The 141,011-nt window shown below is 42.5% G+C and overlaps 12 protein-coding genes, 1 long non-coding RNA gene and 1 pseudogene across 26 annotated transcripts in view; 4 read left to right on the top strand and 10 right to left on the bottom strand.

Annotated features, from left to right (window-relative positions):
- The window catches only part of smg9 (SMG9 nonsense mediated mRNA decay factor), a 202,387-nt gene extending 170,510 nt beyond the window's left edge, over positions 1-31,877 (top strand). For all 3 annotated transcript variants that reach the window (XM_087142011.1, XM_022248382.2, XM_087142012.1), the window contains 9 exons: positions 557-887; positions 2,452-2,546; positions 3,690-3,802; positions 4,776-4,983; positions 7,651-7,840; positions 9,735-9,842; positions 25,958-26,083; positions 27,184-27,325; positions 28,187-31,877. In XM_087142011.1, coding sequence (XP_086998137.1) covers positions 557-887; positions 2,452-2,546; positions 3,690-3,802; positions 4,776-4,983; positions 7,651-7,840; positions 9,735-9,842; positions 25,958-26,083; positions 27,184-27,325; positions 28,187-28,265 — 1,392 coding nt within the window. In that variant the 3' untranslated portion in view covers positions 28,266-31,877. The remainder of the gene's footprint in view (positions 1-556; positions 888-2,451; positions 2,547-3,689; positions 3,803-4,775; positions 4,984-7,650; positions 7,841-9,734; positions 9,843-25,957; positions 26,084-27,183; positions 27,326-28,186) is intronic.
- LOC110986484 (uncharacterized) lies at positions 12,926-16,516 on the bottom strand. Its single transcript, XM_022248379.2, has one exon. It carries the CDS (start codon positions 16,401-16,403, stop codon positions 14,142-14,144), a length of 2,262 nt encoding a protein of 753 aa, XP_022104071.2. The 5' UTR covers positions 16,404-16,516; the 3' UTR covers positions 12,926-14,141.
- On the bottom strand, positions 17,968-25,175 carry LOC110986485 (uncharacterized). 3 transcript variants are annotated; one of them, XR_015426640.1, is made up of 3 exons: positions 24,954-25,175; positions 19,424-23,488; positions 17,968-19,387 (listed from the first exon to the last, which is right to left on the bottom strand). XR_015426640.1 is itself a non-coding variant. In XM_022248380.2 (2 exons), exon 2 carries the CDS (start codon positions 23,472-23,474, stop codon positions 21,519-21,521), a length of 1,956 nt encoding a protein of 651 aa, XP_022104072.2. In that variant the 5' UTR covers positions 23,475-23,488; positions 24,954-25,175; the 3' UTR covers positions 17,968-21,518. The 3 variants fall into 3 exon arrangements, 2 of the variants coding, with proteins under 2 accessions (XP_022104072.2, XP_086998136.1); XM_022248380.2 differs by having other exon boundaries at positions 17,968-23,488; XM_087142010.1 differs by lacking the exon at positions 24,954-25,175 and adding an exon at positions 24,743-24,816 and having other exon boundaries at positions 17,968-23,488.
- On the bottom strand, positions 30,788-35,327 carry LOC110986487 (protein Flattop-like). The gene is made up of 4 exons (XM_022248383.2): positions 35,182-35,327; positions 34,582-34,644; positions 33,410-33,667; positions 30,788-32,484 (listed from the first exon to the last, which is right to left on the bottom strand). The coding sequence occupies exons 1-4, from the start codon at positions 35,206-35,208 to the stop codon at positions 32,290-32,292; spliced, it is 543 nt and encodes a 180-aa protein (XP_022104075.1). The 5' UTR covers positions 35,209-35,327; the 3' UTR covers positions 30,788-32,289.
- A 1,438-nt stretch (positions 35,328-36,765) lies between these two features.
- Positions 36,766-46,879, top strand: eif3f (eukaryotic translation initiation factor 3 subunit F). Its single transcript, XM_022248425.2, has 8 exons — positions 36,766-36,919; positions 39,731-39,801; positions 40,300-40,379; positions 41,216-41,353; positions 42,053-42,144; positions 44,103-44,239; positions 44,991-45,104; positions 45,767-46,879. The coding sequence occupies exons 1-8, from the start codon at positions 36,805-36,807 to the stop codon at positions 45,857-45,859; spliced, it is 840 nt and encodes a 279-aa protein (XP_022104117.1). The 5' UTR covers positions 36,766-36,804; the 3' UTR covers positions 45,860-46,879.
- A 2,998-nt stretch (positions 46,880-49,877) lies between these two features.
- LOC110986516 (monocarboxylate transporter 12-like) lies at positions 49,878-60,103 on the bottom strand. Of its 3 annotated transcripts, none has more exons than XM_022248432.2 (6): positions 58,711-60,103; positions 56,537-58,447; positions 54,811-55,197; positions 53,811-53,954; positions 52,575-53,420; positions 49,878-50,670 (listed from the first exon to the last, which is right to left on the bottom strand). In XM_022248432.2, the coding sequence occupies exons 3-6, from the start codon at positions 55,007-55,009 to the stop codon at positions 50,552-50,554; spliced, it is 1,308 nt and encodes a 435-aa protein (XP_022104124.2). In that variant the 5' UTR covers positions 55,010-55,197; positions 56,537-58,447; positions 58,711-60,103; the 3' UTR covers positions 49,878-50,551. The 3 variants fall into 3 exon arrangements, with proteins under 3 accessions (XP_022104124.2, XP_086998548.1, XP_086998549.1); XM_087142422.1 differs by having other exon boundaries at positions 54,811-55,191; XM_087142423.1 differs by having other exon boundaries at positions 54,811-55,068.
- A 317-nt stretch (positions 60,104-60,420) lies between these two features.
- LOC147797605 (uncharacterized) lies at positions 60,421-64,063 on the top strand. Its single transcript, XR_015426891.1, has 2 exons — positions 60,421-60,883; positions 62,419-64,063. It is a non-coding gene; the product is annotated as an uncharacterized LOC147797605 (long non-coding RNA).
- haus5 (HAUS augmin like complex subunit 5) lies at positions 60,997-78,638 on the bottom strand. The gene is made up of 17 exons (XM_022248413.2): positions 78,553-78,638; positions 76,187-76,328; positions 75,166-75,261; positions 73,903-74,090; positions 73,239-73,398; positions 72,718-72,805; positions 72,017-72,102; positions 71,356-71,520; positions 70,052-70,133; positions 69,364-69,521; positions 68,399-68,561; positions 67,823-67,903; positions 67,446-67,591; positions 66,824-66,941; positions 65,698-65,842; positions 64,385-64,517; positions 60,997-62,622 (listed from the first exon to the last, which is right to left on the bottom strand). Exons 2-17 carry the CDS (start codon positions 76,309-76,311, stop codon positions 62,505-62,507), a joined length of 2,052 nt encoding a protein of 683 aa, XP_022104105.2. The 5' UTR covers positions 76,312-76,328; positions 78,553-78,638; the 3' UTR covers positions 60,997-62,504.
- A 281-nt stretch (positions 78,639-78,919) lies between these two features.
- Positions 78,920-93,122, top strand: xrcc1 (X-ray repair cross complementing 1). The gene is made up of 15 exons (XM_087142117.1): positions 78,920-79,166; positions 81,613-81,705; positions 82,544-82,651; positions 83,285-83,443; positions 84,012-84,101; positions 84,589-84,706; positions 85,469-85,569; positions 85,777-85,996; positions 86,672-86,843; positions 87,372-87,485; positions 87,968-88,220; positions 89,107-89,255; positions 89,373-89,603; positions 90,016-90,091; positions 91,315-93,122. Exons 1-15 carry the CDS (start codon positions 79,113-79,115, stop codon positions 91,423-91,425), a joined length of 2,049 nt encoding a protein of 682 aa, XP_086998243.1. The 5' UTR covers positions 78,920-79,112; the 3' UTR covers positions 91,426-93,122.
- Positions 92,724-120,379, bottom strand: LOC110986488 (uncharacterized). The gene is made up of 18 exons (XM_087142116.1): positions 120,248-120,379; positions 113,661-113,798; positions 112,758-112,853; positions 110,755-110,968; positions 110,051-110,156; positions 106,910-107,081; positions 105,855-105,966; positions 104,888-104,996; positions 103,297-103,441; positions 102,266-102,481; positions 100,875-101,048; positions 99,718-99,892; positions 98,668-98,825; positions 97,767-97,844; positions 97,377-97,477; positions 96,551-96,698; positions 96,129-96,190; positions 92,724-95,374 (listed from the first exon to the last, which is right to left on the bottom strand). The coding sequence occupies exons 1-18, from the start codon at positions 120,296-120,298 to the stop codon at positions 95,209-95,211; spliced, it is 2,421 nt and encodes an 806-aa protein (XP_086998242.1). The 5' UTR covers positions 120,299-120,379; the 3' UTR covers positions 92,724-95,208.
- mvk (mevalonate kinase) lies at positions 113,677-120,382 on the bottom strand. 3 transcript variants are annotated; one of them, XR_015426664.1, is made up of 3 exons: positions 119,174-119,570; positions 115,078-118,635; positions 113,677-113,798 (listed from the first exon to the last, which is right to left on the bottom strand). XR_015426664.1 is itself a non-coding variant. In XM_022248385.2 (2 exons), exon 2 carries the CDS (start codon positions 118,602-118,604, stop codon positions 117,249-117,251), a length of 1,356 nt encoding a protein of 451 aa, XP_022104077.2. In that variant the 5' UTR covers positions 118,605-118,635; positions 120,248-120,382; the 3' UTR covers positions 114,595-117,248. The 3 variants fall into 3 exon arrangements, 2 of the variants coding, with proteins under 2 accessions (XP_022104077.2, XP_086998244.1); XM_022248385.2 differs by lacking the exons at positions 113,677-113,798; positions 119,174-119,570 and adding an exon at positions 120,248-120,382 and having other exon boundaries at positions 114,595-118,635; XM_087142118.1 differs by lacking the exon at positions 113,677-113,798 and having other exon boundaries at positions 114,595-118,635.
- A 1,561-nt stretch (positions 120,383-121,943) lies between these two features.
- LOC110986490 (GPI-N-acetylgalactosamine transferase PGAP4-like) lies at positions 121,944-128,130 on the bottom strand. Of its 3 annotated transcripts, none has more exons than XM_087142119.1 (2): positions 127,990-128,130; positions 121,944-124,570 (listed from the first exon to the last, which is right to left on the bottom strand). In XM_087142119.1, exon 2 carries the CDS (start codon positions 124,183-124,185, stop codon positions 122,962-122,964), a length of 1,224 nt encoding a protein of 407 aa, XP_086998245.1. In that variant the 5' UTR covers positions 124,186-124,570; positions 127,990-128,130; the 3' UTR covers positions 121,944-122,961. The 3 variants fall into 3 exon arrangements, with proteins under 3 accessions (XP_086998245.1, XP_022104080.2, XP_022104079.2); XM_022248388.2 differs by having other exon boundaries at positions 127,865-128,005; XM_022248387.2 differs by lacking the exon at positions 127,990-128,130 and adding an exon at positions 127,812-127,983.
- LOC147797604 (uncharacterized) lies at positions 124,577-127,800 on the bottom strand (annotated as a pseudogene).
- Positions 128,131-129,969: 1,839 nt separating the features above from the next.
- LOC110986501 (neo-calmodulin-like) lies at positions 129,970-139,684 on the bottom strand. 4 transcript variants are annotated; one of them, XM_022248411.2, is made up of 2 exons: positions 139,434-139,551; positions 129,970-133,560 (listed from the first exon to the last, which is right to left on the bottom strand). In XM_022248411.2, the coding sequence occupies exon 2, from the start codon at positions 133,536-133,538 to the stop codon at positions 133,065-133,067; it is 474 nt and encodes a 157-aa protein (XP_022104103.2). In that variant the 5' UTR covers positions 133,539-133,560; positions 139,434-139,551; the 3' UTR covers positions 129,970-133,064. The 4 variants fall into 4 exon arrangements, 3 of the variants coding, with proteins under 3 accessions (XP_022104103.2, XP_086998616.1, XP_086998615.1); XM_087142490.1 differs by lacking the exon at positions 139,434-139,551 and adding an exon at positions 138,014-138,147; XM_087142489.1 differs by lacking the exon at positions 139,434-139,551 and adding an exon at positions 138,115-138,136.
- Positions 139,685-141,011: the final 1,327 nt, after the last annotated feature.

The raw sequence follows: 141,011 nt of genomic DNA, 5'->3' as shown, positions 1-141,011 counted from the left end.
TTGCCATCGTTAAACTTGATGCCATGCCAGCATTTTAGCAAGGCTGAGAATGCACACATACTGTTGAGTGAAGAGGCATATGTGTGACCAATGCACATCAACTATCTAAGAGCACATGTGGTGCCACCTCATTAATGCTTTCTAGTCACTGCTTTAGTCCATAAATCCTCCCTGAGAAATATTCGCCAATCTGGGGATTTGTTTTTGGTTACCTTTTTCAAATTGGTTTGCAGGGCTTGAACAAAGGTTTTGATACATTTAAATGGGAAGAACCACCCCAACATGGGCTGGGTAGCTCAACGGGTAGAGCATGGGTGCAATATTCCAGAGGTGGCAGGTCCAAATCTGGCTGCAGTCGTCGTCGATTTCTTTGTTCATCTTTACAATTAATACCCGGTATGTGAACATCAAGCCACTTTCTGTAGAGTTTGTTTGGTAGTTTTTGCAGGGGTACAATTTCTCAGGATTTCTGTCCACTGACTCTGGGTGTGTATGTCTGAGCCAAAATGTCCTTTTAGTGCCAGTTAGGACAGTGTGTTTGTCGTTGTATTTGTAGAGTAAACCTGAACTGTATGGCTCCTCGCCTGATCGTGGGGGTGCCACTCCCTCAACCCAAGCAGGCGAAGTCTCCAAGTCCACCCCACAGTTCAAAATCATCACCCGCCAGAGCGAGACCACCCCTGCCCGCCCTGTTCCTGCCACAGCGCCCATGGGCACGGTCTCTTTGGCAAGTGCAGCCCTCTACCAGTCCCCCGTCACCTACGGAAGTTCCCCTTTGACCGGATTGGCTGACGTTGGGCAGGCTGCCCACAGTCAGCCACAGGTGGTGGGTCAGGGTGCCAGACCACTGTCGCAGCAAAGCACAGCCCCTGCAATTACCATTGAAGGTAATTATGATTACAATAGACGTTGCTATTTTAATCCTAACCCTCTAGGGTACTTTGGTTAGAAACCCTGCCAGACACGTCAATCTGCATCATTTGTCAAAGTGGCTTGCCTGTTTAGTGTAACAAGATCCAACAGGTCAACTCTCCCCAAGGCCAAACAGCCTGACACTGCGTTTACACTTGATCTAGTGAGCAGGATCAGATCCGGATCAAAAACGTGTGTAAACACAATGCAGGATCAGATCTTGACCCCGGGATCTGATCCTCCTTTCGGGAAGGATCAGATCCGGTTCATATCCTGCGCGCAGGATCAATTTGCAAGTGTAAACTCAATGCTGGATCAGGTCTGCAAGTCTTGAAGTGAGCGAAAAACAAGTCTGTGTCATTGTGAAGACCAACATGTCATGTATACTTACATGGCATTGTACACGCACCATACATACACTGTTGGTCCGACCGCTACGTACATAACCAGCATTACACTGGTTCCCAATTAAGCCTGTGTGCTTTCGTCCTGTGAGTTGGTAGTAAACTGGTACTTGCCCATTCCCATGCTTTATCCACGTCGCCTTTAGTTACTTCCATTACTGCTACATATCGCTGATCCAAAACCTTCCATTTCCCCATTTTTCATTGTTTCATCTGAAACTACGTAAGATAAGACGGGACGTATGTACAGGGCGTAAGTACACGTAGACTGGCTGACATTTTGCTCCACTGCACATAATCAGCGAACTGTTCCCATAACCTTTGCCCCAAGGTTGCAGTGCTTCATCGATGCCACGCGGGATCAGGATCCGTTGTAAACGCGGCACGGATCTGATCCTCTCGCGTGATTGCTCTCGCCGGATCTGATCCTCCTTTGCAGGATCAAGTGTAAACGCGGCGTTTGTGGTTTCCAGTTGACATAAGATCCAACAGTGGCATTGTTCAATGGCATTAGCTCCCATTGTCTCAACATAACCAGTTTGTTGGGCTGCTTTTGACTAACCAGCGCATCAAACTGCACCAGACTATTCCACCTGTTGCACAATGCTGTATCTGACAGGATTAGGCCAGTTTTATTTCCTTTCATAGTAGTATAAAATAAAATATAGTAGTCACTTGATATTCTAACTGAAATTTGTCTTATTTTGTACCAAACAAATTGAGTTGTCACTTTAGGCCTGTGCCAATTATTTCAATAATGAGATATTTGATATATTCTTGCGATTTTAAATATTCCAAGATTGAGTCAATGAAACAAAACAGGAAAAAGTCAGTTATTTTGTCACATGAAAAAGTTGCATTCTAAAAGCATATTTGACAGTGCTATGAGTCAACTTAAAACAACTACATGTAAATGTACATTGCATGCCCAAGTTGAATATGGCCAAAAGTTACTTTTCCTCGAAGTTGTTTTTTTCAGCATTTTGTAAATATACGTTCATTAAATTTGAATTTGCTTTTGTGTGAATTTGGTACTACCAATTCATATTTTCTCCCGAACAGAAGGTCAAAAATTTGATTGTACCGTTACTGAAATTGACGCATTTCTATGTGAATGTGGTCTTTTTCCTAACAGTTCCTGTTCACAATAGATTGACAGCGCCCATGGAAATGAAGCAGAGCGTGCGACTCGTAGATGACAACTTCCAGTGGTGTGACAATGGAATGGAGGTAGGCTCAGGTGAAACTTCACACTAACAGTTCCTGGCCACAGTGGGTGCTGTCACCCAGGTTGACACTAATCAGCTCTGAGCTGTTGGATTACTCTGATGTTAAAGCTTAATACAGCAGTATCAGTTTAAGAGTCCTGCCACATGCGTGCTTTAGTCTTGTCGGCCCATCCTGCAGCTGGAGCAGAAACACAGACTTTTGTTTTGTTTGTAAACAACGACCACCTTTTGGTTTACACAGAGTGACTTATAACCAGCTGGTTCATACATGAACCTAGCATAAGAATTATGCAAAAAAATATGAGGTCAGATCAAAAGTTCACTTTGCGTATTTGTGCAAGCTGAACGCATTTCAACCCTAGCGCATTTCACTGCCAGCATTTCAAATCGTCCAGTTTGCTTCGCTTGTGCATTCACCAAACTAGCCTTTAACTGGTTACAGTTTTGTCTCAAGATGCACACTTGCTTTATCGCTGATTTGTTTTCTCTTAATTCATGTATTCGTAATTAATATTCATTAGTTGCATATTTTGTAGTATACTGCTTGAGAAGTTTTGGCGCCCTCTAGAAGGGTTCCAGCTTTCAGTTGCCATAGACCTTATTCACTTGGTAGTCAATCTTATTCCCTGAATCAGTTTCATAAATTGTAAACTGTTGATTGCAATGGCACCAGGCTGTTTATGATTACCTTGCATTCCAAGCCCCTCTTTCAGTATTTTTCTGAATGTGGCTTAAAGCACCAAGGTATATTTGTGTATGTTTAATCACATATTTGCGATATTCAACAGAGATGAGTACTACTTTCTCATGAATCTCATTTTATCACTCTCATTTCTACTCAAACATTCAAACTCAAGTAGCTATCCTCGCTTTCAACTTTGATATGGTCGACCCATGAGTAAAGTTGTTGCAAAATGGTGAATATATCCAGATTTTGGCTGGAACCCTGAGCAGAACAAAAATAGGTTTAATACTTAACAGAAAATCTAACTAGCCATAAAATCAGTATTCAACTGAAGGTTTCTGTATTATTTAACATTTTTCTGATAGAACTCTATTTCAGTGATATTATAATTGAATCGTAAAACAAAAATCGATATTGTTGATAGTAATAAATAATAATTGAATCTATGTTTTTATTCAGTTGTTGCTAGACCAGACCGACTTTCTTGTAGTGGGTGTCCTGGGCCTGCAGGGCAGTGGGAAATCAACACTGATGTCCATGCTGGCCGGTAACAAACCAAGTGACCAGCAGAGGTGAGTGTGGAGCCCAAAACAACAGTGGGAACTGAAAAAGTAAGGAGTCCTCCTCAGCATGGAAATAAATCAAGTTTTGAAATATACATGTACTGTATATTTATCTTACAAACTAAATGTAGGTGTTGATATCTGGCCAGTCTGAATAGTATATTTGTATTGTGCCAATAATAGATTGGTACAAGTGGTCGTTAACAGTGTTTATGCACAATCAACCTGTTGGCCACACTCAATGTGTTGTTCACAGCAGAACCTTACCTACCACACCAACATGTAATATATCTTGATAGGTACACACCACCAGCAGCCCCATCTCAAGACAAAAGTCCATGCATGATTACATAACTCTGTGGTACATATTAACCCCTAACCCTCCAAGGGTATAATGTTCTTGGCTAGAAACCCTGCTAGAGGCTTCAGACTGCATCGTTTGTCAAAGTGGCATGCCTGCCCAGTGTAACAAGATCCAACAGGTCAACTCTCCCCTAGGCCCAAGAGACTGGGAGTCTGTGGCAAAGTGCCCACAGGGTTTTTCACCTGATGGACTGCGCTGCACCTGGCAGGGTTAGGATCAAACTGTCCTATCAACTGATTGCGGCAACCTGTCTTTTGCATTAATCACTCAGTCACAAAAAGTCCTGCGCTGTGATGCACAAATAGTTAAAAGCACAAACTCTGCCCTGTGGGATGGCTGTGCAAGCAATCAGATGATGGCAGCGTAATTGACCAATAGCTGTGGGAATAGCAGATTGCATGTTAGCATGCAGTGAAACCAACCAGTTGTACGGAACTGACTGGCGACGTACATAGGCCTATAATTCTTTACTTAAACTATAAAACGCACGCATTAAATTTCCAAATTTTGCATGATTTTTGACTTCTTAGTTGGGGTGTTGATCATTGAAGCCCCTTGTTCAATCCCAGTCAGTATCTAACGCTGGATTCAAAAGCAATTCCCTCTCTGCCAGCACAGCTCGTTCATTTTCAAGCCACAAGCCAAAGAGATCCGAAACCAGTCTATGCACCAGACCATGGGTGTTGACTTCTTTGTGACCAATGAACGGGTCATGCTGCTGGACACGCAGCCGGTCCTCAGCTCCTCAGTCATGGACCACTTGCTGAGTCACGAGAAGAGTCTGCCGCCAGACATGACGTCAGCCGAAATCTGCAACGAGATTCAGGTAGTTTTTTAATGCCTCAGAAAACGTCTTGTCATTTTAACCTTTAGCAAGTCTGACGATGAACCCTAGCCTGACCCTGAGCCAACTCTTTCTTTGCAGTGCAGTAGAGTCTCGTGAACCAAATGACCCCAGTTGAATAACTTTGGATTGCCACGCACGTTTTATAGTTGGTTCCATGTTGAGGTGTTTAGTAGGTCACTGTAATCCACACAACTACGTCATATTTTCATATTAGGGTTGCCCACTAAACTTCATTCTGAAAAGACTTGATAACCCGTGATGGAACTTTGTCCAAGGGCCTGGTTCATTAAGATCAACCAGACTTTATTGAGTGTGACCTTGAGTGACATCATTTGAGAGACAGTGATCAAACTGTGGTTAACTGTACCTGTAGTTACATGTGGGGATATGTGGCCTAGTGGTCGGGGTTTATAACTCCTGATCAATGGGGTCAGGTTGTCAGAGTCCAGTAGTGGGGCATACATGTATATGTTGACTCTGTCATGAGGCAAGTTGCCACACCTCCAGTTGCCAGTGTTGTAGGTCTCCAGACCTGGTGTCAGTCTCAAGACCGTCTCGAGACCTTTTTTTGCGGTCTCGGTCTCACCCTGTCAAAGTCTTGGTCTTGGGAGGGCCGGTCTCAGTCTTGAAAACGCCGGTCTCGGTCTTGGTCTTGGATGCCATAGTCTCGGGTCTCCCCCTTGAGACCAGTTGAGACTATAAGAAAATAGGCATCTAGCTACTAAGGATGCACGCGGTTGAAAAAGTGCAAAATTACCACCACTCGAGTCAAATCTTCAACCACTGATATAAATACAACACAGTAATGTTCAGATTTTTTGCAATAAACAATGAAATCGATGCTGGAATGTAGACTAGTCAGTGCAGCATGATGCAACCATGTCCCAAGTTGTTACTTTATTTCCAATCCAGAGTAGCCATGCTGCTTGACACCATGGAGATGAGGTTGTGAGTAGCGGAATTCGCACACTGGACTGGTTCCTGTTTCCTACGTAGTCTCCTGAACATAGGACAGGGACGGGAACCAATCTGTGTGCGTGCACACGCTATGAATTGTGTGCACATGTGAAAGTGCTTTCATTCGGTCTTGTATGTGGTACGTGTTGTTTTAATAATTTCGTTACGGTACATCTTTTTGGGATATTTGTTTTTCAGTAATTTGCTTACAGAAAACAGTCTAAGGATATTTGTTTTAATGTTCACATCATATCATTTGGGACACTTGGGTTGAAAATGACCAGACCATGGTAAAAGTAGAGCACTATCACTGATAAAAGAACTGAGTCATTCTTTAACAAATATTTGACCTATTTGTGTGGGTGTTTATGCTAATCTTTTCATTTTATTTCTTTTGTACTGCAATATGTTTGTCCCTATATGGTAAAAACTGAACATTTATGGTTGGTCTCGGTCTTGGTCTCGGATGTCGTGGCCTCGGTCTCAACCTGCGAAAGTCTCAGTCTCGAAGTCTTGATCTTGGTGTCTCGGTCTTGGTCTCCGACATCAAGGTCTTGGATACAACACTGCCAGTTGCTTTTCTCAACCGAGGAGTATAAATGGGTACCTCTGGGTGCAGAGATGTTTGGTATATTTGATTATTAGTTCGTACTTGAAATGGAAGCGTTAAGCTGTATACTCTTTTGGGAGCTGAGATGGTTTGAGGCTATGTCCCAAAGAGCAGGGACAGGTATATGTCCTGTCGTAAGCACCAGTACTGTGGATGTGTTCCTTACGAATATCCAGTACGATTATTAGAGTTGAATTGTGAAATGGCCCCATGCTGTGTGGCCTAAATCGTACTGTATGAACGGTTCACTTGCTTTGGCCATCTGTGAAGGATAAGTTGTGAATCCTCGGACTTCTGCTGAGATGGAGTTGAGTATGCTGGACTGATTTATTCCTTAAGGGTATATGATACGAGTTTGCAAAATTGAACACAATTGAATAGTTTGAATATGATTTTTTTTTTTTTGAATGATGATTTTGGCAATTATTCCTCGTTCTTTAGAGTGTACAGTTTAGCTCTTGTTATTAAACGGTGCAGGGGCCTGTCAAAGCACCTTGATATAAGGGCCGGCGACCATTTAGACCCGGTTTGAAAAGGACCCCCGGTAAGCTCGCCCTGTTGCAAAAACCCCTTTCATACCGGCCTGGCTACCGGCCTGGGATGCTGGACTGGTTGTTGATCTCGAACTTCTCCATCGTGGGGTCTGTTTTTGTTTGCAAATACTGGTACATGTAATCTATCCCAGAAGGAACCTGCTTGTGGTTTTAATCCTTCAGCTCTATACAATGTTTACACTAATCCGCTTAGACCCCTATTCATCTGTGGAAGCATGGTGGGGGAAGCCTTTCATCAGGGACTTTAAAATGTCGATGTACAGACAGGCCTGATACCGGCCTGGAGTAGCCTGAATACCGGGCAGGCATTATACTGGGTAGGCTACCGGGGGGCCCTTTTCAAACCGGGTCTAAATGGTCGCTGGCCCTAACCAGGACCTTGTTATAAAAGGGCTGGAAAAGATGATTCATAAGATGGGACTTTCAGAATTGGCTCTTTATTCTAGTGTTTGGTTACTCAGCGATGCTCATGCTGCTGAGGGGCAGTAGTGTCTGTTCACAGATTCCGCTCGCTTTGCTCCCCAGTCTCTCCAACTGGCAGCTTTCCTCTTCACCGTCTGCCATGTGGTTCTCGTGGTCCAAGACTGGTTCCTGGACATGAATCTGATTGAGTTCATCAAGAGGGCGGAGATGTTGAAGCCGCCCACCCCAGCCCCAACTCCGGCGATGGAAGGGACCAGCAGCGAGGACACGGAAGACTTCTTTCCAAACATTGGTGAGTGTGTAACCAGCTGGGCTGGATGGAGTGTTCTGTAGGCCCTAGTCATGTTTTCCATTGGCCTTTGGCACAAGTGTGCCATCGGCCTGTGGCACCATTGTTCCAATGGTCTGTAGTGCGAGTGTCCCATATGCTCTAGGCAACAGTGTTCCATAGTCCCCAGGCACTAGTGTTCTATAGGCCCTAGTCACCAGTGTTCCATAGACCCCAGGCAACTGGCTCTATAGTCCCCAGGCACTAGTGTTCTATAGGCCCTAGTCACCAGTGTTCCATAGACCCCAGGCAACTGGTTCTATAGTCCCCAGGCACTAGTGTTCTGTAGGCCGTAGTTACTGGTGTTCCATAGACCCCAGGCAATAGTGTTCCATAGTCCCGAGGCACTAGTGTTCTATAGGCCCTCAGCCCTATACACCCTTGGCATCGTGAGAAGATTTTTCCTCAACTTTTGAGTTGTTTACATCATTTCTAAATATGTTTCTGTTGTTTAAAGCAGATTTGTAAAGTTTGGTAAAACTGCACAGAAAATCTGGGGGCCTATAGGAATGTTCGGTGTACCCTAATATTCAGTAAAGCGGTGTTCATTATAGCGATAATCATTATAGCGGTGTTCATTATAGCGGTGTACATGATAGCGGTGTTCATGATAGCGGTGTTCATGATAGCGGTGTTCATTATAGCGGTGTTCATTATAGCGGTGTTCATTATAGCGGTGTTCATGATAGCGGTGTACATTATAGCGGTGTTCATTATAGTGGTGTTCATTATAGCGGTGTTCATTATAGCGGTGTTCATTATAGCGGTGTTCATGATAGCGGTGTTCATGATAGCAGTGTTCATTATAGCGGTGTTCATTATAGCAGTGTTCATCATAGCGGTGTACATGATAGCGGTGTTCATGATAGCGGTGTTCATGATAGCGGTGTTCATTATAGCGGTGTTCATGATAGCGGTGTTCATTATAGCGGTGTTCATGATAGCAGTGTTCATCATAGCGGTGTACATGATAGCGGTGTTCATGATAGCGGTGTTCATGATAGCGGTGTTCATTATAGCGGTGTTCATTATAGCGGTGTTCATTATAGCGGTGTTCATGATAGCAGTGTTCATTATAGCGGTGTTCATTATAGCGGTGTTCATGATAGCGGTGTTCATGATAGCGGTGTTCATTATAGCGGTGTTCATTATAGCGGTGTTCATGATAGCGGTGTTCATTATAGCTGTGTTCATTATAGCGGTGTTCATTATAGCGGTGTTCATGATAGCAGTGTTCATTATAGCGGTGTTCATTATAGCGGTGTTCATGATAGCGGTGTTCATGATAGCGGTGTTCATTATAGCGGTGTTCATTATAGCGGTGTTCATGATAGCAGTGTTCATGATAGCGGTGTTCATGATAGCAGTGTTCATTATAGCTGTGTTCCACTGTATGGCACTGTGAGTAAGCTATTGTACAAGAGCACTCTTTTATGAGCGAGTAAGCGTCTGAAAAGTTTTGGACTGAATGTTTTGGACAGTATACTCTGTTTGTTGTCCGGTGATAGACGAAATCAGAAGTTCTCGGTCTCTTGGCAACAGATAGGTAGAGCAACGTTAAGTCCATTAGAATCTCACTGCCACACCTACCATGCAAACTTTCAAATGGGTCATTCTATCAATTAGGGGTCCAATTTTGTTTTCATGTCCCTGTCACACCTGACGTGATTTTGTATTAAGTCCAGAACACGGTTTCTAATTTCCAAGAGCAATGAATTAATGCAAACAAATAGAAATTGTTTGAAATCAATTTTAGTGGTAATCCCAGGTCGGGTGTAACCCAAATCTTATGTGTAGTTTCACTAGTTGTCATCCTTGTCTCTGGAACAATTCCTTTTGGCCTGTACACCTGTTACAGTATTTGTGTTGAACAAAGCCAGGCAGGAGGATTTCCAGCTAACAGTGGTCCAGTCCATGCATCAGACAATTGACAGACTCTTCAAAGACTCCAAGCTGACATTTCAAGGTATGGGGACTAAAGAAGATGGTGTAATCTGCCTTGTGCAGAAGCACCCCCTCATTGGTTGAAAAGAGCCATGTTAGTGGGGAGTGTTCATTTTGTTGGTTGTAATGCATGCATTTCATAGTCTTTGTGAACCAGGAAAGTGCAGTTCCCACCAAAGGAGCCCTCTCTTGGTCCCGCTCTGGGGGAATTGCTAGTTACATGGGCTGGTTGTGTGAGTGAATAACCAGATGATGATTTCCCATTTACATCTCCCATCCCCTACAGCGTGCAAAATCAAAATTCACTCGTCAGTGAAATTCAGCCCCCAATTGCTTTCAATTTGTGGCTAAACTATTGATCTTTCTCAGTGAAAACAACGGCAAAACAGATACAAACAGCGGTAACATGCTGTACCGGATGAAGTTGAGAGAGTCATGATAGCCAAATAAGTCATAAACAGATTGTGTAAATTGGCTTATCTACCGTAAGCACCCCAATCTCCCAAAACTAAGCACAATTTCACAAAGTTTCTGAGCAGACTTATGCGCACAGCAAACATAAGCCAAGAACCAGTCAAAGAAGTATATGGTTTATGAAAGTTATGTTGGTACCCATGTATGCCAAGGAGGTACATTGTAGTTTCTGGGCTTAACAAATGGGCTGCGTCCGAATTACTTGGCTTTGACTTAAAATTAAACATTACTCTATTGGTAGTAGCTGCTGCAGACTTCAGCCAAGTAATTCGCAGGTGGCCAAAGTTTCATGGTCAGCAGCTCTGTGATACTGGGCACGGGCTTTCATTTACGTGTACTATTTTGATGGATTCAGGATCGTTAATAGCCATTTTGTGACAGGTGCAGATTTACGCACAGGTCCAGTTCACATTTACATGTATTCCATCCCTTGCATGTGTATTCACACAAGGAACTTTAACTGTCAGATATGAAAGGACAGTAAACGGTTAATTGAATATCTTTTTGCATACCCCCCGCGGAAGCTGATGTAATATAAACTGCCATGCCTGACCCCAGTTACAGACAGTGGATGTGTACTGGGACACCTGCTAATCCCCCTTCTGCACACCCACACACCCAAGTGTGTATTTACCTGCAACTGGGGACCCCCTATTGTTCCTCTTTTGTTTGTACTTTAACTTAGAAGACCACCCATATGTTTTGTACACAGTTGTCAATCGGGGACCCTCTGTCAATCGAGGACCTTATTGTCCTCTATTGTTCAAGGTCCCCAACTGAATGCAGAAACAAACTCACATACACACAAGAGTGTATTTGCCTGCAACTGGGGACCCCCTATTGTTCCTCTTTTGTTTGTACTTTAACTTTTTTACAAGACCACCCATATGTTTTGTACACAGTTGTCAATCAGGGACCCTCTGTCAATCGGGGACCTTATTGTCCTCTATTGTTCAAGGTCCCCAACTGAATGCAGAAACAAACTCACATACACACAAGTGTGTATTTCCTTTGTTCTCTTGTACAAAACTCCCACACAACACGGAAAAAATTTCATATCACTGCCATTTCAACCAAATTCAGTTTCCTGGGTCGAAATTTCGACCGTATGTCCCTTATATCAAACACTTCAATTTGTGATAGATGAATGGCACTTGAAAATTCCTCCTTTTTGAGTAAATTTGAAATATCTATTTTGTGAAATTTTTGTAGGGTACCACTTAAGTACCCCACAACGATCAAAACTGGCCTTGTGGGGTACCTTCCATTGTTCCGGTACCCCACAAGACACCATGTACAAGTGCTCACATGTACACAACCAAGTCTGAGAAGTCAGTGGAGGCAGGCCATGTGTAATTACAACTAATTGTTTATCTAAAGACCCTGACTACTTTACATGTATAGGCTGAATTGAAGTCAGTTTAAGATTAACCCCTGCAGTTCCTGTTGTGCCCATAAGGCGCCTCCGAAATCGGTCCATTTTTGTCATGTTTTATATAGAACCCACACGGACAGTGACCTCTATCATCACATTGAAGTGTACGTGTTCATATAGCTTGGGTATTCCCCCTAGCAGATGCAATTACGAAAGACTACTGTTGCTCAAGAAAATAATAACATAATGGCCTTTCAAAGAAGCTGGAAGTATGTAGCTCATTTTAGAATTTTGTGCATCGTACATGTGTGTTATACTACGTGTAAAGAGTTACTGAAGTGACTACGTCATGCGCATAATTGTGTGTGGAAAAGGCATGAGAGCGAGAATCTGCGTGCGAACCAACACGCGCGTGTGCTCCACTTGTTCGCACTGCACTTCCTGGTTCACAGTAACGTCACACTTCAGTACTCTCTAGGCCTTCTCGTAATTGTATAATGTACATGTAGGTGCACATACATAGCACATGAGTGCTGCATGCATACGTTCATTTGGCATTGATCATGGCGACTTTTCTGATAATGACGCTGCAAAATGTCTTGCAGGAAATTGATAAAAATGTATGCACTCGTGTAGATCAAAATGATTGCAACAGTGCAGATTTTAGATCTAACACATGTAGATCTTCTTGGAAGAGATCGATGTTTCACATGTATTTACTGCAGTGTTTTGGGGGAAATATTACTTCAATACTAAAATGAGGTAACGGCAAAGTAAATTCCAGTGACCTTGTTATTAGCCAGCTGTGTTTGGTTTCTGCGTGATTTGACTCACACAATTATTTTGAGACTGTTCCTTGATGATATTGCTGAAGTGTCAACCTGAATAAATGCTGTTATATCGGGAAAAGGGTTTGCTTCCAAGGTCGTTGATTTTTTTTTTTATTTTTTTTTTTAATTTAAAAAATCGGATTTTTTTGTTTGAGAAATTTAAATCAAATAATTTGATTAAGTTCACAAACCCCCATCTCTAACCCTTGGTGAAACGCATGCAGTATAACGCCTACATGCACATGTACTAGTACATGTACCCTCAGAGAAGACACTTCCTTCAGGGACAAATACGTGCACATATACCGAGGATAAAGTGCATACCAGGTTTTAAACCGAACTCTAAGTTTTGACAAAAGTAGAGTTCACAAGAATTTGTTAATAGGGTACTTACACAAGCATCAAATGACTAATGAGTGACAAACATGCCATGAACAACAGGTGCATGCATTTATTTTGCATTCTACAAGTGTACCTGTACAAAATGTTGGTATTTTACCTTGCTCTATTTGCAAAAAGCAGACTCATTTTGTTTGTGACCCAGCTCCACAGAGCAATTGCGTAGGCTTGATTAAAAGTCACTTTATTAAGGCATGAACTTAGTGGTTTTAGTTGTAACACTATAAACCATGGAGGAAGGACACAGAACGAGTTTGAACTGCCCAGCCTATGGCTGTAACAGCCAATGGACTCGGCCTGTTGTTGCAAATATCTTTGTTGCAGCAACCAGAGTACTGAAAATATGCCATTTGGAAATATCAAGGATGTTGAGTCAGTTTTTGTGGCCTAGTGGCTTGTTTTGTATCAGAAATTGGCCACTACGTGTATGTATGTGTATCTTGCCTTTTTTGTCTGGGCGTGGTCAGTTGTAAGCAGTCAGACTAAAATGTGATTCAACCCATTCCTGATTCATTCCGACTTGAGTGAAAACTGATTTTAGTTACCCTTAAATGGTCCCTCTTTTTATAACATGGCCTCTGTGAGTTAAGCAGAAGATATGAGCCAAACTTCCTTTCTACCCTTTAAAGCTCCAGTACGCTTAACACAGAAGGTTCCTGTGCAGTTTGAGCAACACTTACAGTAATGGTTGAAATTGGTCCTTTGACTTATTAAGAATTAAAGATCCGTGGATCTATGGCAGAGTGAATGACAGCATCAGAGTTAAGGTACTGACTGGTTACTCTAATTCAAACAGATTACATTTTCTTGTTTCTTCTCAATTTCCCATACTTACTGGTACAGGACTTTTTTGTGTCGTTTTCACACAAAAGAATCAAATATTGCGAGTCATGAAATATCTTGACACTGTGTGTATTCCAAGAGAAGTGAGTAGGTTTTTACTCAGTTAGATTTTTATTTTCATCTCGTTCATTAATTCCTTTTTCTTCTGTCATATCTGAGCATTACTCATCAGCAGTGTTACATGTTAATCTTAGTTTGGAATCCTCCAAAATCTCCCCAAATGCCCAACTGTTCAGAAACGTGGGGTATTCCATTGATATTTCAACTTTCAAGGAGCACCATGCAAAGGATAAGAAAGAACAGTTGGGCCCTACCTTCCTCAATCTTATGAAATCATCAAACAGCCTCTGGTGGATTTTGAAGGATCTGGAAATCACTAGTGTTAAAGACAAACTTGTTTCTACACGTAAGTTACATGATTGATCTCGGTGTAGCATTTGACTTTCTGGAAGATCTTGATAGAGTTCTTGTCAGCTACAGCAAGCTCGCTGGCAGGTGTTAGTGCCAAGCCCAGTGGATTGCATAGCTGCTGGATAATGCAGCCAACCTTCCTGCCCTCATTGTCGTAGTGGTGGATTTCCCCCGTGCCACGACCCAGCCCCAGATGTATGGCGACGTAAATGCTCCATCGACCCTCACAGCATACCCCAGTGGGTTTGACAAGCTTGCCTCTGTGAGTTGTCGTGACAGAGAATACCTTGTTGCCATAAAGGTCCATGGACTCCAGCCTGGACTCTCGGTAGTTCGTGAAGACAAGTTCTTTGCTGTCATTAATTGCTAGGTTGTCTTCAATGAGATTGGCTGGCAGGGTTCGAATCAATGATCCATCAAGGCTGTGGAGGGATATCATTTTGCTTTCCTCATCACCAATTGCAACTATATTTTCAGAGATAGCCAGACAGGACAGGGCGTAGCAGTACATGCATTTTGAAGGTGCTTCGGGTTGAACGTCTGAAGTTGCTTGAGACTGAACATTTTCCAATCTCATGTCTACATCTTCACCTACATAGCATCCAACTTCTGTCTTCAAGTCTGATCCCACTTCTGCCACCAATTCAGGTCTTGTTTCAGAAGCCCCTTCCATTTCTTTATTAGCACTTGCAACTCTGTTCGGACTCCGTGCCTCTGTGCATTCCCTTGATAATTCAGCTGTTCTCTCTCCTGTGTGTCTGGTATCATCTGTAGACTTATAAAGTCCCGCCTCATATTCCGAGTGCATTTTGTGCATCGATGGTGTAAAACTGTAGAGATATGCTTGCTCACTGTTGAACACCTTCACAACACGACCATCCACAAGAAAAAGCCTATTGTCTGGATGACTCACTGAGATACGACTGGGAACATTCAAGCTCTGTTCAGACTTGTCTGCCTTCCCACCAAAATGGTACTTAAAGTGACCATTTGAGTCGTGCACACTCACTTTGTTTTGATCAGCATCCACTGTGACAATGTCTCCATTAGCAAATATGTTTATTTCTTGTACCATGAGGAACGAGTTTACTTTGTCTGCTTCAGCTCCAAACTCTGCTCTGAGCTTCCATTTACTCAGCACAAATTGACCGAAAGCATGAGGCACCTCTTTGGCGTGGAAGTCAAATGATTCAAAGACCAGTTCATCAAGTTTTGGTGGAGAGTGTTCACCTGCAACATTCTTCAAAGTACTCAAGATGCCTTGTTTCTGTGACAGTATCTTCAAAGAGTTACCAGCCTCCAGTAGTTCGTGAATTCTATGCACAGTTTTGTCTGCTCGTTGTAGCTGACCACAGTAGCCAACAAGTGACTTCTCAAGCTGGGCTGATCTTTCCTGATCAATTTTTGCCACCTTTTTCTTCAACATTATCTCCCTCTGACGCACTCTGTCCACTTCGCGGTTCGCCATGTCCATTATCTCTGATACTGCCTGACTTGCAGTTGCTTTCAGCCTGCATAGGGCTATTTCTGTCAGCTCCAAGGCATCTTGAATTTCTCTTTTGCAGTGTTCCACTTCGTGGAGCAAAACCTGAACTTCTTGTTTGCAAGTCTCCTCAGCTAATGAGATGTCAACAAAATCGTGCTCAGGACAGCAGTGGTCCAGTACTGTGCAGGTTGTACAAATCAGCAGATCACATGTGTTACAGTAGAAGTGGACCAAATCTCCATGATTTTCGCATCGGGTTTCATCATGTTCATTAGATCTGGGTGTTTCTTGTGTTATTCTGGTCCCAGTCAGTACGTCAGATGTAGCTACAACTTTGTAACCTTGTGTGTTCTCTAACTGTTCATGAGTCTCCTTGCATTTCACACACATGAAATGATCACAGTCGGTACATTTGGAGACCACTTCCTCTTTTGAGTTGCATTGCTCACGCTTGTCCTTCGCCTTCAGAACCCGAAGGAGCTCTTCCTGTTTGTTAAACTCTTCTACCAGTGCCGTTAGGGGGAAATTGTTTCCGAGAGCACTAACACCATCCTTTGACAATCTGGTCTCCTTCCGGCAGATTGGACAAACAAGAGCTGGCGAGTTGGGGTCCCCTGCCTGGCAGAGGTCCTCCAGGCAGTGGGTGCAGAAGCTGTGAAGGCATTCAAGAATTTTGGGTTCCTTAAAACGGTTGGAACAGATTGGGCAGTCCAAATGGCCTTGGCTTATCCGTTCCAGAACAGATTCAATAGTTACCCCTGCCATCACAGCAGACCATTCACAGATGAATCCATATTATCCAGACAGTCAGTGCAGTTGCTGCTTCTGTGGTGCATGTATGTGTATGTAGTCCGGGTACATTGTACTGGTACTTGGGCATGTCACTGACTACTGCAAATATTGTTTGCCACACTAAACATGCATGTTGCTGGGAGCCATGTATATTGCTCATCACAATACAAAGCCCTGCATAAGAATGGTGACCTTATTAACTTGACCCGATATTTGGCATTCCTGTGTTAGTGTGCCAGCACAATGAAACTGTTCATGCACGTCACAGAAATTTTCAGCACAGGAGTGAATATAATGAATGATCAGGGAGTTCACAGTTCACTTCTCAGTTCCAGCTGAAACTTCTCAAGCTCAAACACTTATGTTCTGGGAATTGAGGTGTCTTTCCTTTTCAACAAACATTAGATTATTTTTATTATTAATATTATTATTTACTCAGTCATAGCACATATAGCAGGCAATGTGGAAAACGTAAGAATCAACAAAAGGATGATTAGACAGGGAAAGAGTAAAGGATACAGGGCGGTAGGGCGGGCAATGGGTAGGAAAGGGGTGTAGGGGGATTGGGTGGGGAAAGGGGGGTTATGGGATGAGGGGAAGGGGATACCGTAGTCGTACACAAACCAAGCACAGTCCAAGGATGGCTTGGACAAAGAAAAGTGACGGACACTGTGACGTGAGTCTGTTCATCCAGCCCTAGATTGGATGAAACATAATTAACCATACATCAATGATGTTGCATGTAAGTTGGCTTCTTATGGGATGCTAATTTTGTGCTAGTTCTGGGGGGGGGTGGTCTTATACCATTATATTCATGTACCAGGCACAAGTGCATATATAGTATTCTCGGTGTGGTTCCAGAGTTGGGAAAAAATTACAAGCTTAATGCTAGGGTGGGATTCGAATCCATCACTTTCTGCTTACTAAGGCACTAACATAGATGTCAAGATTACATGTAATTGCTTGACCACCAGGTTAATTTTATACAGATTTCTTGCCATCACATGGACATGTAAGCTTGTACATGTACATGTATGTTGTGTATGTACATGTATGTGGATCAACCAATGCATGTACACTGTATGTATGTGGATCAACCAATGCATGTACACTGTATGTATGTGGATCAACCAATGCATGTACACTGTATGTATGTGGATCAACCAATGCATGTACACTGTATGTATGTGGATCAACCAATGCATGTACGCTGTATGTATGTGGATCAACCAATGCATGTACACTGTATGTATGTGGATCAACCAATGCATGTACACTGTATGTATGTGGATCAACCAATGCATGTACGCTGTATGTATGTGGATCAACCAATGCATATACTGTATGTGGATCAACCAGAGCAGCAGATGCAAATCCAGGGGCTTGGGATGGGGGGGGGACGGTGGTACAGGGGGCGTGGCTTCAGGACTAGTGAAGGGTGCTGGGGCTGCTGGCCTGCCTCATGGAAGACAGCACGCAAGTTCTGGTGGATGGTTTCATTTGGCATGAGATCAGGAAGTGGATGAGGAAATCTTAATTTTCCTTCGCTGAATGTTTATTTCTGTAGTCTGTAGGGTGGGGGAGAGATCTGTAAAGATACGGCAGGCATAAACTAATTACAGAGTTGGTGCTTAAAGCAAGTACAAAGAGATTATTATAGAAGAAATAACGGCAACAAACCAGACATCCATTCCACAGACTTACATGTACACGTATGGAGTATAGGTTTTGTATGTGATTGTTGGTTGATTGGATGGTTCTCACGCCAATCCCTTTTACACACATACACCTGTAAGTGGGTGATGTACATGTATTCTGTCAGCTTATTAGCATTTGCCCTGGATCGAATTCCGCCATGGGCTAGGAATTTTAATGCACAATTGCTTTCAGAGTTTTTGCACCTGAAAAACATAAATGTTACCAGTGCGCATTGCCATAGAGTTGCAAGTTACATGTACATGTACCATGTCTGTGCGTGCTGTGCCTCCATCAACGTATTCTTTCCTTTTATCCCCTGATTTGCTGACAGTACCACAAGTTTCTTAACTAAGGAAAGATTTTCCCTTCTTAATAAATTTATTTACTTTTTCATTTTTTTATGTTTTCTTTTTTTTTTTTTTGAGGATCGGCATGCAGTCCTCTATCAGTACATCTTATCAGTACATCTTAAACACCAGTACGTTGTATTCATGTCACAGCCATAACCATACATAAAATGCAAAATGGCATACGTGTACATGTACTTACATTACGTGATTTACCATATGTACAGTAATCAGACACAATTTGGGGGTTGCAATTGGGTGTGTCATCTTTGTGGTTAGTTTTATTTTATTTATAATTTCCTCTTACATGTATATGTGGTGTTTATTTCTTTAGTATACTCACTGATGTGTGTTTTCAGGGTAGTTGATTTTTTTATTTAAACAGTTTTTAAAGATCAGATTTTTAAAATTTAAATCAGATTTTTTTAAACTTAAATCAGATTTTTTTTTAGTTTTATAAGTTATAAGTTTTACAAGTTGGCTCAATTGTCATGATTGTCTATTCAAAAGCAAGCGAAGTAGCTGCATGTGTAATAGTTTTCTTTTATTTATTTGTTTGTTACAAAATTAAACAAATTTGACTTAAATTAAGAAATTTAAATCATATACATGTAATTTGATTTAATTTACAAAGCACCATATCTTAGCCTGGTGAAATGCATGCAGAATAACATCTACCAGTACATGTACCCTCAGAGAAGACTCTTCCTTCAGAGACAAATACGTGCACGTACATGTATACCAAGGATAAACTGCATACCAGGTTTTAAACCGAACTCTTAGTTTTGACAAAAGTAGAGTTCACAAGAATTTGTTAATGGGTACTTAAATACATGCATCAAGTGACTAATGAGTGAGAAACATACCATGAATAGCAAGTACATGCATTTATTTTGCATTCTACATGTGCACCTGTACATGTTCACATGTACATGTACATAAGTACACCTGTACATGTACACCTGTACACGTACATGTTTATCTCTACAAAATACTGGCATTTTACATGTACCTTTCTCTATTTGCAGAAAGCAGTCTCATTTTGTTTGTGATCCAGCTCCACAGAGCAATGACTTAGGCTTGATTAAAAATAACTTTATTAAGGGCATGAATTTAGTGGTTTTAGCTGCAACACTATAATGACTAACGTTTCTAATCCCAATACATGTATACTTATACTGTTATAGAGATGTGAAAGGTTGATGTACACTGATACTTTACCATGTTAAACCATGGACATGATGGAGGAAGGACACAGGAGTTTGAACTGCCCGGGCTATAACATCTGGCCAATTACCACTTTCTGGCATGCCCGGTACGTCCATAGCCAGAACACAGCCAATGCTTGCTCTGCACCACCTGTTTCACAACCATAAGCCCCCTTTCTACCCCATGATCATCGCTGCAATCTTTCGCTGGTAATCCGCATCCTTAAAATGTTGTGCACTGCAGTATAGGAAGTTGAATAATCATGCCATCGATAGTGCTTGGAATGATCTGACAACAACATCAAATTGAATGCTTGTGCAGTTGCTCGTACAACTGTATTAGGCTGTGTGCCCGAAGTGTTCATGTGCAGTCATTGCCCTTATCGAAAGCAAGTTGTTTATAATAAGATGTTGTGTTTTATTTGAATCATTTTTATCACGGCATTTATACGGAAAGGTATTTCATGAGATCTCTTGAGCACTCCTTGTGATGAAATAGTGCATTTTGTTTGTCATGAACTTAATTGTCCAATGGTGGTCAACGTGTTGTTGGTCAGTCTTAGCCTAATTCGTACAAAGACTTTGAAAACTGATGTTTTGGAGAGACAAAATAAAATTACAAACATTGCATGGATAATGGAACAGCATATCAAAGTAAAAAGGTTGTTCATGATGGCAAAAGTAGATATGCGTGTAATGTTAGAGATCTTGTGCTCTTGATTTCCTGATCACAGTGATAAGTTGTAGCTAATTGCAAACAAAACACACAAAATATTGCTAGGATATTACTGGCCCCACTTGTCCGGCTAAGCTGCAGGCAGTTATCAGGCATTTTTAGAATGTTTACTATTGTTCGTCTGACTGGGCGGCAATGCTCATCGAGTAATTTAAAGTGCCAGAGTTTTAACTCCTTCTGTCATGTCTGTGTCCTTCCTCTATAGTTACTCTCTGAATTGAGCAATTCAACTGAAGTGAAATTAAATCATGATTATAAATCCTTTGCATCAAATACACTTACTGAATCAAAAAAGCTGATTTAAATCAAAACAAGTGGACGGAATGGAACATAAAAATATTGCCACCCCAGATTGTGTATAACACATACATTCATACATTTACGTCTTTAACCCTAACCCTCCTCAATCCTTCACCTGTTGGAGGGCTGAGGAGTGTTAGGGTTAATACTAGGAACTGGGAGGCTGACAGATGGGGGATTTGCTGTTTAAAATGTGCAAAACCAGCAAACATTTGCAATCAGTACAAAAGTATTCAAAAAGTGAAACATTTTTGCCTTTTTACCCCAAAAATTAAATATGTTGATTTAAATCAGTGATTTTTTTCAAAAAAATCATTTAATTTAAATCGCGATTTAAATCGGTGATTTAAATCAGACAACCCTGCGGGTTTTAATATATTTCTCAGTTTATCAGTTCAGACCTTTGCCAATGAAGAACTTGATTAGTCACTGTTACAATAGGAACTTTTTTTCCAAAATGGTGTACACATACATGTACATGTATGTAATAACTAAAACTTAGCACGTGCTTGTAGAAACAAGTTGACAAAGTGGGTACCAATGCATAATCATTAATAACATGTTTCATTAACCCCCAAAGCCACTCAACTACCGGTTTATGTACTTTCCTTCTCAATTGCTTACATGTAGCAGAGAAATGGAAGGTGGTGTTCTAATTTGAGACGTTTGTCGTTGAGGTGCTTGTGTAAATGTTCTAGTCCAAAGAATAAAGAAATTTGCTATTTAGTCTATAGACTAAATGTATGCCCCCTTCTCTTCAGAATTGCCCCAAAATGGTATCATTACAGTCATATCACTCTCATTCTTTATGGTAAATCTTCACGGAAAGCATATCAGCTACTGCAAGTTCACCAGCCAGGGTGCGTGCCAGCCCCAGGGGGTTCCATAGACCGGTGGCGATGCATCCCATGTAAACCCCACTAGCACTGTAGTGGTGAATTTGTCCAGTACCGTGCTCATCACTGGCATGTAGGATGATGAAAATATCACCGTGGTGATCGCAGCACATCCCTGCAGGCTTCATCTGCTTCCCTTCCACGACGGTGTCAAGACTGAACACCTCCCGTCCGTCAAAGTCCAAGGAGACCAACTTGGCCTGTTGGTAGTTGCTGTAGATGAGTTGCCCCTTGTTGCTGATGGCCAGCCGTCTGTCAAGTAGCTCTGCCTCCACCTCGCTGGTCAAGGAGCCATCTATTTCATGGAGGGAGATGATCTGTCTTCCTTTATCGCCGACTGCAATGTGGTTCTTTTCATCAACTGCAATGCAGGAGAGATCACTCCATGCTTTGTTTGCCAGGAAGTTGAAAGGGGAGGGTGTGAAGCTGAACAAGTACTTGATGTTGTTTGTGTTGGTTGCGTCAAAGACTTTAACGTTAGGCTTGTCGATCACGACAAGCTTGTTGTCTGGGGTCACTGCAAGATCATAAGGGTTGTGGAGCTGCCCATCACACTTATCTCGAGACCCATCAAATTCAGATTTGTGTTGACCCTGGGGAGTGAAAAAATGCAGTTTGTAGTCTTCAAAATCTGCAACAACTATGTTGCTGTTAGTGAAGGTTGCGACGCTGGCAGCCATCTTGAACCCTCCTTTCGTCTTGCCAGTATCAACCTTACCGTCAAAGTGTGCCTTCAGTGACCATTTCTCTTTGAGAAGAATTCTGCCCAGTGAAACCTTCTTAATTTGCGTAGGCTTGAATTCAATGAAAGGTGACAAACTATCCTTTGGGCATGGAATCTTAAGCTCGGTTATGTCGTTCAAGTTGCAGAGAAGGTTTTCTTTCAACTCCAGCAGCTCAAAGCAGCTGGACTGATCCAGAACGGTCTTGGCCATTTCCAACGTGCCTTGGGTCCACTTGAGGTTCTCGCAGTAGGACTCCTGGGCATTTTTCAACAGCTTTGCCTTCTCTTTTCCTATGGCAGCCACCTCTTCTTTCAAGCTGGCCTCCTTCAGCCTTATCCTGGCAACCTCCTCATCTGCTCTCTGCGTAATGTCAGCTGATGTGTCGGCAAGCATCAATTCCAACCTCTCGGAAGCAGTGTCCACAAAATCCTTGGCCACAAGGAATTTCTGTCTGCTGTCTTTTGCCTTGGATTGCAACAGTTTGGCTTCCTCCCGTAATGAAGCCTCGGCAGCATCGATGTCTTCGTACGCGTGCAAGGGTTTGCTGTGGTCGAGAGCTGTGCAGACCGCACAGATGAGGACCTTGCACGTGCTGCAGAAGAAGCACACATCTTGGGTTGTGTGTTTCTTGCACTTGGGTATCTCATCCCTCATCTTGCTCTTGAAGACTGCCTTTCCGGACCGGAGGTCCTCCAGTGTTGCAATGTCATGTTTCTTCGTCTTCACCGCCCGCTGGTGCGCCCGTTGGCACTCCCCGCAGAGGTACTCCTTGCAGTCGGTACATCGGGATACAGCCTCATCCTCCTCACAGACTTCGCACACGATCCTTGACTTCTGCCTCCTCACCAGGCTCTCCTGGTGCGTGAATTCCTCCACCAGTGCAGCCATGGAGAAATTGTCGGACAAACCGGATACTCCATTGCTGGGCACGGCAGTTTCCTTTCGACAGAGAGGACATGGAATTGTTGAGCTCTGAGGGTGCTGGGTACGTTTGTAGTTTTCGAGACATTCACAGCAGAAGGTGTGGAGACAGTTGAGGAATTTCGGACGATTGAAGCGTTGGAAGCAAATTGTGCACTCCAGGTGATCCTGGCTGATCTTGTGAAGGACGTCCTCTGTTGTCACCTCGGCCATTTTGTTTTTCTGTCCTAATGCATAAAGCAAACCAAGGAGTTCCTTCACAAATAAGTTTTGGTTTCAAAATGCTCTTCATGCTTTATACTGCATTGCAAACGTTAAAATTGCATAGTATTTCACCGTTCAATACAAGGAAAGCGAATACACACAACAGTCCTTTCTTTTATGAAATAACTTCAGTGGGCAACAAAATCTGTGCATTACATACACACATGTATGAACAAGCAAGCACTACACTGTCGCCGTTTTCACGAAGAAACGCTTTGGCCCAAAATTCTGACTTTCAAATTTCTGTTTCTGGGCAAAATCATCTAGGTTATGCAATGCCTAATCGTTTTTTACCAAATCTCCTGAAATCAGCCAAATTACGATGATCTGCTCGGGGCAAATGTGAACCACATGTATTCCACATTTTGCATTTTCATGAAGAGGTGCATGTGTCTTCCATACATGCAGAGACAGTGTTAGCTATGAAGGGCAAGGCCGTGGGCATATTCATTTAGCCCAGAGGCCGTGCCACACTACTTCAGCATGTTTCATTTAAGCTTCTACTACCAACCATCAGGGACTTGGTTTTAAGATGGAATTATTCATTCACAGTCATTGTTCTAAGAATCCAGGTAAGACATGTGACTAGGACTTTCCTTTCTGAAGTTTTGTGACTTTAACTACATCCTGTTTCTAACTGTATATAAGTCCTGCATCATTGCACAGCTCCTCAGATCCCGTATTCAGTACCCCGTATTCAGTATCCAGTATCCAGTAGGCAGTATTAGTCTGCTTTTCAATTCTCCAATTCAGTCAACAGTTAGCTTACACTTCTATCGTAACCTTCTTGGTCGTTCTTGCGAATCAAGTTGGTAACAACACTAAATCAATACTGACTCTCATGACGACCCTATGCATTATCGTCAAAATTTACAGCATGCTCTAGCCATGCATCACTGTAGCCAGCTTTGAAAATCGTCTTTTTTTTAAACTGTGCCAAAGACTTCCTTAATAAAAGATCATTATACTTGCTCGAGAAGACCGATTTATAAATCCCTGACTGGGTTAGAGCGTGCATACAGTACATGTACGTATTTGCACATGCACGATGTTTGTTAATGCAGATGTCACATCGTGTTCATGCGTGCACCGCATCTAGTCATTGCCTTACAAATCTATCACCCTTTGCACTATCATTCGATCCTGTGTGAAATCTCCAACTTTATTCTCGTTTTCCACAACCATGATTTAAAATTTAAGGAAGAAAATGTAATCACCTGAAAGTGAAATTATCAACAGCAAGACTGAGTGCTTGCACGAAGATCAAATTAGTTCCATGTGCCCATACAACATTACAATTCAGCCTTTAAGACTAATGAACAATTGACTTTGAATAGAACAAGTCAGGGAATCAGGCAAGAAAATTTGCTACTTGTTACTGCAAAAAATGTCATGTGCATGTACACTGAACAAGACAGTAAAACTTACCCTTTAAAAAGCTTTAATCCTTCTGCCGAAATTAAAGTACCAATTTTGGGGGAAAAGACAACCAGCAGCATCGGCAATGTGCGGCCTTGGGGAAGCCCGTGCCCATGCAATGAATTATCTGTACATACAGCATTTCTCATCCGGGAATTTCCCCATTCATAGACTTGTCATAGTCCAGACAGCAGAGATTTGTTTGTGGAGGGGGCGTATGAAATTGTCTTGTTTCCCCATTTTACATACACGCGTATCTTTGGAGTGGAAAAGCCAGTGTTGCTTTAAAGTGTTGTAGATAGCACTGAGAAGTACATGTACTATATAAAAAATACAGGTCCCACTGTATTTGTGGCTTGTACATGTAAGTTGTACCAGTTGTTCAAAATCTCAATTTGGGAGAGGGGGTTTGGAGAAGAACACAAACTTCCCCGGGGGGGGATGTGTCCACCATGCCCCCTGCCCTGTAGTGACATGTGCACCACTGTATCCAGTTAATTTGGAAGTAACTCCAGCATTTCACATCCATCCAGATCAGTTAGAAGGTTGTGAGGATTTTACACAGTCCAGGAAGGTGAAGCTCAGCCACAAAGGGTTTTTTGCCAGCTATTTGCAGAAAAAAATACCTATGTGGTTAGCAGATCTCATGGGGTATGGGGGACCTTACCTCTTCCCATCCCCCATTGTTACACTTATGAACACTGAGTTCTAGTCAAATGGCATCAAAAATAACGCATGATTATAAAAGTCTTACATAAATGTAAACTTGAAAATTATTCTTGACTTGCCTTTCAATGCTGGGACAAAAATAACAGTTTCCCAGAGGGGGCATGCCACAGACTCCCCTAGCAGGGCTTACCCTCTCTCTGCCTGGAATATAACCCTTTTCTGGATCCCCAAGTGTAGCAAGGCCTGCCCCTGCAGAGCAGGGCTCACAATAGTGCTTTTTTACAGTGAAACTACATGTGCATGTACTTTGAGTTACATCTCCTTGTGTTATATTTTCTATCCAGGAACAGCATCCTTATCCCACACCAAGCTGCTGCCGGGTTTGAATTCCAAAAACCTTCCGCTTGATATCAACTTGTGTGTTCTCCCACATCTGGGTGCCACACCCCCGGACAACTTGTCCACTGATGGTAAGCAAGATGTAGCTATCGTCCTCTTGAGGTATAAAATGTGACCATTGAATGTGACCATAAATCTGAGCTACCTTTCACGGAAGAAGGAAGTTTGTGTTTTTAATTCGTACAATTGCTGGTTCTTCCTCTGCTGCATCATATCGAATTCTCTGGAGTGAAAAGTTAGCTCTCTGTTTCTTTACAATTCGAAGCTGACCATTGGCTGAACGTAGCATTTCTAAGATACAGGGTTAATTCCATTATTTTTTAATGAGGTGACTGCTTCTAGGTTAATTGATGCTAGGTTAATGACCCTGGTTAGCTTAGTTGTCAAATGGTAGAAGCTGTCTCTATTATTAAGCAGGACCTAGTGGGTGTGAGTCCCTCTCCAGCAAGCTTGTGAATTTTTCTTCTTTTAGTGCAAATGCTCAGATAATATTGAAACCCTGCTTAATGTTCTAAATCTGATTGCCCGAGTTATGTCCGTTAAAAGGCAAAACCCCAGTATGCATCATAAACCCTTGGAAACTGCACCAATCTCACTGTTGTACATGCACACTGCCAAAAATGGTTTTCTTATATTATGAGAAAGCCATTCTTGAAAATAGAAAATTAATCTTGTTTAAAGGAAATGTTTAAGAAAATATGTTTTGGGGAAGACAACATTTCTTGAAATATTGAGTAGTTAAGACTACAAGAATTTTTTTCTTCTTTTAAGAAATTATCTTCATAAATATAAGAAAGCATTTGAAGAAAACATTTAAGAAAATGAAGTTTTGGTAACAAAGTATTTCTCGAAATATTGAGCATTTAATACTACAAGTATATGATTTCTCTTCAAAGAAAGTTACTTTTGCATGTGCTGACCTTAACCAAGTTACCTTTTTGAAGTTAGCCTTTAAGTTGACCTTCTTTAGCCTAAGTGAACTATCTTTAAGTTAACCTTGTTTGTGACTCCATAGCTAGTCTGCATTTGAGTCTTTGTTTTCTACAGTGGCTTAAGGTGACTCACATTTGTCATGGAATATCAAGAAACTTATATGTACATGTACCGCTGCATTGATGTTTACCTCAAGCAAATGTTGAATAATATTCTATGATTTTGTTTTCTGTGTCAGATCAGTCCATCTTGCTGAGTCTGTTACCGGTCTCGTATCAAGGCCATCCAAGCATTGACCTCCTAGTCAAGTCTTTCCGGAACCAGATTTATGGAGCTGCCCGAAACTCCCTCACTCACACATCACTGACTGAAAAGAACTGGTGAGATTGTTAGAAACCCCATCTCGGAGACGCACTTGTTGACTTTTTACTGTTGCTGAAAACTCCATCTTAGAGAAAACTTGTCTTCTTTTTACTGTTGTTGAAAGCCCCATCTCAGAGAAAACTTGTTGCTTTTCCACTCTTGTTGAAAGCCACATCTCAGAGAAAACATGTTCTGCGGCTTTAATTGACCTGTAAACAAATCGTAACCTTCGTGAGGGGACAAATTTCTGTATATCTTTATTGTTGCTTTACGTTCTGTTTACTTTTGTCATTCCTTGCTGATGTTGAAAGTCTTACCTCGGTGTAAACTTCTTCTTCAGCTTATACTTGAAACTGTTTTGAGTTGACAAAAGCTCTGTTATTCACATGTTAGCACTTTACCACAAATTCTGTTGAGCTTCTCGTGTATCTAGCAACAGTTTTGGGCAATTAGAAAAGTTTTATGATGGAGCTAAAGTGTGTACAGAAGCTTTCATGGCAACAACCTTTTCATCATTTATTTTATCTTTAATTGTTTGACAAAGTTTATTATGTGTATTTATTATATTGCAATTAGAGATTGACACCGGGTTGATAACCATCGATTAGTGTGTGTATTACTGGAGTTTTCTGACAGCTTTTTGGAGGTAAAAATTGGTGTCTGAAAAGCTGCATTATGTCTGAATGAAGTAGGAACTATGTAATTCCAGATAGATCAAGAAATCGTCCACGCAGACAGCCAGTTTGCTCAATCAATCAAAAAGTCGTCTTCTGACCAAGAGACACTGGCAGATTTCCTTTCCCTGACGACACTGTACATCAGCGTGTGCTTTCCTTGGTTTTCAATTGAAAGAATATTGCTGTTTCACTTTCTTGCAGGTTTCACTATGCAGCTAGAATGTGGGAAACGATCAGGAAGTCGACCCTCATGTCAGAATTCAACAGACTTCTAACTTGATCGTTCCGCTTCCCGGATAAAGAGAAGCTGATCATACTTCTCCAAGGAAAGGTGCCGCTGTCAGGGAAGGACAGTGGAAGGTTTTCTTCTCACCACTAGCTGTTTGTTTGCCAGTATTGAGAGGACAGTGGTGAATTCCTTTTTCAGTGAAGGAAAAGGCATTTTTGCATTTCCCTTGTGGGAAAAATGTGTCTGGCGACTTTATTCCTATAAAATAAATAGGAAACAGTTGCTTTGTTATCAACCGTAACCAGGAAGTGCTAAGTTTGCCCCAAGCACGGAATTTTTCAGCCAAAAATACTGACTTTTTCAACAAGACACCACGACAATACAAAGTTGGGCTTTACAAACGTTGATCCTTGGGGGTCATTTGTCAAAGGTTTGTGTGACTTTCTTATTGCATAGTTTTTTAAAACTCAGACAGTGCCACATAAGAATGTTGCCACATATAGCGGTGGCACACAGATGCTTGAGCTATAGGATTCCACATGCTGGACATTTATGGACTGGTTCCGGCCTCTGTAAGTTTCCAAACACAATGGTTATCACATAATGTATGCTTTGGGAGGATTGTACATACATGTATAATGTCATTTGGTACAGTACCTAAAGCTGCCCAGAAAATCCCTGTTCGTTTATACATCATCAAGTGAAAAATGGTTAAATATGAGAATAAATGCTGCTCCCTCATAGTCAGGACAGTTTGTATGGACTGCATGCTTACCTACCATTTGAGTGCTATATATCTTCTGATACTGCTTGGTTTAATTATCTTCTGAATCCAAAAACACCTGTCCCTAGTGCTTGTCAGAGACACACGCCTATGCTGTCAAGAGGGGAAGTCGAATCATACGTCACTTTTTCCTGTGTGTTTTTTTCCCAAGCCTATCTGCTTAAAAACAAAACAAAGCACACCCCCCCTTAAAAAATTGCTACTCTGTTCTGACCTAACAATTGAAGTCTACAGTCTTTACCATGCTTGTGATATTTCAGCCCAGTCGACTTCAGCATCAGGAGCCGTTTCTGTGGTAGCATCACGCTCGGGTACACACGCGTTAAATGCTTCGTTAACCAATAAGGGTATCGTGATTTACCAAATGCACTTGCACCTCGAGTTTAAGACGGCGCGCATCAGCCTGGTGCCACTGCACATCTCCTCAGATTTGTTTGATGCATAGTTGGTCTTATGAATACAAGGCCAGTAAAAAAAATCAAAGAATGGCGGGGATCCGGTGTGAGTCAAATTCCTAAATAAACCGCCTTGGTGTCATATAAGCCTCCAGTTGTCACAGATTTACAATAGCCCTTCTCAAGTACCAGGCACAGATCCAGGGGGTGTGGTTCCCCCTCCCCCAGTCTGCGACAAAACAAGGTAAAAAGGGGCAAAGTAATCAAACATAACGAGAGTGCACCAGTACCATTGTAAACAATGTGGGTCATGTATAATGTTTTATCATCATTTCCGTTTGTCCGCCAAAAATGAGACATTTTAAATCTCCGGCCTGATCCCCCACCCCTGGTAAAATTCCTGAATCCACCCCTGAATGCATAAGTGATTGTGCACAGTCATTCCAAAGCATTATGGGATTGGAAAGGTTTGATATGTGATCCGTTTCCATTCCTACAACTCTTTGGGGACATTGTACAAAATCACCAAAGCAGTAAATATTTCACTTGCGATAAAGCCTGTTGGCTTGATTGTACAAGGAATCCAGCTAGAAGCCGAGAAGAAAGGGCTGATGGAGCACAGCTCCCGTTAATGGTAAGCTCCCACCCACCATACCAGTCAAGATCACACCGCAGTATCTAGCCATGGACACTCCTGATCGACGTCTAATCAGTGACTGTTCAAAGCCGGTGGATTGTTTTTGATAGCAAAGGTGACAGGCTGTTCACCATCAGACCAACAATCAGTGGTCAGCCAGAGCTGTGTATTGGGATTGGTCAGGCAATTGGGTTGCAGTGTCTAGGCCCAATGGTGATCCACCACAAGGTGGCTTCCTTGAGTGCATCATGCTGGGCCTGCACTACCCCCCCTCCCCCAGGGAATCGCATTGACAGGATATGGGCACCTCGCTGTGGCTGATGACTACTGCTCCGTGGAGATGTATCACATCGCATGAAGTTCCCTCACACCATCCTTTTTCAGGACGGTTAATGTTGTGTCTGTTATAAGTGTTGTGGGGAGGGCATTATAATTTATTTGGCACATTTTTTACTGAAGTTCTTACATGCTGCATTTAAGAATGTCACTTCTCTATGGGTTGATGAGAAAAGTTAAGAAGACCATTTTGATAAATGCCTTGATAAGCACAGGTGGTTGTGAAAGTAATATTCCGCCAATTGTACCGATTAATACCAAGTCTTGAGGGCCATGATGTGTTACCTTGCCTAAAAAATCTATGTTGAGGAAGTGGGAGTCTTAAAGATAAAGTGTCAAGATTCCCCCCTCTTTGGGTCTTACGTGTACTCGTCTCAACAAATTCACGGCATAAAACCTGAGATGACAGATATCCAATGGATACTTGTAAAGAATATGACATTAGTAGTACACACTTTATTTACATGAAATGCTCCATTTAACTGACAGAGAATTTTCTGAATTCAGGTTTTGCACTACAATGTATCCACTTATTCCTGTATTTCACTCAGTTTTCTCCTGTCCCATTCAATTTGAAAGAACGTAGTAGGAGCAGGAGGTCATGGGTTCGAGTCCCACCCAAGTATGCTTGTGGGTTTTTTCCCACAAGCCCTCTGGGTTCAAGTCCCACCCAGGTCCGCTTGTAGGTTGTTTCCCACAAGCCCTCTGGGTTCGAGTTCCACCCAAGTACGCTTGTGGATTTTTTCCCACAAGCCCTCGGGGGCAAACACTGAGCAAACAGTGTGAAATACACGTCGGGCAGGGCAAAATCCAAAATTGAAGAACGTAGTAAGATGAACCGATCTTTACATCTAGAACATTCCATTCATAGTTTTCAAAGCCAACGTAACTAAGATAGATATGAACACTGTACACCACTGAACTCGGCGTCTTTTAGAACGTGCTACAAAAGGAATTACAAAAATAATACATATTAAATATGAAGTTCGTTACATGTGCACAGTGTAGAGACGTAGGTAACCAGGCCATATTTTTGAAAAGCTCATTTTTGTGGAGAAAATAATGCCATTTGTTTGGTCTTGTTCTGTAGTTCTTGTATTCTTGATCAAATCTAATAGTCTAATGCAGGGGAAAGGAACCTCTGGTTATAAAGCAGTTGACTGATCAGAATGTTAAGACTGATATGTAGTTATTGATTTTAAATTAAACAATAAAAGATATCTGAAATCAAGAAACCAGGTTTCCAAAAAAGGTTGCAATCAAGTGTTAACCAAAATCAATCAAATGCTAATCATACACAAGTCAGGCAGTCTTCTGTCAAGTCACGCACAGTACTTCTCAAACAAACTCTGACAAGTACACTTCTGTTCATCCTTTGGCATTGTTATGTATGATTGATTTGTTGATTGACCGGGCTACAACTCTTGCTTTAGCCAAATTCTGAAGCAGAAAAGGGAACATAACAATGGCATAAGGCGATCAGGTCACCGTGGCGATCAGGTCACCGTGGCGATCAGGTCACCGTGGCAAAAAGGTGGTCAATCAGTTGTAGATGAAAAAACACACTTGAAGTCTCAAAACAGATTCAAATGTATGACTGTATGAAATGGAATGTGTGCAATGTAAAATTTGAAACAGTCCTTGGGCATTTCAAATGGGGCAAGATGATTTTCTGGTTGTGCATAAAAATTGGAAGATTTCAGGAGAGGCACTGTTTGAACTTTGCCGTCAACTAACGAGCTCATCCCTGCTCAGATTCATTCACTTTCTGATGCTCTAATAGGAGCAAAGCCTTTACACCAGAAATGCAACAGAACTGGTCTGAAAAAAAAATCCTATTCTATTTCTATGATAATGTACATGTATTTTTTTTCTTGCGATATAATTCAAGTTACGAGTATGCTATAGAGGGTTTTTCTGGATTTAATTTGTTTCTGGCTGCGGCGATTTTGAAACGGGCTCTGGAGACCGGGAGGCTTGCTGTTGGGAGGGGGATGCATTGTCCACATTTTCCGGCGGGGATGGTCTGTGGGGCCTCTCCTGTGGCGATTTTGAGGGCGGGGTTTTGGGCGGAGTGGGAGAGGCTTTTGTGGGGCTCGCCTTCCGGGGACTGGGTGCCTAGAGATAAGAAGCAAAGAAAGAAATTATTTGGATGATTAGGAGGCGTTGAGGCATGCAATGGTATTGCTTTCCCTCCACCCACTGCATCACATCAGCGATATAGCATTTTGGGAGATGTGGTGTCACATCTAACCCACCCCTAACTTCCCCCTCTCTAAAAAATAAAGTTGTCAGCAAACACAGCATTTCGTTTAACAGCCCAGTCCTTGTGACTATGGTAGTTTTGTTATGAGACTTCCAAAAAGTCGTGTGATGGACTGGATGCCAACACAAAAGGCTTCCAGGTTATTAAGTTTTACTTCTTTACCAGTGTTGTAATCAATACTCCTTAAGACCATCACAAGACCCCTTAAGACTATCACAAGACCCCTTAAGACCATCACAAGACCCCTTAAGACTATCACAAGACCACTTAAGACCATCACAAGACCCCTTAAGACCATCACAAGACCACTTAAGATCATCACAAGACCCCTTAAGACTATCACAAGACCCCTTCAGGCCATCACAAGACCACTTAAGATCATCACAAGACCCCCTAAGACTATCACAAGACCCCTTAAGACCATCACAAGACCCCTTAAGACTATCACAAGACCCCTTAAGACTATCACAAGACCCCTTAAGACCATCACAAGACCCCATAAGACCAACACCAAACCTTCAGTTGGAATTCAAGTCACAACAAAAGCATTCCCTTTCACTCTGGTACTTGACTGGTGTTGTGTCTGGTCTGATGTCGGGTCTCATGCCTGGGCTTGTGTTTTATCTTGTGTACAGGACTGTGCCTGACTTGTGTCTGTCCTCGTGTCTGGTCTCACGTCTGACCTCGGGAATGGTCTTGTGTTAGCTCTGAGGTCTTGTGATGCACTAGTCTTGATTCTGGTCTTATTTGGGGTCGACAAGACTGTTGTTTTCCCACCTTTTGGGTTTCCTTGACTGGGGAGCCGGCTGCCTGCCTCATGAACTCCTCATGCTCCAGCCTTCCCTTGACAATGGTCTTGGCAGCCGGGTCGGAGCGGGCCATGAAGGTAGTCACATTGCCGGGAATCTTGAGTGGCATGTCCCACGTCCCAACGAACTTGCCCCAGGGGTTTTCTTGGGACCTGGGCACCCCACCCAGCAGGTGACCACGGTCATTGGCAATGATCTGCGTGAAGCCCTCATAGCATGACGGTCTCTGAATGGATAGAGGCAAAGGTCAAATAACATCGCAAAGATTTACAAGTATTCACGAATAGTAGTGCTATTTTAGCACAACCTTTATCAAGCACAATAATCAATAGATTCACTTGGAGTGTAACTTACCTTTAAACCGTCTCATTTCATGATTACATCAAGGCTACTAATTGCTCAAGTTGGTATACATACATGCTAGCTGTACGCATACATAATAAACCAGTAATAAAAATGGATGTTTTTGACTTGCCAATATTAGAAATTGTTCATATGATTCTTTTGGCACTCTGAAGCCTTCATTTTTATCAGGTAATTTGCAGAGTTGCTGACTTGAGTAATGTGACTTGGACTCGAGTTGCTATTTTTGTGACTTGTGACTTGACTTGTAAATACCAGCTCTGACTTGTGACTTAATTGACTTGGACTTGCAAAAAATGACTTGTTACCAACCCAAGTCAGACGCTACTCAACCTGCCCCACATATTTTTAAAACTCGTAACTTTGTAAGTTGTCACCTGATTCTTTTTGCATTTAAATTACTGCTGGACAAAATAATGTGCAGCTTGACTTGTACTTGGACAAAGAAACTTGTGACTTGACTTGTGTTTAGACCAAATGACTTGTGACTTGACTTGTGACTACACCTAATGACTTGTGACTTGACTTGTGACTACACCTAATGACTTGTGACTTGACTTGTGACTACACCTAATGACTTGTGACTTGGCTTGGACTTGCAAAAAATGACTTGCTGCTACCTCTGGTAATTTGGCAACACCACGGATGTTCATATACTGGTATCTGAGGCAGGACTCTTTCCACGCTATAAACACCTGTATATGAGACTATGGAATATAATAAATAGTTAACACACGTGTATGAAATGCGAGTCATGTATTACAATTTCACTCTTACCTCTTTATATGTGTGTGGGAGTTGCCAGTTTTGCAGTCTCTTGCTATCAAATGCTTGCTCGTACTGTAGCAAAACATAAATGTAGAATTGCGCATCATCACACACAAAAGGAAGCACATCACAGGGGAAATCTGAATTTTCATCAAGTTCGAATTCAATATTCGTTTCAAATTTACAGTTTGCCCTTCTTGCATGACTGTACATTTGCAGGTTATTTTCAGACATTGAATGTAGCTTGTGGGAAATCCCCAATTAAAATACACCCGATTTAAAGGTTACTTGACCAGTTTTCATAATAGTAATCACTGTTTCTACAAACGTTGAAATGTCGAATTTGTTTAGGCAAATGTTGCCAAAGGCAATTGATCTGCACAGGCTTTATCGTACACTCTGCCTAGAACACCCGGCATGTTCGTTATCTGTTATGCGAAACTCGCAAGTCTCGGGCCTAGCGGAGCCGGCCGTGATTATGAAAACTCAGTCTGAACATGTGAAATTGAAACGCATAATCTTCCCAGTCACATGTAACGCTGAACTAGACGCTGTTTACTCCATATGTTGATCCTCAAAGATGACCATAAAGCTTTTAAGGTTTCCTACCTGATTTGCACTGAAATGTGCAGCCATTTTGTCTCTGAAAATTAACGCGGCGGTCTTGGTCCTAGGTGTTCACTAAGCGTACCCCAACAAATGACCCACTAATTTCAGAATAACACTTCCGTAAACAAACGTGCCGGAAGAATGCTGTCATGGTCACCGAATAGATAAACCAATGGAGAGGAAGAACCGATTGTGGAAACCCAATCTCTATTTAAGAGCCATTTCGATTGGTTGAATCAATAAATGAAGTATGATTATTCAGTAAGTACGCTAGACCAATCAACAAGTCCGTCTTATAGTAGCATGTGATATACGGGGTTTGATTGGTGCAGTCGATTCCCCAAAATTAATATTCATTACAGTCTTTTATCGCCCATTTGCTACTTTGACCATTTGCAATTTCGCCCACATGCTATTGCGCCTAATTGTCACTTCGCCCACGTACTACTTTGTCCACGCGCCACTTCGACAACGCAATATTTTGCGTGGTAAAGCAGGCCTGGGATTAACCGACAAATCTCTGCATCTTTTTGCCAGGTTTATTGCATGTAATATTTTGGAGACAATACTCAAAATATTGAGAGTCAGACAAACAACAGGGTTCTGTACAACGCACACAGTTTTTCAACATCCTAGTGTGCACTGAGACCTTGTGAAAAAGGCCGGGAAAATAACCCAGAAACGAATTCTGTAAACAACTTAGCTATTGCTGAAATATTTCTGAAGTTCCTGATCATTTCATGCCATTTTTGAATGTCAAAATTCGGAATGCACTTTATATTATCGCGGTAGTCGTTCCGTTTCAGACAGGCGTTCTATAGTCCAGGGGGAATGAACGTGGATTTTTCTGCATTCATTCAGACTCTGCTTGTCCTGACTGGTACTCAGTTACCGAAAGCTCGGCAATCCGCATATATTTCAGAGCACTGATTTGATATCATACTCTAGGTGTCGCGCTGAACCAAAACCAGATTTTGAATTAAGTATGGCAAAAGTTCCACCCCGAGTGAACTTGAACAGTTAACAACGCTGGCGACTCGGAAAGATCGACACTAGTGAAGGCCTTTGGAGCGACGCAAAAGCTACAGACCGTCGCTCCGCTTTCATGAGCCGAACCCAATGCAAATGTATGTACATGTATTAAGTTCGTGTGTCTGCCACCAAAATTTAATTGGGTCGACCTGAGCCGCTCTTATATTTTGTTCGGCGCGACCCTCCCTTGAACTTGAACGCCAGTGTCTGAAACGGGTCTCCCAGACATTCTTGTTTTTCTGCGCCGCGTCCGCATAATGAGGTGGGGCTTAATTAATGGATCAGCCTATGATATAGCAGATGATGCCTGATGGTCTCACAACTGCCACCCCCCCCCCCACACGCACACACGCGCACACTTAGAAACTCGTTCCACTGGCGTTGCTGAAGATCCACTATATCTGAGTATCTTTATTTTATTTTTCTCTGGCAAGAGTCCACTGGGTTGAGCAAGGTGGCGCTTGGGCGAAGTGGCAAATGGGCAAATTGTTAAATAGGCGAAGTGACAAATGGGTGAAGTGGTAAATGGCGAAGTGAACGACAATGTTTTAGAGGGCGCACTACTTCAGCACTTCAACAAAAAAAGTCAACATGGCGGCAGTTTTACCCCGAGAATGCCATGTGCATCCGGTAGTTTTATTCAGTATTGTAGATTCGTTCGAAAGAAGGACTGACGAGAATGCTAGAGTAATCGGGACTCTGCTAGGTATGGCTTAACGTAACTCCAGTTAATAATTCAATTCGTGGTAACAATGGAGTATATTGTGGTCTCATATGGCATCTCGCAAAGGGGAGACTCATCTGATGATCTCATATCTCCCCCTTCATGCATGCAGCCCCGTACCTTCATTGGGCCGTGCAGACGTGTTTTTAACTCCTGCTCTGTTTTTAAAAGATGTTTTATTCTTTTTAGCCGTAGAATGTCGTTTTGGTTTTATTTTCATAATTTGAAGTTGTTTAACCTCACTGTTATCAAACCTAGCATGCCTAGGCTATGCCTGGACTTTAAATAATCAAGGAACATGACGAATTGCCATTATCCCTGATAATGATTAAGTGCAGACTGGAGAGTGTTTTGATTTGCATTTTTCATGTTTTTGTCACAATCAGATGAGGACGACAGGGGGGATCATAAATTTTTGAAGTATTTATTTCTGTTTACTTTTTGATGTGATCTTGGAGAGGATGTCAAAAGAAACATTTTATACAAGTTTAGATTCCATCGGTGCCTTCAAAGCAAAGAAATATTAAAGTTGGGATATTTTGAGATGTTTCGCGACAGTTTTTGTACATTTTTAATGTAGAGCAAACTGATTTTTTTTTTCACACAAAAATGAGTGTAGATTTTGACTGAAAAGCTTTAACTCCATATATTCATAAAATCTTTGTTCTTATTCGTGCCTTATTTCAATGAATTAAATGTTGGCTTTATGTGAAATTTAAAAAAAAACTGAAATTGGAAATTAAATAGAGGAGCTAGAGCATGCGGAAAAAGACAAATTTTACTTACAATTTCCTAGTTAAGAAAATGAATTCCCAAATCAACAGCACCCTCACTTTTATGCATGTCCCTAACGATGACACTCGACAGGGTGGTAGTCAGCACCATCTTAAGTTGTCAATTCCAGCAGCATCATTACTATTATTCAATAGATTACTTTTGTTGCTGCGATTTTCTCAATGTTTGTGTCCTGTTCTTCCGCTGATGTCCTTTTACCAGTTTTGGGAAGAGTTCCATATGCGGACACCAGTAATTATTCCCTATACAGTGATCTATTAGCCATCAGGAAGCAAAACATGTCAAGAAAAGTTCAATGTAGGAAGGAAATAAACGAAGTTGTTTACTTAGAAAACACATAGAATTTTTTTGACCAGCCTCATTCATGTACAGTACAGTAGCTAGGGTGTGCGGCATGCTATTTAGCGTCAACACATACAAGTGACGTCAACAAAGCGTCAACAACTCAAAAATACCCCCTACAGATTCAAAAGGGGTTTTATTATGTTTTAGAGACTACTCTAACACTTGCCAGTGTATAAGAAAAACACCAAATTTACTTCCATATTCTCGCAGCAAAATGACAATTTTTCACAATGTAGGGGTTGGCCATCTTTCTTTCCTCTGCCGTCCACGCAAAAACAAGATGGCGGCCGGTCGGACTGCACAAACAGACCCGACTTTGTCACTCAAATTTCAACACTCAAATATCATTTCAGATAGATATAATACATTGAATTTGATATGTAGGAACCTAATTAACATTTTTCACAAAAACATCTTTGCATAAATATGCTTGAATAATTTGTTGACGCTAAATAGCGTGACCCAGGGTATGTGCACAGGGTGTCAAATGGTGTCCATATATGGAACTCTTTCCACAGTTTCATATGTTTTATGATTTGTGTGAACTGGGCATAGCTCATCTCAGGTCTTTGGAGTTTTTTAAATGAGAGATTCACAGCTATCTTGGACCTTTGTGATTGTTAATTATCTTCATTCTCCCGAATGCATCAGGCTTATCAATACATGTAGGAACAAAGTCTCTTTCAAAGATTCCAGTAGTGGTGGTAAGGTTTAATCGGAAACGCTCTTGTCAGTCGAGCTCAAAGTCACCATGTTCTTCATGTACATGTAGTGATTTAAACTGTATATTATTGTTAATGTACCTGGAGGTGACGTCACGATGCGCCGACCCAGCGGATCGTTCACAACAAGCATGCAGTGTCTGCACACGCATGCCGATGACTATTTCCTGAGCAGCGCACCGTCCAGTGTGGTCAAATACAAAATGGATGAGGATCTTTCTGAAACAAGAGCATTTTGAAAGGAATAGGGATCAATTAGTGAAAAAAGTTTAAGTCCAAATCGACTACCCTGTTGGTAATTGCGACGTGGCACGGCTACAGGTTGGAGTGAGAATGTTTATGCAGGACAATGACGTCTGGTATTTTGACCTTGTAGCCTGCTAACGAGGTGGACTATGCGGATGGCAACGTATTCTGCAATAATGCCGTATTTTTAGTCCTAGCGCCTACTCCTAATTTCTTGCGACAATTAAAACCGTGCCCACTCTCCCATAACAATTAATGTTAATCTGCCAACTTGTCATGGTGTTTACACATTTAGCTTTCCTTGTCATATCATTAGGCTCATTGTTACAATCAGAGGTGTGAACATGCAGCTTTTTAGCTGTTTTCGGCTTGTTTTGTTCAGGTGTTAACCCTGAATTTCAGCTTTTTTTGTTCACCCACTGTGTACAAACGTACACGTGTGTACATTTATGGGGACTTCTGACATTTCAGTTTTTTCGAGCTGTTTGTAGCTTTAAATTACAGTGGCCACTCACACCCATGTACAATGTACATACATGTGCGGTACGAACATGTAGGTTACTCCAAAAAGTTAAAATTGGATTTTTGTGGTCATAGTGTGGTCCTAAACTCTACAATCTTTGAATGACCTGTGAGATTAAAGCCATTGTTTTTTTTTTGTTTTTTTTTCCTTCTGCTACTGCAGGCACTAACATTCAGGGACTCGTCGAGATCACAAACTGCTTCTGTGTTCCTCACAATGAATCTGAAGATGAGGTAGGGTATCAAGTTACACCATGCTAGTCCTCTCTGTGATGTCCTGAAGCCATGTCAGAGTCAAGTGGCCAGGCAGTTTCATCCGTTGCAGTAACAAACCATCTGGCTTCAATTGATACTTACATGTATTTTATCTCCCTCCGGATCTGTAACAATTAGACACAACTTTTCATTTTTAAGAAGTTCCACACCGTTTTCATGTTCAAGAGGTCTGGGTCTACAGACTTCTGTTGTTTTGTTATTTTTTGCTTGTGTCATTTTTTTTGTATTGTTTTTTTATTAAAGTTGAAGTAGTGAAGAAATTAAGCCATAAAGGCTGCGGTGATCTCTAGCTTCAGTGATCAAGGGCAAGATTACATGTAAATAGTCTGCCTTAGCCAAGTGAGCCCAGGGTGACCTCGGGGCCTGTCTTTAATAGGTCAAAAGTCGTGGTCTATGATGAACTTGGACAGCAGCGTCAAGGAGGTTAAGAAATCTCTCTCTATGATTTGATTTCAGGTTGCTGTGGACATGGAGTTTGCCAAGAATATGTACGACCTACACAAAAAGGTGAATACCAACGAGAGCATCATAGGCTGGTGAGTGGTGGAGATTTATCTGCTTGGCAGCGTGGGCGGTTAACACAGAGAGGCCGTGTTTTGCATTTCACTCTAGCAACCGGTCAAAAAATTCTATCTGACAACTGTGCGCCAGGAACTTTGTCTCAGTGTTTGTTTGGGTGGACCATTTGAAGTTTCAGTTTTAAACAGTCGAGGTAGTGGTTTTTTTTGTATCAAAGGTGGCAGATTTCTGTTCTATTCTCCAAAACTCAAAAAATCCCGATACATGTAATAGGGTTTCATCTAGTATAAAATATCTGCCCATCCCCATGTAATTTTAAAAACTACTTGCCAACTCCCAGCAAAATATTTTGAAACCATCGGCCCATGATGCTATCTCAGCCCATATTTTGCACAAGCAAAATCTGCCTGACCTGAATAGGTTTTGCCTGTTGTGAGGATAGATGGACAAGTGGTTAGATGGAGCACTGCTCCTAAGAGTCAGAGTAGAAGCTACTGTTTGGGAAACCAAGCTTTTTAGTTCACCTTTCTGTTGTGTGTCGAGATGTTCGTGCTGAGAGGAACCAGGGAGTAAACAGTGAGTGTTTTAGTCAGTAGGCCTTGTTCTAGAGTAGCTTCAAAGCTCATGGTACATGTTGTCTAGCAAGGACGGTCCGTTGGAGCGCAGCACCTGTTATTCGTGGAGAGTTTTGCAAATGTGATGCCATGTGCAGCCGACCAAGTTTAATGGAATATCTCTCGTCTACATGTGGGCATGAGTGATGGGCAATTAGTTGAAATACAATACTACCCTGCCAGCCTCTCTCTTGAACATAAAAAGGTGTGATAATCTTGTTCTTTTTTTCCCGGCAAAGGTATGCCACCGGTCCCGACATCACTGACCACTCACTTTTGATCCATGAGTACTACTCGCGGGAATGCAGCAATCCTGTCCACCTGACGATAGACACCACACTGACCGACTTCAAGATGGCCATCAAAGTCTGGATACGGTAAGAGTTTTGTAGTCGAGGCAGGTGCAGCAGTGCAGTTAGATGCTTTGAGACCTGTGGCCTAGCCAAGAGAGGGGCAGAGCTGGTGCACCTCCCCCATAAAAAAACTCGTCAGTCCCACTGGATATTTGAAAAGCAAAGACCATGGTAGAACCATCAAGAAAAAGATAAATTTGCCCCTCCCCTGATATTCAGTCCCCGCCCCCGATGAGACTCCTTGCTGTGTTGCGGTCTTACACCCAGTTCTTAAAGAGCAGCCATTCACTTAGTACAACAAATAATTGCTTAACAAAATTGGTCACAGGTCAAAAGGCTAAACAGTGCTCTTGTCTTGAGACCGGTTCTCAGCCAATGTTTGCCCACCACTGAAATTTGCTCAGTAAGATCTTCTGGGGATGTAGACTCTCTCCGTAAATGGTCCAGAATTGAAATAAGGAGGGTTCAAAAAACAGCAATCATCTTTTTTGCTGAATACATTCTGCCCTTTCTTTGGCAAACAGACCTGTAAGCATTTTCATCAGAATCTGCATGAATCCTTTGAAATCCATCACACAGCAGGTCAGACTGTAACCGTGGAAAACACTTCAAACCTGGCCTCTGCATTCTTCAATCCTGAAAAATCATCCCGGTGGAATCTGGTGGACGTTGGAGTGGGTTTTGGACGTGCCTAACATTGCATTATCTGTATTCTTGTTACAGGCAGTCGATGGGCGTTCCAGACAAGTCCAAGGGGACCGTCTTCACACCCATCAAGATGGCCCTGGTGTGCCACGAACCTGAGAGAGTTGGCTGTAAGTCGGATGGCAGTAGGCCGATTCGTAGAGGTCCCCATATGCTTTGTTCAGTCACAGTGAAATGCGTAAACCTACAACCTTTGGCTTATATGAAGTCGAGTAAAAAATAAGCTCATTCAGTATTTCAGTCACGCATGCGCCAGCTGGCCTTGGTGGCCCTTTTTTTGGATAAACAAACCATTCCGCTCCATAGCAATGCACGTGTTTGCCCCTAGAAGTTTTCTCGATTTGCCGTTCTGGTTTTGATTTCTTTGAGAGTAAAAGACGTTCTACGGCATGCCTGGGCAGTTTTGAGATATATATGAAAGGTGCATCAGGAATCCCTGAAATATTTCTGGTGAAAAATTCATGTTAACTGCAGAAAGTTGAAAATAGATTAAACCTCACTCATTCATACGCCAGGTCTATGATATACCGTACAGCTAGCTACGCCACGTGGGTTTGTTTATCCAATTTCTATCCCACAATTCCTTGCACGCCCAAAACTCTGAACTGACTTTTTGATTCCTTGTCCCTCTTGTTCTCGCACCCCACATGGGACCATCAACAAGCACACACCTGCTCACTTCTGTGTGGTTAAGGAAACTTGGGGAAAATGCTCCTTTTTCTCCAATTAGGATAACTCCTTCAAGCTGGATTTTTTATGGTAATTTCCTGGACGGTTCGTCTTCATTATGCCACGGATAACCTTGACCCCAAAACGCCTCTGAAACTGTTTTTCAGAGAGGGGAAAACGTTGTGTGGACGTGTGTGAGTCCACACAATGCCATCGCACCCTACATTATGTGGACTTCTTTTGTGCAGAGGTCCACGCTATGTATGCCACGCCTGCACAGAACAAAGGAATGTCCGTGTTTTGTGTGTTGGTGTGAACATTCCTTTGTTTTCGTGTAGCTGAGAAAATTTATATATACTCTTATCTCTTGAACTGTGAGCACAAACTGAACTGCGTTGCTGATGGTGATTTCCTGGACTGTTCCTCTTCATTTTTCAACTGGTAACCCTGAGCCCCAAATTGCCTCTAAACAGGTTTTTCGTGAAAGGGGTAACCCTGTGTGGACCCGGTTAAGTCCACACAGCCGGCATTGTGTGGACCTCTTGCTCACTGGTCCACACTAGATACATGTATGTTAGGTTCAATCATACATGTATATTATGGGTAATTCCAGAAATTAGGGGTCCAAAAGTGTGGCATTTCGCTTCCCTTTTACATCTGACCTTTGTTATTTGACATGGAAATATCACCGGAATTGATTTCAAACTATTGCTACACATATTTATATGGCAGGTAATTTGTATCAGTTCATCACTCTTGGATATTTAGAAAATGTGTGCTGAACTTAAAAAATCATAGATCAGATGTGACAGGACACGACAAAAATGGACGCCTAATTTCTGGCATTACCCATAAGTAGCATGCCTGACCAGCTGCCGTTGGTATGTACAACCAAGTGGCTTCAGTGTCCGTCTCTCTTGGATATCTCAAGGGAGTGCTAGATCACAGCGGTCATTCACATGTGAGCCTAGCAGGCAGTGGATCCAGTATGGTCTGATAGATGCATACAAGTCTTGTGTCTGGAGGTAGGTGTTTGTCTTCCCCAGTTGCCAGTGTAGAAATTACACTGACATCAGAAATCATGGTGACTCAGGCAACCGGTGTTGGAGATGGCCGAGCTCTCTCGGTCCCACTCTGGGTGGATTGTACATAAAGTTAGGCACTCCCATCAGGAATGGCCGTTTTTTTAAACAAAGCGTCAGTTTTGTCACAAACTGACCTATTATGGTGAGTTGATGCACCATGAACTGTTGTATCGTGTGTACAAAGCCTACGGACAGTATGCCACGTTGTGGGGCACCATACATTGTGTCACTTTGTGGTGCAACTGACGAAACGGGGGCCTGTCCCAAGTTTGAGACTCTTCCCGACTTTCAAGCACACTCTCCTTTGTTTCTAGTGGATGCGTTAATTCGTGGCCAGGCTTCGGGACGCCGCACCATGGAGTCTGTCAATGACCTCCAACATGTCAGCAAGTCCTCCGTCAAGCTGCAAGAGATGATCGCCATCGTTCTGGACTACGTTGATGATGTGTTGGTAAGAACTCAATCCCGTTAGCAAATGCATCACTTGCACATTATTTTCCAATACAGATCTTTGTCTTGAATTATACTGGTAAAACCAGTCATCATCCATCTGTCGGAAATATTTATCCTTGCACAGCCTCTCAAGCAGTCTTACCGGCGGTCTTCCCACAGCCTCCAAAACAAATGCAGGAAACCAAGGGCACATTCTTGGCTCTTAAAACTCCCAAGGAACATGGAGTACAAGTGGTTTGACTCTACCGTCCTCAATCTTCTAAAAAAAAAAACGGTGGACGTTGAAAGGATTGAGTTGAAGATTGCTTACGTGCAAGCTTGCTATTTCACTCATTAATGAAGTGGTTGTTAATGTTTTATATTCCAACCTTTCACCCAGTCAAAAACAGTCAAAAATTCTTTCCACCTCTCCAATACAGTACATAGACATATCACACGTCATTTGACTTATTTTGACTGATAGGACAACTGTGTTGAGAATGCATCTTTGCATAAGAGGGCTAAGTAGTTTCCAGCTCTTTTCGGCTTTAATGTACCCTGTTCTCTTCCCACCTGCTCATTCTATAATCACACGGTGCATCATCAACAGGTACCAAGGAACAGTCAGTTTACCCTTTGCCTTATGGAACTCGTACGCACATGTTGGTTAATAGTTTCCAGCTTTATCCTTGTCTGCCTGGAGACGTATGGCCTCAGTGCACATGCTTCCTTGATTTTCCTAATATTCCTTGAATGTCCTTTCCCTGCAGAATGGGAAGATACCGGCTGACAACCAAGTTGGGCGTTTCCTGATGGATCTGGTTGCCAATGTTCCCAAACTAGATCCCGAAGAATTTGAAAGAATCATCACCAGCAACATGAAGGTATTTGTGGGATTCATAACCATCTGGTACTTCTGTCCTGAGCCCATTTGATGAACGATATGCGGCAAAGGGGACCCCCCCTCTACTGTGTTTTCCTTTGTGTCGATGGAATCTTTGAAATTCCTTTCAGATTTCCGAGGGGGGGTGCAGTAGGCACAATAGCCTCAGGGTATACAGCTTGTGTTTCACCTTAGGGGGGTCCCCCTTTGCCACATATCGTGTTGGCTATACCTGAACCACATTTATCCTGCAGTCAGTGATTTCTACACAGGGTCCTTCTTTTAAAAGAAAGCGTTTTGTGCAAACCTTCTTGTCCATTATTAGGGGTGTAGGGTTATGTTTACGGGTTGAAAACAGCCTGCTGTAGGATTGCGAAGAACGGAACAGAATTTGATAAACAAAAATTAGCATTGTCGTCGAGTCCATGACAAGTTGTTTCTCGGGTCAAGTCACAAGGTCCTTTCATAAGACTAGTCGTTAGTGACAAGGCAAGCAACGGCAAAGGAATGTTTTTGGTACAGTTCCTTCGAATAGCTCACAACTGGGTAAAGACTAGATGATTTGTGACTGACTTGCAGGGACTTGTGATAGACTGACAACGTATTCTTAATGACTCTCGTTCTTTTAACGATGCTTATGAAGTGACTTGTTTGTAATTGCAGGATCTTCTCATGGTCGTGTACTTGTCCAACCTTGTGGAGACACAGCTAAGCCTGAATGAGAAACTCACCCTCATCGCTCAGACTCACCCATGAATGACAGTGGAACCTTCCACCTTCCCAGTCCTTCATAATACAACAAGCCTGTTTATAGAATTTGTGAGATTTACATCTGAAAGATTTCTCTGACTCTAAATTCATTTTGTGTACGGCTCTGGCCCAAGTTCACAGATATTTATGGAACAGTTTCTGACTTTTTTTCGTTATTTCTTTTCTGTTATTGCTGCCTGCTCTGGAGGAAAAATTCTATGAACATTTTCCATTACTGAGAAATATTTGGCTCCTACTAGGATTTTACACATTGGACTAAAAAAACCTACAGGTTGAAAAGCTTTTCACTGAGCTTCCATTTTGAGATGCAATTGGTGCACATGTAGGTAAAATGGAAAACTGAACAAGGTGTTGAAGTTTGCATTTCACCAACAGGTACCTAACTGCAGAGCGTTTTTCCATACAGTTGGTGGCATTACAGCCCTGCGGTTGTTGCCTGTTCTTTATAATATCTAAGGTGGTTGTGCATTACAGCCAGTCACAACACCCTGTGAACCCCGAGTTGGACCAAGAGAGGGCGCAATTTTCTCAGCAGTGGAGGTGGTCGGGACTGAACTTCACTGATTCATGATTGACTAGGAAATGCTAGTAACAACAAAAACACTCTCGATCAACACGGCTAATTTCAACTGGTTGGGGGTGGTGCTTCTGCTCAAGGTGGATTGGTTAAAGAGGTGTTTCACACGCAATGTCGACCTCAGCATGAGAAATGTAATCCAATTGCTGGGGTGGTATTTCTGCCCTGCAGATTAGTGTACACGTCATTCACAGCTTCCAGTTTATTAAATTTTCCAAAATTCTACACAAATGCACTTGCACTACGTATCTATTAAAATAATTCCATTATTTTGGAAGATAAGGTAAATGCTACTAGCAGGATGTCAGCTTCCTCTTATGTGTTGGTTTTGGTTGTTGTACAAGTGCTTTTGAAGAATTTTAAACTCGGAGCTGGATAAAAACGAATTAAGCAGAATAAAATTCCAGTATCTAAACTGCAGTACATTACATTTTGTGTGCTTTGACTTGTTTTTCTCAGATCATAATTACATTTGATTTTAAAACAGCATTGTTGTTTGGAAATTTCTTCCAAACTGTCTGGGAATAATGCTGTTTACCTTCACATTCTCAATTATAGAACTACAACAAGTAGTCTTTTTTAGCCACATGTACATGGATGTACCACCAAACAGTTTTCCTTGAAATGTACAAGCCGTTCTGGGTACAGCTACACCGATACTGCATGGAGACGTCCAACGTGCATAATTTTGTAACACAGTGACAATTTAGGCACCAATTGATGCAATATGTCAAGTAACAAAGCTGTCAGCAGAGAAGCTACTAACACAATTGGAAACCTGTGTCAAACAATTTTGTTATACCGTGGTCATAGTTAGTGGAGTTTTATTGGTCGCGAATTGATCACGTGATATGCTACAAGCGCGCATGTATCATTCACGTACCGAGGGAACTGGCGATGGTCCCGGGCCACAAAAAAATGATGGACAACTGTGGCGGGCATCCCCGGGCCTACCCTGAGTTGATGGGATCAAACCAAGCACTATTAGTGGCAGAGTCGATCTTCCCAACCTAAGGCTTTTCCCCAGACGAGAGACCACACAGAGCGACCTCAAGGCAAAGGGTGCGGGACCGTTTTGGAGGAAATATACCGCCGATTGTGACCGAGTGTTAGTTAGTCTCTGTTGAATTACACAATCAACCTGTAAAGAAAGTAATCCTTGACAGAAGAACTGTCGGTACAGGACGTTCAATTTATTCAACAATAATCAACACAAATCAACAAATGAAATGTACAGTGAAGTGATTGGGAGATTGGTTTGGTTGCCTGTGTATTTACTTAATTGGATTGAGCACTAATTTAGCGTAGGGCCGCAGCAGCAATACGCCAATGCATCAACTATGCACCATGCGCATCAGCCATTCACTGTGCATCAACCACACACAGCGCATCAACAAAGTCACACTGCGTCAGCAATGCACCACAGCATAAGCAACGCACCTCTGTGTAAACAATGCACACCGCTGTGTAAACCATGCACACTACATGCACTGCATCAACAATGCTCACCGCGTCAGCAACGTACAACTTGTACAACTTCGTACGAGCTTCACCTAACGTGCATGCGAGCCAGCGTCAGCAACGTACAGCTCTCACAGCTTTGTACTTGCAACGCGTCAGCTACACACACTAGTCAGCCACGTACAGTCTATACAATCACGTACTTGCAACGCATCAGCACCACGCAACACTTCGCACAGCGCTGACAATGCCTTAGCTCCGTGCCAACTCACCAACTTCACTCTGCGAAGTCCAACACGCAACCACCTACAATGCGATCGCAGCGCTCACTGCAGTAGCACGACCATGTGCACACAGCGGGCTACGCTATGCCTAGCCAGCACACGTTACCAAGTCACTAGCCAATCAGGTACGTGCACTGCAACTCATTAATAAAATTAGACTAGCTCTAGTCCTATACACTTTCCGTCACACAACGTTCTCCGTCACCCGGTATCCGAACAGGGCGCTGGGCAGGGCTGATGACCCTGCACAGAAAGGATTACGTCACAGCTATTAAAAACGACGTGCAAAGCATGAAATTTCTGCCAGGTGCACGAGCTCGCTCAATGCGTAAAACAAGCGGCGGTTATCAATCCGATATTTTTTTTCTTTTTCTTCCTCACTGCTGAAAATATTGTCACTACACATTATTCGTTCATCCAAATTTCATCAAGATAACCAAGGATTCGAAATGTATCGCCAAAAGACAGGTGATCAGTTATACTTTAGCTGCAGCCCAAACCATAAGTAGAATTTGAGGGGACACATGATTGTCCCGTTACGTGGACGCCTACGCGTATGCATGAAACGCGCACGAGCGCTGAGACGTGACGTGCATTTAAATTGATGTGACGAGCAGTCCTTTTACCAATCTTTGCTTTTTACCTCACGCACGTGCGCATGCGGCTACCACTCTCTCATCTCCAGCCTTTAAAGAGCAGTATTTTGCAGCCAAGGAAACATTTTTTGTCTGGCAGAATTTCGGAGGAAGAAGTGTCTGGATTATCTAGTGAATATTGCCTAAACGTTTTCTGTTACTATTAAAAACACAAGTATCCATCTTTGCTACGCCTCTGTTGATTACGTGGTAATTTATTTTTCAATAAATATTAAATTTTAGATAAATGAACAATAATGGAGTTTTTCGGTAACGAGGATGAAAACGAGCTTCTGCTTGACCGGCGCATTGAGCTGGCGTCGTTTCTCATTTACATAAAACCTGCACTAATTGCCCGCTACCGGTTGCTGTGTTGGGAGGACGTCTGTAAGACAAATGAAGACTACGGACGGGACGGAGAACCAGCCTAGGTAGCACTACGCGCTAATTTTGTTGTAGATTGTGGGCAGTGTGGAGGACGCAGAGCCTGGAAGTAAATAGGAACGCAGCAAGCTTCTGGAACCCTCGCGGTCTGCCTAAGGGGATGTTACATTGGGCCGTCCTATTACATTCGATATTTTTGGAAGAGTAATTCCGAAAAACGAATTTCATTAACGACCTTTCACGTCCTGCGATATCGTACCGAGGGCTCCTTGTTCCCGCGCGTTTGTTTTCACTCCCCGTGATTATACGTGATTCGAAACCGAGATTGTAGGCCTACGTTGCAAAGATTTACCTACCTGCAGTCGATGGGTCCCAAATTCCGTTGAGTTCACGTCACGCAGTTCTTGTCAGGCAGTGATTTTTTTTCAAGATTTTGATGCACTTTTCCATTTTAATTTTATTTTGTCACTCCAAAACAATACGTTTTCAGTCTTTGTACGAATTCGGTTAAGACTGGCCAATAGCATGTTGACCACCACAGGACAGTTGAGTTAACGAAAAACAAAATGCGCTGTTTCATCACAAGGAGTGATCATGAGATCTCATAAAATACCTTTTTGTGTAAATTCTGTAATGAAAATGATTCAAACAAAACACAAATCTCATAAACAACTTGGTAATTTATTCCAAAAATAAGTACAGAAGAAAGCGTTCGATATTTAGGGTAATAACTGCACATGAACACTTCGGGAACACAGCCTAATAAAAGCTACTGCGCAAGCGTTAAATCTGATGTCAGATTGTACCAAGCACCAACGATGCATGAATATTCAACTGCCTATACTGCAGTACACAACGTTTTAAGGATTAAGATTACCAGCGACTAATTGTGGCGATTATCATGCGGCACATGGAAACAGGTGGTGTGTGGCAAGCAATCGCCGCGCTCTGGCTATGGACATTCAGTGCTAGCAAGCGGCCAGAAGTTAAAGCCGGGCAGTTCAAACTCCTGTGTCCTTCCTCCACGGATCAAAATCTTAAAAAAAAATACACTGCGATAAGCTGTGCGCGTAGTTGCATGTAATTGAAAAGAAAACACTGCTAATATTGCTACGATATTACTGGCCCCACTTGTCCGGCTAAGCTGCAGGCAGTAATCAGGCATTTTTTGGAATATTTACTATAATTGTTCATCCGGCCGGGCGGCGATGATCGTCGAGAACTTTGACGGCCAGAGTTGTAACTCCTGTGTTCATCCTCCATGGTTGCACAGCCAATGGTTTATATTTGAATGGAGTTGAAAAGAAAGTAACTCTTCAGTTAGATGTGGTTGTGGTCACGCCTTCCGTCGGCTGAGTAGCTTTTCCACCAACAGCGACGCCAACGGCAGAAGCAAGATGAAACCCAATACGATAAAAGCCTTGTCATAGCTTCCAGTCTGGTCGAATATCCAACCTGAAATGTGGGCAAGATAAATTTTACAATTAGGGGTGTATCTCGCCGGGAGAGTGGAACATTTCATTTTTAGCTGTATGTAGAATTGTTGACCCGTGTAACGGAATTTTTCATTTTTCAGTTTACAATTACGCAGAGAAGCCCATAAATGACCATGCATGGAGATAATAAGCGTATGTTTTAAGGTGCAAATTTAACGCCATTTTCTTTTAGTTGCTGCAGAAATGCTCATTTTCCCCTCCAAAAAACCACCTAAAACCATCATAACTTTTGCTTTGTTGTCTAAATGGTTTGAAGGAGTACAGGGGAAAGACCTCAAATGTTCTTTCATCCAAAGTGCCGGAGGTGGATATAAATCAGCAAGGCTCCTTTCTATATGAGCTTAAAAGCAATCCGACAAACAGTGAGGGGGTAACATGTACAATTTTATGTAAGCTAAATCGCGGGCCGATAGGGTTTTCCAAAGTTTGGGCTCGACTTTGTCAATCTTGGTCGTGTTGACCTTTTAAAATTCTAAGTACAGAGGACTGTTTTGCCACAGCCAAACTTGATCAGTATTATTCCTTGGTGGCAGAAGATATGTCAATTCACCACAAATGTATTTCTGACGTACAACCAAGCGCTTTGTATCGCAGAAGTGAAGCCTGAACAAACCGGGAGTGCGAAAAGAGCTTATCGATGCATTTGCACAGCACATTATTATATCCAGCAAGGTATGGGATAGGGGGGTTACCCCCTACATGTCCAAACCTTATATAGATACTCTAAACTATAGTTAACTAACATCTCCCCCCTAGATGTCTGAAAAGTATTCCTGAGATTCCAGTATAAAACAATTATGACCAACGCAAATGGGGTAGGGTTCTCTCCGTCCCATATCTTGCTTTAAAAGTTATTTCTATTAGTATACCCAGAAATACACGGTTATTAATTGCAGGCTCACAGAGGAGCCTTGATTATTCTTTAAATGACCTCATTCGTTTGTGTTAGGCATAAAGCTAATCGGATTTCCTTACTTTGTACATCACAAAATCCTTTAGAGTCAGCGTTATAAATATATTATGATTTCTTTTTTAAGCAACTGTGGAGAATCCGAGAGAATATGAACATGAGCACCGAAGGAAAGCTATAAAACTACGGTATTAGCCAGCATGGCAATTAATGCGCATGCGTACATAAATATGGATTTATTAGTTAACAGGTCCATGGTTCAAATGAAGTCCTTGACAAAGACTACGTCGCGTATCTTTATTTATGGTAAGGACAGAAGGTACAAGAGAAATGTTCATTTCAATCATTTGAAAGCTGCATGCCCCGAACGTCACTGTGTGTGTACGTTTGGTTGAAGGCAGTCTCGCCGGCAAGGGACGAGGCTAGTTTTAAAATTTAAACCACATTTAACCTGCTCCAATTAGATCCAGCCAATGTTACAGGGAAGCTAGTTCCTTAATACATAGTTCCTTCATAGTTCCTTCACATAATTCCTTCACAATAGTACGCCCCCAAGAGTCTGCAACGCATTGGCCAATCACATCGCGCGAAATTTGTCGACCCTTTCCAAACGCACATTGGGTCGACAGATTGACTGGCCAACGCGTTGCAAACTCCTGGTGGCGCACTATTGTGAGTCGCCCTTCCAATAAGACAAAAAGTCCAAGGTGCATCGAAACATTTTGCAGGGCATGCAGTTTACAATCATGGAGTTCATGGTTCAATGTGAGTAGAACATTCCAGTCACCCGCCATAGAATTCCCAATCAATTTCGAAAGCTTCTGTACGTATAATATCATACCAACTTGTCAACGCAGTCTTACTCATAGCCACGTGGTTGTCTGTAGAATTAAAAAAGGGGTTCTTCCTTTTCACTATTCTCGCCAGACAATAACCACGTAAGTATTTCTTACCAGGGAAGAATCCGAAAGCAATGTGGATAGTGGCCGATAGTAGACCCACCCAGCTGAAAGCGGGAACCAGGTCTTCGGCCCCCAGCAATTCCCGGATGTATATGTCACTAAGTGATGATTGTGCTCCAGCGAAGCCGTTGAAAATGATGGCGTTGACAATCATTAACCAATAGGAGTTCACCCACGGAAGCGTGAATAGAGCCAAGCCACAAGTCATGATTGAAATTACCAAGGCCAATCGCAGCTTGAGCCAGCTTCGATCTACCACCAATCCAACAAGAATCTTGATTACTACGTTCCCTATCCCCGCGGCCGTAGTGAACGTCACGGCCTCGTACCCAGAGAAACCTTTCGACTCGGCATAAGCGACAAAGTATATCAGCCAGAGAGTGACCACGAAGGCATTGCCGCTGTAGACAACTGTCGCTATCCAGAATGCAGCGCGGTTGCAAACCGTGCAGCCGAAAAGATTCCCCTGAGCCTTCACGGCGTTCTTCAGTATACGGAATCTGGATTCCTTCTGAGCCTTAAGGCTTCTTGATTCGTCCGGCGGTGGCTCCACTTCACTTGAGTTGATAGGTAGGTAGTCATCCCGCCCCTCTGCTGATGGCGGTGGAGGTCTTAGCAGGAAGCCACACACACCAAGATGCATGCCGATAGCCCCAAGCAGTAGCATGGCACCTCGCCAACCGTAGGTGTCTAAAAGCACTTGAGTCAACGGAGCAATGGCGATCAAGCCCACAGAGTGTCCTGTAGTCGCAATGCCATTCACTGTCGCGTAATTTGTGGTGAAATAACGACCCGTCATGGCTCGCGATAAAATACTGGTGATCATCAAGCAAGGACCTGCAGATATAAAGAATACTGCTCACACAATAGTGCAGTTAAAAACCCCTTTACTTAGTTCGTTCGAAGGCAATGCCATATAGCCGAGAGCGTTTGTGAGGACCAGTACTCTTTCACAAAATCCTCAGAAGAAAGTCCTCTTGCTGCAAAGCATCGTTTGCATTGTGTGTAGTGAATGTCAAAGTTTCGCACAGCTTCTTTAATACAAAGGGAAGCCATGAGGAATCATCAAAATTGCGTTCAAACATATTGAATCCAGTGAGGACAGAGGAAAATTACATTATGAAATTTTGAAGCCATTGTGCGTCGCTACTCTCCTGGAAACTGAGCACTTATTGTAACTCATCAGCCTGATAACGAATGTCGGATTAAAAGCAAAGAAGCACTTACCAGCGATTAAGGATAGGGTAAGTGTCATCTGGATAGCGCTGGTCGAGAAGGATGAGACGATGACAGACGCCCCCAAGAGGAATCCACAGACTGTGACCACGATGCGGGTACCAAATAACACCTCCAACGGTCTGGATAACGGACCTGCATAGGATTTTATCACAGAGTAATTGGCACCTACCTTTTCGTAGATAAGGGGTCAGTGTGAGACTTTATGCCAAGAGATTGGGTGGCTTTTCTGAGGAAAGCTACAGCTATATTGTCTATCGTATGGCACCTTTAATTGTGTATACTAGACGAAGCTATTCCAACACACTTATAACTGTGTTGGCATAACACTGCTCACGGTGTACATTCAACACCATGTGGTGCCAATTCAACACCACGTGGTCATTTCAACACCGGAGAGGGCTAATTAAACACCACTGGGCCGATTCCAAGTTCCTTAATACAGCGGCCCTCATCATAGTCAGAACCTCATAAAGTCTAGGGAAAGTCGGAAATCTTCAAAAAATAAAAATCAGATTGATCCCCAAATTCGTCCCCTTTAGAGAAATTTGGAGCATTTTCTTACACAGAACCAATCTACTGATCAACTTTGACCTGTCTGTTGTCAGTCTGCCAAGTACTACGCCTCCTGTCGCAAATCTTTAGAGCTCTCTTTTATTTTAAAAACATTGCCCATGTCATTTTACACGGGCGGTCAATGTTAAGATAACCCATCCTTTTTAGGCAACGACTTTTGCCACAAAATGAACCATAGGCCTATGCTTTATGAATATTAGAACGGGGGATATTGTCTGTTAGTAGGCCTATTTGTTAAAAATACTTTTAATTTACTGTTTCTAGGTTTACATCACAAATTTAAAACTTTGTGAATTGTATTTTTTTTCTCATGGCCTGCGCTTGTAGTGTAGCCAAACAGAAAGAATTAAAATGACAGCACCCCCCCGGTAACCGTTAGATTAAGCAATGGTGCCCAAACGGCAACAATGTATACCTGCGAAACTGCCAGCACCAGTTATAGTGGCTATCAATCCGCCAATCATCCACGTGTCAGCCGTGAATTGCTCTTGAAGAGTCGGCAGCAGCACTCCTAGACCTTTGAGGAGTCCTGTCCATAGCAGCCAATCGACATGGACACAGAGGACGGCATACCAGCCTTTATAGCCACAACCAGAGCCGCACTGAGCACCCATCCTGAGGACTTATCTCACAAACATGGTGTCCCCAGCTCGTATGGTAACTCAATGAGAGGCTGCCAAAGATGGGTGACTGGAAACCTTAAAACGAAAACTTTGCAAGGTCTCTACAGTATCTGCTTGCTTGTTCAGCTGGTGTCATGTGTTTGCATCGTTTTCGAAGGACACTTTACAGCAACCTGCAACTTTTGAATTAAAAATTCACATAGCAATGTATAGCATCTGAATAACTGTGAGTGGTGAACTGCAGAGACTTAAATTATTAGGTCCAGTGTACGGTACGCGCCAGCAGGGTGCACTAGAACCACGCAGTGGCTCGTTTAGTCAAGTGATGCATACACTCTATTGTGCTATATACGATAATTGTCTAGCTGGTGTGACTGAAGTTCATTTTTAATAGTATACAATTCGAGAAAAGGGACACAACTGTTGTGCACTTCGAAATTTTCAGTTTATTTTGAAAACACGAAACTGAAAACATAAAACATTATACTATTTACAAGCTGCCACTTCGATGCTGAGTATGCATCGTAAAGCATCATCGTTACATGCATAAAAAGCTCAGCGAACTTCAGAATATGCTTCAAGTATGTACAAAGGAAAGAAACTTTCACTTGGTGACATGGCAGCCAACTCATCAAATTATTCTTACCTTTGCATTTATTTGAAAATAGCTTGCAAGAAGGAAGAAAACATCTGAAACTGTAACCCTGGCTGATTAAAATAGCAAAATGAACTTTACAAAAGTGCTTGGTTACTAAAACATCTCTTTGACAGTCTTTTCGGAAACAATTCCTTCAGTGCAGCCGGCCCTGTCTCAAAAATGGTTGAAACATTGTTAATTCCTGTGCCAGGAGCCCTGCTTATTGAAATCAATTGCGCACGCAACATGCCTTTTGTAGATTATCATAATTGCAAAGGATTCTCGTCAGGATCACTGGCATGGGAGTAACATATGTGATCACACGTAGTATAACCCTGAGGTGTGACGAGAAATGACTTTTTCTCGTTTCTATTCTTTGTTTTGTGGTAATGTTCATGCTTCGAATTGACTCGAGCTAAATACTCGACTCGACTTTTCTTTTGCCTAACTCGACAATGATTTGACTCGGTCGAGTCACAAAACAAACGACTCGTTGCAACTCTGCCAAAGCGATAATTATTTCAAAGAGTAAGCTTATTCTCTTGACAGTGAGACAAATACATTTAGATGACTATCACTATAGAATGATAGATACTTCTACACAGTATCTCGATGGAACAATTTATACGGGTATTACCCTTGTATACCGTCACTAAAGCTTTTGGCCAGAGTCACTAAGGATTATCATTTTAGTCACGAAAGTGGCATTTTTGGTTAAAGTTTAACATTAAAGTAAGCCACACCTTAACGTCAATGGAACGTTCATGTAATGAGACATTATTACATAGATGACAAAAATCAACTCTGCGATATACATGCAATACGTATACATACAAAAATTTGCAGGGGCTAGTTGAAAATATGAAGGCTGGCATATTTACCCGAGTGCTGATGGTTTCACGAGAATACCGTGCCAGTTTCACTCACTGCAAGGGCTTTTAGGCGAGCAGAAAGTGTGCAGCAGTAAGTGCAATGGAAAACTACCTTTGCTTGACTGAGTGAAAAGGGTACGAGCTTCCTGTGTAAGAGGTTTAGGCTAAGGTTTAAGAGCGGTTCTGGGCCGGTTCTCGAGTAGTTATGCAAACTACATGTATGTACAACAGTGGTGAACCATGCACTGAGCCACTGTAAAAAAAAAAGCCCGTCACGGTTCTAGAACACTTTTCAAAGATGACCCCGAACCGATCTTGCACTACATTATGCACAATGTACATGTATTTGTTTGCTTTCTTTGTGTCATGATATTGTACTGGGGCAAGGGGGTTGTGTGATGTTATTTGACGGTCTCTGCCATCAATGATTCATAAATATAACGTTCAACTTGACCGTGTAAAAGCCCATAAGAATTTCACTCATTGCCAATGCGCACATGTGTATGTAGTCCTTATTTCTGATGCTGAAAATGCCCGCTGATTAGTGATAATGCTGCTGGGTAAATCACGCACTGGCACCTGGATACCTGACAGTTTAATCGAATTCTGATTGGTCGAGAGTCTGTGTGTACTACGCGCACCGAATTCATATAAGGAAATTCTTTTGGACAATTTATCACATACACATGGCAGGGGTACCGGTTAGGGAAAATGAAAGTAAAACTCTGGAACAAAATCGTTGGGTATCAATCATTACACTGACTTCTTGCGAAGTCTGATGGAAAGGTATTCCCGCTCGGTCTTAAACCAACGTTTAAGGCCGGCTCAGGAAACTGAACATTGATAATGTTCGCATCCATTCTCCTGAGTCGGTCTTAAAAGCACATAGTTATTCCCTTATTTCTACTTGTACAATGTCACAAGTGAGAGCGAGAAAAGCACGAAAGCAGAGTTTTGTTCGCCAGTTGCGCCCTGGAGGTATTTGGTCCCGGTTCCTGAGCCCAATTGAAATGTGAAGGACGAAATAAGAGGGCGCTATTTGGTTTTGGTAAAATCGTTTGCGTTTGCTCAAACTTTACCAACTTTAACTGGCGTGCCTCCATCATGTCCGCCGTGAATTGGATAATTTGCATCGGCCCAAGTTTGATTAGTTGTTTCGTAAGAGCAAAACGTGGGCCTACCCGTGATTGACAGTTTGCTCCTGCTTCAATCAGAGTCCCTAGTGTACTTTCCAAATTTGTAACACGCATCTCTGCATCGTTGAGAGAAGGGTCCTTGGCGCACTTTCTTACTGGAGGGACTAATTTTTTGGGACTGGTAAATTTATCTAATATCTGATATTGTTTCAATGCGATACTGAATTATTTCGGGAAAATAAGTGAGTTAATTAAAACGAACAAGGGCCTGGCAATTGTATCGAGTGTCGCCACTCCGACATTTGGCTATTCACAATTAGGAATGGCAGCCCCGAATCCTATAGGATGCACCGACAATCAAAATAAATGACAAGATCAAACGGTCTTCTAGAATTTCAATATTCTGTACTCCAATATTTACAACACGAGCTCGATATGGTATTAGAAAGTTAACTTCTTACAGAATTATTTACAGGTCTGTGATTAAGTCATGAAAACTCAATTATACTCAGTAAATCAAGTGACTCTGGGATCATCACATCAATCATAAAAAAGAAAGATTCCATCTGATATCCATTTGAAATTATTCGAAATAGCAAAATTAATTGGTCGACCACCTGTTGAAGTTTCTGTAGCCCACTGAATCTGGCGTCTAACAAAACCGCAGTAGATCAGCCCAAAGCTCGGTCAAGCAGAGTTCAGAGTCTATGCTCCTTAGCGGTACACAAAGGACTCGGCTCAGTCAGCGGTGGAGGCAGTGGGACCAGTCTCAACATAAGGCCATCTACAATAAATATAAACCCAAAACCTTAACAGTTTTAAAGAACTAGCAATATCATGCTCCAATTTGCTCCAATTACCACAAATCCTATATCATCATCCATATTTTTATGTATGTAAATTTCTGATCTTCTCAAAAATCATCAGCCTCGATCTCCAGGATCAGCTTAATAGTCTTATTACTACAATTAGGACGAAACTTCATCATCTGCAGCCTTTTACTTCGATGTATAAAAGCAAGAAAGTCATCAATATTACAACACTTACGGTAATTTGCTGAACAACTGTCTTGGGGAGGGGAACTGTTGCTATGAAGTCGTTAATGCCGACCGGGACGTCTATGTGGCTAGAATTAGGCCCTAGTTTGCCTAATTCTCACGGAAACAGATTTTTCCGTCCTTTTCCAAACAGATCCACAACAAAGCTAAATCTGCTGACTCAGATTTCTGATGCTAGGGAGTCAAAACCGGTCTTGCACACACTCACTCTCCAAACCTCTGTCTTTCTCGAGCACGTCAAAAATGACTTCTGACTATCTCTCTCTCACATAAGAAAACTCCAACATGCACCCAAAGATTCTAATTGTGTGCGATTGTACAATGCGACCTATTCTTCATCGAATAGCGTGATTTGATTCACAATAATACGATGGGTGTTCTGACAATTACCACGACCTGAACAAAATACCGTTGCGTAAGACGGGAAGGCGTTTTCCCACTTCGCGAACGCCTTCTCTGAATGGCAGAGTTACGTCCACGCGGGAATGACGAGCAATTGATTGGCTAAAACTTTTGGACGATTCCATTACCTTCGGGGTAGATTGATATATACTCAGAATAAAAACAATCCACGGAACACAGTAAAAGCATTATCGGAAAAACACAACATTCAATTCATGCCCTGGTCGTACCGTAACAATGAGCCCATTGTGTATGACCACTTATGCACGCCAGGGGGTACTAATTAATCCGGTGTGGGACAAACTGTACAACGCTAAACGACGACGTATAAATCAGGATGTTAAGAAGACGTTTGTTTAGAAGACAAGGTTATATTTGAACGAAGTTGTAAATAAAGTGACCTGTGGTTACGAATAAGTGGTCATGCTTTTCGTCTGTTGGGTATCTTTTCCATGAACGACACCAGCAGCAGAAGTGAGATGAAGCTTTGTCATAGCATCCAGTCTGATTGACTATCCAATTTGTTTAATCTGGGGCGTATCTCGTCCAAAAAGGATGGGCGTGACTTTATGTCTCACAAATAACTATATGGGGTCAATACTTAAGAAACGATCCGTCATTTTTGTTATTTGTATATTGTTAAATTGTAACGCGACGGAGGATATAATGGTGCAATGTTGAGGGATAAAATTATAGACGACTCTGACAGAGGACTGATACTTGCTGCGCGTAGACGTGTTTTACTTTTTAAGCGGGCGCAGCGCTTATTTTTTAGGCTCGGCCTTGCGCGCAGGTTAACTGGGCAATGCTGGTCACTGCTTGGTCACATGTAGCGCGCGGGGAGGCGTAATCGCGGCAGCGGCCGGCTTGCCAGGCTATATAAGGCGCGTAGGGCCTGTGTTAATTGTAACAGAAACTTGAATGGGTTCGCCCATGCTTAGTAGGAAGATGTTTGGTTGCAATTGGAATAAAAGCCGATATTAAAGCCGATATTAAAAAATACATCTTGGAAAACGATATTAAAGGCTTGATACACCTGGTATGTTGGTGTAAAGGCTGTTTACATGGCTTAAGCATATGCAGCAAGGTATGAGACGGAGAGAACCCCCCTGCTTTGTGTTGGTCATTGTCTCGCAGGAATCTGGGGAATTCCTTTCAGACATCTTAGGGGGGGGGATGTGTTAAGTAACAATAGTCTGGAATGTGTATAAGGATTGGACATGTTGGGGGAGGTACCCCTCGGTCTCATTTCTTGCTGGGTATAAAAGAGTTCCTTATTGTGGGAGCTAACGCTCGATTGACGAAGTCTAGTCCCAGAGTCCTCCCATTAAGAGCGCCATCTACAAGTGTATTAGTTGCGAATTACGCGTGACGGAGCGTTGAGGAGTAAGCTAGCTACCATTTTTTGTTGTTGCACATAATGCATCCAAGGATTGTTTATTTCTGAGTCGCGTATTGTTTTAATTACGTTACGAAGCACTAGGCCAATCGCGTCAGACCTTCTGGTGCCCTACAACCCATACAACGGTGTTTATTAGACCGAGATGGTATAGAAGATTTCCATGGCGGCCATCTTGCAGGCTCGTGCTTTTGTCCCACACGGTAGGCACAAAGGAGGTTTCCGTGTGGAACAAATTAAGAAACTGCCCTGCAAGATGGCTACCACGCAAAGCCTCTGTACTTCCATCCCAACGGACGGGATTCTCAGCCGCTCAGGGACCTTACGGTTCGTGCCGACGCCATGCTCTGAGGAACATAAGGTAAATGCTACCAGCAGGATGTCAGCTCTCTGTTATATGTTGGTTTGGGTTGTTGTACAAGTGCTTTCGAGGAATTTTAAACTCAGAGCTGATGAAAAACAAATTAAGCAGAATAAAATTTCGGTATCTGTACTATATTATAGTTTGTTTGATTTCATTTTGCTTTTCTAAATCATAATTAAGTTTTATTTTCAAACACGGTTGTTATAAAATCTCTACCAAACTATCCAGGATTCAACTTCCACATTCTCCATTACAGAACGAAAAAAAAAACTCTTCTCTGTAGCCAACCTTTCTTTGTCTGCCTGTAACCTGTGCCGCATGCTCACAGGTGCAACCAAACTATCAACCTTCAAATGTTCAAGCCATTCTGTGTACATCTCACTGATACCGTACGGAGTCGTCCATTATTCCTATTTCTTTAGCACAGTGATAGTTCAAGCAATATTTACTGTCATATTTTAAGCAAAAAGCTGTTAACGGAGCAAATTGCATGTACTCATCCAAACAATCCTGACCAACATTACTCATAAAACTGATAGTCTGCAGTTTGTTTAAAAGAAATTAGCCCAATAAGCCTTTTGAAAGTTATATTTGAATGAAATCTGATACACTGAGTTCTTTAAATTCACATGAACATAACAATTGGAATTCTCCATACTAAAGCCACTGCTGCTATACCTAGTGATTCGGGGCAAGCTTTTGCTTAGTTACGTAAGAGACGCCTTGCAACAATACATTGTTCTCTATGGATAAGAATGGCACAAAGGAACCAGTCCATTCCAGAGATGGTGGTCGCTATGTGAAAGCTTGCCCCGAATCACGAGGTATAGTAACAGTGTCTTTAGTCTGGGAAATTCGAATTGTTACGTTTCTATGCTATCATATAACTCAGGGTACCAGATTTTATTCAAATTCAACTCGCAAGCCTCTGGTCTAGACTGAGCCAACGTAGTTTGCGTTACTTGTATGGAACCTTATACAGCTCAGCAACTGACATCGTACTGATGTTAAAAAGCACGGCTTGCAAGCGGGCATACAAGACCTGTTCACACACGGTGTAAAAGCAAAGGAAAACCGCTGATGTCAATGCAAGCAATTAGCACTGAAATATAAATCTATAAGTGTACACGTCAGCTGGGGCCGTGGTGAACCGGAAATGTTTGAGGCAACGGGTAGTCTCATTAATCCATGTGACATAATATACAATGTCCATTATCAAGAAAGACCACAAGCGCCATGCACTGTATTTACATAGTAGACCAGCCTTTAAGGCTTTATAAATAGCAAGAAGTTGGAGAAAAATGTAAAGTCAACGCCCAATACCGCATGAAAATGATCGTGACAAACATGGCACGGTGGTGACCGCTTGCCATGAAGAATTCTTTTTTTTTTTTTTAAATAAAACCAAACCTTGCTCTGAAGTTTACCGAGCGCAGTGTATGATTACTTGATTGCAAGCCAAACACTTGCCTATGGTAATCTAAGGGATGCTGTGTGACCATGTGACCGTCTTTTTATCTGACCCTATCAAGGTGGCTATTCTACAAGGAGCCTTTATGTGCAGACCAATGCCGCATTCCAAAACATGACCCTACTGTCCAGTGCGGACTTGAAGCCACTAGACTCCCAGCTGCCGCAGTCTGGTTACGGCCACTGTCCATTTGTCCAGCCACTGCTGCAAAGTGAGGTCATCCAGTCTGACCCAAGGAGTAAGATGCTGAGCTGGCTGCTCCCACCTGTCAATAATATCAAGAGCAATATCGATATTCAGTGGAAAAACAAAGACTGCAACTGCATTTGAACCCAAGACCCTTGAAGCACTGCACTTGTGTTCAACCAACTCTCACAGGCCCTACACAGGTAGTCTACATATTTGTCAAAGACTTTTTTAATGAAATGCACGTCAAGAGATGAATGTAACGTATATTGGATAAAAAATTTCAACATTTTTAAGGAGCCTTAAAAATGAAAGTTGGCAGAATGCTTAATGTGTGTTCAATTTTACGATTAGTGATTTGGTGATTCACGATACAGTACGCCACCAAGAGGTTGTCACAAAGGCTACATGTTGTAGTGCATTGTGGGAAATAGTCAACAACTTCTATTTTCCGGCTATGCACAGGGAACTTGAATATTGCTGATGAAGATTTATAAGTGTATTTCTAGCATCAGTTTTATGTAATCCTTTCTTCTTTACATTCCATGGAATGCCCCAACCTGTCACAAATTTCCTAAAGTTGTCTGCTGTCGTGCATGCCATGCTCAAATGCAAATTGTAGCAAGTTAATAATAATATGAGCATTTATAAAGGGAACAAATCCACCTGAGAAATAGGTGCTCATGGCACTACAAAAGTAAAAGTAAATTAATTGCAGTTATGTACAGGGGAAAAAAATTAGATTTGCTTACAAGCTAGTGCCATAAGCGAAGTTATAAAAGTATCTATTGATTGCCGTTTTGAAAGAGCTGAGAGATATGCTGGATGTTCAAGGGGAGACTATTCCATAGACGTGGGGCAGCAATACCCAAAGATCTGTGTCCCCAGGATCAGTATGATCTCGGTACTGCCAGAAGATGCTGGTTAGCAGACCGGAGACCTGAACAACCGGAATCGTATGGACACAGGAGCGTTGACAGATATGGGGAGAAGTACTATGTAGTGAGCGATACATTAGAAGCATTTGTTGTACATGATTCTATATTTGATGGGAAGCCAGGGCAGATGCTGAAGGGTGGCAGTTATATGTGAGAAGTGTTTGGTTCGTGTAATAAGGCGTACAGCACAATTTTGTTTACGCAGCAGTTGTATGAGTCAGCAGTTGAGTCGGCAGTTGAGTCAACAGTTGAGTCAGCAGTTGAGTCAACAGCTGAGTCAGCAGTTGAGTCAACAGTTGAGTCAACAGTTGAGTCAACAGTTGAGTCAACAGTTGAGTCAACAGCCGAGTCAGCTGTTGTTAATGCAGTTGTTGATGAATTAGCACTTAGCTTGTTTTTGTCAACCATAACCTTGAAAAATGGCCTCTCTGTGGCAACCTCATGTTTACACAATGTTGATTTACCAATTGCCCAGATTGGAATTCAGTTTGTAAAGCCTGGTAAACTGGAGAACAAAGAATTGGTGGCAAGAAAATAACTTTGCAAAGCAAAATACAGACAAGCCCATAACATTAGTAACTAGTTCTGGAGAAGAAGGAATCTCACTCCTTTTGTACAACAGTAACTGTAGGACCAAAACTATCCAAGGACATTCAAGTACCCAAGGAAATCTTGTTTGTTGCTAGTCACACATACAGGCCTGCAACTTGGACATTGGAAAAAACAAGGAAATTCCAATCTTTACAAGACTTGATACAATTTTAGATGGCATGAATGTGAAGTGAAAACGAGGAAATCAGCTGATCCCAGGAAAAGTTGCATGCTACAGAGATACCTACATTTCCGGTTACCGGTCTGAATAGTCCACCATATGGCATTAGTTTAGTTGTATCATTCTCTTACCAAGCTGTGAGAGCATCCTTGACAGAAATGCAAGAGGCCAAGGTGTCCGTGGACTCACTAAGTCTGGTTTGTAGCACTGGGAGGACTTGCCGTAGCTGCTCCTCATCATGAGAGCTGACCTCCTTTGTCAGGGCTAAAAAAAACCAGCAAGGAATTAGGATTCTTTTTTGCTTACTAAGCTGTCTCGATTGGGAACTGACTTCAAACATTCTGCAGAATTGAAATGTCTTAAGATATGACAAAAACTGACACAGATTACTACACAAGTGGTTAGGATTGTGCAGACTTTAGGCTTCTTGTCTGTCTCCTAGGAATGACTTCCAACATGACCAAGTGATGAGGGTTTTGCAAGAAATTAAATGCAAAATGTTCTCAGATATACTTTCAGGAGGGACCAATCAACATGCTTGTTGTATTATCATCACTAGATTACCAGAAAGGATTCTGATGAATTCTTTTTTTTTTCTCAGATACCTCACACATCTTGTTATTAAAATGACAAAGTACGAGCTAGGATTCTGTACACCACAGACAGCACGTCAGTGGCTGTTCACACCGCAAACAAAAACTGGCTTGTAGGAGGTGTTTCAAGGAAGCAACCTCTAAATTATTTCTACCAATACTCTTGATCAAAGCTAAAGATATCCCTCATCGTGAGAGTATTATAAACAATACTCCATTTTAAGTCATTGAAACGTTACATTGAGAATGAGATATTTAGGTCTAAAATGGTGAATACGTCTTCTTCATCTCAACGTCAAGATACAAGAAACATGGGCTAAGATAGCAATGAGAGGTAAGAAATTGGGCCAGGAGTGGCCTGGCAGTTTTAACAATAAGCAGGAGGAGAAAGGCAAGATACTGCCACTCTAGAAGGCCTCATAAGGTAGGGGTTGGGTCAGTGATAGAGGTCTTAAGATCTCTCGTGGTCTCAGTCTTGTTCTCAGTCTCAACTTAAACAAGTCTCTGTCTCAAAAGGTCTGATCTCATTATCGGTCTCAAAAAGCAAACTCTTTGTCTCAACCTGGCAAGCCAAGGTCTCAGTTTTGTACTGCATCCGAATCTGTTGCCTAGAGCTAGGTCTTGGTCTCCACTTCATTGGAGATATGCGGAGAAAGCACAGACAACAGACTTAATAGCTGTTCGGACACGGCCTTAGTCTCAGTTTTGTAGCTGATGACTGAAGGTCTTGATTGAAGGTCTTGACCACAACGCTGGTTGGGGTTAATTTAAGTGAAGAGTCTGCCCAGTGCAAATCATCATTAACAATTTACATTCCTTGTTTTGCAAAAAGAGTTCAGTTTACCCAGTACCTGAGATATTTTGAATGGTTGCTCGATCATCAGTGTGGGTTTCCGCCATGGACGTATGGAGTAGATGTTTGGAGTCTAGCAGTGTCTGTACTGCCGTTATTTCACATTTCAGCTGAACGGCATGTGGTAGCAAAGTCTCCGGAGCCTGTAAACGCAAGGAGGGCAAAAGTGAAATTCCGTTTACTATTAGGAGTGAATGAAAGTGGGTGACACAATTCATGTAAGACGAAACCACTTCTACAAGCAACTAGATTATCTCTCAATTAAAAGATATCGAAGCGGTACACTTTCCGTAGAAGTCTTGTATCAGCACCTTGACGCTTTCAATATTATTGCTTTTTCTCAGGTTTGTCTCTGAAATCAACGCTGCCTCTAGGCCTCCGTTTCAGTCTTTGGACCGATAGCATACTGTTAGAAGTTCCCATAGTGAAATATAAGTTATAATACTATAATATACTGTATACTTACACTTTATATTATTATATAACATATAACTGAACTGACAACTTTCAAATTAGGGGGCTACAAACAGGCAAAGTCTGAGACATACAGGTAGATAAAGCTAATGACTGGAAAACCTTTTGAACTATTACAAGTAAGTGCTTCTAAAAGTTGGTAGTTAACAAACTCCTTCAGGGTTCCTGCACCTTAAGGACAATTCAATTCCGTAACGTTTCCTTGACTTTTCTGTGACCAAATTATGAAAATCCATGATCCAATAATGCAATTTCTTGGACTATTCGGACTTTTAAAGTTGCAAATAAAATCACACAATTTGTGCACTAATTTCTGATGATTCAAATCACACACAGTGTTTGAAAAATTCCCAGACTTTTCCATGACTTTAGTCATTTTGACAAAATTCAATGACTTTTCCGGACCTGGGAAACGAAAGCAAATTTCCATGACTTTCTCATGATTTTTCCAGGCCGCGGGAACCATGTCCTCAATAGAAGTATATGGTGCTACAAAATTGAATTCACAAATCACCACAAGTACTATAAATGTAAGTCATTCAGTCGTAAGTCAACTCTTTGAGTTTGGCATCCTTTTGTCACTGTTATTCATACAAATTCTGCCTTGTGAACTGACTTACAAATCGACTCACTGTTGACAAGTTCTGTACCTTGTAAGGTGGATACTTCAAGAGCTGAAGGACCTCTGTGATAGCCCCGCCTCCACTGCTCTGTGATTGGCCACTGAATCGGTTGATTGACAGCTGGCTCACCGGAATGCTCTGTCCACTGTGTAACCATCACAATGGAATTTCAATACTTTTATACAACAGGTATCAGAAATCACCATCTTCCTTCTTTACAGTAGAAGGCCATTTTCTCTTTTGATGCAGTGCTAAATAAAATGTTTGCCAGTTCCTCAGAGTAAAACCAAAGTTTGTGAATATTCAAAATTTACAAATAATAACGACTGACAGTCGAGACCCAGCAGTGAGTTCAAACTTTGTTTTAAATCAGTTTGTAAAAACCTTCCCCTCCAGAGTCCCGAGGAGAATACGTCACAAGCAAACTCTATGTGTAAAAAGGCATTAGCGTGAGAACCAGCACATGAACCAGCACAAGCCTGTTCGCCGCTTGTTTCCAATACACTTCCCAGTCCAAATGACATCATATTTCAGTAAAATGCATGTATGTCATACTTTGGATAGAATGATAGCCATGAGAATGGCCGGAGTTGAAGCAGTGTTCAGGTAAAAAATTTAGTTCTAAGACCAAGCACCCTCTAAATCTCACCTGTCCAACGATACAAGACGTAGCAAGTGCAACGGAAGCTGGGCAAACCGCTCTACCTCCTCCGTCACCCCATTCTTCATCTGGGTTGCCGTGGCGACAGTGCCCGCCTCATGACTGCACAGTGAAGACTGCATGTACATCAGATTCTGTTGCCGAGGAAACAGAAGACGAACGAGTCAAAGTGGCTACCTTTCTCTCCTGTCAGGTTTTCACACTCTTTGCATCAAATCAAATCATATCTCAACAGGACAGACCAAAGACCAATTATACATAGTGAATCACGCTACGTACACGTGTGATGCAATCTGAAACGAGAAACTTCAAACGTTCACTTTGACAGAAATTCCAGGCTGATGGGCAACTTGAGCTTTACTCACCTCTCTCCGGAGAATCTCCAGCTTCTTCTTGGCTTCCGAGTTCTGCCTCACCAACACTCGGATCAGGTCCTGTTTCTTCTCCTTGCATCATGACACAAAATCAAAGAACACATGTCACAGATAGATAGACACATTGTACCAGGGGTGGCCAAAAATACAGGTTCTGTAACGAGCTTTTATAAAGTGTTTTTGAGTAAGTTTGGAAATACTTTGGGCATGATACTTGGTGCCGATAGAAGACTGAAATAAATGCCCTGTAGACCCCGCCAAAGAATGACTACAGTGCAGAACATTGGCAATAGAGGAAATGAAAGGAAATGAGAGGAGAGAAAAATCTGAAATCCTAATAAAGCAGGAAATATATCACGGCGGACACTAAAACATCGCTGTCAAAACTATTCACATTCAAGAATTGAGTAGACCATTTTGTTGGTAAAAGTTGTTGCTGAAATAACACTTTCCAATTTATGTTGCAAATCCGAGAACATTCCCAGCTGTGTCAGCGGCATTTTCCAGCTTGTAGAAAATGAGGAATGCAGCAGAACGGAGGACACGTCCCAAGCCTGTTTTACTCACAGTCAACTTCTTGAAGTCTTGAATCTGCTGGTACTTGCTGTACAGGTTATCCTTCTCCTTAGAGGCCTTGGAGGCCCACTCCTGAAGCTCCTTGCAGGAATCCCGAAGCTGCTCAAGAGCGGCTGTGGAGGAGACTAACTCCAACTCGGCAGAAAACAAAGTCCTAGCATGTATTTCAAGCAGAGAACACAAACTCAAAGACAGCAATAAGGTGTGTGTCTGCAACATACACGAAGATCGATAAAGTCAAACGATGTCTTTCACAGTCTTAAACCTTATCAGCACTTGTGCTCTACGACATCATCCAAATACTTTTATCGTGATTTTTTTATCTTATTTAAGTTTTAATTTTATGGGGGTTAATCATCCTTAAAGCCCTGAATCTGAATTACAAAGGATGCTACGACAGGGTAAAGCCAAAGTCATGTAAAGATGCCTTAGTCGCCAAGTGATCTGACCGACCATGGAGTACAACCAGAGATTGACAATTTTGATATGGAGGGTAAAAACTGAAGGTCCAGGATAAAATGGTCCATTTCAAAGGGTAAAGCCGAGTGGAATGGAACTTCCATCTGTCATTAAACGTAATTATTTTTCCCACTGCATAAATGTGGCATACTCATTATTTAGTTTTAAACAATGCCTGAATAAACCTAAAATACATCCCTGCATCATCTACAAGTTCAAAAACAGCGTGACAGCAAAAATGGAACTTTCATTTACCAGTAGAATGGAACCTCTGTTTTAGTGGTGCAGTGTACTCCACATTATTAAAGACGAATAATTCAATGACACGTAATCAATGATCCACCACTGGGATGATGGGGATTTAATCAGGCGTTGTATAGTCACGTGATCAACCATCTACAAATAAAATGATGAGCCTTTTTTTCAGGCATTGTGCAAATAGCTCAGCGTCTTAACATTCCTGATGCAAAAACTTAAGGGGTTAGTGTAGACCCTACCTGGCCATTTCCAAGGCTCCCGGCTGATTGGACAGTGATATCTCCAGTTTCCTGTGGACCTGAGAGACTAACTGGGCTAGTCTCTTATCCAGCCGCCAGGCCGTGTTCCGACTCTGCTCTGTGACCATGAACGTCCGCATGTGGGCCAGCTGTTTCTCCTAAAAAGTGAAGATGACCGGAACAAGTGGCTTTGTTTAAATCCACGTAAAGAACAGGAAGGTATTCGTAATGGTCTGCAGCATGACTGTGAAACAAGTAAACAGAAAACTGTGGTTTCCACTCAGATCCAGTGGTCGTCAAAACATTTCAACTGCTTTATCTAAACTGTTCAGTGGAAAGGAATGCTTCATTGTAGGTCCCTGCTAGTCCCCTCAAGTCCCTGCTAGTCCATCAAATGTCCATCGCATGTCATCCAGTCTGCTTTTGTTATGGGGGATATGCACAAAAGGTCTACTCATGTGCATCCCGATGGAACAAAAAACTGACCGGAAGATGGCCGTCGTGCAGAACCTCTTTTCAGATGAAATGAACAAAAGGTATTCCCTTGTCATTGTCCAACTATTTACTCATGAACGGTCTTAAGAGACTTGGGAAAGGATTTGTGGTACTACGCCTAGTTAAGGTTGTACAGCTGATTGATACTTAAGCTCAGCTCAGTGGGATCTTTCCATAATCAGACTTTGCTTACCTCAATGAGCTGGTGGACACTCAGCATGAGGTCTGGTGCTGTGGAGGCATCTTCCAACAGACCGCTGCTACCATGCTTAAACCTGGGCACAACAACCAGATTTAAATGATTGAACTGTTTCACTTATATCACCTAACAAAAGGTCAACCGACGATAGATTTAACGTCAGTCTCCTGACGGTGGACAGAGCATACTGTCCGAAACGTTGAGTACCACCGGTTCTCTTCAGAACCTCGCATACTCAAAAAAGAGCTATATCCCCAATGCTGTCTAGTCTACTTGCTACCTCCACCATGAAAAGCTTCAAATTTCATCTGATTTAACTGATTGAATTGTTTTACTGATATCACCGAACTAAAAAGTCAGTAGACAACAGAGGGTGTGAGCTACAGTATCAAGAAGTATTTAGAAGTTTATGACAAAGGGAAGATGTTTCTTCGCCTCTCTATTCACAAGCAAATGAATAGCATTAAATGCTGGATGAGCAAAAGGATTCAGGAGACAGATCTCAGATGCAGTGCCACGTGTGGAAAACATTCATGAATGCCTCACAGAGCTGGTCAAGGGGAAGAGTAAATCTGGACTATATTGTAAAGTGGGCACTTTGGGGAAAGACCGTACATGGAATGAACAATGAAGATAAAACTTTACTGAACAAAAACCAACAGGTGCTGAGATCTAAGAAGCCAGGGAGACTCTTTGGATGGGAGTTCAAGGGATGATGCCAAGACCTCTACTACTAAATTAGTTATAAATTGTCTGTGGGTTGAGAAAGAGGTGCACGTCGTTTTCAGTCTTGTAGGTTCAAACTCTGATTTTAAACTCAAATCCTTCCAGATGGACAGATGTGTAGTGTGTAAAATTTCAGGAAATCTTGTAGGATTAGGCAAGATTGAGATCAATCAATACACATAGATTAAATCAAATACACGTAGAGTAGTTAGAGAGGTTTGCGGTAGCACCATGCAAGGGTATCTCTTTTGAGTATGTGTGGTTCTGAAAAGAACTGGAGAACCATACACAAACCTCTCTAACTTGCCACCTTCATCATAAAAAGCTTCAAAGCTCTTTTAAGTAGATTACTTTCAAATCATTCAGCATGGTGAAGCGGGAAACAGAATATAAGATTCATTTTAGAGAGGAAATGCAGAGTTAATGTATACAAGATAGAACTTATTTTAGGCCTTCCTCAAAACACTCGCTTTTGTTTTAGGTGCTAGAATTTTGGCAAAATTTGTTTGACCACCTCAAACATATCGGAACCCCAGGGGAGACCATGATGAGATTGAGAAGACACTCCCTACCTCAGTTGCTCAGCATCTTTTTTCAGGTCGATGCCGTTCGTGATCCGTCTCAGGGAATGAGCGGATTCCTCGCTAATGACCGCCAGCGATCGGATGACCTGATCGGAGGGGTGGTCTGCCAGGACGTTCTCGATACTGGCCCAGGTCCGGTTCTGTCTCTCAGTCCTAGAGGAAGGATTGTGAAGCATTTCAGAAAATAATCGAGGAAACATTTCAAGAAGTTTGTAACAGGCATACATACGTGTGCATCTTTTTGGGTGAGCTGTGTGGTTATGAAAAGAATCAGATACCTTGATGTTTTGAACAGTGCATCTCTTTTCACATCAATCTCAACCGTGGCCACCCCCTGCCAACCACTTTTCCCACTCCTGCTGAACATGCACTCACTTTCCCTGGAGTGGAGTGAAACACCTGCTGTCTAGGTGAGCTAGAGACACAAATTGCTGGCTGCTTATTTCACCACGCTTTAAACTGAGGTTTTTGCGACACGAGCCCAACACCGTGAGATTTGCTTCCAGTTGGGCTCCTCCTTGAAAACCATGCCACTATCCCTACTTCTGCCAAATCCAATAAGACCCTGTGTGATTTGTAATCAACTTGGAGGATTAGGGCAACAAGTACACAATCTGCTCATGATTTGAGGCAAGTGTGGCAAACTCACAAAGCTTTGGAGTCGGAACCAAAGTCCCCTTTCAGTAACTGACGAAGGAAAGCTGCTACCTCGGAGCACGACTCACGCACAACTTTCTGAGGACGCAAAATGTGGTAAGCAAACAAAATTCATGATGTTAACTCTTCAATTGTCTTTTATTCAAGCCTCAAAACCACCAAGAGCCCCTAAATGGTGTGGTCATGGTTTAGAAGTTTTTACCAGATTGAGGACAGCATGTCCCAGTCAGCGTTGCACCTAGTTTATATGAGACTTGGTTACTGAGACATCTGTGCAAGAAAGCGGTAGTTACGGGCTCGAGACCCACCTGAGTTTAGTATCTGGAGCAAGCTGGCCAATTCTTCTTCCTAATATCTTAGAGATCACCAAGAGAACATGCTCAATGAAGGAGGAAGTGAAGGACAAAATTCAATGAAAAGATCGTTGCAAAATCTCATTTCAGGTGAATACTCTGTGGCTACACACAGCAAAAAAGATTTTCCGAACGGAAGACACATTAAAACCACTTTATTTTGTTTTTCCTGACCACCATCTCAGATTTGACCAGTTTCCTCCTTCACATCAGAGACATCAATCCATTTGTTTGTGAACGAGAGCCCCGGTATTCTAAACTGAAGTGTTTCGCTACAAAAGCAAAAGATTCACTTCTGCTGGATAGGTTGAAAGCCTGTTGTATTTGCTGGCAAACTTACAGTGCATGCCGATTCCAGACCTGGTGAGAATGTGCCGTTGGCTTTGTTCGAGCCTTGCTTGCTGAATAACAGTGACTGGCCATGCCCACTGTTGCAAAATATCAATGAGATCACATGCATCTCAAGGTGTAAAGCACATTGTGGAGACTATCAGAATACTTCTTTGAACAAAACTAAGCATTCAGAAAACACAAAGTGCACAGCAAACATGCTTACTCTCATGCGAACACCTGACATCCCTAGACAGTTCTGACTACACATAAACATGAGCCAACCAGTTTTTAAAAGCAGTGTTTCGGGTAAAACAAACATTTAATTTAAGTTCACTTAGCTTTTATGCATTCAAATGTAATTTTTACCGCATTAGACAAAGGGTTGAATCCTTACAGAAAGTGGAAAATTTTCCTTCCCTTAAAGTTGTTGATTACTTCTTGAGAATACTTTCCAAATCAGTCTAAAACTTCAAAATAATTGAGCAAACAACACGATACATTTCCATGCTAAGGGAACCGTGGTTTCACCTTTTTATTTCCATGTAATGGTTCAGCTTTCCAGTTATGCGATTGGTGTACTCCTCATACCGAGCCGTGTTGGCCTTGCACTCGGTAGAATGGGCCCCCAGCAATGTCTGTTTGTGCTGGAGGTCGGATATCTCAGAACAGGCGTCTTGGTACTCATGTTCTGGGAATAAGTAAAAAAAGTGGAGAAGTCGAAAAAAGTAGAAGAGACACGGTCTGTCCTGCACAGCGCATTCCTTGGGAAAGGTTGCTCCAGTCTTGAATTGGAAACTGTGGTCTGATAATGAAAAGTGCAATCTTTAAGCACTTAACTCATAGTACCTAATCACTATCAAGTGCCCTGCTCAAGGACATAAGGCCAATGTACATGTAATGACTCATTACAATGCGCAGGTACAATGTGAACAGTTTATCACATTTATGCATGTACATACCAACTGCTGATGTCTCCAGCAGGCTTTACACGGCCTCGATTTGAAGACGTTGTGAATTGTGAGGAAGGTTCTAAGCATTTAAGGACAGCAGCTACACGTTATCACTTTCAGTTTGACTTGACGTTCTTAAAATCTCACATAGAAGGAAAGTGTCATTGTCTTCTGACATGATGGTATAAGAGGTTTGGTGGAAGATTTGATGGGTTTGGTGCAAGGAATCAAGTACACTATACCTGCAGATAGAATTTCCAACTCTAGTCTCCCCAGGTCTCCACTCAGCCGCTTGATGTCCGACTTGGTGCCTTCCAACTGGGCCCTCAACTCCCTCCGTCTCTGCAGTAACTCCGCCCTCTCGTGGGAGTACTTGCTGTCTCCCTTGTACTTCACTTTGTATCCCGTTCCCGACCGGTGTCTAGCTTGTCTGAGAAAGTTCATATTTGTCAAGGAAAACGCTCCCAGTGAGTGGCCTTCTCCAGCGAAAGGGGATCACATGATTTCCACTACCTTGTTACATTCAACCTTTGCAGTGCATTTCCTGAACATCCCTTAGTAAAGAGTGGAATTGTGGTAGACCTTTTCAAACATTTCACAGGTAAATGATATGTACACTACCCTGTTTGTCTGAGCAAAAGCGGATGACATCCATGCACGACATGCACATGATTGGCAGACATGAAGCAGGTGAGGCCCGAGCACCTTTTAGCTGTCAATGCCCCCCCCTCCCGTAAAGGGCCAAAAAATTCAAACACTGAGGCAGTCCAGATTTTAGCCATGTAAAACCACACTGGGGATATTTCAGATAAGCTAACTAAACTAGCTTTATCACACAGATAGCCTGAACAGTGTCCCAAACAGTATTGTACATGTAATTTTGTCCATCATACGTCCACAAGTCCTTTCACAAAGCTAGTCATAAGTAACAGTATGAAAATAATGAAAGAATGCTTTTGTAACGGCTCATTTGAATAGCTTGTGAATTGGCTCAAGAATGAATGACTTATGATGGACTTGTGATGGACTTACAGGGACTTGTGATGGACTTACAGGGAACTGTGATGGACTCAAATACAACACTGGTCCCAAAATCATTTGAAATACGTTCTTGAAATGTTATATCCAATTCAAGTACTATTTTGTCTTCTTACTGTTTTTATAGTGTTGCCTGAGTAGAGTAAAGCAGAGTGTAACAACTCCCAATCACTCAACTTTGCGAGGGGCAGCAGTAGGTGGCAAAGACCTGATTAAGGTTGAGGGAGCCTATGGAGCCTGGGAAAACTACGTACAGTACTGTCCATGAGTGAAGCATAAAGTGTAAGCTAAAGATTAGTTATTTTTCTCATTAATCATTATATCGGTAAAAGTATGTGAAGTTATCAGAACGAAAAATCAGGTCCGCAATTGTGGGAGGTCCTAGGCCTGGCAGGGCTCCGTATTAATCCTCTACAGGTGCAGTGTAAGAGGATTTCTCCAGTGTAACTGTGGTTTATGAAGGATACAGTGCCAGGTTCCCTTTAATCTTTCTTGCAGTCTGGGCTGAGTGCACCCTTGTTATCACAAACTCCCAGATATCCAGCAGACTCCCACGGCAAATCCTGTCAAGTAACAAAAATGACGAAAACAAATGCCAATGATGTTTTCAATTGAGACATGCATTTATAAACACTGAATGCTCAATGCTGTCTAAAGACTGGTAAAAAACACCTGCTCACTCTTACTGAATGGTGCACATGTTCCAATATATACATGTACATGTAGTGCTTATATGCCGATAAAATACACACCAGCGCAGGGCAAAACACCCCATTAAAAACTGACACTTCCCTGAAAAATGTAAATCTCATAAATAATTATCATGGCGACTGTCATTCTGAAACCAAATTAAATCAAAAAGACCCAAAGGCAATTTGTACTGGGCCTCGACAGATCCTGAGCCCAATTAGCTAAAGTCCTTGGCATTTTTGCCAGAAACATTTGAAAAGAAAAGACCCGAATCCCAAGTATGAAGTACTAGTTTTGTGGGAGGGATTATTCTTGGTCTAGTCTGCAAAGGCCTTCACAACCTCCTGGTGGATTTGTAGGATCTGGGGAGGTCAGGCAAGTGTCAGGGCTAACAGGAAACAAGACTACGTACTACATTCTTTTGAATCACCTCTCATCATTACATGTATGTATTTAGCACTGGGCACTATGTACCAAAAATGACAGCCAGCTTTACCAAGTGACATCACGTGTACACACATGTACATGAAAATGGTGAAAAATACATGCATGCACCTTTCGACTGAATGTGCACAAAATTCAGTAGCGCTTTCAAGTACGTGCAATAGATATTTCCCTAAATAGGAATGCAGACGCGCCTAAAATTCCTTCAATGTCGGTGATAATTTACATTGTTGCACTGTGGAAGCAAAAGCAAAGCAAAAGGCTGTCTAATTCCACAGTAGCAGGCTGACACCAGCCAAACTTTCCCGTCCCATCCATGACCAATGGCTCCCTGAGATTCGCCTCTCTTCTTACCCTCTGAGTTCCTGTGTTGTCGGCATGGGTGCATTCACATGTCGCCCCTGGGGCACAAAGTTCATCTCCTCCGTTGCCCATTTGTGGAGGAGGGCCGCGACTTCGCTGCGTCTGTCAGACATCATCCAGGCTTTTCAGATGCCTGCAATTTCAGACAGCAAGAAAAAAAAAAGGTGATGACGAGTAAAATTCCTCCTCACAGATATTAACCATGGTTAAGGCCAGTTTACACTTTTGGCAAAAACTTACAAGTAAACATAACTCCATGAAGAAGGTGGAACAAAAGCTGCCATAGCTGGGAAGCTGGAAATTTGTGTTTATAATATGCTTAGTTATCGGGACGGGTATAAAATGACCTTTGGCTTTGGTTTAATTGGAACCGTTCAGAGCAATCTTGAAACTAGCAAAAACTCATTACAGGCCTACTCCATCCTGAGCTGACTCGCCTTTGACCAAAATCCAGAGGAGAATCAACTCTGGAAGGAGTACACATGTAAATTTACACAAGAGTCAAGACTGAAGAGAAGTAAACACGTCAGCAGCTAGCCCCAACATGCCCAACATGCTCAAGCTACATGTAACTGTAAGTTGGCCACTTTGTTGTCCACCTCAAAAGCCTCATGTAGGCCTACTCCATCCTTTTACGACCTTAAAAACCATACACACCAAAGACAAAATCAAACCTTTTTTAGTCACTTGGTTGGTGTCATGAGAGAAATGATGGACCTTGTTAGAATACACGCAGGCCTACTTACAGGGCTGACTTCACCTAGGATGAGCTAAATGTAGGTATGCACAATCAGAAGAGGACCTGTACACAGACCTACATGTACCCGTAAGCATGGAACTATAAACACTGATAAAAAAGGAGGGCCTACCGGCAGTAGAGGTGCACATCACAGCTCGGGGAATGTCCCTGTTTTGGGGGAGTCCCTTTAATTTGAGACAAAACCACTGAAAGGAGAGACTGTCTCTTTAAAAGGGGACATTTTGTCCCAAGTGGCCTTGGGTCAAAATACATGTATCCACATGCTATTATTAATTTTTTCTGCGATAATTCCATTCACATTTAGGTAATTTATATTGTGTTTTATGAACTTTGTGCCATGTCGCTAGCCTTTTTGTCACGTCCGTCTCGTAAGCCAACTTCCTGTTCCGTCACCATGTTGGATTTTAGCAAGTAAGTGAACAAAGCAAGAGGGAACAAATTGCCTACAACAATAACAATGGCGAACATCCATTCGCCAAATCTTACGCAATGTTTTTGTCATGAATTTGTTCCCCTCTGTTAAATCTTCTGTGCATGCGCATCTGAAACGTGAAAGGCTTATTGCAGATTCCTGCTGGTACAGAGGTAAATGCTTGAAGTAAAGGGTAGTAGAATTATTTTGTTTTAAACGGCAGCCTTTGGCTGTTGTTTACTGCTGAATCCGGGCCTGTGGCAAAAGAAAAGGAACCCCGGGGTATGGCACACCATATGCTACACATGATCAATGTTAGTTAGGCCCGTAAACAGGGGGATTGTACAACCCCAGAACTGTGGGGTCCGACGTCTACCTCGGGAGCAGGGCAGACGTCTGACCCCACAGTTCTGGGGGTAGGGATCGTATACTTGAGGACCTCCATTTTTTTGTCATTTTAATCTTGCAAACCTGGTAAGTTCCCCCTCCCCCAAAACCAAAAAAAAACAAGGTCAATACTCTCTTTATTGTGCTGACTCTAGTTTTTGGAAATCGTTTTTGGTTATCGTAAATTGTGAGAAAGTTACTGATAAACCAGCCAAGCCAATTTGAATCCACCATGTGTAATGTGTTAAAACACTCAGTCATGTTAGTTCAAGCTACTGATACTCCATCCTCTGTATACTGCTTCGTCAAATACGAAGGAGGGACAGTATATACGTACGTGACGTGTACGTAGGGCCCTGTTTATGGGTCTAAACATTGCTTATTCTTCAGTACGTAGCAACAGATTCACTGAGCATGCTGAATCCATGGAATCCCGAGGCCTAGGCTACAGGCTATAGCCACTTGACTTAGTCAACCTGAGTGTCACTGTATGCACTATAAGTTACAGTGCAAGATGAGTAACGCTAGGTCTACCAACCAACCAACCATGCGTACCAATGCCCTCAGAATCAGATGACATGGATGAGTGGTATTTACAATGTAGCCTAGGTACATGTACATGTACTGTGATGTAGCTAGGCCTACACGCTACAGCATGTACAGTGTAGGCATGTAATTGATGAGACTGCCGGTCTGAAGAAATGTGTTTTCTAATTTTTAACGTTAGCTGGTTAGGTGTGTACATGTAGGCCTAGCCTCTCTCATAGTCATACTCAATGGTTTAGCCTGCAAGCCTACCTTCCTCTTTGGAATCGTACATACATGTAATTATCTCGTTCACTTCTACATGAACGTAGGCCTGGGCCTAAGTTACAATGTCTAAAATTACCGCGTAACCAAACCGAAGTCTTGAATTGAGGGCGCGCTGCAAGCCAAGCCAAAGAGCTGAAAGCCACACCCCTGTTCTTATGAGATAGTCTTAACCAACCTTTGTGATTCTTTACAATTTTTTTAATTATGACGAATATAATATATGTACGTGTAATGTACTTTGAGATTTTGTTTTAAAAAGTCATGTTAAAGGTCTTATACATCAAACTAAGGAAAGACTTTTATCATCGCGACCGGCCCATTGTAAACAAGGGGTGGATTTTTTTTATGTAGGGAGGTCAAAGTTCAATCATACGGCGGGGTTTCGAGTTTGGCATGTTCGGGCATGATGCTGTAAAAGTAAAAGTTATGTGACCAGCAGCCGACCATTCACTTTTGTGAACATTTGTATCCGGGGTAAATCTTCGTGAGAATCTTTGTGCACTGCACTGTCAAGCTTATTATTGCATAGTTACGATACTCTGAAAATGCCAGTAATAAAGTTGCAGCACGTTGTATCATGCAGTAGCGAGGATACTACGGTAAGTGTTAAGACTACTTCATACCTGTATGAAATGAAGAGGTGCTTGTTTATGTTTACGCCCCCATGCATTCCGAAGTTAATATGCAGGGTTTCCCCCGGGTATGAGGTGGTCCAACAAGTTTTGCCTCTAAAATAGATCAATCTTGTGTTCTGTGTCCAATTCATACCAATTACCATTCTGAACAATTTACAGCGTAACTGTTGCAAAATATCTTAATTCTTTTGCTTTTTCCTTCCAAGTTTGCCTATTTTAAGTGTGAGGTGGTGAAATTCAACAGAAAAGCTTGAGGTTGTTACTCAAATCAGTGAGGTGGGCCACCTCACAGTTGAGTAGGCAGGGGAAACCCTGCCACAAACAGCAAGTCGGAAAAACTACCAGGTGCGAGAACGTGTGCATTGCTATGGAGCGGAGTGGTTTGTTTATACCCCCCCCCCAAAAAAAAGGGTCACCGGGTCCAGTTGGCGTATGCGCGACCGAAATACCGAATTGACTTATTTAAAGCTGGAAGAGCCCCAATTGTACTATTGTGCTGCAGTTGGGCTGGCCCAACTGTTGTTCTGTAGAAAGTTTTTCAACCTTATCCAAGTTTATGCATCTCACACTTGACACAATTCATCTACAATACGGTACTTCATTTATGACATGACAACTGTAAACAAATTAACTTTGGCACATGTTGGGCACATTCATAACAGACCTCTGTGCTGTAGTTAGGCTGTCCAAACTATTGCACTCTAGTTTAGAGGGGCACAACTACATGTATAGTTGGGAAGGTCCCAAGTATAGTTGGGACTAGATGCTATAGCTGGGACGTAACATCCTCACTTTATATTCAAAGTTTATCTTGACCAGTTATGCTGTCGCCTGTACTTTACCACCAACAGCCCAGATCTTTTGAATTTTGAGCAAGTGTATTTTTCATGAACATAACAGAAATTTTTACTTTAATAATTGTTTTTTTTTCTACACTAATTTTAACAATAACAGACATGACAGGTCAGGGTCCAGTCCAAGCCTCCACAGTGGTGTGCCAAGGCATTGGAAGGCTTGATGCAGCGATATCATTAGACATGTTAATATGTAGAGGTCATGGAAATTGCCCCCCCCCTTTTTTTTTTAATTGTTGGTTAACTTTTTCCCCCTTCCTATAATGCATCGACCCAGACTTGTTCTCCCCTGTAACATAATGGACTTGACCAAAAGTGCCACATCAGCAGGGACAGGAAGTTGCCTTCATTGTTTCTCATGCAATGTTCAAGGCAACATCATCTTCATTAAAGTCACAAGCTTTCCTGTATTCCTGACTGGTGTATTTCCATTATTTTTACAGGACTGCGTATCACATCATATTTTAATGTAACACCTGCACATGTATGTCCTTTCGGTCATACACGGGTGTAACAAATAGACACGTTAAATTGTACACACCTGTACATCGCCTAATTAAGCAACAATGACGTCATGTTAAAGATTATTTTAAGATGATAGCTCTGGGACAAACTCTATCTCTTCACTGATCTAGGCCTAAATCTTCAATAAAAATGACAATGATTGTCCAGATTTAGACCGCATGTGATTCCTAATATCTCAATATCATCTGAGAAAACAGCAATATTCTGAGTTTCAGCTGGGTTCCCCTAAACTTTAAGTGAAGCACATTACTCTCCTAACCCTCCGTGTAAATGTTGCAGACTACCATGACTACCAATAAAAAGATACAGTTGAAAGAAAATAAACTTGGATTAGCTTTTACCAGAAATATGAATGGTTCTGGTAAATTTCTTCATCACTCTAATCTAGTCTAATTGTACAAACTGTGTGATTTGTGTGGGTTTTCCAGAAGAGTGTCTAGAATGGAAGTTTTAGATACTTTCAAAATCTTGTGAATGAATAGCCTGTTACCTGTACATTTTAATGGAACAATCCTGTAATGTCATGACATCACGTTTCATGAGTACTCAACAACACAAAATGGCATCCATCATGATGATCATTGTGTTGCAAAAATGTACATATATAGTATTTAATCTGGTTTGTGGCCATTTTACGAAGCCAACAAGAAGTTCTGGAAAGCTCTTGTCATGCTGGCGGTACTAAAATGTATGAGATCCAAAGTAACAATCGTCCACCCTCTTATCCTTAAAGCAAACACATATTCTTGAACACAACACATGGCCAGTTGAAGTCTCGACATCCCAGCGATATTGCGTAATGCGTTCATCGTACCATTCTTACTTTTCTTCCATTTTGTAGGTTGGCTGAATCATCCCCCAAATTAGTTTTGCCGCCTCTGGGTTTTTAAGTTAAGAACAACAGGTCTATTGTGGACTTTATGCAGGGCGATTAAAGTAAAATCTCACCTTTTCGACCTACACGGGTAACTTTATAAGGAGCATTAACTAGTTATGAGGACCTTCTTTTTTGTCAAAATGTTTGTACGTAGACCCACAAAGTGGACAACTTGTTGAAACCAGAATCCTACCGAAAGTGGAAGTGTGCCGAGAATGCTGAGCGGCATGCCTCCGTCATCTTGCAGGTAATATACATGTACCATGCAGTCCTGGCCGTGGGAAACATCTAACTACAGGCATCATTTTTTTTTCATCCTAAAAAGAATTCCCACCATATCCCAAAAAAGTGGTGGTGCTTTTTGTGAGGGGTTTGTGATTTTAATTCTTCCCCCCTCCCCCCGACGACAGCCTGGTAGGTCTACCATGTCTCGGGGGCAGCAGAGTGGATTAGCTATTTCTTAAAATTTGAGCAAGTAAAACACTCATTATCACTTCATATTTACTGATGATGGTTTTGTAAGGCCACTGGTGAGATAGCTTGGAAGGCTAGTCACCCAAAGACAGCTTAATTTACTATTTAAGGGTTGCTGCTGCATTAACTCCTTGACGACGGGAATTTTTACCCGAAAGCCAACTCCAAGAATTCCAAACTCGCTTGGCCACGAAGGCCACCTGCCAAACCGCAAATTCTCGGTTTGTGGCCCTGCGTGCTCTGCACGCTTTGAGTTACACGGTGAAAAGGCTGATTGTTCGGTGGCATGTGGCTCTACTCACCCTTCCACATTCCCGTTGCCTCTTTTCAAAGTGGGGACTATTGTGAAGCTGGTGATTATGATGCAAAATTGGTCTTTTCATTTCTGGGCTACACACAGAGGCCAATCACCATATATACAAGAGCCAGGGTTTGCCTTCTTTCACCGTGTTCGCTCGAGCGTGGGCCAGGAATAATAGCTGAAAAGCGGGCTAAGGATCTCAATTTTTACAATGGCTGTAGCCGCCTCCCGTTGCGAAGGGGTTAACTTTAACATTTTTACAGCATCTTTAGATGTGACTCTTACGTGGTATCTTTTTCTTTGATTTCAGTTTGAGAAAGCCTCGCAGATCCATTCTATTGATGTTGGCAATGAAAGCTCGGCATTTGTGGAGGTGTTGGTCGGTCACTCCACCTCCACCGCTCTCGATGACTATCAGGTAGGACCTTCGGGTTAGGGATAGACACCTATTAACAATGTGTATTAAAATGCAGCCGTTTGTAACTCTGAGTTAACAAGATGTGAAGTGGGTAATGCCTAGGGACCACTTCAAGAGAACTGGCCAATCGGATGCAAATGGCTGCAACTTTTTCTTTTCATCTTTTGCAGAAGATAAGCCAATTGAAGTCATAAATTCTGAGTCTCTGACTCTCAAATGTTTTTTGTTTCTGTTGAAAATAGATTTTTTTTTTAACTGGATGACAGATTAGGTCTTGATTCACACACAGTGCCTTGTACGGGTGTAGGTTCGCCAACTGTCCAGACCGGGAGTTACACTTTACAAGTAGCTCTACTATGTGACCTGATTGGACAATTTCCTATCATTTGACTTCATATGTATTTATGATCAAGAGCTGAATTCTCAGTGGTCCAACCTATCGACAGCTTGTTTGTCTGTTTTACCAGGTTCACATGCTGGATCCAAAATGGCTTTGAGTAGATGTACATGTATCTATGTATCAGTGTCGCAGCTTGGCTGGACACAAAATGGCTTCATGCGCATACGTGTGAGGTTGCAGTGGTGGGCTAGAAAGCACATTGAAACCCTCTGTGATTCCTTTGCAATGCATAGGTCATCCTGGTGACGTCGTCCTTCATGAGTCCCATGGAGAGCAAGAACGGCACCAACACCAACCGCGTCCGCATGTTTGGACCGGACAAGCTCTCCAAGGCTGCCATGGACAAAAAGTGGGACCGGGTGAAAGTCGTCTGTTCCCAGCCCTTCAACAAGGTGAACAGAACTTCGTCTAGAAATAAGATGTGCACCTTAGACCATGGTGATATGTCTTGCTACCCTACCAACTGAGCTTGAACCGATTTCTTGCCTCACGTGTGCCTGCCGTGTTTCAAATTGTCGTTGGGTCCATAGTAGAAGTCTATCTTAATTAGACGAATTTTCCTTTCATTAGAAGACGGTGTCCAACTGCCTGGGAGCGCAATGGGAGCGCCCTGCTAACCAAAATCAAGAGCCATTACTGCGGTGTCCCCACACACGACAACCAAAGTGATGTGCATTGAATGCTTCCTCATCAGCTAATGGGAGCGCACTGCTAACCAGAATCAAGAGCCATTGATGCGGTGTCCCCTCGCACGAGAACCAAAGTGATGCGCATTGAATGCTTCCTCATCAGCCAATGGGAGCACACTGCTAACCAAAATCACGCGCTCGTCAGTAGGAATGGTTGCCTTGGTTGCGGGGACACCGTAGTAATGGTGTCAGCAAATCGGTCTGCAATGGGAACTTTCTTTTTGATATTACTTTAGACTTACACCAGGTGTTTTCTTTCTTTTTTTTTCAGTTTATTTCATATGGCTTGTCTTTCATTAAGTTTCACTCCCCGCCGACGGAGGAAGATGAATCCAGTACGGCAGCCAGCCCACAGTCTCAGGTAAGTGCACTATAATTCCCCCCCCCCCAGCCAAAAATGCAAGACAAATGACAGGTTGGAACAGTGAACCAACTGTGTTATGGGTCTAGCTCCAGTTGTTTCATACTTGACAGTTGATCACTCTCGTGCTGATTTGAGCAGCTTAATACAGGTAGTCAGGATCAGGGTTGATGAACCAAGGCCTGTGTATAAATTTTAAAATTCCTGAGATAACCAGGAACATTTAATCTAGATACCGCAGTCAACATTTTGGCTCTTTTAATTTGTGAATCATTTTGGCAAAATGATTTCAGGAAAGTTTTAAAATCTTTTTGTGGTTGTTCTCTCTTCTTGTTTTTCTAAGTTTTAAGTGCGGCTCTGGCATTGTGACATTGAATACATTTTAGTGATTCATCTCACTTTTCCCATGAAACTGTCAAGTATCATGGTAGACATATGTCACAGTAGAGTTGATGTCCTGTTGGTGCCGATTTTCTTTAATCATCAGGCGACCTCCAGACTCGGCAAGTTCAAACTGAAGGAAGACCCCAAGACGGCCTCCATCACCCCAGGAGCTTTCTTCAAACAGAGAAGCATCACCAAGGCAGATCCGGCACCCCTAACAGGTCAGCGTGGTGATTGATTTTTTGATAATGAGATCCAGTGTCACCCTAAATCTCCGCAGTCCTCCAGCGAGTCAGGTTGGTGTTTCCAAAAGACAAGGTCATTCAAGAACAGAGCACTCGCTCCATCTCAGGCATAATCGGTACGTGGGAGTTGAACAGACAGTGGCCCTGAAAGGGCTGACCCATGCGTCCATATTGGTGTCTTTGAATAGCCTGTGACATGTTTCATTTCAAGCATGGGCTATATTGAAAAACCCATCCGGTTCATTTCACTTCAATTTTTTTACGCCCTTGGGGATTGCAGTTGAAAACGTCTCCACTATCATTTCTCTCAAATAGTTTGCAGATTTTGGAAGATGTGCAAGTTTCCACAGATATGACAGACGTTCTTCTTTGTAAGACAATCTTCACGAGGAATAATAGGTGTGGGTGGACCAACAGTATGAGCATTGATTTTTAAGGCAAGCGTCTGAGGCAAATAAAAATTACTTTCCCTTTCCACTGGCACAATCAGGGTGGGTGGAAAGGGTAGGTAGAGAGACGAACAAAGGTTTGTCACCCAGAACAGGGCAGTCCAAGAGGGCCACGTTTTGGGACTTTGTCCACATGCATGAGGGGCTTGCAGTCCAAAGGTCCTTTGCATGGTTTGGTTGGATGGCCGGCTGAACTGGCAAGCCTGCAGTTTTTGTCCGCAAGTGCAGCCTCGCTTTGGTTCTAGTGAACACAGACAAATTGCGATCCGTCTCCCTCCTGTTCCTGCAGGTGCTGCAGCAGTCCGTGCAGCAGCAACGTTAGCAGCGACGTCATTAACAGCCTCAGCCACAACATCACAAGCGGCCACTGCATCAGTAGCACCGAGTCAGGTACCTTGTGCAACACAGCCAAGCAAATAAGTCTTCAATATCTTAGGTTTGCTCAAGTTGTGCACTTATGCCACCAGCCAAAATAACAGTTGACAAAGTACTACTTTGTCGTTCTGGATTTTCCGTTTCAGTACAAATGAGAAGAAGAAAGCTTTTTGATCACGTATTTATGCTTCATCAGCAATGTTGCATTTCCCTCACCTCCAGACCCAGCAGGGACCACCAAAGACAATCCCCTCCACTGCCCCACACAAACAGAGCGACACCAGGACTGACGCATCTCAGAAGGCGACCCAGAAGAGGAGACTGTCGGACGAAGACGTGGCACCCCCCAAACGAGTTGACACGAAGGTAGCGGCCGCAAGGCGAGATGATGCAGATAGAGAGGAAGGGAGGAGTAAAGCCCCGCCCCCAAAGAAGAGCAGAGGTGAGTAGTGTATATAAGACCAGTAACTGCACTAATAGTCCACAATCTTTCACCTGTTGAAGCATTGATAACTGTTAGGGTTAGCCCTTTGCCCGACAGTGTTAAACTCATCTCTGAAACTGCAAAGCAATGCTCTCCGTGTAGGTCACTTTAGTAAACCCGGTAGTTCTGCCAGGATCTTTCTTTAATTAATCCTCACATTTTGCAGTAAAGGCTGTGATTTACTGAGATTCACTCCATGGGGAGCGGTATAGGCTTTGAATTGTATGCACAGGGCTCTGTTAAGTAAAGCAAACGGTCAGAGACTGCCAATAATGTAGACACGGATAAGACATCTTTGTCCAATCCGCCTCGAGTAGAAGCACCCCATTATCGGTTGAAAAGAGCCGTGTTGGTTGGGAGCATTCAATTTGTTGGTAGCCGTGCGATTGTGAAGTGTGCATTTCCTACTCGTTTGGGAATCAGCGAAGTTCAGTTCAGACCAAAGGAGCCTCCGTTGCTGAGAAAATAGGGCCCTCTCTTGGTCCATCTCAAGTCCAATATAGGTATTTGCAGAGGAGAGTTGGTAAACTTTTCTTGTCCCTATTTGTCTGTTTCTGCTTCCCTTTTTTGTGATAATTGAATTGACCTATTTGAGTCCATTCTCTTTGACCGAGAGATTCATTTCTACTCTAGAGGAATCATCAAGGCAGACGACCAAGTCCAAGTCCTTCGAGAGGCAGATGGAAGGGGTGACATTCGTCCTGAGCGGTTTCCAGAACCCACTCCGAGGCGACCTCAGGGAAAAGGCCCTGGAGATGGGCGCCAAGTACCGGCCAGACTGGGGATCCGGATGCACGCATCTTGTGTGAGTAGCCTTCCGATGCCAAGCTCGACCATTGCAGTAAAGTCGGTCTCGAGCCAGCTTAGCTCCACAGGCTTATTTTGTTTTGGCTTGCTCAACATGCAAAGACCAAGAATGTTTCTGATCACATGAGAGGGGTTGAAATTCCATCACAGGTCTGCAGGTAGTAGAGAATAATAACAATTATATAAGGGCTACCTTAGGTCTTCCCCGGAGGTATTCCAAAATGACCTGTTTATCCTGATAATAAACTTGGAGTTGCATTTTTCCCTTACTCTTCTGTGGGTGGCAAAGCCCCTCATGCTCTACTTGCAAAGAGGCAAGTTAGGTAAATCAGCTTGCCTAAGGACACAACATGTCACAACAGGTGGATTCTACCCCAGACACTCTGATCACAGTTCACGAACCTGAACCACAGGGCTGCACACCCCTGAAAGTAGGAGTGCCCACAGACAATTGGCACTGGAAAAATCATTCAAGTTAAGGTTTCCAGCGCTGAGTTTAAATACGGCTACGGCTTTTTTTCTCTAGCTGTGCCTTTGCCAACACGCCAAAGTTCAACCAGGTAAAGAACAAGGGGAAGATAGTCACCAAGGCCTGGATCCTGGACTCCTACAAGAAGAAGTCAGTGCAGCCCTGGCTGAGGTGGGTGACAAGACTCGTGAACAAACAGGTAGACAGACAGATTGCCCGACTGACTGACAGACATCTACACAAAGCACTGGATGTTGACATGTCGATAGCATGGAGGAATGACACTAAAGATTTGTAGACAAAGCAACTGGACTGACAGACTATTAATAACCGATGAACCTACAAACACACATCCACAAGACAAGAAAATGGGCACAAACCAGGCGTCATCTTGAGGTCAATATTTTGGCGTTCTTGTGCATTACCAAAGTATTTGTGGACCATCTAGATACATTCCAACAACTAAACAAATAGACTAAACACCCAATTTTTGAAGGGTTCCAGAAGTCTCAAAATATGAAGAGTACCCTGTTGGCTTTAAAATTTCTGTTTGTTCCAAAGCTTCTTGGTATGAGCATTAGATGAATAATGGAATAGGATAGGACTTTAAACATGCACAGTGTTTCAATTGCTTTATAATATATGTGTTATAGGTACAGTATGCTATCGGACAGTGACGAGAGCTCAAGCTACGAGGAAGAAAGCGAAACGGATGAGGAGGATGACTGGGAACCAACCAAGAGGAGGAAGCCATCTCCTCAGAAAGCCACACCCACAAAAGCCATGCCCAAAAATGCCACACCTAAAAATGCCACGCCCAAGAAGGCCACGCCCAAGAAAGCTACAACTAGAGATGCAGAGGATGGCGATGGCGTAGGTCAGGGTGCATCAGGGTCTCCTCAACAGGTGAGAGATTTCTACAAAAATTCAAACAGTCATAACCAGAGACAAACAAAATTGTGCTCAGAACAGAGAACACTTGCTATTTCCCATGCTCTGCTCCATTCCTTCATCCATCACAGCCCCTTGGAATGTTTACCCGTCCGTCACGGCTTAATGTAGAAATTTGATGAAAAACCTCTGCAATGAGAAGTGCTTCAGTGCACAGCCTTGTCAAAGAGCACTTTCGGAGGAGGAACTTGTTGCCAAGTGGCTTGCTCATGGACACAAATACATGTACCATTATCTTATCTCCTCAGTCTGTCTCTGAATTGTTTTGATGATGGTTTCACTCTGGTCATTAGCTGATCAATTCCACACCCTTACGTATTTGTTCTTCATTAATGGTACTCCTGGTGAACCAGGAAAAGCACCCCCTAGTGTCACATGATGTCCAGTCTCCTGGCTTCCTTCCCCCCTTTTAAATTTCTTGCAGTCGGCAAACTACGGGTGGGGTCATTCCAGAAATGAGGGGTCCATTTTTTGTGTGTGTCCCTGTCTTATCTGAGATGTGATTTTGTAAAGTTCAGAAAACATTTTCTAATTTCCAAGAGTGATAAATTAATGCAAATAACCTGCCAAACAAATAGAAATTGTTTGAAATAAATTACGGTGATATTTCTATGTCAGATAACAAAGGTACATGTAAGATGTAACAGAGACAGAAAAATGTCGCATTTTTGGACCCCTTATTTCTGGAATTACTGGGGTACCGAGGGAGGTGAGATGACTTCGCTAAGGACACATTAAGCCAGACAAGGCAGGTTACAAACCCTAAACGCTACACTTCTCTCCCCTTTAATATCACCTGTTCCTACGCACATGATAAAAGTTGTCTGAACTTTCATGACAGGCTAAACCCTCGGAGCCTGATGCAAAGGAGGACGACGATTGCAGCACGACCGACATTGACAGCGATGCAGGGGAGGTTACCAGGACCGCGTCGTCCAGGCAACAGGATGAGATGTCATCAGGAGGAGACACAGAGGATGAACTGAGGAGGTAGGTCAGATGTAGATGACGGCTTTTTTTCCAACTCTTTGCTTCGTCTCCATGTGGGGCTTCGTCTGAGACGTGCCTGATTGACCAATTGCTTGATTTGGGTCAAACTTGTCCTAGGATACAGGAAAAGGGATGTGAGGGAAAAGTGACCGCCAAAGACAACTACGACAGCTCCACGGACGAAGAGGTAGACATTCCAACAGCGGGCAAGCCAGAGAGTGCCGCCCCTTCCCTGCCAGACATCCCCGACCTGCCGGATTTCTTCACCAACAAGATCTTCTTCCTGTACGGCAAATTTGATGCTGAAGAGAGGAGACAGATCACAAGGCTCATCGTTACTTTTGACGGGTAAGTTAGACCACAGGATAAGTTGGCCGTTTGCCAGCACTCCATTTTCATTGCTTTGTCTTACAGTTGAAGGACACTTAGGGATAGGACGACCACGGACCTGCCTTTCCCTGTGTATTATTGTATTTGGGTCATTAAAACTAAATCAGCCAATTTGAGGAAGCAGTAGCACAGTTTTAGCTATACATTGACACATGTAATGGTGGGTGTGCTTGACAGTGTGCTTGGCTGGTATATCCCAGAAGAAATCTATGGACATGTCAGTCTGGGTGGGCTTCAGAACTCAGTCACAGAGGTAGAAAGCGAAAAACGTTGCACGTTAACCACAGATGACTTCATCATTCAGTCAAATTTAGTTCACTGGCTGAAATTGAAAAATTGAAGACATGTGTGATGTTGAAATTCTTCCCAGGACTGTGGAGGAATACATGACTGATGAGGTATCTTACGTGATAACCAACGCGCACTGGGATGAGAACTTTGACAAGGTAGGGGCCACTCATTCCATCAACACCGGATTTCTATTCTTTTAAGGAAAGGAGTGGAAACCTCTTTAAGCTAAACTTATTTTGCCAGTGGTGACTTTAAAACCTGCCAGGTAGGACCAAATTCTCAAAGCCGCTGAATAGACAAATTTGATGAGCTAAGTTATGTGCTAAGCAGAAATTAACTGGGAACCAGTGAAATGCATGACATTTTGGCTTGTCGGCTGTTTTTCTTAGTGAATTTTTCCTGAGCTAATCAGCAGGTCTGTGAAATTGTCAGGTGCAGGGGTGTCCAACTTGTACCCTCTGTACACATTTGGAACTCGGGTGTAAGGCATGTATTAGGCGGGTCCCCTGCTGAAAGTTCCCTTAACAAGACTTCACATTTGTTGGTTCAGATATCACAAGACTGAAAAGGATAAAACATTCTTGGAAAAATGCACAGGCCTTGGAATGCATTCAACTTTTGTTATGAGCCCAAACTTGAAACGATGTGAAATGAACCATCTGAATTTGAGTTTGATAACACACTAAGTATGAACTGGTCTGTATGCCACTGAATTCAAACAAGTTAACCCCTTCGCGCCGGGACGCGTTAAGACACGCCGTAAAAATTGAGATCCTCAGCCCGCTTTTCAGCTATTATTCTCGGCCCACGCTCGAGCGAACACGGTGAAAGAAGGCAGACCCTGGCTCTTGTATATGGTAATTGGCCTTTGTGTGTAGCCCAGAAATGAAACGACCGAATTTGCATCATAATCACCAGCTTCAAAACAGCCCCCACTTTGAAAAGAGGCAACGAGAATGTGGAAGCTTGAGTAGAGCCGCATGCCACCAAACAATTAGCCTTTTCACCGTGTAATTCAGAGCGTGCAGAGCACACAGGGCCACAAACCGAGAATTTGCGGTTTGGCAGGTGGCCTTCGTGGCCAAGCGAGGCTGGAATTCTTGGAGTCGGCTTTCAGAAAGAAATTCCCGTCGAGAAGGGGCAAAATCACTGTAGTATTAGTGATGCCCAAAAGGGCTGAATTTCCACGAAAAACCAGGTTTCATATCTATCTTTTGTGAACTCAAGATAAAAACTGAAATGCATTTCAACATGGAATTAGATTTGGTCCCTTTTCCAGAAGTTACAAATCATTTTTATTTAATTTTAACCTGTAATGATTAAGTCTACATGTGAAATGGATCCTTTTTTTCCTTTCTCTTGTTTCTCACCTCTTCAGGCTTTGTCAGAACACCCTGGGCTGTCATTTGTCCGGCCCAAGTGGATCTACGCATGCTCAGAGAAATCCAAGTTGGTCCCCTACCAACCTTACGTTGTAGTGCCAAGTTGAATCACAGATCCAACAATGAAATTTTGTTCTGAAATACATCAACGGCCTTGCTCTTGTTACCAACTTTTTTCTAATCTGTGTCTCCAGCATTTGCCGGATTACTCATCAGAAAACATCTTTGAGAATATCTTCTAAAGGTTTCAAAGTGGTTTTATCATATATTACAGACTTCAACATGTTCCATTATGTGAAAAAAGGGAAATTTTATTCCAGATTAAAAAAAAAAATTTCGCAATGAAAGGGGACTGCCATCTTTCTTTTTTCTGGCATCCACGCGAATACAAGATGGCGGCCCGTTTGGCTGCACGAGCAGAACCGACATTGTCACTCAAATTTCCACACTCAAATATCACTTCAGATAAATGTGATATAATGAATATAATATGTAGATGCCCAGTTAATATTGTAAATATAATTTGTTTTGCATCAATATGCTTGAATAACTTGACGCTTGCTGACGCTTTGACACTAAATAGCATGACCCTTAAGAGTCCATGCAAAAGTGTAGATAGCACAGCAAGGCCTTTCCCCAGTTTGTTCATAGTTACAGGGACCGTGTGTTTTCTACACAATGAAACCACAGGAAAACAGAATGTTCCATGGATGATTGAGGGGGGGGGCTGGTTATACAACACCCACAGATTCTGCCTGATTTATTCAGTAACATGATTTATGTTTACTTATTAGTGAAAATGCAGCTTACCTTTTACTTTTAATTAACCCTAACCATGCCGAAACCAAGATAGTGACTTGCACTAAATCTCGGCTGAAACCCTAACCCTTGATGCTATTTGTAACTCGAAGAATTGTCTGTAATATACTTGTAAGTATATGTATGTGTAAACTTTATTGCCAGTTTTTTCAACCTTCAAACTCTGCGAGATCCCAGACATCACGGTTCTCTGACATTTTTGCAACACTTTCTTGGCACCAAGTGCTCTTTAGTTTTTGTATCACTCGACACTGAGTCTGCCTGCAATTTAACCCTCCAGACTTGCTTTTCCCAGTTAGAATCTGCTGTCTTATTTCAGCAGGTTTTAATGTATCAAGTTTAAGGTCAAAGTGGAATTGTCATTTTATTACTGAGCTCTTCATTGTTCAGAAATTTGTGGCAAAAACTTTTCACCCAAAAAAAACTCAAGTAAAAGGTAATATAACAACCTATTCTTGCCACTTTTGTAATTGTTCCTTGACAAATGACGAATAATTAGTTTGGTTAATGGAATGCCAATTCCACTTTTGCCCTTTAACAATGCAAGAACACAGGAGACACCCAATTAGTTCAACAATAAACCGAATCAAGCGTCATAAATTTGTACTTTTTTATTTGACTGTGACTTTAATAGAGACAATTGATGTAACATTTTATAATCATAAAATATTCTTAACAACACCAGTAAAGATAGTTCATACAATTCCAGAACCAATTTCAATTACTCCATGTAATAAAAAACACACAGAATGGAGAAGCAAATAGTTTTATTTTTATGTTTTCAGGTGTTTGGCCCGTGAACATCAAAAAAATGTAGTTATACTTCTTTTAACAAAATAGGGAGAAACCTTGTAAATAATTTAATCTAGTTATTTCTTTGGTATACGTTCAGTTTATGATCAGTGTCATGATTGTACATGTGCTGTAAAATCCTTCATTTCTTTGAGAATTATTTGAATTGAAATAGAGAATCAAATTTACAGTACTTTGTACATGTGTGCTGGTGAGTGATAGTGTGAAAAATACATTGCGTGGCAAATGGGTCTCGTAGCCCACCTGCATGTGGATGGACTTAGGTTGGCCCTTAGCCCTTTTACAGACCTCTAAACCTTCCTGATTTTGACGGAAAATTTCCACATTTTCTCTTTGTTTACGCCATTCTGATTTCGCCCTTAAAATTTGCATCTAATTGCAATTTTGATAAGCCTATCATTCATTGGAAAATGTCCATGTAATCTTGTACCGGTACATATACTGTACCGCTTTGCATAATGCACCACGTCTGTGACAGTGCCCTCTTTTGATGTGTACTTGCCACGAGTTGAATGTGATCACATGATAAAACGCCTTCTACCAACAAGCTACATTGTAACCAACACTGTATGCGTCGCATTGCGCTGCACCCAGTATCACTACTGACAGAGTAACGTTTTGGAACCAAGTAGAGGGTCCACAACAAGACTCAACCTTGCAGTGAAATCGGCCAAGATCGCGTCAAGGGTGCAAGTTTTTACAAGAGAAATATGGCATCAGCAAAGACAGTATCTGGAAAAAAAATACCAAAGACGTTTGAACAAGTACATGTACATTTATCAACAAGAATTCCTTTGTATAGGACCTAGCAGAGCAAGTGATGCTACTAAGTGTAACATTTGTGATGTTGATTTTACTGTTTCTCATGCTGGACGTGGCGACTGTGTTACACGTGAACTCGGCCAAGCATTGCAAAACTGCTGGAAGTGTTCACGGAGTCCCCAAACTGACATCGTTCTCGCAATTTTCCCAAGATTTGAGTGTTACTAATAGGGGGGCATGCTTTGCCACCTTTGTAATAGAATATGATTTGCCTTTCACTGTGGCTGACCACATGGGTCATGCGCTTCATAAGATGTTTCCTAATAGCAAAAGAGTTCCATTCAGGGCAGACAAAAACATAGTCTAGAATCCAAACCTTGGCCAGGGATAGTGAGATGAAGATCACACAAGCTATGCAGACCGGGCTAGATAGTTTAGCTACTGATGGTAGCAACGACATGGAAGATGTGAATCTGTATCCTCTTGTGATGCGATGTTTGACAACTTGTTTACTGTATTGCTTTGTATGCCAGAATGGAGAGAGTCTACTGCAGCTAATATTTTCAAATGCTAGATCGAGAACTGAAAAAGAGAAATATCTCTTGGAAGAACTGCTTCTCCTTTGGCATGTTTGGGGTCGACAATGCAATGGCTGAAATCTGGACTTGCCTCATACATTTTAAAAGTTAATTCAGACATATACATTGATGATTGGGGCATATTTTATACAGTGTCACACCACTAAGAGAACGAGGCACATGTAGAGCTAAATATGCAATATAACATAAAACATATACATGTACTATTGAAATTGAGACAGTGGTACCGATTTCAACTTCAAAACAAGTTTAAGAAACTGTAACTTATCATGGGCCAGTGTTTTTTTTGTCTTGTTGAAAAGTTTAGGCTGTATTGGTGATTCAATTTTCAGGGTTTTGGAGTTTTCAGGTGTAAACTGCCAAACAGGTCCACACACAAGTACTGGTACATGTGGGACCAATATGTTATTGAAAATGCAAAAAAAAAAACTTGACATCAAGTGCTGAGAGGATTTTCTTGTTGAATTTCCAACTTGTCTCAAGCCTAATTTTAAACACAGACATCACTTGCTTAAGCAAGAGCTTTCCAAAATAGCGTAATCAGTGATGGATTACAATAATACTTATAGTCACAGTACTATTCAAGGTGATGAACGCCAGCACAAAGCTGACCTCATACAATGGCTACTCACACACCAATATTTCAAAGGAACGTAAGCACCAGGCCAGAATACGGCCGTTTCACAATAGTGCGCCACCAAGAGTTTGGAACGCTTTGGCCAATCACAATGCGCGAAATTTGTCGACCCAATGCGCGTTTGGAAAGGGTGGACAACTTTCGTGCGTTATGATTGGCCAACGTGTTGCAAACTCTTGGTGGCACACTATTGTGAATCGCCCGTATTACCGTGGCAGTATATGATAAGTATTTCAGTACGCTTGAACAACCTTCGCTCTTCATCGACCTTTGACTTTCTTGCGGCCCAACAGTTTGATGAGCTGATCCCTGACCATGCCGATCTGGAGGTCATCTTGGGGTCGGCAAAGCACCTGCTGGCACAGGTGGATTCTGGGATTGCTGGGCTGGTGATGGGTGGTCAGTAGTTTCAGAAATTCCAGAGAGCTGGTAGAGAATAAAAGATTTGACCATTTCATATTTGGTTAAAGAGGATTACCATATTTGGAAGGGCCATCATGTAACCCACTTAGCACATTCTCACCAATCACAAAACCTCTTCTAGCATGCTGCAAAGGATTGTGGGTGGCTCCATGGCATGGTGTGTTTTTCTTAATTCTCTTCCTGATAAACACTAAATTTGGAGTCTACATTGATGCCAAAGAGACGATGTTTAAACCAGTTAGCTACTGAGTTGGAAAATGTCTAGGAACTCTTTAAAAGACATTTCACTGTTCTAGAATATTCCCTGCCCAAGCATTTAAGCTCAGACTTCAATATGTAAACAGTCTCAGTGGCGTAGCTAGGATTTTACTAGTGCGCGGGTGCAAAGGGGTCACCAGCATCTTATGGGGGGCACCAGCTTTCAGTGGTGTGTTTTTTGGGGGCGACGTTTTGTTAGTCTTGTTCAATGTCAATTCATCCGTTTTTTTTTTCAGTGGGGGGGCGGACCTGGGGGCACCAGAAATTTGTGGGGGGCACTTGTTAGCTAAAGGCATCAGTGATGATGCTACTGTCTCAAAGGACACAAGATATTTGATAAAAGATTGCAAGTACTGCAAGTTATCCTCAGTTGAGGTCACTGTTGAATATAAAACGTTTGTACTACAGATTACAACATCAATGTCACCTTCCTCCGAAGCATTTGATGAATATATGTCAGTGATCTTCTCAATCAATACAGAAATAGTACTGCACACACCTGATTTTCTGAGGAAGACAAGCCCAAAGCCGCTCGTAATACTCTGGCACTATTTCCCTGTTCTGTGTAAACAAAAAAACATTGGGCAGCTCAAACACGCATCGCATTCAAAGACGTTATTCTTTGCTTCTACATCAAAAATAAAGAAAGAGAGGGAGAAAAGGAAGAAGGGTTGGAGAGATCTAGAATTTCTAACGACATTTCCAATAATAAAAATAATAATAATAAAGACTTGTAATGCGCGCATATCCACCCTGCTGCCATGAATGGAGGGCTTTGTCCATCAGCAGGCCCCATTGAACCAGCAGCTGCACGGTGAATAGACTGTATGTGTGGTATGCACTAATCCCCACGAGGAGCGACAGGATTAAGAGAATTACTCATACATACATGTGAATACAACATGGTTACCCGGTACATACTTGTAGGATGGCCATCAGTAAGACATGGTAGAGCTCGGAATGCCTCTGTGTGTTATCTGCGTTCTCCTGTACAAGACCGATGGCTTCAGACCACAACTTGTACTTCAATAGCAGCTTCAAGGCGTTCAGAGCTCCGTGCGACGTTAAACTGCCCGGAGGGAAATGAAAGCACGTGTACATTACTTGCACACAGAGTACAAAACCTTCCTTCGCAGTCGACACCTTTCAAAGACCTTCAAGACCGTACCAATTTAGCGGTAAGGTTTTACTGGTGACATTTCATGTAAAGTCGGAAGAGAGGATAGACGACGTCTGTTGCAGTGGAGTGCATTGCAAGTTCTTTCACAAGACAAGTCGTAAGTCCGTTCACAGTGCCAGTCACAGGTGACATGGTTGACAGTGACAAAAGAATGCTTCTGTCACAGTTCATTCAATTAGCTTGTTATTTGACTTGTAACTGGATGGCCAGTGAATGAGTTGTAGGGACTTGTGACGGACTTGACCTGCAACAATGACCACTGTAATGTGTGACCGTAAACAATGACTGTAAACAATAACTGTAAACAATAACAGTAAACAATGTTATTCAATCCACAAGAAAGCTTCAGCCTGTGGGCTACACTTTGTGTGTACACTGGTCTATGTACACGTTTTTAAAACACAAAACTATAGCATTTCTGCATCAACAATGCGTGCTCAGCACCAATGGTGTGTCTATCACTTTGTCAAGGGTCACCGTGGCGTTCTTACACAGAGACCACATATCAACTAACCCAGTTATATCCAACTGTACATAAGAAAATAAAATGAACAGCTACTCAAATACCTGAGCTGCAATAGCTTTGCTGTGGCTAGCACTGCACCCTCCTGGTTTCTAGAATGGTCCGGTCCTGGCAAGCTGCCAAGTGCAACATCATACAGCTGAACCTGCAGGGAATGACAGAGGCAGGTGCAACCATTTTAAACTAAGGGGAGGTGCTTTTTAATTGCGATTCACAAAAACAGCAATATAACTGTATAAGCACAACATTGTGAAAAAGCTTCACTGCCTCGTCAAATTTCTAATTCCAAAAGGTCCCTTGTAAAAGTCCCTTGAAGTTTTGGTACAGTGTGTGTGTAGGAAGAATTCAAGTACATTTTGACTGAAGAAAAGTAATGTTTCACTTTTCTTAGATGATGGAGACTTCAGTTGATTGAAGCTACAGGTACAACTTACAGCAGATCTCTTTCTTGAGAAGGCAGAGGCATCCATCACTTTATCTCTTGCCTGCTGGCACAAGTGTACAAACTCCACCTAAGAAGCAACACAAGGGTTAGTCCAGTTGGCCATTGGTCTTACCAGAAAGTGACCTGTCTCGATAAGAACAGACCAGGGAATGTTGCACTGTGCACAGACCTTGTGCACAAGACAGGTTAGTTTCTGGCAAGTGGTTATTGAGACAGGTGTTTTTGTGGTAAAACCGACAAGATAAATCACAGAGGCTGCATAGCATTCTGTTGCTAAGGTCTTCGACAGTTGAAAATGCACGGCCACATGCTGAAAACATGCATACCTGTTCCAACCCAGTCAAGCACGTGCTGAACAAATACAGTTTATCAGACTGGGATTTCTGTCTGGTTTCCTTCGCAAAATATAATGGAGGATATTTCCATTTCCTCTTGGCATGATTAGATGGCCAAAGAGAGTAATCATTGTAGGTTGCTCCAAGGCCATTGCAGGTATCCATTCACACTCCTCGATGGAAAGAGGAAAATTGGGGTAAAGTAGCCTGCCCAAGGACACAACATAACGCCCCCGCACCAGTCTTTCAGCCCCTGATCCTGCGATAAAGAATCACGAAGGCCACAATTGTCCTCCATTAGGTTCACATTACCTTACTGGGGGTGTTTTCCTACTAGGCTTTGATTTGTGACCATATATTAAGGGCACTGTTTTTCAGATCCAAAAATGGGTTCCCCAAAATGTTTACCTTGCGTGTATGTCCATGCTGACATTCACACTTGCCCTTATTATTGTTCTGAATTTCCAAAGTCTGTTCACAATCACTAGACGAACAAGAAATATGCTTACTGAAATTGAAAAAGGACGTGTTATTTTTTTTTGTATTACCGCTTACCAGTTGGGTGGGGCATTCTTTGAACATGAGCGTGCAAATTATCTCAAACAGTGGCAGTCCCGATTCGGACTCTGGGGCCTGAACTCCAAATGAGACGGGGGGAAGAGATGGATCCAACTCCTCCTCGTCCAGAGGGAGTGTCTGGAAATTGATGTGACCTGTTATTGAAATAGGACACAGATGGATATTGTTAATCCTGAGCAGGAACATCTAGTCGGTTGGAAAAAGGAGCGTTGGTCGGTGGTATTCATTTTCTTGGTAGCAATGCGATGCAACACTTTCATTTCACAGTCGTTCTTGAACCACGATATACAGTTACTACCAAAGGAGCCTCCGTTGCTAGCAAAATTGCACCCATGGTCAGGGGCGATGATAGCAACCCATCATCCCCAATGACAGGTTTTGTACCAGCATCTTCTCACTGACCAATCAGAAGCTGACTTTGATGCTGTAGGAGAAACACCACCACCCATCTATGCATTGACTCATCCTGGTGTGCATACCAAGCTACAATAATCAATCAAATTTCAACAGAATGTGCACAAGCCCACAAGCCTCTCAGGAGTCCAAAATGCAGTCGCCTGGTTTTAGAAATTGCTTACGCATCATTTCAAAATTCCCTATCTTTTGACTAGAGGACAGGGCCATGCGACCGATAACAGTGACTTGTGTTGAGTGAATAATGGAGGGGGGTGTTGCTCCACTGAAACCACATAGCCTTGGGAGTAATGCAATGTGGGGCAGTTATCAGTTAGGATTGGCCACTTGAGAACACTGAACCTGATAGCCAACTGATAATAAATGTATCAGTCGGACCATTCTGTCCGACACCTTCCCGATAGGAATTGTGAAATGGTGCCTTACAGTGACCACAGAATTTAGAGGTTTGCTCATTTTAATCTCTTGGCTGCTAGCATAAAGAGAGACATTGTATTTGTGACTTTGCATTTCTCTAAAGTTGGGCCCTTCACGGAAACCTCTGTTCCCAGTAAAAGGACAAGAACTTTTGATAAAGTAATTCAGGAGTTACCATTGCCCCGAATGACTTACCATTTTCGTCAAGTGTGCCAAGGTTCAGGGCATCTAGCAGTGTGACCAGCGTTGCCACAGGGGCGTTGAGACAGAGAAAATTCATCTCCGACTTCTTGAGATTCACAGAGAGGGGGGAGGAGCTATCCACTAATCGGCACACTACTTCCTGAACTGTGAACGGCCTCTGAGCTTCCTGATAGGTGCAAATATCATTTCAAATAATTCATAATCCATGTGCATGTTGAAATGACCACTTTATTTGGTCGTTAAGACACCGATAAATTTGGCGGGAAATGAATTTTTCATCAACACCTGATCAAGGGCAATCTGATGATGCTTCCAATGTTCTGGAACTTTTTTATTCTGAAAATTTGCGAAGGATTTTACAGACCACAATGAAAAAAGCGACATGTACATGTTTACTCATCTCACAGGTTAACCCCTTCACGACGGGGTCATTTTGACCGCGACTGCTGGGCTGTGGCATACCATGAATGGAGGGCTTTGTCCCGCAGCAGGCCCCATTGAACCAGCAGCTACTCACACACAGGTGCGGTAGTAGCAGTCATCCGTAGCGAAGGGGTTAAATTACATGTATTGACAAGTATCAGTATATTTATGTTTAACATCAATCCCGTCATGTCTACTTCTTCTTGAATGCTGTAAGTATCGGCTACTTTTTGTGGTAACTGTCATTTCTTCGTGTTGCTGTGTGTCAGGGCTGTGCCAAACATCAGACTAGTGGAATATTTGATCAGTTATGGAATATGCAAACTTTTTATTTCAAAGTTGAACAGTTGGATAAAAAATGCAAAAAACTGGGAGAAAATGCATTATTTAGACAAAATCTTATTCTAAATCAAGGTGATTCCAGACTCTGAAAGGCAGCTAATATGTCCAAAATCAAAATATAGAATCCGTCCTAGAATGTGGAATAAAGAAAGAAAGAAAGAGCAACAAATAAAAGTCATGAATGTGCAAGTCAGCATTCTTTCTAATAATTATAATATTGATGCAAACTTTGTTGAAAGTTGAAAGGTACAGGTGTAATGGAACCTTCATAATGACAATGCAACTGGAAATCAAATAGAGGGAAGTCTGAAGCAGGAGATGGCTCAATCAGACAAAAAGGAGAGATGTCATCATAATTATTAAGAAGTTTAAGCATCACTAACGTTGGATTTCTTGTCCCAGATGCCAAGCTTCTCTTGGTGCAATGCCCAGTACTGCTGCAGCAAGGGTTGGGTAGTCGCATTTAGTCTGGTGTCTGGTTCCACGCATTCCTCCCTCCTCTCGTACAGTGACTGGAGTGCTTGGCTAGCCTGGGGCTTGTGGCCAGCCTCAGCTCCCTTCGTCAGGGATTACAAAAAATCATTTAACTCATTAGTATCCATGTCAACCTAACCCACCCAGCATGAGTACTTGCCATGGTAAAATGTATGTGACAAGATTCCAAAAAATGCATTGTTGGGGCGATACTTGCAGTCATTTTGTTCCGGTTTGCATTAAAAGGAACAAACTTGAGATGGACTCTTTTGATGCATCACTCAGTCTGGCTGATGATTACGAAAAGTGAAAAATTACTGAGGGTTCCTGTAGATTTTGCCTTGTGAAAGATTGCTCTGAAGGGCCTCACATCTGAAAGTACCGTAGCCCTGACAACTTCAAACACATTTTGCTAAGTTATGTCACATGTTACATTTGTGTTTGCCTGCGCAAGATGTACATACATATGAATTGGTTAACTGTCATGGCAGCTTTCTTGCATATAGAGCTATGGTACATGTAGGTTGCCAAAGTAACACAAACAAGCCATGAGGTCAAAGTTCTCTTTTACAATTCTGGTTCCCTCTGAAAGCGGGATTTCATTGTTTATCTTGGTAACCTGGAAGGTGATGTAACCATCTGCTCAGTCTATCCACACTGCACCTTGCCAGTCTACCCTCGCTGTAATTATCTGCCAGATCTACCACTGCAACCTGTTTGTAACCCACTCCGCTTTGGGTTAGCAGACAACTTCATCAATTGAGGATTTCTACTGACTCAGGTGTTTGTGCATAATTGCAGCCATTAAAACTCAGAACTGTGGTTTCACAACTTCACAAAAGTTGTCAGTTTTATGAAAGTCGGCATACTGTTGCTAAGGTTTAGTCAAACAATTAGGGTAATTCCAGAAATTAGAGGTCCATTGTTTCGTGTCCCTGTTACATCTGACATATGATTTTGTAAGTTCCGAACACATTTTCTATTTTCCAGGAGTGATGAATTAATGCAAATTACCTGCCAAACAAAGAGTAATAATAGTAAATCAATTCTGGTGATATTTTCATGTCAAATACCAAAGGTCAGATGGAACAGGGACACAAAAATGTCACACTTTTGGACCCCTAAAGTACTCATTGTTCAGGTTTGGCACATATTGCCGGGGGCACATCATTGACAGGACTGTTCAAAATCCTGGTATGGCCTGGCCAAGAACCCAAGTTCAGGAAGCTGAACTCAGGTGTGCTGGGCAAAAGGGTATTCACAGCACTAATTATGTTTCTCAATAAATCAAATTGCCTACCTGAAGCACAGACACCATCAGGCCTGGATTCTGGAATCCTTGCTGTGGACCAGCCACTCCCTTGCCTGCTCCCTCACCAATCCTTTGGCCGGAGTATGCCTCATAAGCCCCCTGGAGGGCAGTGCGGCCTGCCAGCCGATCCTGGTTGAAGCTGTGCAGGGTTGAGGCCGCCTCTGTAGGGCCCATTGCCGACACGACAGACTCAATATTATCCATCTATTGATGAATAAGCAGAGATGTCAGATGGCAAGGTTCACTGGTAACACGGACAAATATCTATTGAATATCCCTCAAGTTCCAAATTGGTAGGATTTTACAAAAGGTCGAGTTTGCTTTTCTCAGTCACTGCTACACTGTACACGCAGCATAAAAAGATTTCAAATTGGTTAACTACAAAGTTGCACTGAGGACAGCCGATTTATCCCAGAACAAATTGGTTGAAACATTAGTATTTTCCCACCAGTTCTCCTCAGAACCACTTTCTAACCATTCATCTTTCCATAATTTTAAGGGTGCATTTTACGGTAACAACAGCTACAAGTAACGGTAATGTCCAAGTAAATGGACAAGAAAACAATTGCATTACACTGCATTACATGTACGATATTCTTGTCTGTGTCAGTCTTGTACAATGTTTCAATCTGGGCACTGTCAATATTCTGCTGATCAACTATGTTGACTGTTAACAGTTTGAACTGCCTTGTTCTTTCATTACAGACCTATATTTTAGCCCAATGCAACAATACAATCTTTCTGTTACTCCTGTGAAAACTTTGCCAGTCTGAGTATTTTCGGCCTTTTATATGTTTCTAGATACTGTTGATATCCTGCTAATAAACTCTATTCAATTGATTTTTAAAGTGCACAACTTCCAACTAGTTGAATTTGTTATTGTTTTTCAAAGCAAACCCACATGTACTGGTACAAGTACATACATTATATTTCAGACCATATGCAACAATAAAAACTTTCTTATGTAATCCTTATGAATATCCTGCCAGTTGGAGTATTTTCAGTTAGAACATCACTACCTGTAGAACCCAGATTCCCTTAGAGCTCCAGATGCCTATTCTTGGTATCATTCCCATGATGGTCCAAAACCTGAAGTTCATGCCTGAGAAGACCGTCGACAAGTCTAATTCCTGCAGCAATACTCCTGTTGTGTTACTCACGACCCTACATACAAACAGAATGCAAAACCTGAATGGTCAGGTACTACGATGTACTGATCAGCTACTGACTAGCACAGTTCACGCCAGCAGTAAAAACATGCAATGTTGGCTGTGGAAAACAATCTTCCATCTTCTGACCGGAAATTATCGGCAGGGAATTTCAGATTTCAAAGTTGCCAGTCCGACGTAAATACTGGGTATCTTAAGTTGAAATGCATGTAACTATAAACATTCGGAGTTTTTAGTGCACATGTATCTGGACGGCTCTCTGTGATGATGGTGGCAAATCTATGCGTAATAGATTGATTGCATCATAAGTCACGTGACCTTAAGTGGGTATGAAACATGGGTATGTCCTTCCATAGCAAAGTGTGGCATACGTATCGTTTACCAAAATAAAGCCAATTTTTGGTATGGTACTCAGTACATCAGTAGTCCGAGAACTTTACCCACCGCTGGCTTTAGTTTTAGTAAATGACACTTATAAGTCACACTTTGCTACGGGAGGACACTATAATTCTGATGTTTGTACCCACTATAGGTCAGGGGACTCAGCAGGTGCAATCGGTCTATTCAGCTTGACTGCTGCTATCCAAGATAGCAATAATACAATTTGAAGCAGTTATCAAGCACATATTTAAACGAGAATGATGTATAAGCACACAGTAAAGCCCTGCCAAGCCCATGCCTGAACCAACAACTTTAATTCTGGATCACAAGATCTGTTTTCTACGAACCTTTAGCCTGGTTAAAGTATGACGGACACGATAGAAGGGCACTATTTGGTTTGGGTAAAATCTTTCGTGTTTACTCCAAATTTAACAACTTCAAACAGCGCCCTCCTATTGTATCCACCACAATTTAACAAGACTACATGTAATTACAACCTCTACCCTTGACGTTTGCAGGTTTAAATGCAATTTAGGCTTGTTGGGATTACAAAAAACAATGTACAAGCACAAATTTGAGGTTCCTACATAACGCATTTCTCAAGTTTTACCACTGACAAGATGTCTTTTCTTTTAGCAATTGGGACCTTCGCGTTTGACCCTTTGTTCCCAAATCCAAAAAGCTTTATAGGATTACCAAAACCAGTAATGAACAAGCCATACTGTAAGTTTATATGCACAGAAGTTCTAAAGTTATTATACTGACAAGAATATTCTAGACAAACACACACACACACACACAGCTCTATAAAATAGGCTCAAGATGAATTTAATAAACAAGTGTTAATGTTTGGTTTTAAATAGCAGCAATAGCGTATTACGTACACGTAGTGGAGGCACTTTGTTTTTGCTTCGTCTCAGTACCAACAAACAGAAGCACTCTACATGTAAACATCCCATGGATAAGCGCAACCGGCATCTCTTAGTGTGTGCTAAGCAACCAAGTGATTAACAAAAGACTCTGTGCCATTTCTGAACGGACGGAATTTTTGAATGATTACCTGAACATGTTATCTTTGAAGACAGCTCCCAGGACGAATCTGTACGCAAACCAGTCAGTGCTGTCCGCAACGTTGATGGAAGCAGGCAGTTTCAGAGCATTCAATGACTCTAGAGGGTAGGAAAAGAAATTGGCCGTGGGCTTATGGCAGTCAGGAATAATCGCGTACCCAACTTTCCCCGAGATCCTTGAAAACAAATTGAGAGAAAACACTAGAGACTTCACAGCCGCCGTAGTATCAGGCTGGGTCCGAAGTACTCGGCTGCGGCTTGAAATTACACATGATACTATGGTGCAAGCTCTAGCCATAGCCCAAAGAGCCATGTGAAATTTCAAACTGCAGCCACTTAATCCGGACATGACCTATTAGCTAACGGGCAGCATTAGAGCCCATTACTGCAGTGGCAGCACCTTCAAGCACAGGTCATGCCCATGCTTAAAAGTCCCTTGATTCAATACAACTTGCTATGATGCCTGTCTGCCCCCCGCTGATTTAAGATCAAATGCAATGATGGGACTTGATACTTCTTTTTTACATGTACCTAAGGGAAAAAACATAGACTGCTGATTTCCAGCACAGAGGAGAATTTTGGATGGTTCAGAAGGGTTCCTCTCAAAATGTCAGCCAGTCAGCCAGAGTTGATTAACCCTAACTCCCCAGAGTGATTTACTGGGAACCATACCCATTCACACAAATTCCAACACCATGTGGTAAACTGTGCACAAAAGCTGTTGGACTCTGTTTATTTTGGGTATGCCTGAACCCATGTTAAAGCACAAGCAGTTTAGGGGTACAGTACCCAGTGCCACAAATTCACACGCTTTACTGGTGTTCAATTCTGTGTGGTTAGGGAAGGTTAGGGTTAACAACAACTAAGGCCAGGAAACATCACCACAAAATTTTCTGGAATCTTTCTGGCAAAATCAAAAGAATGTTTTCAGCATTTTTCAGTCCTGAGGGTCCGCACCTTCAGCTCCATTGAGTGTGTGCACGCATCCATTACTGCAGATAAGGAACAACACTCCAGTGGACACGTGGCTGGTCTTGGCGATGACTTGTAGCTCTGGCTGTGAGGCTTTCTGCCCAAATGAGAAGAAAGAGTGGAAAATAGAGGTAACGGTAAGTTTTTAGTTTGGAGAGAAATCTTGCCGCCACCAAGCACCTCAAAATTCACCATTCAGATGCGGCCTGACAATTCACTGCCGAGTCCAAGTCCAAGTTCTGTGGTAGCTTCTACGCAAAATATATCAGGGATCAATGAACCAGGGAGAAAAATGGCAAGATTTCTTGGCAAATGCTCAGGTTTGTAGTCGAGTTGGTCAGGAGTCAGCATGGTCAAGACGACCACGAAACTGGGAATGAACAATGGCAGTGGACCCCTCACAGCTCAAATGGATGAGACATAAACAATGCGTGATTAACTGAGGAACTCCAGTTCAAAATCAAGGTTCGGGACGGGGTTACCAAAAACACACCACTGATATACAGTAAACTGCACATTTTCTGCCGAGAAAATACTCCCTGCAAGAATAGGGATGCATAAACCCAATGTGAAGTGGCTTGACCGTAACATTCTGAATCACTACAATATGCTATTATAACTGCTTGTAAAAAGTACAAGCAGTTCATGAGGTTAACGTATCTGCTAGCCTACCCACGACTCATCAGGTGGCCCCATTCAACATCAGACCAAGGAAAGGGTAAGAACAGTATGCTGTAACCTGTGTGGAACACTGGATAGATGCAGCGTAAGGAGACGCAATCAGGCTTTCCATCACAACCTCTATAACGTTCAGATTCAGTCAAAATTCACACTACACAGACTAAATCTCTATCCGAAAACGGTGCCTTTCTCCCATCATGCATCCCAGCAACATGTACTCCCTTAAATTCTCAAAATCCCACGGCTAGAATTTTTCTGAAAACAGATGTTGCTAGCCTCTTTCAATCCCCCCTGCGGAATCCTTCCATCCGTATCTCAACTGAAAAACTGCATACTGCTTCATAGCAATGAATCCTCACCTGCGCCCAAATATGTCTCAGCTTGGATGCTGCTGACTTGAAGTCGACCACGGTACCTGCCCGGTCTTCAGAGAGGCACCTGCCCTGGCCAAGAACGTGAGTGTCCAGCTGGTTCCTGAGTAGGTGGGAGTCTGAGTGCCAGGTGAAGTACAGGCCCTTCGGGCAAGGCTCACTGCAAGTTTGTTTTTTAAAACGATGGAAAACGTGTCAACCTCCTTTTTTCAAAATGCAGCCTCATCTCCAGCCTTGACTTAATTCAGGCTTCAGTTTCCATCAAATTTAGTCTTCCAAGGGAAGGAAGGCTCAGCATAGCTTTATACATGTACATGGGTGTCGCCACAGGAATTAAACTGTTTTTATTATTACCGTAACCCTCCAGAGTACTTTGGCTAGAAACCCTGCCAGATGCATCCAACTGCATCTTTTGTCGAAGTGGCTTGCCTACCCGGTGTGACAAGATCTAACAGGCCAGTTCTCCCCAAGGCCAAACAGCCTGGGAGTCTGTGGTTGCCAGTCACCATAAGATCCAACAGCGGCAGAGTTCAATGGAACAAGCTCCCATTGTGTCAACCTGGACAGTTTATTCGGCTGCTGTTGATTGCCAAGTGTATCAAACTGCATCAGACTTTTTCACCTGATGGACTTTGCTGCATCTGGCAGGATTGGGTTAAAGTTTGTAACTCTGACTATGGGTGGGAATTTACATTTAATTTGAAAAAAGTTTAGAAAACTTTCCCATACCATTTAACCCTCTTCGCACCGGGAAGCAGCTATAGCCACTGTAAAAATTGAGATCCTCAGCCTGCTTTTCCGCTATTATTCTCGGTCCACACTGAAAGAAGGCAGACCCTGGCTCTTGTATACATGTATATGGTAATTGGTCTTTGTGCGTAGCCCAGAAATGAAAAGACCAATTTTGCATCATAATCACCAGCTTCACAATAGTCCCCACTTTGAAAAGAGGCAACGGGAATGTGGAAGGGTGAGTAGAGCCGCATGCCACCGAACAATCAGCCTTTTCACCGTGTAATTCAAAGCATGCAGAGCACGCAGAGCCACAAACCGAGAATTTGCGGTTTGGCAGGTGGCCTTCGTGGCTAAGCGAGGCTGGAATTCTTGGAGTCGGCTTTCAGGGAGAAATTCCCATCGTCAAGGGGTCAAACGTTTAGCCAACATTTTACAGAGGCCGCCGCTGCCTAGCTCGGTGTTTTCATACGCATACTTATAGCATTCAATAATGCACAATGTCCAATCTATGTAAGAATGTAGACTGAAGTTGGAGCATTTAAAACAAGCAATGTTTATTATTTCCGAATTCGTTCGAATTTGTTTCTCAAAAAGTGCATGGATGCCGAAAGGGGAAAAACAGTATGTAACAGGCATCGTTTACAATTAAAATGAATGCCAACTTGCGTCAATCAAAATGTTAAACCTCTAAAAGGGGCAGTTCAATTTAAACATTTGGGAAAATCTGCAAACAGCAGAGTTGCTGACTCGAGTCATGTGACTTGGACTCAGGTCAGACTTGAGTTGCTATTTTTGTGACTTGTGACTTGACTTGTACATGTAAACACCAGTTTTGACTTGTGAATGACTTGGACTTGCAAAAAATGACTTGTTACCGACCCAAGTCAGATGCTACTGGACCGGCCCCACATATTTTTTAAACTCGAAAGCTGATGCCTGGTTCTTTTTGCTGATTACAGCTGGAACAAATAATGTGCAGCTTGACTTGTACTTGGACAAAGAGACTTGCGACTTGACTTGTGTTTAGACCAAATGATGTGTGACTTGACTTGCCTTGTGACCAAATGACTTGTGACTTGACTTGGATTTGCATATAATGACTTGTGACTTCACTTGGACTTGCACAAAATGACTTCCTACCTCCTATGGCAATTTTTTTTGTTTTAACATTTAAACGTGTAAACGTGTCACCCTTAACTCTGACAAGACCCTTCAGGGTGAAAATCTGCACTTCGCCTCAGTTTTAAATTCTGATGAGGTACACAACAGCATTTTTATGTTCCACCTTAACGTACCCTCCTTCAGTTATAGGCCTAGTTTTCCACTTCCATTTTAAATGCATGTGGAAAGGCGAGGTGAGTTCTATGTGCATTTCTGCACTTTCCCACCAAGTATCTGCGTCCGCAACACTGCACTGAGTGACCTTTCCACCCTTTCTACAATTAACCCTCACTGCCCAAGGGCTGCTGGTGGTATCCCTCTCTAATCACACAAACTCCAACACCTTGAAATCAAACTCCTACTTTACAGTACCCAATCACAGAGACTCCAACAGAACACTTCACCTGTGTGATTTTGTTTGATTGGGTACAGCAGGCTTATTGCACAATGTAAAGAGTATGGACAGGCAGTACCTATTCAAACAAACTCACACACTATCATGCTGCATATCTATACCCAACTGCTGGGATCATTGTGGTCAGAAACAAGGAAGATTAGGAAGCTTTCTATTATTACATAATCTTTAAAAGTACAATACTCATTTGAAAGTCTTGATGGTAAAAAGTGAGAGGGCTACAGTTCCTATTTAGTCAAAATCCAACACCATTATTTTAACAAGTTCCCAGTACCTAATTCCACAAATTCAAATACCTTACTGGTGTTGAAGTTTGACTGGTTAGGGATTGTTAACCACTTCCTCCCGGGGGCTCCGGGATCGGAGACGTACGGTTTATATGGGTGGCCGGGGTCTCCGAACTCGGACAAAGGAAACGGGGCCCTGTAACAAAAGACCAGGCTGCTGGGCATTACCGACATTTTTCACTCTCAAAAGTGGTGATAATCCAGCCTTATTTTGAAACCCTATACCAGGGTTTGGGGCATTGAGAGCGAGCGGATTACGTGAACAAAAGACAGTTATACAACACCGCACAATCTGGGCTCTGTTTACAAGGCTGCAGGCCTGGCTGAAATACTCGGGCGTCAATGAACGTCACCTATCAACTTAGAGTAGTGCCTGAAGATTACTTCGTGCGGCTATAAACGACCGTTAAATGAAATGATGAATTTTTGAAGGATTTTGAAAACGGAAAAAATGATAGTCATGCCGGCCCAGCATCATCAACATTGAAAAATGCCCCGGCACGAAGTGGTTAAGGTTGATCATGCATGTACCTTGGCCAAATGGTGACTGCAAATGGTGAACAGTACAGGTCACACTTGGGGCAGTTCTGAAGCAGCGTCAAAACAGGACCGACGCAGTACTTGACATCAGTGGTCTCTGTAAGAACAAATTCATGAAATATATATTGTGCCTCCTTCAGAAGTCCAATTACAAAAGCCAAATATCACAATTGGACAGATTATGACCGGCACTTACATGCACCAGTATGTACACCCTGCAAATCCACCGGCAATGTGACAAAACAGGGAGCAACACCAATCTCTCCACATTGGCAGACCTTTCCCACCTTATAAATCTAATAAGTTAAAAATCATATTTGATCTACGCCACATATAGTCAAAATAAGCACAGTGTTAGTACAAGATTTTGCTTACAACAAGGAACTTTTTTCAGTTTCAAATCCTTTGTTTTTCACTGTTTTTATTCCTGATGATACAAGGTCCATGTCATAAAACGTGTTTTGTGAAGTCCTAAGGACCTCTTAGTAATGAGGTTTGGCCGACACGTAAATTTATAAACAAAGACAAGTTGATTTCACACATCCTTTTTTTAGCAAGCATTTTCATCCTTCCATTTTCAACCTACATGTACATGTACATAAACCTACAAAAATGTACTCAGTCGCAATTTGCCAACGACGCAAACAACATCTTTGGGCATTTCATGAAATTTTCCAGTGTGCCATTTGCCTCACCAAACATGATGGTCCTGGTACAGACGCTATAATGGCAGCCATCTTGGTTGCCGCGTGACTGAGTTTCCACCCAGATCACCCGACCTCGGCTCTCGTCGATAGTCACAGAGCACAGCTCCATCTGTTGCGTGGCGGACAGGGTAATGTTGCCCAGATGCACCCACCCACCTTGGACCGAGTACAGCCACGCTTTGAGAATTCCATTTTTGTGAGCCTGAGGCAAAGTTGAATTATTCTTCTTAATAAGAGTATTGAAAGCAAGAACTACATGTGACTGTGTGGCAGGGTTTAACAAAACTCCCCTCTTATGAAAGTTGTCTGCTGAGTTAACATGTACATGTACGCTACCATAGTTATAGTGCATTTTGATAGCAAAGCAAAGGCACGTGTTCACCAGAGTACTGAAGGTGGTTACTGCAGTTTTAATGTACGGTCCAAAAAGTGAAGTGTCCTTTGGTTCTAAATGGTCAATCTGCATCCATGGTGTTCATGATAAGAAGTTACATGTAGTCTAGCTATGGACCACTCTACGATGTTTTGAGCTCTACTTTTTCTTCTATAATTAAGTAAAACAATTAGTTCTACCAGTTTATAAAGAAACGGCAAAATAAGAAACAAGATCTCCACAGCTTAACTGCTCACTGCAAGGAAAACGCATAACAATATTAAAAAGAAATGGAAATTGCAAAGAAAAATTTAAAATCACTTTAAATAGCTTCAACTCTGCATCGTTAATTGAATTTCCGTCTCTCCAAGCAATTTTTATTTTAGAAGTGAATTCAGACGGTCACTAAAGGCCTTGAATGGTGGGCATGTGAAGCAGCAATAGTGGTACCAGCATAAGCGGCGTGTGCTGGTCAAGTGGAAATCCGGACTTTCTTTGTCTGATGTGACAGTGTTTTTTGTCTGTCAATATGCTGGTACCAGCAGTTTCTGGCACATGTGTACATGTACATGTTAATGTAAAATATGCATCCCAGAAATACGTACAGTAAAAGATGAGCTTTTCTGTTCACAATATGACGTACAACATTTGTACACATGTGATGTACTTGAAATGTGATTTTGCAACTGCAGAAGACCAGAGATTTAGTTCTGTGTACCATGTACAGAATACATGTACACGAACACCCTGTCGGCCATTTTGACCACTCTACCATGTCTACATTGTGTGGATACATGTACACGTATGTATGCGCACTGACGAACAAGTACAAGTACATGTACATGTACTAGTACATGTCAAGCCCACCATCACTTGTAAATTTAAGGTTGATACCACAGGCTCTGAGAGAATATCATAAAAATACTTTCAGAAGTCTTGCCCATGCGTGGTGAGAATTACATGTAAGCTACTGTAAAACTGGGCTGCTGATGGCATGTTCCCTCCGCATCCATTTATTGCATAATAGACCCTTTGCACCAGCGGCCATGTCTAAGGGCAGGTTTTCTGATGTGAATGATGTGATAACAGAGATACAAAGACGCCTATGCCTGGTGAGGGCAAAGCATTTGAGCCCTTAGAAGGCCGCCAAGCAAAGGCTACACGGCAAAAGTGAGAACAACAAAAGTTTATTTGAATTACTTCGTTGCTACATGAAATTACGCATGACTCTCTGTTTTTAAGCATAAATTGTGGCAAAAGATCGTATAGTGCCGTGTAGCAACGCAAGATGGAGAACTTCACCGTGAATACACCTACATGTAAAACATTGTAATCACATGGGCGCCATTTCAGCAAGCGATACACCTGCGCAATGCACATAAATGCACAGGCGCAGGCACCGTGGCAGACACGTGCAACGTGGTGAGCCTGGGCCTGAGAATTACCGTGAACTGCGCAGGCGTATCGCTTGCTCAAATGGCCCCAGAGTTATCCATCTTGTGCCTTCGGCGCTATACAATCTTTGGTTGTGGCAGAAGCCACTACCACAGAGTCATGTGTAACTCAAATCCACAGCTTCGTGTTCATGTACATGTACTTCTGAGAAGGCCATACTTACAACGTAGACTGGGGTGTTCTTTTTCTTTGGAGCAAAGATGTCTATGACTTCTGATGTCCCCTGACGCACAACAAGGGCCCTTTTCTCTTTTGGCACCTGTGATAAGGAAACAACTTAATGGCTGGCAACCAATGGGCTGTGGATTATATTGATATCACTCAATCACGAACTATAAGTACAAGACGAAAACCGCCAAGCTCAAGAATATTTTGCCTACTGGGCATACATACATAGGTTCTGATAATGTCATGCTTTAAAATTCTTTAAAGGTCCCAGGTAGGGATGATCCCGAAGAAAACTGTACTGTCCAAGACATGAGGTTGCCTGTACAAAGGCCTATAATGTAGCACAAATTCCATCTACATGTAATTCAAATAGACTGGCATCTGTTCAGCGCGACAACACTCTGTAAACGGGCACTGTCTGATTACCACATACTGTACGTGTACATGTAGAGCAGGAAGGCAGGCCATCAGATGGATAATAATACCAATTTATTCATTTATAAAGCGCAATTTTCAAATGGATATGTTCAAATGCGCTGTACAATGAAGACATTAAGCGTGGAACAATGAATACATTTAAACATGGTTGAGCCGATGGCATACAAGGGCGCCTCAGGCAGCCGCCAAACGACCCACATTCACCAACATCAGTAAAGGGGAGACAGTAAGAATCGAGCCCGGGACCACAGAGATGAAGGCGAGGAAAGAACTACCGGTACCCTGCCAACCTGACTCCCCCCTGGATGTGAGTTTCATCAACAGGCAGTCCACACAAATCCCTGTTATGTAACTTCATCCTCTTCCAAGTTCAATCTTTGGTCATGACAATCCAAAACTGATTGGCAGTGAAGTTTGGGTTGAATACATGGATGTAGCAGATATTTTTAAAGTACTGTACCTTTTGATCAATGGGTGCTGTATCGAAGGCCTTCAGTGCCAGCCCCTCCTTCAGGGACACAAATAGGTGGCCGGTGCTCCCCCAGACAGAATGGACTAGTCCAGATGAGTTGTCATCACTGAAAAGATCATCCACATCCTAAGACAGTGAAAGGCACACGTGTATTAAAGCTTCCTTGTCATGGTAGCCCTTGGTGGCGAGTGGTACAAATGCACCAATGTGTGATGTTTACATTCTAAAAGGCCAATATCTGTAGATCAGTAAGATACATGTACACGTACAGGTACTCAAATCAAATCCCAGTTCCTTAGACTTACCGGTAAATCCCTGACCAAAATTCATATCAATGAAACAATTCAAAGTCAAATCTATCTGCCTCGAGCAGAAGCACCCCTTCATCGGTTGAAAAAAGCTACGTTGGTCAGGAGTGTTCAATTTGTTGGTGGTGATGCGACAGTGACGCTTGCAAATTTCCTAGTCTCTCGTGAACCAGTTCAGTTCCAACAATTAAAGGAGCCTCTGTTGCTATGAATAGAGCGCCCTCTCCTGGTCCAGCTCGAGGCGCATTGGGTAAATATGATCACATTTTGTGTTCCCATATCTGGAATGTCACAGTGCTGTAAAGTGGAAGTCCGTTAGGCATGGCAATTGACATTGAAGGAAAAGGTTTTGAAAATTCCTTGTAGAATGCCCCTCCCTCCAACAATCATGACTACAGTACAGAATTTTGACAATGGACTTTGAATAAGAAATCCTATTAAAACACATGTAGGAAAAATATGCCTCTTTGTCAATTTCTGAAGATGGAAATTTGGAAATGGATGTAAAGAAATATTGACATGTCTCACTGTTGAATTCAGTGTACAGTATTGTATTGTACCTGTAGTGCACAAAATGGACAGACATTATTTCATAACAAGTTTGAACTTACATGTACAAAAGAAGAAACTTCACTTTTTTCTTCTAACAATTTATTTCATTGAAATTATTCTTCACATGAGTATACTGTTACAAAAGTTGGGTTTCGTGGCAGTTTACATACATGTAAATCACATTCCATGATTTCTTTATACATACATGCACTGGTACTACGAACATTGTACATATTGTTATACTGGTCACTGCCTGTTGGTAAGGCTGTGGTTTGGAATGGCAGCATTAACCACTTCATGCCGGGGCATTTTTCAATATTGATGATGCTGGGCCGGCATGACTATCATTTTTTCTGTTTTCAAAATCCTTCAAAAATTCATCATTTCATTTAACGGTCATTTATAGCGGCACCAAGTAATCTTTAGGCACCACCCTAAGTTGACAGGTGACCTTCATTGACGCCCGAGTATTTTAGCCAGGCCAGCAACCTTGTAAACAGAGCCCAGATTGTGCGGTGTTGTATAACTGTCTTTTGTTCACGAACCTGGCTTAGTGCACTGCTGACCTCTTTTCAATAGGGGCCAGATTTGTGTGCAGCGGTGCTGTGTGGCTCATCTCTGCGGTGGTGGAGCGCTTTTGTCCCCGGTGGTAATCCCCTCGCTCTCAATGCCCCAAACCCTGGTATACGATTTCAAAGCAAGGCTGGATTATCACCACTTTTGAGAGTGAAAAATGTCGGTAATGCCCAGCAGCCTGGTCTTTTGTTACAGGGCCCTGTTTCCCCGCCTTTGTCCGAGTTCGAGACCCCGGCCACCCATATAAACCATACATCTCCGATCCCGGAGTGGTTATCTTTATAACCAGAGGCTTACATTAACATGTACTGTATGTGCCAACATGGCTCAGAATTTGTTTCACATGTAGCTTTTTTCACAAAAAAAGTAAGCTCTTTAATGTCAGGAGCTTGGCATGATTTCCAGCCTATTTCAGTTTGGTTTCATCAGTAGACCTACATGTAATTGAACAAAATTGACAATTTCACATGTTTTATGTAATATCTTCTTGAAAAATGGAATTTCTCTCATCTTCTTTTGAAATAAAGATCATTTGCAAACTCCTAAATTGAACACAGGCAGAAATAAAGATTGGAAACTAGCTTAGTTTTTACTGTTTTTGTGGTTTTTCCCCCCAAGGAAGAAACCCCAACATTTACAATTATGCTGTGTTAAAGTACAGAGCTACCAGGTATTAGAAAATATTCATATTTTGCATAAGCTACTAACCCTAACCTTTCTACCAGTAGGTCCCTCAATATCTCCCAAGATATTTTGTAGGATTTTGTAGGGTTGAGGAACCACCACTTGTTACAATGTATAATTTACACAGGGCTTGATGTCCTTTGAAAGTTTTGAAGTTGAAAGAAGGTGCAGTTGGCTTGCTACACTCTGAAAGATGCAGAAAGGCCACTACCAGGACTGCTAAGCAATTTAGGGTTTAGGGTTAAGCAAGTATAAAAAAACAACCTCCATCAGCTTTATCTCTAGTAACTTGAATACACGTACAGTACCACAGAAATAAACAAACAGACGATTGGGCACAATCACAGGACTGACCTACAGTAATCTAGTAATACTATTTAAAGCCATTATCTGATTTTCATTTCCAAAAATAAATGTAAATGCTATTGTTGGAGTGTAAATCTGCAGTTCAAACCTATTCCAAAAGGGGCAAAGAGTACATACATGTAAGAACAAATACATGTACATGTACATGTACACGTATGGTGTCTTCAACAAGTCCACCTTGCAGAGTTCTACAAAGTGCTCAACCAGTATCTAGGACTGAGTATACTACGTGTGTGTTGTACACTGACTAAAGTGATTTCAGCAGTGTACCTGTACATACACGTACATGTACAGTTTTCTACCGGTTTTTAAAAAGACAATCCACAAAACATGTAAGCTTATCACATTACAAGTTTATAAATTAAACTTACATACATGTACACTTGTAACTTAACAACATGTACATGTACATGTGCCACCTGGAATTTCAAGTAAATTATGCACTGCTTGCTCATAAATGTATCCATACGTATACACGTATTATACAGTACACTATACATGCGGTACATGTACAGTACACATGTGTACACATTCCATGCCTACAACAGTCCTATTACTGTACATGGTCAAGAATACAAGTAAAGCACACGTTATAAGGTGGGTGTTTCCAGTACATTAACCCTAACACTCCTCAGTACTCCAACAGGTGAAGGATTGAGGAGGGTTAGGGTTAAGACAATACACTCTGTGCAACACAACCACTGGAGTCTGCAGACCTCCTTTGCTGAACAAATACATGTAGTCACCCCACACAGTGTACAAATGTATGTATGTCCACTGATCTGAGTAGAGCACAAGATTTTAGCTGCACACTGGTACATGTACAATGTATCCGTACATGTAGCCTGCCACAGATTGGGGACCTGAACATTGTAAGAGCTGATGAGAGACAGCAGCTGCTTTGAGAATGGTTTGAGCAGCAGCTTCATGGTAATCCACCTGCATTCTTCCAAGAAGACTGTGCACGCTACAAGTGCATGTAAATCAACTGGATTCTGAAATTACATCAGAGACATCTACATGTATATGTACATGTACAGTATGTCCATGTTTATGTACACGTTAAGAGTTGTGTTCATCATATTCATGTCTACAGTTTCCCAAGAAATGTCTCTGGCACATTAAACCCCATTTCCTTGGCCCGGTTAAGGTCTGCATGGAATGCTACACCAACTCCGCCAATGCTGGTCTCCCACAGGTCGTATCCCACAGCTGCCACCTCTTCTCTGACGTGCATCACCGTGTCTGCCGCCGTGTCTGGCCTGAGGAGTGTCAGCGCACACCCACCACCGCCCGCACCTGTCAGCTTGGAGTGGAGGCCAAACTTGGCAGTCAGGGAACAAAGGGCCTCAAGGGAAGGATGTGAAACTCCCAAGATCTCCAGAAACTTCTGATTCATGTCGATCAAATCTTCCAGCTGACCATACAGAGAGGTTGTTTGGTCGGCTTGGACCTCAGTCCCTCCTACTGTTGGGGCTACCTGGTCAGCTGGCTGCTTTGCTGAATCTGATTGGTTGCTTACTACTGTGGGATTGGACCCTCTTTCCTTTTCTGGACCAATCATGAATTCTTCGAACAGGGATTGGCACATCTGAGAAATCCCCTCAATCGACTCCAACACTGGCCCAATGACCTCTGGGAATTTCTCATATTTCTTGCGTACACCTGCAACCAGAACCTTGGTGCTACGTGGTATCTTTGTGTTGATGAGAAGAATGCGCAGGTTGGGAACTTTAGAAAGGGGCTGGATGGCCTTCCCTTGGTAACGCAGAGCACCACCATACGTACTGACAGCATTATCAATCCCAGAGGGATTACCATGAATTATCCTTTCAGCTTCAAAAGCCCAATGATTGATTACATCTAAATCCTCCTTATTCCATGATCGCTGGTTGAGTCCATTTTCATCCACAGGCGAGGTTATCCCAGCTTGAAGCAAGAAGGCAGCAGACAAGCACACAGAAAATGCAGCTGAAGATCCCAATCCCGCTCCAGTTGGGAGCTCGGAGGTCACACTAACCTCCAGGGAGGGAAAAGCAGATGCTTTACCTGACCCGAGGACAGACAAGTACAGATACAAGACTGCCAACACTGCAAGATCCCTGGTGCTCCCGTCTTCAGAGACACCAGTGAACTTTTTCATTTTGGCTAACAGCACCGGGGTGGGCGGACCTGCATCACCAGCCTCTCTCTGCCCTAGACACTCAGAAAAAGTCTGAGCCAGTTCTTCGGTGTTCCATTCCCATTCCAGACCGATGTCCAGCAGTTTGAAGGAGGCAGTGGATGCTTGGACAGTGGGACGCAGCTGTAGGAATGTCCGTAGGTTCAGGCTCGATGCCAGGGCTGTCTTCCCGTAGACGACTGCGTGTTCTCCATGAAGTATCACCTTCCCTGGTGCAGACACATTGAAGTCTCTCTTCACTGTTGTATCCATTGCTTTCTTCATTGCCTTGCTGGTGGCTAGTTGCTCAAATGAACTGGCGTTGGGAAAGTAAACGATAGGAGTAAGGCTGGAATGACCTACATGAAAGTACCGGTTGCCTAGAGCATGTGCATGCACATGTACGGTACATGTATAGATACATGTAAGTGTACATGTACATGTACCTCTTTTGCAAAGTGTACAAGAAAGGTTAAAAGTCTGGTGTGTGTACGTGTAGGTACAGAATTTGCACATTAGCACAGTACTGTTTGCACTGAAATGAACATGTACTTGTACACGTGTACACGAATGCCAAAAACTAATCAGACTCCGAATCTACACAGAACAAAGTCTGCACACCGACAAGCACAGTTGGACAAGTAGAGTACTTGTAACTCGTAGGATTGGAGTGATGTTCAAACAAGGCATGATGATACCGTATGATTTTACACATAGTTTTGGCAGAGCAAAGAGGCCACTTTTTGGTCTGCTTACTGAACACAAAGATTTCTAAGCTGCAAAGGGACACCATGCCACGTTTCTTGTCTGCTCTAATACACAAAATAACAGTACAGCATGCTGAATATTCTTACAAATTCATGTACAAGCCTGTACATGTGCGTGCCCTGTTAAACGTCGTGAAGGGCCCATGGCAAAAAAGGCTTGTTTACTGTGGGGTTCCTCTGAGTGAGGCAGACGTCGGACCCCCCCAGTACTGGGGATAACTCTGTGTGTCAAACAGTGTTACAAAATTTAAGGGTTACAATGTATTAGGCCTACTTGTAGGCCTAAAATGTCACCATTTTCACAAAAAGTTCCTTGACCATGTTGACATTGACACAGTATGCATTTTTATGTTATTCAAATATTCATTTCACTAGTTCCCTGTTCGTCTATATATTATGCAAGCACAGACTCTCAATGTGATGGGAACCAGTTTCGTATAGTGCAACCTACATATGTACATGTAGGCTTATACCATTACCAGAGCACCTGTCGGGTGCCTTGAAATCCGACGCGAGAATTGTTTGGGGCGGACATAGGACCCCACAGTTCTGGGGCCAACCCCAGTCATAGTCTAGCTACTACCGGTAGCACTGCATAGGTCTACCCAAGAACCTACTTTACGTTGCCATAGTGGACGAGAAACTCTACAGTTCTGTACTGCCATCTGGCCATGACTGCATTCGAACTGCTTCAACATGGGGCCAATTTCATAGCGCTGCTTAAGCGAACAATTTGTTTAAGCTTGAAAAACCTTGTTTGACAAATCAGGGTACTAGCCAAACTTCTGCTGGCAATCCAAAGCAATAGGGGCCTATGGTATTGGCCACTCCCAGGCTATTGCTTTGGAATGGTATTTAGCCTACCTCAGTCTATTAATTATTAAGTTTTGGTTAGCATGACAATCACAAAGAGTTTGAGCTGGTAACCTTTATTTATTAAGCAAGTTTTATTCGTGCTTACGCAAATTCTGTGATAAGGCAGCTCTACGAAATTTGCCCCTGTCCGAAGCTTTGAATAGCCGTCTCACGGTCCCCGCCCCTGGAAGCCAGAACGACGAACATGGCGAAGAAAGTCGTGCGTGTGAGACTGTGCCAGGGCCAGGCACGCCAGGTGAACAAAACCGATATTAAACAAGCCATAAAATACGTTTGTCGACATACCTTTTCTCTTTCAAGTGGAAGAACAGTTTGCACTGCTGCAATCTCGAACATAATTTCGCTGAATACGCAAAATCTGGTACCAGCTTCTTCTATACCTGGTCCTCCCCTCCATCCACCACAGTCCACCGACGTTGCGCTATTTAGTATGATAATGATTATATGATTATAGTCGGCCTGGTGCCAATCGTATACCTTTTATGCACTTTGCGTCTGGGTACCGGACAGACAGGCCACTGCATCAACCTCGTTACAAATACGTACCCAGGGATTATACTTTAATGACAGCGATCTCACTTACAACTCTACCTTGCCTGTAGAGTACATTCCGTCCACTTCAAGTCCCATTGAAAACTGTGTAAGCGATATTCGGGGTGTTTTATTCCTCCATGATCGTACCAACATCTGATGTTCAACATCCCTGGGGTTTCTGAGATAAAACTAAATTATTGTTTTGTCCCCAATCTTTCCATCGTTTTTTTTTTATTTTTTGTGGGTTAACATGTGGGCAAATCTGTTTGATCAAAACGATAACTCGCACACAGTACGAATTAAAAAGCTCTCAAGTGCAATCAAAACCAACCAAGACATGTATTTTCAAAAAAAAAATTAAGTCCATTCGATCATTTATATATATATAAATGTAATATTTACGAGATACATAATATTATTCAGATATTTTCAAAAGTTAATTTGTGTCGCACAAGATCTATACTCTCCAGCTCGTTCTTATCACATTAATATTATTTTAGAACATAAACAAAATTGTTTTCACAGCCAAAGGACATGGGCGCCAGTGCCGAGCCATACATACATGCGTTTTTAACACACCCCAGTCTGTTAAAATTTAAATAAAAACTAATCTATTTATTTATGATTTAATCGTTTTAATTCAACTTAACACACTGAAACAATTCAATAACGCTTAGATTTCCCCTTGTTCACCATCAACGCGTGCGCTTGCGTCTTGAAACCCATCTGAGAATTCTTCTCGTTTGAGAATTCTTTTCATTTCCGCGATTAACGTAAAAGGCGTCGTGCTTGGTTGGGTCAAAGGGCGGAAGAGGATCATACACACGGACGCTTTTCCTAAGTGACCCCACCCCCAACCAACAATAACACGGACATGCCTTTCTCGATTTATTCTAATTGAATTGGGTTGCCCAAGCCACATAAACAAAAGGGCTAAGTGATTAAAGCCCTTTGGTACAGTAGTAAATCGCGCGTGTGCTTCATTTTGAAGGTTCCAACTTGGAACCATATCAAAAGAGAGAAAACAGCAAATATTTCGTGCCTTGTTGATGAACTGTATAGGGCTTGGAGGTAGGTCGAGGAGATCTATGAAGCTTTCAAATCACCCATTTCCTGTCTTGCAATTAACACCCTCATGCAACAACCCCTCCCGCCCCGCCATTCAACCCACCATGAACACACCAACTTGGAGAAGGCGAAGAAAGCGGGCATGAAATCCTCACCAATCTCCATGGCCCAAATGACAGCAACCATCTTGCTATAATGCCGACTCGCGTCCTCTCACATTCAAACAGTTGTGATTAGCAAGAACTACCACTCCACTTTTTGGAGGATGGTATGCGTGTATTCCTATATATCCAAAGACAATGTCAATAGCTCATTCTATACTATCCACTCTTGCTCTTCTTTTGGTAAACACTAAAATAAAATTGACCATTGGCATATCTCAACATAAAAGTACGACTGATCATTTTGTGCTTGACAAGTCGATTTATTAACCCCAACCGCAAGATATATTATACAAATATTAGCCTGGAGTACTACCATAAGTACAAAATCAGAAAATTAAAGTTATCTTTCCAACAATGATTGTTCAATCAACAAACGTTAAGATTAAAGCACGCTATACCGAAGCTGAACATTGTTTTGTGCATGTAACTACGCAGTTCCTTGCACAACTCCTTCCCACCAATTTTAAATTTCTTCATGATCGCCAATTTGACATCTGGAAGTACTCTACGTAAAAAGGTCAGATTTAGAAGCATTGTGGGAGAGGTCAACCAACTTGAACACACCACCTTGTCATCGAAATTGGAATCGAAGAGAAATTTCCGCTTCTCTGACGGTACGAAAATAGATATTAAAAGAATATTATAATATATATTATCGAATAAGATATTAAGAGTAACAGTGAAAGTGAATTTGGCTGAAACCTTATTTATCGCCTCGTCTGGTACTTTTGGGTAACACGGCATTTTAACCATCACTTGTCTTGCACGAAGACAGGGCTTTCTTCAGAGTCATTTTGTGTTTGTATTTATTTTTTAGGGAGCAGTGGAGACTCCATGGTGGAATCGTGTGCCCCACTTAATACAGGGCGCTTGAAAGGGTAATATAGATATCTCTAGCCATCACTAGATAAAAACCCGTTGGAAAAAAACAGCAAAGGTAAATTCCAACACGACTAGTCGACCTGAAGAGCGTCCTCCCACTTGCGCTGAACGTACATGTATGTGGATTAAGGCAGTAAACTACCCACAATGCTTTGTCACGCACATGCGTTCTTCATAAATGTGTAATGTTTAAAGGGCGATGGCATTATCTGGAACTTGGTCCATGTGGTATTGTTGCACCTGTCATTATTAGATAACGGGAACCAGAAGGATGTTGAACGACCTCATGAACATGCCTTGGAAATCAAAATCACCTATTTTCATTCAACGTAGTGGAGTGAAACTTGCTATTTATCCCAGAAATAAGTGTGGACTGTTCACATTTTCGTGTAATGATGAGAACATGCCAATATGGTTGAAGAGATTCGGCATGACTAGATACTGTTTCTCCCCCAGGCCCGCAAGAAACCGACTGATCTCAATATCTAGAGGGCGCTGCCTGCGGCACGTGATCCCCTTTAGATGCTCCCGTATGGGCGGTAGCGACTTAGTTCGGTACAAGACAGCGGGTATACAACATTCCGGAGCTCCCCTTAAAGAATATAAATCGACAGAGAAAAGGCGCAACATTAGTAAGTAAGGCCTTCCTATGGCAAAAAGTAAGCAACCAAAGAAAATGCAAAATGAAGTAAAAATTAAGAAGGTTTGAGTCCAGGTGAGATTTGAGCTACACAAGATTCGAAAAAGGCCGAGTAAAATGCCACCGCCAAATATGGCAGCCGAAAAAAGCTCTCTGATTAAAAACACCTCATTGCCATATCCCTGCCACTTTTCAGGGAAATAGAATTTCACGGCCGCCCACGCTTCCGGATTTGGAACTCGTTGGCCACGAACCACTGTATTTTCGACGCGAGAGTCCATGAGCCGATCGAGGGAGGCGACAAACTGTGGGTAGGGTATGGCATCATCTTGGACTAAGATGGAGTATTTGGCACCGAAGGTCTCGATCTGACTCATGCAGAACAGATAGTCAAGCTTCTCCTGTTCTCGAGTATCAGCAGATGTGTGGTCAGATTTGGTCTTGCTCACGACGTGCACGTATTTTGTGAGCCGCCATGCTTCCGTGTGTTGGCGTGGCATGCTCTCCGCGTTGCATACGAAGAACACAACGTCGTGGCGATCCGCCGCTTTCAGCAGTCTGTCGAACTCGGCGACGACCCGAGTCAGGTATCTCGGATTGTACTTGCTGTATTTGGCCGACTGTCGCTTCACTGTGACGATCCCAATGGCATACGTAGGAGGGGTCTGCCGCTCCAGGGCGCTGGTGTGGAACGCTAACGACGACTTTGGGTCCAGTCCCTCAAAATATTCATCTGCTCGTTGACCTTGGGCGACGTCATCTGCTATGGCGCCCTCAATGCTGCGACTGGTCTTCAGGTAGTATCGGGAGAAGGGCCGATTCCAACAGAAGATTGGAAGGATTACAAAGAATGTACAAACGTACAACAGCACTATCAGGCACAACACAGATCGAAACTGCAGCCTCTTTGCCATGACTTCTTCGCAAATGTTCATGAAGGGGGATAATGTTTTCAAACGCAGCCAGTAGGCGTGAGTTTATCTGCCAAAGATCTTACTGGTTTATCGCCGGGCAAACGACGTTAGAACGAGGCACTGCGGTCGGGTGTCCACCACGAAATCCAGAAAAAACAACAGAAACAAGTCAGCTAGTCTACCAAAACAAATGCATTAGTGTTCCGTATCCCTTTCCAGTTACGAGATCCTTCTAATCTGTCGATGAAACGCTGGTCGAGGCGAAAAGCAGGCCACAAAATGCGCAATGATTCCAAAGTATTCATCCGAACTTCACTCCCAAAAGACAACACCTTTTACCAGCTGAATCGTAGTGGGCATGGCATATTGCACTCTGCAGCATTAGTTGAAATGGCCACAATCTTATCTGTCGAAAAAAAGGAAACACCACGCCTTTACATAAGTGACCACTTTCACAGTTCTTTAGTCGACCATACAGCACGTTCGTGGGTCTGAGAATTAATGGAGTACACAGGCCGAATGATATCACGTACAAACCGTAAAGTCGACATTAAAGTTGACACCAGGGTTTCATCTTTATGACGACGGTATCTACCCGTCCTTTCTCGTGTAATTTAAAAACTGCCTGCAATCCACTCCCAGCAAACGTTTTGAAACTAGAAAGTGTACCCCTCGGTACAATCTCAGACCCTACTTCTTCGTATCGACTTTGGGCAGACTGTTAAAGATTTATTCATCTGTGTTAAGGATCTCTAAAATTGAAGGTTGTAACTTCTGCAAAAGCAAACACTGCCTGTCCTGGATAATTTTTACCCGTCACGGGGCAGGCGTTAATACAATGTATGAGAAACTGGGCAGAATAACATCTACGTGTAGTTCTGTGACTTCTGTAGACAAAAGGGAACTGAAACGGATTGGGATGTTTATCCTTAACCCTCGAGTCCCCAAACAATTAAAACATGTAAAACAGTTACTGCAAAACTGTTAACTGACAAGACCTCAAACACTTTCAAAGCTTAAAGGTTGGAGATTATCCTCAGTTAAGGAATCTTCCTCAAAGGATAAATGAGAAGTGGTTGCTGTGGGAAAGAACAAGTCTTATCCCTGCTTCTCATGAAATTTCAAAATCAAGTTCACATTGCTCATACTATGAATATGAGGTGCAATTTTTACTTCACAATTGACAAATGAGCACTGTCCTCGCTTATCGTTAACTTCTCCTGAATAAGACTACATGAACAATGTATAATGTAGAGAGTGCCAACAACATGGCAAAAACAGTCTGACGTTTACAGTGTGGTGAATCCTGTCCTGATTTCTACATGTATGTTGTGTCAATGATGCAGTTATTGTTCAACAGATCCACGGTGTTGTTCTGTGGGTGGCACCGGAGGAGTGTCCAGAGAATGTATCTGATTCCAGGACATGGTTCTGGCAAACAACACATCTGTTAGAATCACACTTGAACGTGCCTTGCTGGGAAGGGGAAGGGGAACCAAAGGGGGCACCTCTGCCCAAATGATAATGTCCCGTAGGTTGCAGGGATGCCTGTAGGCCACAAGTGGGGTGTCTAGGATGGCACTAACTAGGCAGTCTGAAGTGTGGAGGATACGATGATTGTCGTTTATTACTTTGCGAAGGGGAGGAAGACGAGGATGGAAAGTGGTGACCAAGGGAACCCTGGGAAATGTTTCTTCAAGGGGGTCTTCTCCTTGATGAGTGCAAGACTTCTAGGGACTGAGTGAGCTCTATTGATTGAGCATTGAACCTGGTGATAGCTGTGCCCCCTTGCAATCAAATGCCTCTTCAGTTCCTGTGTATGACGGGAGAAATCTGAATCATTAGAACAAATGCGTCTCAGCCTGAGTGCTCTGATGTATGCAGTACCAGTCTTACAGTGTCCAGGGTGGCAGCTGGATGAGTGAAGATACTGATGGGTATGTGTGGGCTTGGAACACAGGTCAGTAGTCACGAGGTTGTTTTCCTTCCGGATGCTGACGTCAAGAAAGTTGGCCTGATGGAGGGAATATTCCGAAGTGAACTTAATTGTTCTGTAGAAAGAATTGATATGGTTAATGAAGATGTCTAGACTGCCACTGTCAATGGTCCAGATGAAAAATACATCATCAATGTGTCTCCACCAGATCCAAGAGCGGCATGGTGCTGAAGTAAGCATGCGCTCTTCAAGGTTACCCATGAAGAGGCAAGCAAAGGAGGGAGCCATGAAGGTGCCCATAGCTTAGCATATGCCTGTAGATAGTGTTTGCCCATGAAGGAGAGACTGTTCTTGGTTAGTACAAGTCTCATAAGTGTAGCGACATCACTGATGGGGGGAGTTGTGTGTCCCCTCTTCATGAGTGCAGAGCAGCAGGCACGAATACCTTCTTCATGGGGAATGTTAGTAGAGAGAGAAGAGGATTTCTGTTGCTTAACACTGTGCAAGATTCTTTAAAAGGCCTTTAACTCAAAAGTGGCCCTGGTGACGTGACTCATTTCCACAGAGCGAGTCACAGATTACACAGTCGAAGGTGCAAAATGTGATATCACATACTGCTGCTCACAATTAACAATTGTTGACTGCTGTGATGTGGGAAATGAAGTTTTGAACACCCAAGGGATGTATAAGAGCAGCATGCACTCTCAATCACTATCCGCTGCATGACAGCTCGGCCGCATGCTCCTATCTTTTGTTTCCTTGTTTTCTTGACCCCATCAAAATGAAAGCTGAGCTATGATTGGTCATTGGAATGGAAGCAAATTGGGCCAATCACAGTGTGGCTTTCATCTATGGGTGACAGGAAAACAAGAAAGAAAAGAGAGGGTATGCCTTATGATTCGCCAAGCTGTCATGCAGCTGACAGTGATTGAGAGTACATGTACATGCATGCTGCTGATTTTCTGTAGTGTGGGTAGACAAACGGCTGAAGAATTTCACCAATTGAATGAGGATATAAGGTGAATAAATCTCCCCATCTGACATCTAACTTCACCAAGAAGGCATGTATGAAATTTGGTAGCACAAAGAGCTGTGATGGAAGGGCAACTTGGCACAAACAAAACGGCCTAACGCAAGTTTGTACATACACCGTAGCAATCTACATGTATATTGTAAGTAGTATCTTCAGCATAAGTGCCGTTGACTCTGGAAACTTTGAGGAAACAGCTATGCTACTGACTACAATTTCAAGCTTACAGCATGGCGGTTTCGTAACACAGCATGACTGCTCCATTCCACATTCGTGTTTGTGAAGGGCAGGCGAACCATGTTTTGTTTGCAGTGCACCATGAAACAGCCATCACGCAGTGCGATTGAATTGCGTATCAGGTCTCTTTGACCAACGAAAAAGATGGCACTTATTAGGTTGCTCATTTGCTTCATGACTGTGTTTGCTCATACCTTGACAGGATCAAAGGAAATGATATTGGCCAAATAATGTCTGACATGCCCGAAAAAGGGTGAACCACAAGTTCTGTTGCAAGCGTTAGATCGTGCTTTCCGGCTACACTCGTAGCTTGAATACAACAAATCTTTTCATGCCAAGGAATGAGTGCCAATAAGTACGAGCATATCGCTCACAATCACGCAGACAGCAAACAGCATGGTCACGATCGATCACATGCGTCCATGGGAGGAAGGACAGATTCACCTGTTCACAGCATAGTGCTCATCCTCCGTTGCATGAGCTGATCCACTACTTACTGTTAGACTACTGGCAGGTTGTTATATGCAGAGAATTACCCTTTCAACCACAGTTAACATACTGTACACGTTATGCCAACATAATGACCAAACACCCATGGTTTGAGTACTAAATAATACTGTACCGAGTAGGACCCCAGCTGTTGCTCACACACTGTGACACAGTCTACCTGCCGACTTCCACGGACTGGACAGGTGCTCTTACTGTGCTTCCTGTGGTTTACATGTTAGGGAGTCTGGGCTATGACCACATTCGCGCAAGTTAGATTGACAGACAGGTGCTATACGAAAGCTCTGTAGTGCCATCAAGTATCAAAAAAGCACACTCGATTTTATGAAGTATAGTTTTTCCAACTTCGTTTTTAAGGGATAAATGTTGCCAAAGTTCGTTTGTACAAGATATTATTTTTATATTGTCCAGTTTGTTCTCATCATGTATGAGATCTATTTTTGGAACTTAAACACTGTTTCCCGTTTGGAAACCGTGTTGTTTAGTACGTCCGGAGTGAGGCAATTTTTTTACCGAGTTTGGTTTTACAAAATTTTTCAAGAGATGATATATAATTTGGTCAAAGGCTGGTCATTTGGATGAAATTTGATAACAAAATGTTCAACATTTAATGGCAAAACATGAATGATGTCTCTCTCGTACCGACTACAACTAGAACTTGAGTTTTCTATAAAGTATCAGATTGGACAATTCTAAAATGCTCTGAAGCATTTCAGAACCAGAAGAAGATTCAAAAGCAACAGTATCAACAACGTTAACAGAATTATTAACCTCATCTAACGTCCAAATGCCACCAAAGTTTTTATCAACTTGGTGTGATGACGGGTGGGTCCGGCCTCCATTCTGGTCACAATCATCGAAATACTGTATGGCGACTATTTCGTGACAAGGCACCGCATAAACATTCAATTGGAAAATATCTGAAGGCCGACCAAGTCTAAAGATATATACATGTACATGTATATGAGGCAAACTCAGAACGGTATGTGCACGGGACCGGAGGCCAATCCACATTTATACACTGACAAACGATAAGAGTGGACGGGCGGGAAACGAAAGAACCGCCCGTCATGCTAATTCCTCAGGATATTGCCAACTCCATCATGAGCATATATGATCAGTGCGCCTCTGTGGTCGATTTCACACGGGTTGATTGATGTTGATCGACACAAATCCATTTATTACCGTGCAAAGATTCACATTAGGTCCCGCCAGTTTTTGCATACCCGTATCCCTATCAATGCTGCCCATCCACAATTAACGTGGAATAACTTACCCCTCTCACCAGTCATTAGTGTCCGTCTTATTTGTGTCAATTTAAAAGCACTGTTTCCGAGTAGCATTCTGTTGCGCGTCTAGCCCTGCGCCAACGCGGCTAAAGCCGTTTTGGTTGAATCAGGGCGAAAATGAGGGGGGAGGGGCACCCCATGTAAGCTGCCACGTGACCCGTATCAATTAGATGGTCTGACAACGAGTCAGGAATCTCTTCTGATACAAATTTGGGGCCTTTCCTATGGGAAGAAACGACGATTTGGGTATTTTCAAAACAAACCTTTGGAAATGAAAAGGAATACACTCTATCACCGAAATCACCTTTCTCTTTCACCCCGACCATGACTTGCTCCCTTTTTATTATATTCAGTGTGATACGTGGCAAAGGGGGAACTCCTTAATGTGATGCCTAAGGCTACTTCATCCCCATGAAAATCTGAAAGGAATTCCATTCCGTCAACACAAAAGAAGACGCAATAGAGGGGGTCCCCCATTGCCACATAAATCATCACGCATCAAATCTTTTTGAAACGATCATTGGTAGATGCGAAAATCTGGGGAAAGTTGCGGTGATGTGTCAAGCGAGGCGCATGGGAAAGGCCCCTTCCCCCTAGACATCGCTTCACGTGCCGGCACGATTGTATAGCAAATGGTACTATACTAGCGTACTACCTTTCTGCGGAAGAAAAACATACTTAGACACACTTTTAAGGTGGCAATCGATCATTGGGTGTCGAGGAGACTGCCCCCTCCTGGGAAAAATGACCTATTCCAATCAAGACTTCCCGTCTCTCATACAAACTGGTACCCAATGCAAGCAGGGAAGAGTCTAATGGTGAAGTTCACCTTTATTGCGTCGCTTGTTCACATTACATAAATAAATGTATGAAAACATAAAGAAAATCTTGCAGCTTTGTTTAATCCTCTCTACTTCCGATTAACAATTCTGCATGTAAAAACCATTTTAGGAAACAACAAACATAAATGTTTGAAACATTTCATTTCGGTGGATAGAAATAAACTGTTTACCTTAATTAAACAAATTTCCTGTATAAAATACAAAATGTAAGCCTAAGCAACCTCCTTCGCCTCTCCCAGCCTGTGAACAATTCAGCCCATTAGCCGTCTGAACATTTCACTATCGAGTTTAGGAAAGATGTATCCTCCATGTAGTACCAGAGTACACCAAAATTATGTTTACGAAAACAAAAGCGATAAATGGCACTTTGCATCATGGGACTACAACCAATTTATCGAAAGTCTTTTTTCCAGCACCAATGAATAACTGACCCGCGTGGAAGGCCCTTGACTGCCCCCAGACCCTAGTTGGCCAATGTAACGACCTAGAATCCACAAACACGGAGCAACACTAAGCAAGAACGATCCGACGATGCGATTTGAAATACACGTGAAACTAACTGGATTCTGAACATTACATTTAAACACTATATTTTATGACATGAAAAACGTCTTCATTTACAGCTGCCTGGGTGCACTTTGCGTTTGGTTTGGTATATCAAGACTTGAAAAGCTCACAAAATTCAGCATGCAAGAATGCATAGTAATTCACACAGCTTGCCATTTTGTCCTCATGCAGTGGACCTAAAGTTCATAAACAGAATTCACAGTACTTTTCGATCATTTTACCACGATTTCACATCCAAAATGGCAAGTGATACAGACACATCGAACCTTTCCAAGATTCTAGGATCTGCAAGATTGACGAGTACCCATACGCTCTCTACAACAGGGTCGAGCATATTTACTAAGCACGTTACCCATTTCATGCACGCGCATTATTTTGCGTGTAATGCAACAGCCAAGCTCTGGAATCACTGATGAACACCAACACCGATACCCATTTGCACACTGAACGCACCCGGTACCCAGACGAGCACTTCTTTAGGTCTAATAGAGAGGTGAAGGCATTTCTAATGGAGAGAGAATGCATCTTGTTTTGAAGGAAAAGCTGGAAAAGGTTCCCGAACTTTTGTCTGGCAAGAGGTACGTAACCTCGACCACTTTGGAAACGACCAAACTTCAGCAAGACCGTAAATACATCCTCTTTAAAAATACTCCTGAAAAATAACAAGATATCAAAACAGTACCTGTTCTATTCCAGAGATCAGTGGGTCTAGATGTAATAATCTCGAAAGGTGGTTATCTAAATACATGTAATATATTTTACATTGTAACAAACGTCGAGGTGCACAATGAAGCTTGTGAACTATGCGCCACAAATATGAAAAAAAAATAATGCTGTTCGGCAGGAATTTTCAGCAGATAAGGGAAGTAGCACGCACTCTTAAAGTAATACAGATGAACTTCTTTAAACGGGTTAGTATAAATACACCACACTAAAAAATCCACACTATTGTTTAAACCACCATATAAAAACACCATATAAAACATCTATAAATCCCTGCTATTGTTTAAAACACAATGATCTTGAACTAAAAAATGTAATCTTTGGCGATTTCCTATTTCTTTCATTTTAACATTTTAGGATAATGTATTTGCTGCCTTGAAACATACACAAATATACTGATATCAGATTCAAAAACAGTCAAAATAGACATACTGTGCAATTGGTCCTTTGAATTATTGCAGTCGTCTACAGTCTGTTAAAAAATCACCAACCTTACCCTCTTTAAAACTTTCATTCCACTGCAGAATTAAACTTCAATTACAATCATCAAATATCAACAAGCTAATCGTGTAGTCTTGAGTAAAACACAAGGTTTTTAAAATGAGCTTTGGCAAAGGTATTTTTCACTGTTCCTTCACAGTAACCTGTTGGCCTAGATACATGTACATACACATGTATGCATGTACAGCCTCAATTTCTCGGATACCATTTTGACAGATTTCTGACCTGACTAGGTTCTTAATGCACCTTTCTGTTTCAGTTAATCTAGTTTTAATCTTTTTGTTTGGTGGTTTCAAGAATATGTTGGTCACAGTTGGTATATTTTGAATCCTAATTATGCTGATTTCCATATTCATGAGCAAAACTGTGATGTCATTCAGGGAAAATAAGCATGAATGCTGCATAGCCCGGGGGAACAAAAACAATTTGGGCTGATACTGTTTGATACCTAGCTGTCAAAATATTTCGTTTTGGGAAGTGATTCACTGTTGTGAAAGTACACTGCAATGGGCTCCGACGTGGACCAAGAGAGGGCACAGTTTTCTTAGCAACGGAGGCTCCTTTGGTAGTAACTGTGCATTGCTGGTTCACGACCGACTACGAAATGCAGGCATTGAAGTCATATCACTACCAACAAACTGAACACTTCCGACAAACATGGTTCTTTTTAACCGATGAGGGGGTGATTCCGCCGGAGGCGGATAACCCAAGTACAAATGTTTTCAATACACAAACTTTTGGCTCCAAATTCAAACCAAAAACACCCATGAACGAAAAAGTGACTTCCTTGAGTGACATCACAACAGAGCCCTCACTAATCTGGATAAAGCATGAACAATTTCAAACGTATAAAAATGAGTATTTCCAATATTCTTAATTCATGAAAAACAGGATGTACATGTACGTGTAAGACAAATGTACATGTACAAGTAACAAAATAGGTTTTCACACATGTAATTGTACCTTAGGAAAAAAAACAGACAATAAAGTTACATAAAAAATGTCCCTCACAAAAACGAATCACACAGACCCTTTAACAGTTGACATTTTCACCCTGAATCAGGGTTCCAGCGGGTAGTCACCACCCTGGCCAAATGGCAAAAAAAATACCAAGTCTGTCCTTCATGCCAAGCAAACTGGTGATAAAAATATATGAAATTTTAGCAATGCATGAAAACTAAGCAGCTGAAATGTGCATTACTTTAAACTGGAACTTTTGTGACAAATTTGCCGGCTGGAACCGTGTCCACGGATCACAACGCTCTCTTTTAGTCCCTTGGCAACCAATTCAAATAATCCAAAAATTCGGAGAATGATACAGTGCCATCCCCACCCTTGTCGATAGCCTTCAGGCCAGCATCCAGCTGCTCTCTCCTGGCCCCAATAGAAAGTAGGAGCTCATGCACTTCGGCCCTCTCCAGCCTCCCGCTGCCATCCTTATCGAACTTCTTGAACATGTCCATGGCCTTGCTGACATAGTGGAAGCGAGAACAGTCGTCGATGTTGGAGAAGCGGTCTCCACTCTTTAACCAGTCGTAGAATTCCTGGAAGGTGACCCTCTGGTTCCCGTCCTTGTCCACCAGCATGATGAAGGCTTCGGCTTTGGTCTTGTTCATGCCAAAGTTGTCTTGGGCCATGATCTTCAGCTCATCCATGGTGAGGGAGCCGCTGCCATCCTTGTCATACTTCATGAAGAGACTCTTCAAGACCACAAGCGGCACGTCGCTGTTGAAAATGCTCATCTTGGTAAACTGTGCAAAATAACTGACCAGAGAGACCAAAAAAATATTACGATTGAAGATACAGAATCTGATAAACTTCCTAACAAGAGAAATGGTTTGGGACCTATGGAATTCGCAACAATTTTGTTTTAACACATTTGATGAAATATCGAAACACTTTCAAAACAGGATAATGTTGGGAGTAAGCTGATATACTGTACTTGGCTTATGAAATACATTTGGTTTCCTGAGATACAACACATATATGTGAGCCGCTCCAGGAAAAAGTGATATAGGTTGCCATGGTTACACCACGCATTTACGAGCGATGATCCGATCAACGTTGGATTAAAAAATTCCTCTTTTCCGACAAAATCATTGAAAATACTAATTCCTTAGTCCTTGTGCGCATTTTGCAGGTGGTTGTAACACAAGAGCACGTTGGTTGGTAAATAAGATTCAAATGCCAACAACCCACATCAGAGCAAGACATTTCAAAGCCTGTTTTCTCGGTTTTGCAATTTCAATTACCTGGAACTGATCAATATGCAAATGTGTCATAACTCCGGAACAGGAAAGGCTACAGAGCTCTATCATATATCAAATGAAAGCTTACAATGTGGGCTTTCAAGTCATGTATATAACTTGATTTTTATATCACCTTTTCCTGGAGTGGGTCACATATTCAAAATACATGTACAGTTATTTACATCTACACTTCCACTACATTTAAATACACAGAACTGCTAATTTTTTAAGATGGGTGCTTTCATTTTGAACCTTTTTTTCTTCAAGGGACTTTTCAGCATTTAAGGACCATATCCGAGTTGTGACGTGCACAGGTCTGTCCTGCTATGAAGTTAGTCATTAACATGTGTTCCTTGTTTGCCATTCAGTGTTAAATGAGTAACAGTTTGACATTCAGCGAGCAATCAGCATACACACCCCTAACAAAGCGCTTGCTGGCATTCTGGTTGCAACACAGACGATGGAGTGCAAAAGGAACAAAACCAAAAAAACAAAAACACGTAGCTTGTTGACACTGTAGTACTACATGTCCATGTATGCCATTTCGCCATGATGTATACATGTACACACACACGCTCAAATGTGTATTTGCCTGCAACTGGGGACCCCCTATTGTTCCTCTTTTGTTTGTACTTTAACTTTTTTAGAAGACCACCCCTATGTTTTGTACACAGTTGTCAATCGGGGACCTTATTGTCCTCTATTGTTCAGGGTCCCCAATTGAATGCAGAAACAAACTCGTACACAACCCGGGCCGTGGGGTTTCTCGGGGTCGAACAAGGCCTCAGATGTAGGTGACCATTTTTTTAACACAAACATAATTATTCAAGGGAGAAACGGTCAGTTTTACCTGCTATTTTCATCAAAACTATTTCAATGGAAATATATACATCAAACCAATGCCCTGGGATAACCTCACTTGAAAGTGTTTCTGGACTCATTAGCAACCCCGCTGCCTCCACGGCAATGAAGTTTTTCGTGGTTAAAACGGCTTTGGCTCAAATCTTGTTGATGGAATTCTTCGCTTGCAAACCACAGTGGGGCATCGCACTAAATTTTTCTCAAACTGAAATAAAATACCTAAACCCCAAGCTGATCCCATTACTCTCCTCAATCACTGATGATTCCTTGCAACCTGGGGCAAGGAGTTTTCCAGGGTCAAATATGCCCTCAAATGCTGGCGGCATAGTTTGTTTTTTGTCACTTTTGCACTCCATCGTTTCTATCGCAACCTGAATGCCAGCAAGGGCTTGTTATGTCCCGAGCACTCGCTGAATGTCAAACCGTTACTTGTTCAACACTGAACGGTCAAACACGGAATGAGAAATTAGTAACTAACTTCACGCCACCTACTGTTGTCTGAAATTTCCAGCCCAGGGAAAAATGAAAAGAAAAAATTGACGGTTGTCAGGTCGTCACAGAATGCGAGTGTACGGATTTGAGTAGCCACATGGGGCTTTTGCCAATATATGCAATCATAGCCTAGCCTACATCATTACATGTAGATACATGCCGTAATCTGCATCATGTTGAGAGTTTTTTAATTTGGGGACTGTACATACATTATGTAAACTACTCAAAAATAGTTAAGGACCACTTTTTTTTCGAAGCAATGAGTGGGATCTAGTTCTTTAATTTTTTGTTCGTCTAGATGGTGTTTCAATGGAATAAACTATTAAAAAATGTTTCGAAACATTTGACTACAACTGAAACCAACCACACGTGAAATTGATTAGAATGTGTTTGAGGTCATTCAGGACAGGTGTATTGGGGTATTGTCAGCAGTAAAGTGTCTCATAAATAAAAAGTATACACAAAATAAAAAGTTCCTTAACTTTTTTGAGTAGTGTACATTTTGGGACCCCAAGTTTTTTGTCATTTGAATCATGTAAAACTGGTCAGTCTCCCAAAAGCTGATGGCAACACTCTCTTTATTGAGGTGACCCGTTTTTTTAAATTTCGAATTGTAAATTGTGAAACAATGTGACTTTCGTACTGATAAACCAGCCATGCCAATTTGACTCTACCATTTGTCATGTGCTAAAACACCCACAGTTTCCCCTCATAATTTCCTTCAAAACTCAGAACATAAGCACAATCAGGTTAAAACGTTTAGTCATCTACCAAGGTGAATGCAAAAGTTATTGGAATGGGGTCCCCAAATATACAATCCCCTTCAATTTCACAGTCTGAACAAGTTCGCAGTGCATGTACATGTAAGTAGCCCTACACCCTGAGCTACCAGTACCATAGACCCGTAAACAGGGCCCGACGAATACGACGGAGGAGTATTTGTCGGGCCCTGTTTACGGATCTACCAGAACCAGACCTAGTACTGAGTAGTAGTAACTGCCAAATCGATACGTTTGGCCTAGCCCAGGTTGGACGACGTCTTACATCGCAATGTAATGTAGACTGACAGGTACTGTTGAGGTAGATGTCGTCCAACCTGGGCTATGAGGGGATCAGGTCAACTCGGACCCAAACCAACTCGGACCCATTCCAACTCGGACCCATGCCAACTCGGATCCAGGACCAACTCGGACCCACGCCAACTCGGACCCAATACTAACTCGGACCCACGACCATCTCGGACCCACAACCAACTCGGACCCACGCCAACTCGGACCCACGCCGTTTCGGACCCACCACGAGTCAACTCGGACCCACTGAATCTTACGCGCCCGTAGACCGAAATAGCGCTGACTCTTGAACCTCGCGAAGAGGTTGGCCTTCATTTTTTCGTTGGAAATTCAAGATTATGGACAGATCGATCACTTTTCATTTCAATTTTATGAACTTTTTTACTCGTCTTTTCCCGAAGATACCCCCTAATAGTAGTAAAACTATGCGCTCATATGAATGTAGCCGCCTTCCTCTATCCAAAATAGGCCTGCGTTGTGGGGCTTTTTGTGAAAGAAATACTCTGAACCGGAAACTATCAATCCCAAATTCGGGATTTATATAAATAATTCTATGATCCCTCGTGATTATGGCACGTCTTATTGTAGAAAATAACAAACCGTGGGATCACAAAATATTAATAATGAGCTCGCGAGCAGACATACGACGCTTCAAAACCGTCTCCAAGTTTAAGCCAATAGGAAATATTCCACATTTTTATTTTAAAATGATTTGATTTGTGTTGTTCGAAATTACCAACCTATTTGCGTTATTTGGACAGTCAGTTAAGGCCTGTATGGATGAATTCCTCCATCTTGCCGGTATTGGGGGTTGGGAGAGAATGGGGCAAGGTGGAGGTGTAAGACTTGCCAGGCCAAAAAAAAATTGAAAAGTGGGGTGGAGGATAACACCATTAGACACTGTAAAGGTCCAATGTTCGTGACATTGATGTGTATCTGCAGTATCTGTTGTACGTATGCAGCATCTCTTATGTACATCAGAAGGGCCTATCTGTGGCATTTTATTGCAACAAAAACTTTGGGGGTTGTTTGGTGAAAGTTCATTCGATTTCTGCTAGTGATCTGGATCTGGAAAACGGAGAGATTCTGGGAAGCCTGTGCCACTGTCTCCCTGCATAACGTGTAGAGAGGACGTTACAGCTTGGCAGCATGCAGTGCAAAAGTGTCATTTACCAAATGCTAAAATGTAAAAGTGGACAAAATAAAAATTTTCAACCAGTTAATCACGCTCCTGGGGTTGGGTCCGAGTTGACTCAGGGTGGGTCCGAGTTGGTCGTGGGTCCGAGTTAGTATTGGGTCCGAGTTGGTTGTGGGTCCGAGTTGGTCGTGGGTCCGGGTTAGTATTGTGGCCGACTTGACATGGGTCCGAGTTGGTCGTGGGTCCGAGTTGGCATGGGTCCGAGTTGGCATGGGTCCGAGTTGGTTTGGGTCCGAGTTGACTCGAAACCGCTATGAGTATGTTTGGCCCAGCTTCACCATGTTGGAGGTTATACAACTATACTACACTGACTGGAAAATGAAACTTTTTAAAGATGAGCCACAAACCTCGACGTAGCTGTTTCAAATCAACCACAGAGAACTAATAAGGTAAATCAGGAGGAAAATGCGTTGATTTCTATAACCCGGAAATAACGCTACGTACGTACGTGTGCGCGTGTACCTGTAGCATAAACAAGAGCTGGCAGCTTCAACAGCGCCCTCGCTCGTTGGAGACGAGCGGCAATGCTACGGTCGAGTTCCGGACTCGACTGAGGCCTGGACTTCACACGGGTTTGGTGTTCTCGCGCTCGAACGGCGGGAATACGACCGAAGAACACATGATGAGTCTCGGATCGGACAGGATCACGCATCACCTCCTCGTCAGGGCTTTGCATGAACACACGGAAAAACTGTTGAGATTTTGATTTTGGAACAGCTGTAAAAACAGAGAGATGGCTTACAAAGCCGGAGACAGTGGAAGGCCTTGCAACCATTTTAACATTAATAACTGTTACGCTCCCACAAACTGTTCCCCAATATGCATGTAGGCCTACTGTACGTGTGTAGATTATACACGCTACTACGCCCACCACTTAGCCCACAGCGAGCGCGCAATGACCATAAACGTAGATTATGCGGATTATACAGCAGCGCATTGCATTCCACGCGCGACCCCGTTGCTCTATGCTGCAACATGCCCTTGAACCGCAACTCCGAAGCATACTTCCAACTTAGTTATTTCCCCCCAAATCTTCGTCGGAGTCGATCCTACCAGTCGCACATATGACCCGTATATTTGACCCACACAGACCCCGAAGGGTGCAGTATCCCAATTCAAGGAAAATTCTCCGCCAGGCCGAGGCGCAGAAAAAGTACCCCCCAGAGATTGTTTCGAAAAGAGGGGTCTGTTTGGGCCAGGAAATGGTGGAATTGTGTCAGTATGGCCCAGGATCATCTCTGTAGATTCAGGGGCACCCATCTGGGGGCAAAGCAGACAAAAATGGGATTGAAAATTAGTCAGAAGAGCCCCAGGAAGGTGAGGGATATCATTTGAAAAATGGCCGCTGGGAGGGCTTGGCAACATTCACTTTTTGGGGGTGAGTTTGTTTTGGGCGGATAATTAAAAAATTCATTGGTTAACCTACTAAAAATTGAAAATCAAATGAAATCTGAAGGACCAAACAACACATTGTTTTTTGTTTGAGAGGCCTCAGGGACTTCAGTTGCCTGCCATGGGGCTCCAAACTTGGTTGATTTTACACTATTTTCAATGGAGCGTGAATTAGTTCAGTGCACCCCGAACTCATACTGTATGTGTCCCGCCAAACCACACACCGCGTCCCGAAAGCCTGTGTCCGGTCACGGCACAGCGAGGTCAATTACCTCCGCTCACCCTCAGTTTTACCCCGTAAGAATTACGTGTAGATTTCCTAGCCATCCAGAGACTAAGTGTTGTACACAACCCAATGTACCGAGAAAGACTCACCCTTTCCTTTCCCTCGTTGACCAAGTCCCCCGTAGCTCACCCACGAACAGCCTTTCACCCTCCCGCTCCCGAACTTCCCGGACCTTATCGCTCTCCAGAAACTAAGTCAGCGAAGACCAAGTGTGTACAAAATCCCCATAGACTTTTTTCCATAGACATTTTTTACATGTATGAATTATTCATAATCACCCCAATCCAGTGCTCCAATTGGCTAAGACGCGGCCTCAAAAGTCCATATAAAGCGACCAGCTCCAACGATTGACATTGGTCTTCCCGAGCGGGCAGCTTTGGAGAGAAAACTCCCTGATCGTTCGTGAGTGTATAGCCCCTATATGAACAACCTTTCTATCACTCCCGAATAAATAGCTCAGACTTGGACGGGCAGTACTTGAGTAATACCCAGCCTTACTAGACGCAGTTGCTCATTGTAAATATGGAGAAGATGTAAAATAATTCTTCGGAATTAAACAGTAGTGTGTGTATAAGTCAGTCCAATGACTCTCATTCTTTATGATAACGGCTCCCTGTCCTATTAGACGTTACATAACTTTCCGTAATTCAGTCTAGTTAGGCCCCTATCCAAACTTTAACTTTCGAAGAACGTACAGCCATATAACCGGATTAATCAAACGGAACTTGTAGTTCGGTAATACTAGTGTCCAAGGAAAAGCATTCAGGACATTGGTTCTATAGGCCTACTTGAATATGCTTCATCTTCTTGGGATCCTCATTTTGAAGTCTGACATTCATCATCTGGAAGGAATACAAAGACTGGCCATTATTAGATCCATTTACAACAATTATCATGTCACCAGGGACAGGTACCTCGCTTCTCTCGAATCATAGTAGGTGGATTACCTTAGTGCAATGAAAAAAAAAACAGTCGATAAGTCATGCTCACTAAGATTCTGAAGAGCATTGTTGATGTACTGGTACCAGCAGAGGCTTTTTTACTACAAACACGCGATCATCACGGGGACACAAATTTAAATTAAACCAGCTATGATGCCAGGACTATTTCCCTCAACAACAGCTTCTCTTCATGCAGACAACGAAGGACTGCGTGGAAAAGTCTCCCATCTAGTATTGTTCAATCTGGAAACGGCATGCAACCTTTAGAGCTGAACTGTTTAAATTGTTCAGTGTTTGTACAGAAGCTAGCGAAAACACGTCTATCTCCACGCATCAAACTAACCCTCAAGTTGATGAGATGTTTCCTGATGAAGGCTTCGCCGACAATGGTTCAGATTCAGAACAACCCGCCTGAACCCCATTGCAGGCATAAGAGTTTCTACGGTGGCCCACAACTGTCACGGCAAAATTCAAGCAACAGTGCCACGACACAGGCAACACACACAGGTTTAGTTCCGGCGGGGGTGGATGGCGATCCTGGCCTACATGCGCGGACACACAAAACAAGAAAAATATTCTAGTGTCAAGGATGGCATGCATCCTGCATGCAAGCACACGACAATGTAATCCGCGAGTATAATGATTTAATTAATTCCAGGTTTTCCCATTTGATTCACTGACTGTGGCGAGCAAGGTGCTGTTTTCACCACGCTGCATGCACACAGT

The sequence above is a fragment of the Acanthaster planci genome, linkage group LG10, assembly GCF_054643075.1.
Source record: "Acanthaster planci isolate LZ-2023a linkage group LG10, COTS_SCS, whole genome shotgun sequence".
Lineage (NCBI taxonomy): Eukaryota > Metazoa > Echinodermata > Asteroidea > Valvatida > Acanthasteridae > Acanthaster > Acanthaster planci.
Note: the sequence above shows the minus strand (reverse complement) of the source record. Positions and strands in the feature narration are given on the sequence as shown.

Excerpts from the sequence above, each read along its gene's own strand:
- LOC110986484 (XM_022248379.2), bottom strand. The coding sequence starts at position 16,403 with ATGGCAGGGGTAACTATTGAATCTGTTCTGGAACGGATAAGCCAAGGC.
- LOC110986485 (XM_022248380.2), bottom strand. The coding sequence starts at position 23,474 with ATGGCCGAGGTGACAACAGAGGACGTCCTTCACAAGATCAGCCAGGAT.
- LOC110986516 (XM_022248432.2), bottom strand. The coding sequence starts at position 55,009 with ATGGGTGCTCAGTGCGGCTCTGGTTGTGGCTATAAAGGCTGGTATGCC. Across the intron at positions 53,955-54,810 it reads TGGTGCTGGCAGTTTCGCAG|GTCCGTTATCCAGACCGTTG; the intron begins GTATACATTGTT and ends AATCCTATGCAG. Across the intron at positions 50,671-52,574 it reads TGCTTTCGGATTCTTCCCTG|GTTGGATATTCGACCAGACT; the intron begins GTAAGAAATACT and ends CCCACATTTCAG.
- eif3f (XM_022248425.2), top strand. The coding sequence starts at position 36,805 with ATGGCGGCAGTTTTACCCCGAGAATGCCATGTGCATCCGGTAGTTTTA. Across the intron at positions 42,145-44,102 it reads CGAACCTGAGAGAGTTGGCT|TGGATGCGTTAATTCGTGGC; the intron begins GTAAGTCGGATG and ends CTTTGTTTCTAG. Across the intron at positions 44,240-44,990 it reads ACTACGTTGATGATGTGTTG|AATGGGAAGATACCGGCTGA; the intron begins GTAAGAACTCAA and ends CTTTCCCTGCAG.
- LOC110986487 (XM_022248383.2), bottom strand. The coding sequence starts at position 35,208 with ATGGCTGCACATTTCAGTGCAAATCAG. Across the intron at positions 34,645-35,181 it reads CACATTTCAGTGCAAATCAG|TACGAGCAAGCATTTGATAG; the intron begins GTAGGAAACCTT and ends GTTTTGCTACAG. Across the intron at positions 32,485-33,409 it reads CAGTCAAGGAAACCCAAAAG|GCACCCAGTCCCCGGAAGGC; the intron begins GTGGGAAAACAA and ends TCTTATCTCTAG.
- LOC110986490 (XM_087142119.1), bottom strand. The coding sequence starts at position 124,185 with ATGAACATTTGCGAAGAAGTCATGGCAAAGAGGCTGCAGTTTCGATCT.
- LOC110986488 (XM_087142116.1), bottom strand. The coding sequence starts at position 120,298 with ATGTTCGAGATTGCAGCAGTGCAAACTGTTCTTCCACTTGAAAGAGAA. Across the intron at positions 112,854-113,660 it reads CAGCACCCATTGATCAAAAG|GTGCCAAAAGAGAAAAGGGC; the intron begins GTACAGTACTTT and ends TCCTTATCACAG. Across the intron at positions 99,893-100,874 it reads TCTGGGACAAGAAATCCAAC|GAAGCTCAGAGGCCGTTCAC; the intron begins GTTAGTGATGCT and ends TGCACCTATCAG.
- xrcc1 (XM_087142117.1), top strand. The coding sequence starts at position 79,113 with ATGCCAGTAATAAAGTTGCAGCACGTTGTATCATGCAGTAGCGAGGAT. Across the intron at positions 79,167-81,612 it reads GCAGTAGCGAGGATACTACG|ACCCACAAAGTGGACAACTT; the intron begins GTAAGTGTTAAG and ends GTTTGTACGTAG. Across the intron at positions 87,486-87,967 it reads TCAGTGCAGCCCTGGCTGAG|GTACAGTATGCTATCGGACA; the intron begins GTGGGTGACAAG and ends TATGTGTTATAG.
- haus5 (XM_022248413.2), bottom strand. The coding sequence starts at position 76,311 with ATGATGTCTGACAGACGCAGCGAAGTCGCGGCCCTCCTCCACAAATGG. Across the intron at positions 67,904-68,398 it reads AAGACTTCAAGAAGTTGACT|GAGAAGAAACAGGACCTGAT; the intron begins GTGAGTAAAACA and ends TCATGATGCAAG. Across the intron at positions 67,592-67,822 it reads TGGAGATTCTCCGGAGAGAG|AATCTGATGTACATGCAGTC; the intron begins GTGAGTAAAGCT and ends CCTCGGCAACAG.
- LOC110986501 (XM_022248411.2), bottom strand. The coding sequence starts at position 133,538 with ATGAGCATTTTCAACAGCGACGTGCCGCTTGTGGTCTTGAAGAGTCTC.